This window comes from Carcharodon carcharias, chromosome 17 (genome assembly GCF_017639515.1).
Source record: "Carcharodon carcharias isolate sCarCar2 chromosome 17, sCarCar2.pri, whole genome shotgun sequence".
Classification (NCBI taxonomy): domain Eukaryota; kingdom Metazoa; phylum Chordata; class Chondrichthyes; order Lamniformes; family Lamnidae; genus Carcharodon; species Carcharodon carcharias.
In genome coordinates, this window is record NC_054483.1 from 98,867,241 (window position 1) to 98,991,362 (window position 124,122).

General features: G+C 44.0%; 1 protein-coding gene and 1 long non-coding RNA gene across 6 annotated transcripts; one reads left to right on the forward strand and one right to left on the reverse strand.

Annotated features, from left to right (window-relative positions):
• Positions 1 to 921: 921 nt before the first annotated feature.
• Positions 922 to 30,924, reverse strand: LOC121289962. 2 transcript variants are annotated; one of them, XR_005945681.1, is made up of 3 exons: positions 30,819 to 30,924; positions 4,944 to 5,048; positions 922 to 2,163 (listed from the first exon to the last, which is right to left on the reverse strand). It is a non-coding gene; the product is annotated as an uncharacterized LOC121289962 (long non-coding RNA). The 2 variants fall into 2 exon arrangements; XR_005945682.1 differs by lacking the exon at positions 30,819 to 30,924 and adding an exon at positions 18,158 to 18,169.
• On the forward strand, positions 30,889 to 104,737 carry aldh18a1 (aldehyde dehydrogenase 18 family, member A1). Of its 4 annotated transcripts, none has more exons than XM_041209976.1 (19): positions 30,889 to 30,947; positions 38,524 to 38,639; positions 39,798 to 40,021; positions 40,851 to 41,000; positions 45,778 to 45,882; positions 46,072 to 46,224; positions 61,723 to 61,816; positions 70,922 to 71,046; positions 74,469 to 74,613; positions 75,901 to 75,974; positions 76,661 to 76,760; positions 79,274 to 79,494; positions 80,878 to 81,015; positions 85,084 to 85,254; positions 92,811 to 93,006; positions 95,328 to 95,449; positions 95,928 to 96,114; positions 97,021 to 97,116; positions 101,823 to 104,737. In XM_041209976.1, the coding sequence occupies exons 2-19, from the start codon at positions 38,552 to 38,554 to the stop codon at positions 101,996 to 101,998; spliced, it is 2,565 nt and encodes an 854-aa protein (XP_041065910.1). In that variant the 5' UTR covers positions 30,889 to 30,947; positions 38,524 to 38,551; the 3' UTR covers positions 101,999 to 104,737. The 4 variants fall into 4 exon arrangements, with proteins under 4 accessions (XP_041065910.1, XP_041065911.1, XP_041065912.1 ...); XM_041209977.1 differs by having other exon boundaries at positions 61,726 to 61,816; XM_041209978.1 differs by lacking the exon at positions 85,084 to 85,254.
• The last annotated feature ends 19,385 nt before the right edge of the window (positions 104,738 to 124,122 follow it).

Consider the following 124,122-nt stretch of genomic DNA (forward strand, 5'->3'; position numbering starts at 1 on the left):
AATATGGTAGGCAGAAAGCGCACATTCGTTAGGAAGCAGGCAAGTATGTCATCCACCATATCGCTAAAGGTTAAAATTAATTGGTATCCAAGGCGCATGCCTGAAACAGGTATTAGATCCTTTACAAATGCAAATAAGAAGCTCAACATTTGAGGCCCCAAGGCAGCCAATACCAGGCCAACATGCAGCCTAATAGGCGATCCCTAAAGAGATCGTTAGACCACGACCATAAGAGGTAGGTTTTAAAAATATAATAACCTGAATAGGTGTCGAGGGGAGCAAGAGTTAGAGAAAAGATACAGCCTGGGATGCTCAATGATTGAGTCTCAGACATCTGATTGTGATGGGTCTGGTTTTCTATAGGTGTGCTGGCTATGACACAATCCCCTTCAAAGGTAAAGCTCGTCTAGCCAACAAAAAAGCTACTGAAAGAATTTCTGTCATAATTTGCTGCAATATGGTTGAATGGCCTCTTTGTGCTATGAAGCAGCATGCTAATTACATTCAGACTGGAATTGCAAAGGAAGTTACTTAGATATGAATACTTAAATATGAAGTTGTCCAAAAGCTGTGTCCATACTGCCAGAAAAACACTGTAGACAGAGTTCTCCAGAGACAAGTAGGGCTTGCTGTGTTGGAAACTGTATAGTTTAGTATAATTATGCATGCTCTGTAATGCATAAATTACTGTTTTTTGATTTTTTTATCAAGTTGTGTGAAGTTTGTGAACTTAGTACGTATGTTGATTTACTTCAATCACTGGTGATTCGGGTGCGTGGTTCTGTGCGGTAAGCTTTTTATGATTATATGATCCAAGTTATGTTTGAGAAGCACACCTCATCCAGTGGGCAAACCATATGGGGACTGCATTACCATTTGCACTGTTTTCTACTAAATTGTAAATAAAGATGCTGGTTTTAATTTTGCATTTCATGTCTAAGTATTTTTTATTTGGAAGAGAGCTGGTTGTATGTTGCAAGAAAACTCGGAATAATTATGCCACAGGATTCTAAATGATGATGTGCTGTAAGTCTATTGAGGAAAGATAGCAAAGGCTCTGTGACTAGAAAAGGTAAAGCTTCTGAATTGTAAGTGAAGTGAGAAGGCTGACTTATCACCAACATTGCCCAGCCACTGAAATGGTTCCATAAACAAAACTCTTAACATTTTCTGTTGCATAAACAGGAACTACCTACAATGAAAGTTGTGAAAATTTCTGCTTATCTTGCTAAATACAGATGAATTGCATGGAAGTAGACTAGAGCAACAAATTATTGTTTGAACCTCCAACAGGAACCAGAAGCAGTCTGCACAGGAAAGGTTTTGAGAGGCAGCTGAACTCATTTCTCATAGTAACTTTGAATCAGATGATTATTTGCAGATGCAACCTGAACTCTAAACATCTTTCGATCAGTGTTCAGGTAAGGATTAAATGCACTGGAAAATCCTTCTTTAAAACTTTATCTGGAGTATCCATATTGTAGAAAGACAGGTTCCAAATTGCAAAAAAAAAATGTAACCAGCCTGGTGGAGTCTTGGTGATCTGTGAGATTAAGAAATCAGGCACCTCGCTAATCTCCATGCCTGTGGAGTTGAGATAATTTCCTCCTTTTCTCATAACTCTGTAAACAATTCAAATGGGGAGGGTGATTTTAACTCAGTTAAAATCGCTCACATAATCTCAAAGTATTTTTGCACCAGGACTTGAACACAAAAATCTAGGTTGATGGAGTGCTGCGCTGTCAGAGGTACCAACTTTTGAGTCAGTAGTTAAACCAGGGTCTTGTCTGCTTTCTCAGGTGGACACACAGCACTCTTTCAAAGAAGAAGGGGAGTCATCTCCAGTTACCTGGCTAATCCTTATTCCTCAATAAACATGACAAAATCAGATTGTCTGGTCATTATCACATTGCTGTTTGTGTAAATTTGCTGCACGCAAACTGCTGCATTTCTTACATGATGACAGTGACAACACTTCAAAAGTAGTGCCTTGGCTGTAAAGTGCTCTGGCAAGTCCAGTGGTCATGAAAGGAGCTTTATAAATCCAAATCTTTCTTTTGCAGTCACCCAGTGGCAATATAATTCATTGATTTGACTGTTCCAGATTAACTGGAATCAAAGATTAATGTTGTGATGTTGACTTTTTGGTATCCTTTCTTCCATCTGTAAGAAATAATGGGAATGCAGCCTCAGAACTTTGAAGTTAGATGAGATCATCATAGGCTGAACAAGCCGATTCTGGAACGGCAAAGTTTACCACAAGTGCTACACATGAAGTCGTCCCTTGCCAGTGTCTGCTGACATAAAAATGAAGTACAACAGATGCTGGAAATCTGAAATTAGAACAAAAAATTGGCAAGTCAGGCAGCATCTGTGGAGAGAGAGTTTCAGTTCGGTGACCTTTCATTCAATCCCAGCTGACTCCTTGTTTGTTGAGCTGGGGTCTGCTTGGTGGCAAATTCCTGCACACAGCTGGTGTCGCCAGTGACACCAACCATCAGCTAGAATTTCCCACTTGTTGTGATTTGATGCTGAGGGCTTTCTTGTCTCTTTTGACATCATCCTTGAATCAGTGCTTCTGTGTCCTGCTGTCTCCTAAGACGGGCTACCTCCCTGTATAGCATATCCTTGGGGATGCAGCAATCTTCCTTCCAGGGTATATGCATTGATATATTAAAATATAAATTATCATCAAAAGCTGGTGCAAAGAAAATAAATCTATTCTCCACACAATATGTGGAGAATATTGAGTATTCTGCACAGTACTCATTCCTTCTATCACTCCCTCTATTGCTAAATTCTGATAATCTCAAATTGGAAAAGAAATGCTGGACTACAATTGGAACTTCTACATACTTCAGATTAAAAATGTTTGTTATAAATCTTTCCATTCAGCTGGGATCGAATGAAAGGTCACCGAGCTGAAACTCTTTCTCTCCACAGATGCTGCCTGACCTTCCAATTTTTTTTGTTCTAATTTCAGATTTCCGGCATCTGTTGTACTTCATTTTTATGTCAGCAGACACTGGCAAGGGACGACTTCATGTGTAGCACTTGTGGTATGTCTGTAGACATACATACTGAACACTTGTTAGTAACATTGTACACAAATATCGGACAAATAATTTGTTTTAAACTGATGTTCAAAACTGAAAGTGCAAAGTTGGGAGAGGCTGGAGTAATTCAGAAAGTTCCGCATTTGATGTTTAATTAGAATACTTCTGAGCATTCTCCACAATACTCATTCCTTCTATCACTCCCTCTATCGCTGAATTCTGATCATCTCAAATTGGAAAAGAAATGCTGGACTACAATTGGAACTTCTACATACTTCAGATTAAAAATGTTTGTTATAAATCTTTCCATTATCATTTATTTAGGCATTGATTCTACTGAAAGCATAAAAAACTGAAAATAACATGCATTTATAGAAAGGAAAGTTTATAGAAAAGAATAGAAAGGCCTTTCACAAACTTAGCACATTCCAAAGTAATTTACAACTTATATTATAGTAGGAAACACAGCACTAATTTATGCACAGCAAGCTCCCACAAACAGCAATGTAATAATGAATCTGTTTTAATGATATTGGTTGAGAGAAATGTTTGCCAGCACACTGGGGAGTGTAAGTGACTTTTTCAAATAGTACCCTTGGATCATGTCCATCCACTTGAAATGGAATTGAGGGCCTTAGTTTAACACCTCATCTAAAGGACAGCACCTGCCAGACTCCTGCTCAGAAGTACTAATTCTGAGCTGTGTGCAAATTACCCTACTTGAAAGATGTGACATCGATTCAGCGTTTATAAAAGTTTGTAAGCAATCACTGCTAATTTGACCTCAGGTGGTGTAATTTCAAATGAACATTGAAGCTTGAAAACCTGTCCATTAGGATTCATTAAAAACACTTAAAAATGCTCAAGCCATCATGGCTTGCCAAGGTTGTGTAAGCGATCTTCTGCGTTTGAAGGGAATTTAGGCCTTCACCAATTCTAGGGAAAAACAATGAACTCTTCGCCGGGGTGGGGGAAGATGGCCCGATAAAGAAATAGACAACAGTGTAAGTAACAAAGTAAATGTGGCACCTTTGGGAAGTAACAGTGCAGTGGAATTAAATTTAAAAGTATAAATTAAAATTAAAAAATAAAAAAGCTAGCACCTCACCAAGGTTCCATGATGGCACCTTCCAAACCTGTGACATGGTGGCAGCAGATTCATGGAAAGACCAAGTTCTTCTCCAAGACACACACCAGCCTGACTTGCCATTCCTTCACTGTTGCTGAGTCAAAACCCTGAACTCTCTTCCTAACAGCCCCTGTCTATTTGGCCACTGTTCCTGAGTATCTGATCGCTGGGATCCAGGAGCTGGTGAGCAATGTGGCCCAGGACAACAAGAAGGCCCACATCAACCTCCACCACCTGCAGCTCACCAAGAGCAATGATAAAGGGCTCAGCAAGCTGCCAGGAGGAATCACCGTAGCTCAGGGTGGGGTCCTCCCCGACATCCAGGCTGTGCCTGCCCAAGAAAACCACACATCCCAGCAAGGTTAGGCCTGAAAGTGAAAGATTAGAAAGATAATGAGAATATTTTATTCTAGAAGAAACCAATATATTGCCCAAAGCATAGCTAAAAACCACAATCATGCAGTGCACCCCTGTAATAACTGAAGGTATAGCCTTTTCCTGCTGTCTATCAAGGTCATGTGATGTTCTTGGAGGCTCCAACCAATAAGCCCTAAATCCAGGTAATCGGGGGGGCGGGACTTCCTGACAAGAGTCCTGTTCGAACATGCAGCATCTGAGAAGCTCTCTGTAATAAAGTTTATCTGCTTCTTGTTGAAAGCTGTGAAGTCTTTACATTTGGTGATGAGGGTAAAATAGCTCCAATGCTGCTTGTAAACATGAGTACATTGAATCTTAAGAAAAAAGAAAAGACCACTCACCAGTCATTCCACTCTTCGGCAGAATCAATCCTTAGCACGTGACTATGGAGGACTGGGGCCTGTATGCAGAGTGCCTTGGTTTTTATTTCGTAGCAGACAAAATCACTGTGGAGGAAAAGCAGAAAGCAATCCTTATGAGTGTGGTAGCAAGACGTACAATATAATCCACAGCTTGTCACCCCAAACACACCCAATTCTAAGTCTTTTGATGAATTAATGGATCTCATGAAAACGCATTTTCAGCCAAAGCCATCTGTAATAATGCAGCAGTTTAAGTTTAATTCCAAAGTTAGGGCCCTGGGAGAGTCCAATGCAACCTCATGTAGCAAAGCTGAAGCAGTTGACTGAACACTGACTTGAGGACACACTAAATGATATGTTGAGGGATCAATTAGTTTGTGAAGTTCACGACAACACCATTCGGTGCCAGTTACTCATGTCGACATTGATTTGAAGCACACCCTGGAAATATCACTCGCCACGAAAAGTGCTGTGAGGGACTCGCAGGCTTTGCAACATATACAGCATGGCGCTGTTCTTCATGTGGGGCGGGAATCTACCACCGGGCATGGTGCAAAAACCAGAGACACGGCAGTGAAGCAAGAGGCAATGTCTACTGTTTAGAAATACTAAAAGGCCTAGTAGAAGCACTTCAGCAGTGACTCCAAGATTAATTTGTTATAGATGTAGGGGTGACGATAGACCTGCAAATTCAAGGAGACAGAATGCCATTACTGCCATAAGAAAGGTCACGTCGTAAGGCAATGCAGGGCGAAGTCGAAATAGCCCATTAAAGCGGCAAACCAATATGATTGATTGAAAAATACAGCAGAACCTGAAGCTGCTGATACCAACATTTATTCCCTCTTATAATGCCACCGCTGTAAAAACCAAACCTATCACTGTCACAATCCAGGTTAATGGGAAGCCAGTAATAATGGCGATACTGGAGCCTCAAAGTGGTGGGAATACACACATTTAAATACCTAAATGAAGGCACCCAGCCATTGAACCTGGAGCGGACGACCAAGGCTGTAATGAGATCAGGAGCAGAGTGGCTCTAGTAGAACCCAAACTGAGCATCAGTGAGCAGGTTATTGCTGTGTGCAAGTGCCGCTTGATAATAGCGCTGTTAATGACCCCTTCCATTACTTTACTGATGATCGAGAGTCGGCTGATGGTGTAGTAAGTGGCCAGGTTGGGTTTGTCTTTTTTGTGTACAGGGCATACTTGGGTAATTTTCCACATTGCCAAGTGTTGTAGCTGTAATGGAACAGCTTGGCTAGAGGTGCGGCAAGTTCAGGAGCATAAGTCTTCAATACTATTGCCAGAATGTTGCCAGAGCCCATAGCCTTTGCAATATTCAGTGCCTTCAGCCATTTCTTGATATCACATGGAGTGAATTTTAATTGACTGAAGACTGGTATCTGTGATGCTTGGGTCCTCTGGAGGAGGCTGAGATGGATCATCCACTCAGCACTTCTGGCTGAAGATGGTTGCAAATGCTTCAGCCTTTATCATTTGCATTGATGTGTTGGGCTCCTCCATCATTGGCCACAGAGTCTAAAATCCATGCCTCAAGGACAATCAAAGAACACATATATTTGACTGAATAAGGACCGAATGCACGACGTCGCGTTTTTATTATTTTCTTTGGGTTTAGTGATTTATAAATTTTGCTCTCTCTTTGACTCAAGGAAGCCTTGTTTCATTGGCTCCTTACTGCTTACAGGCCTAAATAGTTAAATACATTTGGATTTGGAAAAGGCATATCCTGGAGAAAAAAGAAACTTAAACCTTTTGTTGTGACCAATGGAGGAGATTGAATAGAGTGAAGCCAGTTTACCCCTTCTCACCTGGTCATAGCAGGTTACAGATTGTGGTCGAATACAATTCTGCTGTTGCTGATGGCCCACAGCGCCACATGGTTGTCCAGGTTTCAGTTGCTAAATCTATCCCACTTAGCACATTGGTAGTGCCACACAACATGATGGAGGGTATCCTCAATGTGAAGATGGGACTTCGTCTCCATAAGGACTGTCCGTTAGCCATTCCTACTTACGCTGTCATGGACAGATGCATCGGCGGCAGGTACAAGAAGAAACAGGAGTAGGCCATTCGGTCCCTCAAGCCTGCCCCACCATTCAATAAGATCATGGCTGATCTGCCCCGTGCCTCAACTCCTCTTTCATGCCAGCTGCTCGTAGCCCTCAACTCGCTGATTTTTCAAAAATCTATCTACTTCCTCTTTAAATACTTTCAGTGATCTAGCCTCCACAACTCTGGATAGATTACGCTCTGCCCCCTCCTCCAAGTCATTAATATAGATAGTAAATAATTGAGGGTCTAGGACTGATCCTTGTGGCACTCCACTAGTTACGTCTTTCCAACCTGAAAAAGATCCATTAATCCCGACTCTGTCTTCTATGTATTAACAATCCTCAATCCATGCTAATAAACTCCCCCCAATACCATGAGCTTCTATCTTGTGCAATAACCTTTTATGTGGCACCATATCAAATGCCTTCTGAAAATCCAAATACACTACTTCTACCAGTTCCCCTTTATCATCTCTGCTTGTTATATACTCAAAGAACTCCAGCAAATTTGTCAAACATGATTTCCCTTTCACAAAACCATGTTGACTCTGTTTGATTGTGTTAAACTTTTCTAAATGTCCTGCTATTTCTTCCTTAATAATGGAGTCTAGCATTTTCCCAACTACAGATGTTAGGCTGACTGGCCTATAGTTTTCTGTTTTTTGTCTCCCTCCCTTCTTCAACAGTGGTGTCAAATTTGTAGTTTTCCAATCTGCTGGGACTCTCCTGGAATCGAGTAAGTTCTGGAATATTTCGACCGATGCCTCCACTACTCTTCAGTCACTTCCTTTAACACCCTTGGATGTCGGCCATCAGGTCCTGGTGACTTATCTGCCTTCAGTCCCATTAGTTTGTCAAATACTTTGTCCCTCGTGATAGACACTGTTGCAAAATCTTTCCTTCCATTAGCTCCCTGCTTATCTGATATTTTTGGGATGTTTATAGTGTCCTCCACCGTGAAGACCGATGCAAAATATTAGTTTAAATTATCGGCCATTTCCTGGTTCCCCATTATCAATTCTCCAGTCGCATCCTCCAAAAGTCCCACGCTCACTTTGGCCACTCTCTTTTTATATACCCGTAGAAGCTCTTGCTGTTTGTTTTCATATAACTTGCCAATTTACTTTCATGATCAATCTTCTCCCTCTTTATTAGCTTTTTAGCCATCCGCTGTTGATTCCTAAAAGTTTCCCAATCTTCTGGCCTACCACTAGTTTTCGCCGCTTTGTATGCCTTAGTCTTTGATTGGATACTCTCCTCGACCACCTTTGTTAACCAAGGGTGGTCCATCCTTCTCATCAAGTCCTTCTTTTTGACCGGGATAAATTTTTGCTGAGTATTAGAAAATATCTGCTTAAACGTCTGCCACTATTCATCCACTGACCTTCTCCTTCGTCTATTTTCCCAGCCTGCTTTAGACAATTCTTTCTTTATACTTTTGTAATTGCCCTTATTTAAGTTGAGGACACTGGTTTGAAACCAGAGTTGCTCACCCTCAAACTAAATTTGAAATTCTACCATGTTGTGATCGCTAACTATGATATCTCTTTTTAATCCTACCTCATTACACATTACTAGATCTAAAATAGCCTGTTCTTGAGTAGGTTCTGCAATGTATTGCTCTAAGAAACAATCTCTGATGCACTCTACAAATTCATCTTCCATACTACCCCTACCAATCTGATTAGTCCAAACAATATGCAGATTAAAATCACCCGTGACAGTTGTAGCACCCTTCTTACATGCCTCCATTATTTCCTAATTTATACTTTGTCCTGCAGTGAGGCAGCTCTTTGGGGGCCTATGGACGGCTACCGCCCGTGACTTCTTCCCCTTGCTATTCCTGATTTCCACCCAAACTGATTCTACATCACAATCTAATGAAGCTATATCACGACTCACCACTGCACTCATGCCTTCCTTTTATTAACAAAGCTACCCCACCTCCTTTTCCTTTTTGCATATTTTTCTGGAACGTCTAATACCCTTGAATATTGAGTTCCCAGTCTTGGTCACCCTACAACCACATCTCTGTAATAGCCATCAAGTCATATTTATTTATTTCTACTTGTGCCATCAACTCATCTATCTTGTTACAAATGCTGTGTGCATTTGGATAAAGAGCCTTAGGCTTTGACTTTTACCATTATTACTCATTCTGGTTCTAATTTCTGCTGGACTCTTCTGCTTATATTTTCTGCCCCTTCTTGTCATGCTTTATTATTCGCCTTTTCACTACCCTGTACCTCTGCTCTCTTGATTCTTTTTGATTTTTTTTAGCTTCTCTTCAATTGAAACCTCCGCCCACTAATTAGTTTAAAGCCCTATCTACAAACCTAGTTATACGATTCACTAGGACACTGGTCCCAGCATGGTTCAAATGAAGCACTTTCCAACGGAACAGGTTTCTCAGTACTGGTGCCAGTGTCCCATGAATCGGAACCCATTTCTCCCACACCAATCTTTGAGCCATGCATCTCTAATTTTATTTACCTGACGCCAATTTGCACATGGCTCAGGTAGTAATCCAGAGATTATTACCTTTGTGGTTCTGCTTTTTAATTTAGCCCCGAGCTGCTCATAGGCCCTAGCAGAACATCCTTCCTTGTCCTACCCATGCAATTTGTTCCTACGTGGACCAGGACAACTGGATCCTTCCCCTCCCACTTCCAAGTTCCTCTCCAACCCAGACAGTTGTCCTTAACTTGGCACCAAATAGGCAACACAGCCTTTGGGACTCTCTGTCTTTGCTGCAGAGAACAGTATCTATTCCCCTAACTATGCTATCCCCTATTACTATACATTTCTCTTTTCTTCCCCTACTTGAATGGTACTCTGTACCACGATACTGTGGTCAGTTCGCTCATCCTCCTTGCAGTCTGTGCCCTCATCCACACCGGGAGCAAGAATCTCATACCTATTGGAAAAGGGCACTGGCTGAGGCTCCTCCAAAACTAAATTCTGGATCCCCATACCTGTCTCGCTCGCAGTCACAGCCTCCTGTCCCTGACCAAGGTCCAAATTTGATGTAATTAATCTAAGGGGCGTGACTGTCTCCTGAAACACAGTGTCCAGGTAACTCTCCCCCTCCCTGATGTGTCACAGTGTCCGCAGCTCGGACTCCAGCTCATCAACTGTGAGCCAAAGTTCGTCGAGCAGCCAACACCTGCTGCAGATGTGGTCACTGTGGATCACACCGGCGTCCACCAGCTCCATGTACCACAGCCACAACACATTGGCTGCCTAGCCATCTATATTCTATTTAATTAATTTGGATGTTAAATATTTTAAAAATGAATTTCTTAACTGTACTCTTCAGCTGTAATAACATCTCCTGATTTAAACCGCGTGGCCAATCAACAGAGCCAGGGAAGAGATACCCACCAATCATCTACCTGTTTTCTTTTGATGTCACACTTTGGCTCTGACAGGTAGAAACAGGTTGAAGGGGCTCTCTGCCACTGGTTTTTATCTCCCACTGCTGCTGCCTTTCTCACGCAGGTCCGCTCTCCATTTGCTGGCCTCATTCTCTGCTGCCGACTTTTATCTCCTGACGCCGCTGCCCTTCGCGATTGGTTAGGATGCAGTGAAGTATGGTTTTTCCCTCTTGTTGGTTCCCTCACTATCTACTGCAGACCCAGGCTAGCAGTTGATTCCTTTAGGGCTTGGCCAGTAGTGGTGCTACCGAGCCACCCCTTGGTAATGGTGCCTTTGCCACCCTCAGTGTTTCCTCCAATTGGTGTTCAACATGGAGGAGTACTAATTCATCAGCTGGGGTTGGGGTGGGCAGTACTTGGTAATCAGCAGGAGGTTTCCTTGCCCTTGTTCGACCTAATGCCATGAGACTTCATGGGGTCCGCAGTCAATGCTGAGGACACCCAAGGCAACACCCTCCTGATTATACCACCATGCCACATATGGTAGGTCTGCCCTGCCAGTGAGGCAGAGCATACCCAGGGATGGTGTAGGTGGTGTCTGGGACATTGGTGGAATTTTATGGTCCTGCCAATGGCAGGAATCGTGGCAGGAGTGTAGCAGGGGAGGGAACTTGTGGACACAGACACCTGATGGGGGAGGGTCTAAGAAGAGTGGAGAAAAGTGAGTCAGTTCTGGGACTGTGCGGACCATGCTACAGGGCTATGCTTTGCACGCATGTCTTGGTCCCAGCCCAGGGAGGGGGGAGGCCTGTCTGTGTAGTGTCAGTCGTCACAGTATACTATTCAGGGGATGGTCAATCTTTCACATATTTGGATCAAGGGGGTTGGTAGCTTGGTATTGGCTAGCAGATGGCACTGTCATGGTTAGGGGAGGATCTGCAGCCCGTAAATGAGGAACTGGTAAGTGCAAGTGGGGGGGAAGGTGGTTGATGTCTCATGGGGTGGGTGGGGGAGGGGGTGGTCACTAAGTCACTGTGCATATGGCCTCAAGTTGGAAGGGGTGAGGAAGACATGGGGCATGGGGGCATCGAGGGAAAACAGTTCAGGGGAGGAATATTGACAACAATGATGGTGGACTCCAAGGTTAAAGGGGGAGGCAGATGAGTGATCGGAGGAATGGAAACTTGGACATGGTAAGGATCAAGAGGGATAGGCAGGACTTGGACAGTAATAGGACGAGGTTGGAAGCTGGTCTTGAAGTAGAAATGTAGCAGTACCATTTTGACAGCTGATGGAATGATGCAGTAGAAAAGTAATTTTGCAAAAAGAAATCGCCGGAGAGGGGTCTGAGGGCGTGTGGGAGGAATGACTGCACTTTTGGCACCCTAATAATTACTGGCTGAAGACCTGGAGATCAAGGCTCAGCTGAGAGATGTTAAGATGAGTCAAATGCCACTTGAAGGATTTGGGAACCTCATGATGCACATTCTGCGAGAACCCATTAGAGCTTGGGGCAACAATTGATTTGGTCTGATTGACTATTCGTCCATCACCGAGGAATGTGGAAAGTTAAGAAGTATCAAATGATTAAGGGGCACAGCTTCAGGACAAATACAACATGCTCCAGACAACTGTACACATTAAAATTGGGATGTTCAGGGCTTACAGGGCTGAACGTTTACCATCACTAAATTAGTGCAAAGCTGGGCTGTAGTCTAGTCAAAAAGAGGCAGCCTGACAGTTCTCTGACTGAGGCTGATAGCACATGGCTGTACTCAGCCAGATCCAAGGCTCTTTGTGAATGTGCTGTCATGTTATGAGGAGGAGGAGGAGGAGGAGGAGGAGGAGGGGGGTGGGTGGGGTGTTAGTGGGCACAGCCATCTGTGATCCTTATGAATGTGCATTAGCTGCATGGGCAGACCTGGGAATGACATGTATGGAATGAGGGCAACCCAAGTGCTTCACAATGGCTTCTTAGCTTGGTGATGGAAGATGATCATTGCAGGGTAAGGTGCAATTATGTCTCTAATCTATTTGCCCACAGAAACAAGGAAGAGTGCAGAATGCAGGCTGCAGCCAAAACTGCCACCTTCATGGCTTGGATGCAACTGAGGAGAAGGGCCCATCGCCGTCTGGCAGGGCTCAGGGAAGTGCCGCACCCTGAGGAACATGAATCAACGGGGTCCCATGAAAACCCAGAAGCTGAGGAGGCACTTGGTGTGTCCCAGGATCTCCAGAAGACGTCTCCCATACTTGGAGATGAGCGAGAGACAGTGCTGCAGACACCTTCACTTGTCAAGGGGTGTGGTGGTTCATATCTGCCACATTCTTCAGGAGTATCTGACGCAGTACAGACTGGGAGGCCATCCATTGTCAATGGCTCTAAAGATGACCACCGCACACAATTTTTTTGCAAGCAGCTCATTCCAGGGCTCCACTGGGGATCTCTGCAATCCTTTAGTCATAAATGCATAAGGGAGGTCATGGATGCCCTTTTCAATAAGGCACACAATTAGGTCCAGTTCACTACAGATGAAGCCAGGGAGGCTGCCTGGTCAATGGGATTTCCATTGCAATGCAGCGATCTCCAGGTTACCACACACGTGCAGGGTACCATTGACTGCATGCATGTGGCCTTAAGAGCTTCCTGGCAGCAGCCACTAAGATTAGGCTTGGATGTGCCAAACGCCTCCTCAGCTTCTGGGTCTTCACAAGGCCCCACTAATCCATGTTCCTCAGGTTTAGGCTCTTCCCCTGAGCCTAGCCAAACGGCGATGGGCCCTTCCCCTCTCTTAACGTGCAGCTGGACTGAGATCACTGAAAGCAGATAATGCAGGTATGTGCGAGGTACCCTGGGAGCTCGCACGACTCTTATATCTTGAGTCACTCCTAGGTGCCACAGATCTTCGCAAGCCCTCAGTGCATTCAGGGTTGGCTCATCAATGATAAAGGCTGCGCCCAAAAGATATGGCTAATGACACCTGCTTAGCAGCCACAAACTGCTTCAGAGAGGTCACTGTCATCAGCAGTCTCTCAGAATCAGGGATGACGTCCATCAGGCTTGGTGAGACTTCAGATGGCTGAGGAGCCCAATTCTGGATCCACATGTTCTTCCGCAGTTGGGGCACATTATTGCGGAGTGGAATGGAAATTGCAGCCCCGGGTTGGCTTCATTTTCCTTCCTCTGCATCTGTTGTTCCACCTCACTGTCGAGTCTCTGAGCCTCAAAGTGGCTGGCGCCTTGATGGACCTGGTGGTGCCATGTCCAGTGATCGGCAGCTTTCTCCTCCCAGTCAGTGGTGTTAACACCTACATGCTTATGGCGACCTTCAGCGTATCCTTATAACTTTTTCCTTTGGCTTTCCTTTGATTGTTGACCAACGGAGAGCTGTGAAAAGAGAACCTGTGAGGGAGGTGGTCTTCAGGCATCTGGACACAATGGCCCATCCATCGGAGTTGCTTCCGTAAGACCAGGGCTTCAATGTTAGTATTCTTGGCTTCATCGAGGACACTCACGTTAGTCCAGTAGTCCTCACATTTGATCACCAGGATTCGATGCAAGCACTGCTGATGGAAGCGCTCGAGAATCTTAAAGTGGCGACGGTAGACAGTCCGTGTGTTGACCATCTTTCTTTACTGCAGTGAAACAACGGCCTTATAAACCAGAACCTTTGAATTGCAAAGATCCCTACTGTCAAAGACACATTGGTGCAGTTTGAAGAAGGCAGCATTGGCACAGCTGATGGGGTGTTGCACTTTCTCATCGATAGTAGTCCCTTGGGAGAGGTGGCTGCTGAAATAAGGGAAGTGCTGCACATACTCCAGAGCTATCCCATCTAAATGGGTGGCATGGGGGATTCTTAACTTGCCCAGGGAAGGTTGGTGAAGGACCATCGTCTTAGCGATGTTTAAGGACAAACCAAGCCTCTTATACGAGGTGTTGAAGAGTTCAAGTGTCCTTTGCATCTCCTGTACAGAGTGAGCCATCACGCAGCAGTCACTCGCAAACTGAAGGTCGTGGATGTCCATGATGGTGAGTTTTGTTTTTGCCTGGAAGCGGCCAAGGTTGAACAGCTTCCTGTTCAGACGACACTGAATGCTGACGCCGGGTGGTAGCTCACCTCGGATGAGGTGGATGTTGATGGTCAGGTAAGTGGTGAAGAAGGTGGGGCCGATCACACAACCTAGTTTGACCCAGGTTTGGATGTGAAAGGTGTCAGTTTCAGATCCTTCACTCAGGACGGTGGCGGTCATGTTGTTATGCAGGAGTCTCAGGAGGGCGACAAACTTTAACATGCAACCAAGCGTTGGAGGACGATCCACAGAGCTTCACGATTTAAAGAATCAAACACCTTGGTCAGGTCGATGAAGGCAAGGAACAATTCTTGATTTTGATGCTGACATTTTTCCTGGGTCTGTCTAGCCACAAAGAGCATGTGCACAGTACCTGGGATGGTCGGAAGCCACACTGGGATTCTGGGGGGGATCTCCTCAGCAAAGGTGGTTCAGGAGGATGTTGGCCAGGATCTTACCCGCGATGGACAGAAGGGAAACCACTCTGTAGTTTTCACAAAGATGTTTGTCGTCCTCCTTGCGGATAGTAATGATGGTCACGTTCTTGAGATCCTGGGGGATGTCGTCTTCGTCCCAGAGGTGGAGGATGAACTGGTGGAGTTGTGACAATGCGGCACATTCTGAAACATGCTTCTTAATCGAGTATACTGTTGGCATGTTGAAGATGCCTTTCAGATGTCTGGACTGATCAGGCAGCGCTCTCCAGTACTCTCCACAGAGGGTGTCCTGCATCATTGTGGTTAGCTGTGCCCTACACAACCTGGTGCTGCAAAGGGGGATGAGTTGCCACATGGAGACATGGACGAGCTGCAAGTCTCCTTTGACGAGGAGGACATGGAAAGGGGTGATAGAGTACAAAGGTACAAAGTATATATACTGAGTGAACACTGTGCCACCGTTGTGCCCCCAGTGCTTCTTGATTTTTCTAACCCTGCTACTAAGTCTAGGTGCAGCCCTGACATCCACAGCAGAGGTGGGGGCAGCCTGCTCACTGCCAACGCTGTTGTCTGAAGTGAACTTGGCGGGCATCATCCAAGGCCTGGAGGGCCCCGGCCTGCTAAGGTTCTCCTGCTCTGGGACAGGTGCACCCTCCTTGGCCTGACCGGAGATTGATGGGATCACAGGTGGAGATTTCGAGCAGCTAGACAACCTTCGAGATTCCTGTGTGGATTGCCCCAGTGTGTCTGTCAGACTCTGCTCCTCCCTGTGGGTGCCTAAGAATCCTCCCTGACTCCTTGAGGAGAAAGGGCACCTGGAGAGAGGTTGAGGTGCCCTGTAAGCCTCTCGCCTAGCCACTGATGGATCACAATCTTGGCTATAGTTATGGTGTGCAGATCAGAGTGCATATCCGGCAGAAACTGCCGGACCGGTGGCCACCACCCTTGCAATGGTGACCTCGATGCACTCGCATGCCAGAGCCACGACATCAGGCAGAACGTCCATCCTTTGTTCTAATCTGGTGACGGCCTCTGGCAACCCTGCCTGCTACACCTCTTCCTCGGATGCTCCCTCAGGATCTTCATTCGAAGTGGTCTGCGGGCTGGAGCTGATGCACTGGCTGGTGTTCTGCCTCTGCCCTTGTTGCTGGCTGGAATAGAGAAAAGAGATAATTAGTCATTGGGTCAACAGGCATCTAGATTATAGGTCATTCTGTTGTTGTCCAAGTGTGGCGAATGTCTACTGCATGGACCTCAATGACTTGTTGGGTGACACTGATCCTGCCTCCCCGCAGTAACAGTGTGTGCCCTCTACGGTGAACTCTGTCACCTGCTCCCCATAGGGGAGAGTGGCCTCAATTCTGGCACTCCTACCTCCCTTTTGGATTGACTGTGGGCAGTATGGATGAAAGAGCAGTTCAGAAGCACGCATGCCTGCTGTGTGTGCTGAGTGCTCCCCAGTAAGGGCTGAAGACTCCATTTTGTGCAGGATGTTACGTGAGATGGTGATGTTAAAGTGTCTGTCAGACAATCAATGCTGAGGTCCCTTCTGCTGGTAGTGTGTGAGATCCCTGTGGACTGTAACCCTTAGACTGCCTGATGACCTTATGGGAGTGTGAGTTTTGAGTGAGAAGATTGACTTACCTCTTCTGAGGTCCACATACGCTAACCTCCCTGGGGACCTGCCCCAGGCTGGCATGGTGTTGTTGGTGGACCTCCCGCTCCCATCCTGAGGGAAGAGGACCTCCCACTACTCCTGGACTGCCTGGAGGAGTCTCTCCAGGGGCACGTTGCTGATCCTGGGCGCAAAGGGCTTGTTTCTTCTTGGGACCATTGCTTCATTTGCCAGAACAAGTCCTAGGCTGCACAGAGTGAATGTGTCTGTGGGTGCCGTTTAAATATGGCACCTGGACCATCAACATGATGGCACATGAGGTAACGGTGGACTGGACAAATCCCTGCTCGCCCTGCAACAAGATTCAATGAGCTCCTCCCTGATGCATAATTTAATGAGCTGCAAATTGGACAATCTGATTTGAGAACCCGCCCTGCCACCCAGCGAGAATTATGCCGAGTTTCCTGCCCGCCACTGGACTTACTTTCCAGAATGGAAAATTCTGTTCATCGTCTGTAAGTTATGATTCAGTGAATAAGACACTTTTTACTTCTCTCCAACAACTTCAAACCATGAACTCTGTCCTCCATCTTTACTCCTTTTTAATCCAATTTTTAAAGTTTTATTTTTTATTTATTTCTTTATTACTTTACTTTTCCTTTCCCCAAACACTCCCTCCCCACCAACAGGGCCATTTGTCACTTGTTTTTATGCTGTGCTTTCACAGACTACTGACCCTTGTTCTGCTATTCACACATTCTGCTTTCTTCCTTTATGCCACTATCAGCACCTTCTTTAGTCTTTACCACTACCATTAACACTCCCTTTGTCTTGTGTCTTGACATCTCCTTAGCTCCCACCTATCCCTGCCCTTCTAACTTGCTCCACACCCTCTTAAACAGTTTAAAATCCATCACATTTCTACTTCTCTTTAGCTCTGAAGAGTCATACGGACTCAATGTTAACTCTGTTTTTCTCTCTCCACAGATGCTGCCAGTCTTGCTGAGTTTTTCCAGCATTTTCTGTTTTTACTGTTTTTGCTTGACTAGTCTATGAGGCAGCTCCCCCAATTTTGGCACAAACCCCCAGATGTTAGTAAGGAGGACTTTGCAGGGTGACAGGGCTGAGTTTGCCATTGTTGTTTCCAATGCCTAAGTTGATGCCAGGTGGTCCATCAGTTTCCATTCCTTTTAGACTTTTTAGCAGTTTCAGTGACTGGCTTGCTAAGCCATTTCAGAGGGCAGTTAAGAGTCAACCACATTGCTGTGGGTCTGGAGTCACATGCAGGCCAAACCAGGTAAGGATGGCAGATTTCCTTCCTTGAAGGGCATTAGTGAATCAGATGGGTTTTTACAACAATCATTTCTGTAGTGTAAGGGTCTGGCACATATAGGGTTAACATGGGACTGTGTACAGTACCACCGCAGTGATAAAAGAGAACACATGACCTGTACCCAGGGTCAGTGTGGTGTTGGACAGAGCTGTGTGCAGACCCAAACATGGAGACAGTTCCTTGCTTGTACCCTTTACTGTATATTTGTAAATAGTTCTCATCGTTAATAAAGACTTACAGTTAACCTGCTAAAGACTATGAAGAATTCATCAAACTTACCAAGAATGTAAGCAACACCCTACAACATGGTGGCAGCTTGCGGAAAAATCCAAAACCTCAGAAAATGCAGAGAAAAACTAAAATGCTGAAAGACTGAGGAAAAAAAATTCATCAAAGCAGTCTGACCTGAAAAGAAGCTCCAGAAGCACAGGCGCAGAGGAAAAATTGCAAAAAAAGAGCTCCAAAGAAAGGCTTAGAAGCTGATGGCAGACATTTAAAATTATTTACTGCAGCAGTAGCCTTCATTACAGCTCCTTTGGAAGTCCAGCTTCAAACCCCAGAGTGCAGAGTCAGGAGGGTGAGCTAAATCTTTTAAAATGGCAAGCGACAGCAAGTTCAGAGAAATCTTTAAAAATGTAACAGTCAGGAGTACAGGTTGAAAAAAAACCCTGTAGCTGACACCCAACCCCATGCCTGTGTGGCGTCAAAGCTCACTACAAAATGGAAAAAAATAAATAATGGAATACTCCAGGAGAATTCCGACGTTTTAAACTGGCTAAAGGCAAGCAAAAGGCAGAATCTGATGAATTTGTGACTTTAACATAAAATGCTGAGCAAGGGAACTCTGCAGGCTGCTATTGTTGAAACGTTTTTTCAAGCTGAGTGTGATTGCCATTGCAGCAGAACCTGCCAAAACTGGCAGCTGCAGGAAATCCCTTTGTCTCCAAGAGAAGGGCAACGCTATCTTGAAATTCTGCAAGCTCTTAAAGCAGAACCTACACTTTTAAAAAATTTGACCAGGGATAAGAATTCTACACTTCCAAATCAATTCGGACTTATCCATGGCTCAGATCAATCACAAAATTGAGCATCCTTGAGAAGAGAATTTTTAAACTATCGGAGTACATCAGGTCTAAGCAGACAGTTAGAAAAAATCCAGATTAATATCTTTTCATACTGGTTTGGTAAGCTTGCAGAAAAAAGTCATCCTAATGCAAGGTATTGATAAATCCTCAACCAGCTTCAATGAAATATTAAAAACCTTTGAATATTTTCATTTTCAAGTTGTGGAGCACAAAGAGCTTAAAGAATAGAAAACCTTCAGTAAAACTACAAAAGGGAAAAAGACATTACCCAAGCAAACCACACGAGGGGGCCAGAAAGGCAAAAGGCTTTCCAGAAATCTCAGGAATATTTCTTTTTGGAAATCTAGACACAGTATCTGAACTGCAACAGTAGGTGGCAGTGCGGAGCAAGCAGCCAGCAGAGAACGACACACACAAAGCTCTGCTGCAGGCAGAGTAAGAAAAAGCAAAAGAAAATTAAGAAAATGTTCTTATTAAAACTGAATTGGAAAATTTGAAAACAAAATACAAGCTGAGTATATACGTTTGAAAATGCATGCCAGACTAGTCTTCAATGAACTAAACTGTTTGAGATCTGAACAAATTTGAGTGTGTCACAAAGATACTGATATGTATTCACCATGGTGTATATGAAACCTCTCCAACTTATTCTAAAGTGACCATTTCACCCTGCACAGCCAATGCATTGTTCTCAGTTCCCAACTGCAGTGGTCAATGGTATTCTATGCCACAGTGTCCTAAAGTATCCCAACCACAGTGGTCAATGGTATTCTATGCCACAGTGTCCTAAAGTATCCCAGTGTCATCAGAATGTCACCGATGTCAAAGAGATGAAAGTGGACTTTGGTTTGCTGACGGTTCAATATGCGCTTACAAAGCTGTCTGATAACGGTGTTTGATCATTTTTAGTGCGGCATCTGGCTAGTTCGTATTTTGTTTTACTTCAACAGGTGGGCTATAAAGATATTCAGGGAAAATGCTGAGACAAGTTCAGGGAAGACTAAACCAACTCCACAATTAGTATATGAAGTTAATCATGTCCAATTTCAAATTGATATTCTTACTAGAAAATTCTTTACCTAGCACAGTATATCAGCATAAACTAAATTAGATTAAGAAACAAGAAGGTAAAGAATAATAGTGCAACTTAATAAGCAGAAGTAAAAACAATAAGTGCTGTAGACTCATGGCAGATCAATCAGCAGCCAAAAGAGAAAAGGTGTCCCAATGCCCCAAAACTGATGTTCAGTCTTTATTTGGGCACTTGTCAGGCCCAAAGGAACAGGATATGAAATTATGCATTTTAGGAGAATTAAAGAGATACAGTTTTTAAAAGCCAGGTCATTCCAATGTTACAGAACTGTGACAAATGATGCACTTATGTGTATTCTGTACTGGCAATATATTCCCAAGTTGGGATGGTTTGTGGCTTGGAGGGTAACTTGCAGATGGTGGTATGCCCATGCATCAGCTGTTCTTATTCTTCTAGGTGATAGAGGTTGTGGGTTTGGAAGGTGCTTTTGAAGGAGCCTTGGCGAATTGCCACAGTTCATCTTGTATATGGTATACGCTGTGGTGGAGGGAATGAATGTTTAAGATGAAGAAGGATGGGCTGAGTGGTGAATGGAATTCTCTAACCTGGGAGCTGTGGAGGCTGAGTAATTGAACATAAGCAAGGCTGAGTTAAATTTTTGTACTAAAGTGGAGTCGAGGGTCATGGGGAACAGGCAGTAAATGGGGTTGAGGCCAAGATCAGATCAACGACCTTATTGAATTGCAAATGCACATGGCTTGCTCCTGCTCCTACTTCTTATGTTCTTTATGCTCTATTGACATTCAACAGCATTACAATTGCTGAATACCCGACTATCCTTGGGATTATTATTAACCAGAAACTGAACTGGACTAGCCCTATAAATACTATGGTGACAAAAGCAGGTCAGAGGCTAGGAATTCTGCAGTGAGTAACTCACCACCTGACTCCCAAAGCCTGTCCACCATCTACAAGGCACGAGTCAGAAGTGTGATGGAATACTCTCCATTTGCCTGGATGACTGCAGCTCCAACAACATTCAAGAAGCTCAACATCATCCAGGCTGATGCAGCCTACTTGATGGCACCCCTTCCACAAACATTCACTCCCTCCACCACTGACGCACAGTGGCAGCAGTGTGCATCATTCAAAAGATGCACTGCAGAAACTCACCAAGGCTTTTTGGACAGCACCTTTTCAAACCTGTGAATTCCACCACCTAGAAGAACAAGTGCAGCAAACACATGGGAAAAACACCACCTGCAAGTTCCCTTCCAAGTCACATACCATCCTAACTTGGAAACATAGTGCTATTCCTTCACATTCACAGCACCTCATCTTCCGACTAGGCACTTTACAGCCTTCCGGACTGAATATTGAATTCAACAACTTTAGATCTTGAACTCCCTCCTCCATCCCCACCCTCTTTCCATTTCTTCCCCCTTCCTTTTGTTTTTTCCAATTATTTATATAGATTTTTCTTTTCCCACCTATTTCCATTATTTTTAAATCTTGTATGTCGGGCTAGTCTTTCTACTCCACCCCCACTAGAGCTGTACCTTGAGTGCTCTACCATCCATTCTTAATTAGCACATTCGTTTAGATAATATCACCACCTTCCACACTTCTTTGTTCCATTGTCTTTGACATCTTTTGATTATCTGTTCCTATCACTGCTTGCTTGTCCCTACAACCACACCACCCCCACCATTTCTCCCCACCCGCCCCCCACCCCCCCAACCTTAAACCAGCATATATTTCACCCCTCTTCTAACATTCAATCAGTTCTGTTGAAGGGTCATGAGGACTCGAAACGTCAACTCTTTTCTTCTCCGCCGATGCTGCCAGACCTGCTGAATTTTTCCAGGTAATTCTGTTTTTGTTTTGGATTTCCAGCATCCGCAGTTTTTTGTTTTTATCTCTATTGTCCAAAATCTTGGACCTCCCTGTCTCGCATCATTTACCTACACCACATGGACTGCAGTAATTCAAAAAGGCAGCTCACCACCAACATCTCAAGGGCAATTATGGATGGGCAATAAATCCTGGCCAGCAACACCCGCAACCCATGAACACATCTATGCACAATTCCGCTGATTACCTTTGTTGGTGTCCATGATACTCACCTCCTGTTCCCTTGATGCTAGTCCCACTAAACCGCTGACCACCCACCTTTCCTCCTACTCCCCATGTTAGCCGATATTTTCAAAGGTTCTCTCTTCAGGTACTCCCCTCTTGTTTGAATCTGTTGTCATCACCATCTCACAGCAAAAATTCATCCCTAGGAAGAAGCATACTAAAGGGAGGACGAGGCAACCATGGCTGACAAGGGAAGTCAGGGACAGCATAAAAGCTAAAGAGAAAGCATACAATGTGGCGAAGAGCAGTAGGAAGCCAGGGGATTGGGAAGCCTACAAAGACCAACAGAGGACAACTAAAAAAGAAATAAGGAGGGAGGAGATTAAATATGAGGGTAAACTAGCCAGTAATATAAAAGGAGATTGTAAGAGTATTTTTTAGATATAGAAAGGGTGAGAGAGAGGCAAAAGTGGACATTGGGCCGCTGGAAAATGACGCTGGAGAAGTAATGATGTGGAACAAAGAAATGGCGGAGGAAGTAAATAGGTACTTTGCGTCAGTCTTCACAGAGGAAGACATGAGTAACATCCCCAAAATTCATGAGAGTCGGCGGGCAGAGGTGAGTACGGTGGCCATTACCAAGGAGAAGGTGCTAGGAAAACTGAAAGGTCTGAAGGTGGATAAATCACCTGGACCTGATGGATTACACCCCAGAAGGAGATAGCTGAAGAGATAGTGGAGGCGTTATTGGTGATCTTTCAGGAATCACTTGAGTCAGGGAGGGTCCCAGAGGACTGGAAAATCGCTAATGTAACCCCCCTGTTTAAGAAGGGAGTGAGGCAAAAGAAGGGAAATTACAGGCCGATTAGCCTGACCTCGGTTGTTGGTAAGACAAAGGAGAGCCAATGGATGTTATCTATTTGGACTTCCAGAAGGCTTTTGACAAGGTGCCGCACAGGAGGCTGCTCAGTAAGGTAAGAGCCCACGGTGTTAGAGGCAAGGTACTAGCATGGATAGAAGATTGGCTGTCTGGCAGGAGGCAGAGAGTGGGGATAAGGGGGTCCTTCTCAGGATGGCGGCCGGTAACTATGGAATTCCGCAAGGGTCAGTGTTGGGACCACAACGTTTCACTTTATACATTAATGATCTAGATGAAGGAACTGAGGGCATCCTGGCTAAGTTTGCAGATGATACAAAGATAGGTGGAGGGACAGGTAGTATTGAGGAGGCAGGGAGGCTGCAGAAGGATTTAGACAGGTTAGGAGAATGGGCAAAGAAGTGGCAGATGGAATACAACGTGGGGAAGTGTGAGGTCATGCACTTTGGTGGGAAGAATAGAGGCATAGACTATTTGTAAATGGGGAGAGAATTCAGAAATCTGGAGTGCAAAGGGACTTGGGAGCCCTAGTCCAGGATTCTCTTAAGGTTAACTTGCAGATTGAGTCGGTAGTTAGGAAGGCAAATGCAACGTTGGCATTTATTTCGAGAGGACTAGAATATAAAAGCAGGGATGTGCTGCTGAGGCTTCATAAGGCTCTGGTCAGACCACATTTAGAATATTGTGAGCAATTTTGGGCCCCGTATCTCAGGAAGGATGTGCTGGCCCTGGAGAGGGTCCAGAGAAGGTTCACGAGAACAATCCCAGGAATGAAAGGCTTAACATATGAGGAACATTTGAGGGCTCTGGGTCTATACTCGATGGAATTTAGAAGGATGAGGGGGGATCTGATTGAAACTTACAGAATACTGAAAGGCCTGGATAGAGTGGACGTGGGGAAGATGTTTTCATTAGTAGGAGAGACTAGGACCCGAGGGCACAGCCTCAGAGTAAAGGGAAGACCTTTTAGAACAGAGATGAGGAAAAACTTCTTTAGCCAGAGAGTGGTGAATCTATGGAATTGATTGCCACAGAAGGCTGTGGGAGGCCAGGTCATTGAGTGTATTTAAGACCGAGATAGATAGGTTCTTGATTGGTAAGGGGAACAAAGGTTACGGGGAGAAGGCGGGAGAATAGGGTTGAGAAACTTATCAGCCATGATTGAATGGTGGAGCAGACTCGATGGGCCGAATGGCCTAATTTCTGCTCCTATGCCTTATGGTCTCCTCAAAACACCAACTCTTGACCCCATCATCCTTGCAAACTACAGTCCCAACTCCAACCGTCCTTTCCTCACCAAATTCCTTGAACATGTTGTCATGTTCCAAATCCATGCACATCTAACCTGGAGCTCCATGCTTGAAGCCACTCTATCAGGTTTCCACATCTCCACAATACGGAAATGGCTCTTTTCAAAATTACACATGTGACTGTGATAAAGGTAAACTTTCTCTCCTTGTCCTTCTCAATCTGTCAGCAGCCTTTGATATGGTTAACTACACCATCCTTCTCTAACGTATCACCAGTTGTCCAGTTGGGTGGGGCTGCTCATCTGGTTCCATTCTTATCTATCTAATTGTAGGCAGTGTATCACTTGCAATGCCTTCTTCCCTTGCTCCCTCAATGTCACCTCTACTGTCCCCCAAGAATCTATCTGTGATCTTTTCCTTTTTCTCATTTACATGCTTTCCCTTGATAACATCATCCAAAAGCACAGCATCAGTTTTCACATGAACACTGACGACACCCAAGTCTATCTCACCATCACCCCCCTCAACTCCTCCACTGTTGCTAAATTTTCAGGATGCTTACCCGACATCTAGTAATGAATGAACAGAAATTTCTTCCGATTAAATATTAACAGGGCTGAAGCCATTGTTTGCAAATCCTTTTCCCTAGCCATTGACTAAACCCTCTCCCTGGAAACTGTCTGAGACTAAGCCCGTTTGCACCTTGGTGTCATGTAACCCCAAGCTGAGCTTCCAAACATATATTCACGCCATCACTAGGATCACCTATTTCCATCTCTGTAACATTGGCCAACGTCACCCCATCTCAGTTCAACTGCTGCTGAAACCTTCATTCCTGGCTTCTTTACCTCCAGACTTTACTACTCCAATGCACTCCTGGCTGATCTCCCATACTCTTCATCTATAAATTTGAGGTAATCCAAAACTCTGTTGTCCATATCTTAACTCATACTAGGTCCCATTCCCCATCCCCCTGTGCTCATTGACCTACATTAGATCCTCGTCAAGCAACATCTTCATTTTAAAATTCTTATTTTCGTTTTCAAATCTCCCCATGGCCTCACCCCTACCTATCTCAATTATTTCCTTCAGCCCCACAATCCTCCAAGATGTCAATGCTCCACTAATTCTGACCTTTTGATCATTCCAGATTGTAATATATTGGTGGCCACATTGTCAGTTGCCCAGGCCTTTAGCTCTGGAATTCCCTCCCTACACCTCCCTACCCCACTTCCCTCCTTTAAGATACTCCTTTAAACCTTCCTCTTTCATCAAGTTTTTGGTCACCTGACTTAATATCTCTTTATGTGATTCTTATAAAGTATCTTTACCTATTCTTTCATGGGATGTGGGCATTGCTGGCAAGGCCACCATTTGCTGTCCATCCCTAATTGCCCTTGAACTGAGTGGCTTGCCACACCATTTCAGAGGGCAGTTAAGAGTCAACCACATTGCTGTAGGTCTGGAGTCACAAGTAGGCCAGACCAGGTAAAGATGGCAGATTTCCTTCTCTAAAGGACATTAATGAACCAGATGGGTTTTTACGACAATCGACAATAGTTTCATGGTCACCATTACTGAGACTATCTTGGGACGTTTTATTACGTTAAAGACATTATAAGTTCTTGTTGTTGCTGCTGCTGTTGTGACATGCTAAGTCATGGAGGAAATGTTGAAACAAACAAAATCTAAGTCATAGGCACCACAAACCAAAGAATAGAAAAAACATTCTCCTTGCTATCCTATCCTGTTCAAATATCTGCATTAACAAAGCTGCACAGGAGTGATTCAGTAAATGTTACCCATAAAAGAGAGAACTCTCACTTGTTGCCCTGATTCCATTGAGTTCAGAGTTTCAGTGCTGAGTAAATTTTCTTCCTCTTTGTAACCACCTGTTTCCTCTGTTGCCACAGAGGTCGGTTGAATTTAGAACTATGCTCATACCTATTCAACATATTTACCAAAAAGCTGCGTGAGTTTTATTGTCTCATTTAATATTTCCTTTATTCCTAAGAATAGGATTCAATTTCTGATTAGATGCAGCCAAGATCCTTACACTGAGTTCTTTCACAAGAGAAATAAAGATGTTTAAAAATAACTTCTATAAAGTAACACCAATAATCTGACATCAGTAGGTCACACATTTAGAAATAGATTGTATGTAAATATTTTCACTCCCTCCATCTTTCATGAGGTTTCATTTCTGTTATTCCCATTTGGTGTAAGAGTCAAACATTTTCTTTATAAAATCACCTCTCCTCACAGTCATAGAGGTGAAAATTTACTGAGAGTGAACTGAGGGATGAATTTTATCCTTCACCAGAACTCATCAGAACTGATGAAAGTTCATCAACCTGAAACATTAACCCTGTTTCTCTCCACAGATGCTGCCTGACCTGCTGATTTCTTCAGATTTCCAGCAGATGCAGTAGTTCGCTTTTGTTTGGATGATTTTATCCTCTTGTCCATAGCACAGTAAATCTGAATGACAGCTCACTGCATCACCCTCACCATGAAAATCCAACTGCAAGTACAGCTTTCTAATTTAAAACTGAAGCACTAAATATTCTGAAAAGAAACCACCAAGTTCTGATGATCAAATAGTAACTTAGACAGGAGGTGGTGAAAGGAGCGCTGGTGGAAATAGGTTTTAAGGGGAGACATGGCAGGCCAGTGAGAAAAGAATTTTAGAGTGAAGGGCTTTTGTGCCTGCAGGGTCTCCGCCATTAGCAGTTGAGCAGAGATGAGGCAATTGCACACAGGTTCAGACTCAGAAGAGATGAATGTGAGATAAAAGCAGAACACTGGATATCTGAAATAAAAGCAGAAAATGCTGGTAAAACACCAGCAGGTCTGGCAGCATCTGTGGAGAAATAGAGTTAACGTTTCGAGTCCGTATGACTTCTTCAGAGCTTAAAAAAAGCTGGGAGGGGGCTGAACCAAAATTTGGAGGGCTAATCCATAGTCCAGTCAAGCAACAGCCTGACATAGCCATCCTCACCAGAATTTCACAAAATCACAGAATTTTAACAGCACAGGAGGAGGCCATCTGGCCCATCATGTCTGCACAAGCTCTCCAAATTAGCATTATGACCTAAAGCCATTGCCCTGCCTTTTCCCCGTACCCTTGCACATTGTTTCTATTCAAATAATCCTCTATTGTCCTCTTGAATGCCTCAATTGAACCTGCCTCCACCACACTTCCAGGCAGTGGCTGCCATCCTGTAGGAATAACATTGTTCTCAACAAATGGTGTCCAGATTTAAAGTGATTTGCAAAAGAAGCAAATGTGACGTGAGAAAAAACTTTTTCACACAAGTGGTTCGGGTCTGGAATGCACTGCCACCGGCCTCCTCACAGTTCACAACCCTCCCAAGTTTCGTATCATTTGCAAACTTTGAAATTGTCCCCTGCACACCAAGATCTTGCTATCATACTAATGGCTATAAGATCATACCCATCAACCTCTATTTGTGTCGTTAATTCATTTATCTTGTTCTGAATACTATGTGCATTTAAGTAAAAAGCCATTAATTTTGCCTTTTTACCATATTTTTCCCCCTTTGACCCTAATTCCTCCTGTTTTTTTAATGTTTGTACACTTTGTCCTTTCCAGTCATACTCTGGGTATCATTACCTAAATAGCTGCCCTGCAATGCTGCCATATCCTTTTGCTTTGTAAGCCGATGTATGCCCTCTCCAGAACCCTCCCCCCAACCCCTGTAATTAGTTTAAAGCCATCTCTACAGGGCTTGTGCTATTTGATTCGACAGGACACTGGTCCCAGGATGGTTTAGGTGAAGCCCATCCCATTGGAACAGCTCCCTTCTACCCCAGGACTGTTGCCAGGGCCCCATGAACTGAAACCCATTCCTCCCACACCAATCTTTGAGCCACGCATTTAACTCCTTGACTTTATTTACTCTATGCCAGTTTGCCCATGGCTCAGGTAGTAATCACAAGATTATTACCTTGGATGTTCTGTCTTTTAATTTAGCTCCTAGCTGTTCAAATTCTTTCAGCAGAAACTCCTTTCTAGAGAATGTGCAAGGTTACGGGATAAGACAGGGGATTGGGACTAGGTGGAATGCTATTTCAGTGAGCCAGTGCAGACCTGATGGGCTGAATGGCCTCCTTCTGCACTTCCCTATAATTCTTTTTGTGATTATCTTTAATTTGTGCTGTCATAGACCATAAAATATAGGCGCAGAAGTAGGCCATTTGGCCCATCCATTTTGCTCGAACATTCAATGAGATCATGGCTGATCTGATAATCCTCAACCCCACTTTCCTGCCTTTTCCCCATAACCCTTGATTCCCTTACTGATTAAAAACCTGTCTATCTCAGCTTTGAATATACTTAATGACCCAGCCTTACAGTAAAGAAAACCAAAGATTCACTAACCTCAAAGAAGAAATACCTTGTATCTCTCTTTTAAATGGGCTACCCCATATTTTGAGTTATGCCTTCTGGTCCTAGACTCTCTCACAAGGAGAAACAACCTCTCAGCCTCTATCCTGTCAAGCACCCTAAGAATTTTATAAGTTTCAATAAGGTTGCTTCTCATTCTTCTAAACTCCAATGAGTACAAGCTCAACCTACACAACCTCTCCTCATAAGAAAATCCCTCCATACCCAGGATCAACCTAGTGAACCTTCTCTGGACTGTCTCCAATGCCAGTATTTCTTTCCTTAGATAAGAGGACCAAAACTATTCACAGTATTCTAGGTGTGGTCTAACTAGTGCCTTGTATAGTTTTAGCAAGACTTCCCTATTTTTTATACTCCATTCCCTTTGAAATAAAGGCCAACATTCCATTTGCCTTTCCTATTACCTGCTGAATTTGTCATCTCTGTCGGGCTGTTGCGTAACTAGTCTATGAGACAGCTCTCCCAATTTTGGCACTAGCCCCCAGATGTTAGTAAGGAGGACTTTGCAGACATGACAGGGCTGAGTTTGCCCCTGCCTTTTCGTGCCTAAGGCCATCCAGTCCTTCTAGACTTTCTAGAGGTTTGATACAACTGAGTGGCTTGCTAGGCATTTAAGAGTCAAACATATTGCTGTCACATGTAAGCCAGGCCACATAAAGATGGCAGGTTTCCTTCCTTAAAGGGCATTAGTGAACCCAATGGGTTTTATAACAATCAACAATGGTTTCATAAAAGCAAAAAACTGCGGATGCTGGACATCCAAAATCAGGCAGCATCTGCGAAGAGGAACACAGTTAATGTTTCGAGTCCGTATGACTCTTCAATGGAACTAAGTAAAAATAGAAGAGAGGTGAAATATAAGCTGGTTTAAGGGAGTGGGGGGGTGGGTGGGACAGGTGGAGCTGGATAGAGGGCCAGTGATAGGTGGAGATAACCAAAAGATGTCACAGACAAAAGGACAAAGAGGTGTTGAAGTTGATGATATTATCTAAGGAATGTGCTAATTAAGGGTAGAAAGCAGGACAAGCAGGGTACAGATAGCCCTAGTGGGGTGAACGTATCAAAATAGATTAAAAGGCAGAGATAAAACAATGGATGAAAGTACATTTAAAAATAATGGAAATAGGTGGGAAAAGAAAAATCTATATAAATTATTGGGAAAAAAAGTTTCCTCTACATTGGAGAGACCAAACGCAGACTGGGTGACCACTTTGCAGAACACCTTCGGTCTTCCGCAAGCATGACCCAGACCTCCCTGTCATTTGCCATTTCAACACTCCACCCTGCTCTCATGCCCACATGTCCGTCCTTGGCCTGCTGCATGTTCCAGTGAAGCTCAACGCAAACTAGAGGAACAGCACCTCATCCTCCGACTAGGCACTTTGCAGCCTTCCGGACTGAATATTGAGTTCAACAATTTTAGATCATGAACTCTCTCCTCCATCCCCAACCTCTTTCCGAAGTTCCCCCCCTTTTTTTCCAATAATTTATATAGATTTTTCTTTTCCTACCTATTTCCATTATTTTTAAATGTATTTCCATCCATTGTTTTATCTCTGCCTTTTAACCTATTTCGATTCCTTCACCCACCCCCACTAGGGCTATCTGTACCTTGCTTGTCCTGCTTTCTACCCTTAATTAGCACATTCCTTAGATAATATCATCACCTTCAACACCTCTTTCTCTTTGTCCTTTTATCTGTGACATCTTTTGGTTATCTCCACCTATCACTGGCCCTCTATCCAGCTCTAACTGTGCACACCGCCCCACCCCCTTAAACCAGCTTATATTTCGTCTCTCTTCTATTTTTACTTAGTTCTGTTGAAGAGTCATACCGACTCGAAATGTTAACTGTGTTCCTTCTCCACAGGTGCCAGACCTGTTGAGTTTTTCCCCAGGTATTTTTTATTAACAATGGTTTCATGGTCATCATTGGACTTTCAATTCCAGATTTTTACTAATTTCAAATTTGCTGTGGTGGGATTCAAACCCTGGGTCCCCAGAGCATTACCCTGGGTCTCTGAATGACTTGTCCAGTGACAATACCCCTACACCACCAGCTCCCAACTACTGTATGTGGAAGGGAGGTGAAGCAGCAGCTGTGTCAATCTTGTACTTTGACCCAATACTCAATCCACACTATCGCCATATCCCATCTTCCAGCACCCCCCCCCCCCCCTTTACCTCTCCAGGTGTTTTTTCCACACCTGCCGCCGTGACCTTTGCCCCGGGCTTCCAGCTTTTCCGTGCGGCACGCGGCCCCGCCCCCTGACCAATGGCGGCCGAGAGCGGCTTCCCGGAGACCCGGCGGCGGTGAGTGAGTCAAAGAAGAGAGAGAGAGAGAGAGATCCGACGTGGGGGTGGGGGTGAGGGTGAGGCGGGGGGAGAGTGAGAGAGAGATCCGGGGGAAGGGGAGGGAGGGAGGGGGGGGGGGCAGAGATCCGGTGGAGGAGGGCGGGAGGGGGGAGAGATCCAGGGGGGGAGGGAGAGATCCGGTGGAGGGGGGGGGGGAGGGGGGGAGGGAGATCCGGTGGAGGGGGGGGAGGGGGGAGGGAGATCCGGGGGATGGAGGGGGGGGGGGGAGAGATCGGGGGAGGGAGAGATCCGTAGGGGGAGGGGGGGAAGTTGAGATCCAGGGAGGGGGAGAGGGGTAGGGAGAGATCCGGGGATTTGGCGGAGGGGGGGGGGGGGTGTGGAGATCCGGGGAGGGTGAGAGATCTGGCAGGGGGAGGGAGGGAGAGATCCGGGGAAGGTGGGGGAGGGAGGGAGAGATCCGGGGAAGGGGGAGGAGAGATCCGGGGAAGGGGGTAGAAAAGAGGGAGACGGGGTGGGGGGAGGGGCAAGAGAAATCGGGTGAAGGGGGAGGAAAGAGAGAGACCTGGGGTATTTGGGGGGCAGGGAGGAAAGAGAGAGACCCAGGCGGGAAGAGAGAGACCTGGGGTGGGGGAGGAAAGAGAGAGAGAGCCGGGGCGGGGAGGAGGAGAGAGACCCAGGCAGGGGACACCCAGGGGTGGGGGAGGGGTCGGAGGGGGTGGTGGGGGGAGAGAGATAGACACCCTGGGCTGGGGGGGAGAGCCGGGCGGCGGAAGGGAGTGGAGAGAGAGAGAGCCGGGGGTGGTAGGTAGAGGAGAGAGACATGGTGGGGGGTTGAGAAATAGAGATAGACACCCTGGGGGGGGGGGTTGGGGGAGGGGAGGGAGAGAGAGAGAGTGAAAGCTGGGGGTGGGGGGGGAGTTGGAGATCGGAGGGTGGGTGGGGATGGATGAGAGACACCCTGGGGTGGGGGTAGGTGGAGGAGAGAGACCTGGGGGCGGGGGGTGGGCGGGTGAGAAATAGAGATAGACACCCTGGCGGGGGGAAGAGAGAGAGAGCTAGGGGGTGAGGTGGAGAGACCGGGGGGGGGGGGGGGGGGGCAGAGTGACCCGGGGAGGGGGGTGAAGGGAGAGAGAAAAGTCCAGGGGTGGTGTGGAGAGACCCGGGGGCAGGGGTTGGTTTGGGGGGGGTTGGGGGAAGAGAGAGAGACCCAGGGGGGCGGGAAGGGAGAGACCCGGTTTGGGGTGGGGGCGGGGGGAGAGAGAGACCCGGGGGATGGGGGGGCGGCGGGGGCAGATGGAAGAGAGGAATAGACCCCCTGGTAGTAGGGGGGGGTGGGGGGAGAGGGAGAGTGAGAAAACCAGGGGGGCAAGAGAGAGAGCGGGAATTGGCTTAAGGGAAGAGAGAGAGAGCCGGAGGGGGATGAGAGAGAGAGCCAGGGACGGGGGGTGGGGAGGGAGAGAGAGAGAGAGACATCCAGCCAGGGCGGGGGTGGGGGGGTTGAGGAAAGAGAGAGAGAAAGACAGGCAGGAGAAGGGAAGAGAGAGAGAGTGCCGGGGGGAGGAAAGAGAGAGAGAGCTGGGGGAGCCGGGGTGGGGAAGAAAGATAGATTGGTGGGGGGCGGTGAAGTGGGAGAGAGAGACGAGGGGGGTAGAGAGAGAGACCGTTTGGGGGGGGGGTGAGAGAGAGAGATCCGGGTGGGGTAACTGAAGGGAGGGAGAGAGAGCTGAACATTGGGTGGGTAGAGACCCGTGGAGGGGGGGGTGGGGAGAGAGAGACCCGGAGATGGCAGGGGGAGGGGGGGTGGGTGCAGGGACAGAGAGGCCGGCAGGCGGCGTGGGCGGAGAGAGCGCGCAGCCTGGGTGGGCAGAGAGAGAGAGAGAGCGAGAGGCCGGTCGGAGGGAGGGAGAGAGAGAGCCCGGGGGTGGGGTGGGGGAGGAGGGAGTGGGAGAGAGGCCGGGCAGGGTGGGGAGCCCAGGTAGTTCATGCGTGGTGCTTCTGACTGGGATCTGAAAATGAGTTTGAAATTATAATTTGCAAAGTTCATAATCAAGCAACAATAACATTCTGACTGAACTACGCTTGTGTTTTACAATTGAATTTTCAAACATAAAATATAAGAGCAGGCATGTGCCACTCAGTAAGATCATGGCTTACTGCCTCAACTCCACCTTCCTGCCTGATCCCCCTATTTTCAAAATATTATCACGTAGAATTACATAGGATATATGGCACAGAAACATATATATGGCCCATCTAGCCCATTATGGTGTTTGTGCTCCAGTCTCGTGTGCTCCCATTTTTCCTCATTTAAATTTATCATCATAACCATCTATCTACCTGTCTCCCTTGCTTGTCTGGTTTTCCCTTAATATCATATTCACTTCAACCACTCTGTAACGAGCTCCATACTCCCACTACTCCCTTGCTACAGAAGTTTCTTTGTTTTCTGACTTGTATTTCCTCATCAGTTAGCATCCATAGCTGTCTGCAATAGAGTTCCAAAGATTTGCAGTCTTTAAGTGAAGAAATTTCTCCTAATCTTGGTCCTATATGCCTAACCCCTTACACTGAGACTGTGACCTCCATGTACATCCTCCCAGCATCTACCCTGTCAACCTGCTTAGGAAATTGGTGCTTCAATGAAATCACCCCTCATTCTTCTAAACTCTAGAGCAGGGGTTCCCAAACTGTGGGCCGTGACCCCTAATGGGGTCATGGAAATCACATTTTGGATCATGACCTCCCCTCTTCTGAGGCAGCAAAGACAACTGTGAAGAGTAGACTGCCCATTCTGGATCTTTGCCGGGACATTCCTGGAGCCATTGGATTGGTACTGCCAAACGGCAAGGGACAGGCGGTGACCCTGAAACGCCCTTTGACCTTAAGAGCGAGTGCTGAGGAGGCCCGGGATGTTTGTGCACTGATTTGGTGCAGGCAGAGTCTGACTGTGTCCAGAGTGCAGGGATACCAGGAGGTCATGCAGCTGAGCCAGGAAGATGAATGGCAGCTTCAAATTTTACTGAGCTTCTGTCTGCCTGCTGTACAGGCTCCTTACCCAGGATAGCAACTCTGCTTCATAGGAATGGGCAACTAGACCTAAAGGGGGAAGGGGAGAGGGACTGTTGTGTGTATATGTGTAGGGGAAGGAAGAGGTTTGGAGGAGGGGCTGCTAAGTTATTGAGTAAGTGGGGGCTACTGGGAAGAGGGGCTGTTGAGTTCGTGAGTGCGTGGGGGCTGCTGTGTGTGTGAGTGAGTTAGTGTGGGGAGGGGGGTTGGGAAGAGGGGCTACTGAGTGAGTGAGCAGGGTAAGAGCAGGTTTGGGAGTATGTGCGTGGAGAGGGGTTAGTTACAATGTGGGGTTGGGGGCGAAGAGGGCCTTCACTGAGTTTTCTGTCACCAGGGAATATGGAGAGCTTGGTAAACCTACAAAAGTACATAATAACGTTTGTACACTAATTTAAAAACTCAGATTTTCATATTTATAATGATGTATTATTACATGTTGACCTATAATACATGAACTTTAATAATTATATACAGAATGCTATTATGCTGCTTTATTGCTATTTTGTTCTTGCTGGGGTCACTTCAATTTTCAAGTGTCAAAATGAGGTCACATTGGAAAATAGTTTGGGAAGCATTCCTTTAGGGAATATAGGCCTCATCTGTTCAATTTCTCCTCATAGCAAATCTTCTCATCCCAAGAATCAATCTAATGAAACCTGTAAGCCAAGTATATCCTTCATTTGGTAAGAAGACGAAAACTATACACCGTACTTAAGGCATGGTCTCACCAAAACATACAATTGCAGTTATTTTAAAGGGATGAAGCAGTACTTTACCAAAATAATATACCACACTTTTTATTCTACTGCCCTTAAAATATTTGTGTATCATCTGACTTCAGATGTAAAATAAAATAAATCTACTGGCTTTTCCATCTCGATGAATAAGATTTATTCCACAGGTATTTCTTAGTGTGATGATGTTGCCAATGTTTGCAAGTTCAAAACTGGGTAGATTGCAAAGTAAGGCTGGATTCATGGGATTGTATCAGCACAGCTACAACATTGGCATATACTCGACAACGAGGAAAATTGGTCAGATATGTTCTGTACACAAATCTAAGCTGGCCATCACCACCCCATCCCACTGCTCTTGATCATCAGCAAAGTGATGGAAGGTATCATTGACAGTGTAGTTACACCACAATAACCTGCTCACTTACCCTCTGTTTGGGTTCCACCAGGACCACTCAGCTCCTGACCTTATTACAACCTTGGTCCAAACATGGACAAAAGAGCTAACTCAAGAGATGAGGTGCGAGCGATTATCTTTGACATTAAGGTGTCATTTGACTGTGGCGTCAAGGATTGTTTTCAAAGGAGGGTTGAAATGTGTCACCTAGCCAGGTGAAGTTTAGAAACTGTGTCCAAAGACATAGTGAAACAATGGGTATTTGCATTCAAAGAGAAAAATACATATAAAGAAAGAGCAAGGAATAAAAACAAAAAATTGCGGATGCTGGAAATCCAAAACAAAAACAGAATTACCTGGAAAAACTCAGCAGGTCTGGCAGCATCGGCGGAGAAGAAAAGAGTTGACGTTTCGAGTCCTCATGACCTTCAACAGAACGCATTTTTAAGATCTCACAAATGTGTGAAAAAGCCTTCAGCATCTTTCCTCAAGCCACTGTCTTCAAAGGATTGAAGTTAAGAAAACTCACTTGGAAGTCGACTTGTTCAGGATATCACGCTTCTTTGTCTGGGTCTTTTAAAATCTGTGCCTTAACGAAAATGTAACTGGCGGTTAGATTGATTTGGGGAATTAGAAATTATCACAGTAATTTGTAGATCTATGTATGTATTTAAAGTCTATTTTTCAATAATTATTTAATCTAGTTTTGTAAAAACCTATAAGACTGGAGGTCTTATTAGTACTGAATTCGGGACACCCATCTCGAAATTTATACAAATTGCCAAACAAGTTGTGGCAGTTATTTCAAGTTTCCCTTTGGGACTTTTAACAACTTGGCATTTACCATCGGCAGTGCCATAACAGTGAAACTCCAGCAACACTAAAAAGCTTGACACCATCCAGGACAGAACAGTCTGTTTGTTTGGCACCCCATCCACTATCTTAAATATTCACTCCTTTCCGCCATCAACACATAATAGCAGCAGTGTGTACCATTTACAAGATGCACTGCAGCAACTCACCAAAGCTTCTATGACAGCACCTTCCAAACTAGTGACCTTTACCACTTAGAAGGACAAGGGTAACAGATACATGGGAACACAACAACCTGCAAGTTCCCCTCCAAACCACACACCGTCCTGACTAGGAACTATATTGACATTCCTTCACTGCCTAAATCCTGGAACTGCCTCCCTAACAGCACTGTGGGTGTACCTACACCACATGGACTGCAGTGGTACAAGAAGGCAGCTCACCACCACCATCTCAAGGGTAACTAAAGATGGCCTAGACAGCAATGCTCACACCCTGTGAAAGAATTTAAAAAGCCCAACATTTGATTTTAAAATTCTCATCCTCATGTTCAAATCATGGCTTCCTTGCTGTGCCCCATCTTTGTAACGTCCTCTATCCTATAACCCTCTGAGAATTATTCCTCCTAGTTTGTCTCAATGTCGTCTCCTTTTGTTCATTACTAATGTCTTTTTGGTTGCTAACACTGCTTTGAAGCAACATGAGACATTTTACAAGGTGCTATATAAAAAAATGCAACGTTTGAATACCCAATGCTTGCACATCATAAGACAGAAATAAGAATAGAAACGGACTTCACTGGTCCAAAACTGGATAGCTAGCAACTCTGGTGAGCTGGGATAAGGGTACATGGAGCTTTTTGTCAAGTTAGATGAGGGATAGAGCTTGGGTGCCATCTACAGATTTAAAGCAGAAACAGATTAAAACTAGGAAGGAAATTGCATAAAAACAATGTGCTAGAAATGCAAACGCCAGTCAGCATTTGTAAAGAAAAAATGGTTCATTTTTTCAGAACTTCATCAGAACTAAATTGAAAGATAAGCATACAGGTTGCAAAAAGTAAAAAAAAAGGAACAGAGTTGAAAATAAATTTGGGTAAAATTCTGCTTCAATATGTGACCGAAGCACAAAATCATGGTATAAATATATAGATCCGCAACATTAATCTGTTTTCTCCCTACATTTTCTATTTTTGAAGAATAGATTGGATTTTGAGCCAGAATTGTTACAAGAGCTTTATGACACAGCTAGAACTCATTAAGTGAGGTTGGGAAATTCACAATATATTATTAAGAATTGTATTTTTAATCATAAGGTTTCATTATTTGCTGAATCTATGGAACTCTGTCATTTTCTGTGACCATCTTGTTCCTGCCTGATTTTTTTTTTGTTGTCTTGCACATGAAAAAAGATCAACTTGCACACTGCTAGATTGAAGAAATAATTGTTAAATGCAGACATTTTTATCTAAGTTGGTGAGCTCTGCTAGCTGTACGTTTTCCAGCAGTGGCCCACGTGGCTATGTTTGCAATTCCTTTGCTGGATTTCATCAGCTGTTGACTGGGCAGTGGGAGGTCTTCAAAATCACTTCCACTTGACACACAGGAAGCAGCTCAGAGGCATAGCCTGATTGGCTGCTTAGATTTGGAGGTGTTGCTTTGCACTTTTTTGATTGAATTTCTTTGTTTGAATTTAGTCCAAGTGCCACTCCATCAACAGCTGCAGTCAGAAACATTCAGTAGAAGAAGATTGTTAGCTGGATTCTGTTCATTTTAATAACATTATTATTGGAGAAACCTTTGCAGAAGAAAAATATAGGCCAAAATCTCTGGTAGGTGATGTGGAATTGTTTTTAAAACATGCTGATACACTTCATAAAAAGTCATTAGAATTTACAGTAATTCTTAAATACTGCAGGTGAAGGAAGAGTGCACAGGTTCACCCTTTAAAATTCAATGCATGTTTGCACGTAACAATATTCTGTGTGAATCACTGTTGTATAATATTTCGAACAATATACAGATCACAAGAGGAAGACTGTGGCCTGTTCAATCTCCTGCTCACTGGATACTGATCCTACCATTCCATCATCACAGCAACTAATTGATTGTTAAATAAGCTTAGGTTCTGATCACCTCACCCATCTGATGGTTATCTCTCTCTCTGAAACCTGCCTCCAAACCTGTGACTTCTCACCTTGATGTATTGATTGGGTTTACTATCTTAATCCCACTGCACATCTTGTATACTTCTAAAGTGTTACCTCAGAGACATCTGCTTAATACTGGAAGGCCTCCTTTGCTGCACCATCACTGCCACCCCCCACCCTCTCCACTGTTAAAAAGAAAATGAGAACTGCACAGCCTCTGAAAAATTCGCTTTAAATACTCTGCTCTCTGAATACTGAAACTATTTGTAGAAAACTCATTGACATTAGAAGTCTAATTCATAATATTGTCTGAGCATTTCGTTTGTGTGTTAATACATTTACTGTAGTGGCACAATAGTTGGACGGCTCTTGCTGGATAGTTTGTGCTCACGCTCTGCTTTTACTCTATTGCAGGTATTGATGTTGCTGCCCATTCCTCATCATGCTGTGTAAAATGGGCCTGATCAATCACTTCAGAGCTGCCACATTCAACTCAACCTTGTCTAAAGCAGGCTTGTGGCCAACTAAATGTGAGCACTAAGTAGTTGAAAGTTTTGTTGTGTTTTTGGGTCTGATGCTAGGGATGAGTCACAATCACTTCAGAAGATAAATTTTGATTCAGTGTGACCCAGATTGAGTGGTATCAGAACATTTAAAAATTCTAAAGCATTTCCCTGGTTAACTATAGTTTAAAAGGGCCACAGTTAAACACTGCATTACAGGACCTCCAGACTCTAATATTTGTGGGGAAGGGGGGAGTTTACTTACCTTTAGCGTTATTCAGCTATGTGAGTGTGATCCCAGATCCTATTTATGATGCTCAGCTGCATTAAATGAATTTAATAAAACACACAGGGAAATATCAATAAAAACAGGTGAATATTGCAGTGCCATTCAAGACAATAACCTCTCTTTTCTCTTTTCAGAAACTGAAGCGCCTGCTGTATGTTTTTAGAACTTTCTATTTTTATTGGTTTTATTTTCTTTTATGTGAATCCCTTCTCTGTCTGGAGGCTGAAACTGTCCTACAAGGAATCTGTTCGCGAACCAATTCCTGAGCCACCAGATGCAAAAGAGCTAGGATAATAATCCCATTTCTTACATTTTTATCTAAGACAGGCAGAAGGCTATTTTGAAACCAGCTCCTAAAGGAGGCATTTTCAGACCATTAAGTGCAGAGTATGCTGTTCAGTGGACTGCAGGGCTCCCCATTCACAGTGGTGTTGCAGATCTTGGGTTTCTTTTATGAAACCACAGTGTGGGAAAGGAGGTGGTGTATACTTTAACTCTTGGTCTGCACCGTTCACTCTCCTATCTTTGTTGGTCAGTCCTTTAAACAATTTCTCCAACTTCACTGTGCCAGTTGTGATAGAGTGCCACTTAGCACATTAACTTCTGTTTTCCTAACCTGCTGATTTGCAATATTTTGATTTTATCTGTCATGATGGTTCCAGTTGAGTAATTGCTCATTAAGTGCTTTAGAACATCAGAGGGGGGGTTTGGTTTCCATTATTTCTTCCTTCTAGTTGTAAAAATTCATTTTCAAATGGTAGTTCTGATGTTACATTGAAAAGAGTGAACCATAACCATTGTTTTACATAAAGTTACTCTCAGAAGATTTTTTTTTTTTGTTTCTTGATTACTGTTTCCAGATTATGATCTGATTTTTTTCTCTCTCTTTTCTCTAGGCTGGCCAACTTATGGATCAGCATCCTATAAACCACTTGCCCGCCACTGGAGCAATGTTCCATTTCTCACTATTCCGCTAAGGCGCACTCCAGGGAAACCATTTGCCCATCGCAGTGAGCTGAAGCAGGCCAAGCGCGTTGTGGTAAAGCTTGGCAGTGCGGTGGTGACCCGAGGTGACGAGTGCGGCCTCGCTCTTGGGCGGCTTGCTTCCATTGTTGAGCAGGTGAGATTAGAACACAGTGATAGGGATGGTGAGGCTATTTAATGTGTGAACGTGCTGTAAGAGAACTCCTACTTTTAAAAAACTTGGAAGAGAAGCTTTTGCTGCTGGTTCCAAGGTTAGGAGATGATTGCAGAGATAACTGAGAGCCAATATTTAAATATTGCCCTGAGGATGAGACAATTGGTAACGAATGCTGCAGAATAATTATTAGGGAGTAGACTCCACCTCTCTCTTTTCCTTTAAGGTCCTCCTTTAAACCTACCCCTTTGACCAAGCTTTTAGTCACTAGTCTTGTTATATCCTTTGGCTCAGTCTCAATTTTGTTCTGATAACAGAGCAAAGGAGCTTGAGGGAAGATTTGATAGAGATGCACATGATTCTGAAGGTTTGGATAAGGTAGAAAAGGAAAACTCTTATCATTAGGTCATGATGCAAGACACAGATTTAAGATTTTGGGCGAGAGATGGAAGGGGAATGTGAGGAAGAACCATTTTATGCAGCAAGTGGTAATAACCTGGAACACTATGCCCATGAGGGTGGTGGAAATGGAAACAATGATTTCAAAAGGAAATTGGATGGACGCTTGAAAGAAATTAACCTACAGGACTATGTGGATCAAGCGGGGAAGTGAGACTGACTGGATTGCTCTGTGGCATGGACTTGATGGTCCGAATGGCCTCCTTCCTTGCAGTAAATGACTTTTTGACTCTATAACATTCCTGTGAAGTACCATAGGTGTTTTGTGTAAGTAAAGGTGCTATGTTGTTTCATAAATGATCTGCTTATTCAAGAATAATAGTTCATAACTTTCTTTGTGTTGCTGCTTAAGGTATCTGTCCTGCAGAACCAAGGTCGGGAGATGATGATTGTGACGAGTGGAGCCGTGGCTTTTGGCAAGCAACGCCTTCGACATGAAATCTTGCTTTCACAGAGTGTGCGACAGGCGCTGCACTCAGGACAGAACCAGCTGAAAGACATGGTGAGCTGGGAGGAAGACTTACAACTCAAAGCAACTTTAGTATGTGGAGAAATCTGAAAACAGTGTTGTTAGTATGTGGAGAAATTTGAAAACAGTATTGATTTCTCTCTCAGTTTAGCTTTTATTTCGTCTCTCAGCTCACTACAAAGTTTTGAGAAATATAAGCAAAGTATTCAAGTACTGCCTGCCCTGACTTAAACTGTCTGACCTGCTGCACACAATCAGTACCTACCATCCTTTTAGAAGAACATCAAGTTCAATTTACATTAAAAGAATTGAGCAAAGGGAGCAGGATGAGTTCGTGCTCCATGCCCGACTCTTGGCAGTGGCAAGCTTTGAGGGGCTCTCATCATGCACATGGCTGAAAGAAAGAAATAATCCAAAAGGGAGAAATCAGATAAATTTTATTTGGACTCCTCTGAATTCAGGGGAGGATAGAGAGGGTGCTTCGACAAGTAACTACTGGCCCCATATTAAAAGGATTGTAGCCACATGGATTGGAATTTGGCTACAAAGACAGACAACAGTTTTAATAAGCCATTTTCTCCTCCCTATTCTCTGTTTACACCAGGCCATAACTCCTAATCTCTCCCATACTCATGTAACCCGGTTCCCTGTTTCCGTGCACAGATTTGTCTGTTGCTCCAGACCCAAGCTAATTTCTACTATATCAGTTTTCCTATATTTGGTCCCTTTCGGGCACTCCTCTCTTCTCCTTGTCACCCAATTATGCTGCATCAGATGATCAATGCTTTCACTTTTCTGCATTTCCTTCCAGAATGTCTGTTTACTTGCAATCAAAGACTTTGTCATTTATGATCTCAGTGTGGATGATTGTATTATCATGGATTTAACTGAAACTTGGTTGACACGTGGCCTCACCTTGTTGTTACATCATCAGGATAGGAACAGGATGAGGTGATTAGCCCCTTAACCCTATTCCACCATTCAATGAGATTGTGGCTGACCTGTGACCTAACTGTATATGCCTGCTTTTGATCCATACTTTAATACCTTTGGCTAACAAAAATCTTACCAATCTCAGTTTTAAAATTTACAATTAATCTACCATCAGTTGTAATATGCAGAAGAGTTCCAAACGTCTACCACTCTTAGCATGAAGAGGTTTTCTAAAATTCAGTCCTGAAAGGTCTGGCTCTAATTTTTAGACAATAACCCTAGTCCTGGACTCCCCACCCAGCAGAAGTAGTTTCTCTCGATCTATTCCCCTTATGTCTTGAAAACTTTGATCAAATCACTCCTCAACCTTTTAAATTGCAGGGAATACCACCCTAGCTGGTATAATTTCTCCTTGTAATTTAACCCTTAGGGGAGGTGGTGGCATTGTTGTATTTTATTGGACTAGTATTCCAAAGACCCAGGGTAATTATCTGGGGACCTGGGTTTGAATCCCGCCACAGCAGATGGTGGAATTTGAATTCAACAAGAAACCAATCTGGTTTATTAATGTCCTTTTGGGAAGGAAATCTGCCATCCTTACCTGGTCTGGCCTACATGTAACAAGGGCAATTACAGATGGGCAATAAATGCTGGCCTAGCCAGTGACGCCCACATCTCACAAACGAGAAAAAACAAAAATCTATTCACCAAGATCAATATATCCTTCCTAATGTGTGGGATCCAGAATTGTTTACAGTGTGTTCCAATCTTTGTATAGCTGAAGCATGACTTCTGCTAGTCTCTAGCATTCCATTAGCCCTTTTGATTAATATCTGTATCTGTTCATGACATTTTAATGATCTGTGTACTTGGATCCCCAAGACTCTGTGAACATCCATTGTTTCTTGCATTTCACCATTTAGAAAGTTCTATCCTTTTTAGGCTCAAAGTAGATGACTTCACATTTGCCTACATTGAAATCCATTTGTCAAAGTTTTGCCCATTCACTTAATCTATCAATATCTCTGTAATTTTATGTTTCCATCTCTACCAGTTACAATGCTGCCTATCTTTGTATTATTGAAAAAATTGGAAATGTGGTTTTCTACTGCATCATCTAAGTCATTAATGGATAGTGTATAGTTGAGGCACCAACACAGATCCTTGCGGGACACCACTAGCCACGTCCTGCTAATATTAGTACCTGCCCATTATCCCAACTCCGTCTTCTGCCACTCAGCCAGTTTCTTAACCAAGTCATAATTTGCCTTCAGTTCCATAAAACCATAGGAAAGTTACAGCACAGAAAGAGGTCATTCGGCCCATCTTGACCATGCCAGCACGAGGACACCCAGGTGCCCTTTCTAATCCCACCTTCCTGCATCTGGCCCACAGCCCTGCAGCTTACAGCACTTAAGGTGCAGATCCAGGTACTTTTTAAAAGAGTTTAGGGTTTCTGCCCCTACCACCAACTTGGGCAGCGAATTCCAGACGCCCACTACCCTCTGCGTAAAAAAGTTCTTCCTCATGTCCCCCATACACCTTCTGCTACTTATCTGAAATCTATGTCCCCTGGTTCTAGAATTCTCCACTAAGGTAAACAATTTTATCCTGTCCACTCTATCTATTCCCCTCATAATTTTGGACACCTCAATCAATTCACCTCTCAGCCTTCTTTGTTCTAAGGAAAATAACCTCAACCTATCCAATCTCTCCTCGTAGCTACACTTTTCTAACCCTGGCAACATTTTTGTAAACCTAAGCTTCAGCTTTAGCTGACAGCCTCTTAAGAGGGACTTTATCAAATGCCTTCTGGAAGTCCATATAAATAACATCCATAGACATTTCCTGCCCACTAATTTAGTCACCCCTTTAAAAAAAGATTCAGTCAGGTTTATCAGACATGACCTACCCTTTACAAATCCATGTTGTCTCTCTGATCAGCCACCCTGTCCTTAACTACAGATTCTAACAATTTTCTAACAGCCGTTAAGCTAACAGGTCTATAATTTCCAGGTTTCCCCCTCTCTCCTTTCTTAAATAGCTGGTGACGTATACAATTTTCCAATCTAAAGGAAGAGTTCCCAAATTGAGAGAATTTTGGAAGATTATTGTTAGGGCACCTGTAATGTTCTCACTACTAACTTTAACACCCTGGGATGGAAACCATGTGGTCCTGGAGATTTGTAACTCAACTCAAGTGTTCCCAATCCTTGGTCTCCTTTTCCTCATCTACATGCCGCACCTTGGCAAATCCTCCTGCAGGCATGGGGCAGCTTTACATGTATGCTGACTGCACCCAGCTTTACGTCTTCACTATCTCTGTATTATCAGACTGCTACACAGACTTGGATGAGCCACAGTTTCCTCCGGCTAAACTTTGGGATGGCACAGACATTGTGTTTGGTCCCAGTAAAGCTTCCATACCCTAGCCATTTAGCCATTTCCCCGCCAATCCCCCCGGCCACCATTTCAGGCTGCACCAGATTGTTTGCAACCTCAGCATTTTATTCATCCACGAGCATAGTTACCAACCTCACATTCTCTCCATCGTACATCCAACTCTGTAACATTGCCCTTCTCTGCCCCTATCCTCTGTCCCCCTGCTGCTGAAACTGTAATCAATGTTTTTGTCACATGAAGACTTTACTATTCAAATATTCTCTTGGCTGAACTTCTATCTTCCACCCTGTTTAAATTCCTGCTCATCCAAACCTCTGTTGCCTATATCCTACTTCACAAAAACTCCAGCTCACCATCGTCCCTACAAAAGCAAAATACTGCAGAATCAGGAAATCTGAAATAAAAACAGCAAATACTAGGGATACTCAGCAGGTCAGGCAGCATCAGTGGAGAAAGGAGACAGAATTAACATTTCCTACTAGCTATCTTTCATTTGCATTGTTGAACTTTCTGATGAAAAATTATCAATTTCAAACGTTAACTCTGTTTCTCTCTTCACTGATGCTGTCGACCTGCTGGGTATTCTGAGCATTTCTTTCTTTTATTTCATCATCACCCCTGTCTTCTCTGACCTATATTGATTTCTAGACCCTACCAGCTCAAATTTAAATCCTCACCCTTGTTTTTCCCTCCAATGTCCATTTTCCTCCCTATCTCTGTAACCCAGCCCTACAATCCCATCCTGGCACACTTCACTCCTCTGGCTATTGTCTTTTTTGCATTCTTCCTCCCTCCTCTCCAGCATTGGCAGCAGTGCCTCCAACAGTTTAGGCTCAACACTCTAGAATTTGTTCCCTAAACCTGTCCATCTTTTAGAACCTTGTTAAAAGCCACTTCTTTGTTCAAAAAATTGGTTGCCCCTCCAAATAACTCCTTTGTCTTGACTCCCGTTTTTGATGATAATGCCATTTTCTACATTAAAGGTGCTACACGAATGCAAGTTCTTGTGGTAATTTGAACTACACTTAGAAACATTTGGCATAGGAGGAGACCATTCAGCTCCTCAGGCCTGCTCTGCTTGGTATAATTGTGTTTGTTAGATTATTGGGTGATTTGACAGAGGATATTTAAAATTATGAAGGGGATGGGAAAATGTATTAGAAAGAGGCCACTGATTGGAGAACGTAAGGGCTATAAGATTAAATGCAAGAGATTCAGAGAGGAAATAGGATTTTTCATTTACGCACAAGATCATGAAACTGTGGACTACATAACTGAAAAAACTGAAGCAGTCACCAGGGTCAGCGTTCATAAAGAGCTTAGATAGGTAGGTGACTGAAGGAAAGTGAACTCAAGGAACATGGATACATCAGATTAAGATGCTCCATTTGCAGGGAATATATACCATTGTGGGCTGATTGGGTCAAACAACCTATTCCGTGTGTGTATGAAAGACTTTATTTCAACTTTACAGACAGTTCCTGTGCTGGAAGCTCGTGCCTGTGCTGCGGCTGGACAGAGTGGCTTGATGGCTCTGTACGAGGCAATGTTCACACAGTACAGTATTTGTGCTGCTCAGGTCTGTTGCTGTTTTGTCTCTGTTTATCCTGAAATTATCCTTGTGCTAAAACTGTTGTACCACACTTTTTAACAACTGTTTGTGAATAATCTGTGTTTCAATAATTTCAATTTGGATTTGTTCCTTCCAAATTAATAGGTTTGCATAGAGAAAAAGAAATGAACATTATGTTTCGCTGTTTATCCCCAGATTCTTGTAACAAACTTAGATTTCCATGATGAGCAAAAACGACGGAACTTGAGCAGCACACTTCATGAGCTTCTCCGAATGAACATCGTTCCAATAATCAATACCAATGATGCTGTGGTTCCACCTCCTGAACCAAACAGTGACCTGCAAGGGGTAAGTGGAGTTAGAGAATTATGAGCATTTGTCAGGGATGGTTTAAGAGGGCAGCCTTTTTTAAAACAACTACTACTACTTGCATTTATATCGCTCCTTTAACATAGCAAAACATCCCAAGGCACTTCACTGGAGTATTATCTAACAAAATTTGCCATCAAGAAAAATTAGGACAGATGATCAAAAGCTTGGACAGAGAAGTCTTAAAGGAGGAATGAGAAGCAGAGAGATTAAGGAGGGAATTCCAATGTTTAGGATGACAGCAGTTGAAATTGTCACTAATGGAGAAGTGATTAAAATCAGAAATGTGCAAGAGGCTAGAATTGAAGGATGCAGATATCTTGGAGAGTTTTAGGGCTGGAGGAAGTTGCAGTGATAGGGAGGGATGAGAATGGAGGGATTTGAACACTGGGATAAACATTTTAAAATTGAGGCGTTGCATAACCGAGATCCAGTGTAGGTCAGTGAAGACAGGGGTGATGAGTGAATGGAACTTGGTACAAGTTAGAGTGCTGGAATTTTGGATGAATTCAAGTTTATGTAGGATGGAAGATAAGAGGCTGGCCAGGAGATTGTCGGATGTCTAGAGGTAACAAAAGGATGGATGAGGGTTTCACTAGCAGATGAGGTGAAGCAGAGTCAGAGTTGGAAATGGACAGTAATGATGATTGTTTGGATATGATGTTGGAAACTCATTTTGGGATCAAATAGGACACATGATTGTGAAAAGCCTGGCTCAGCTCAGACAGTTTCCAGGGAGCAGGATGGAGTTGATGGCAAGAAATTGATCTTGTGGTGGGACCAAAGACAGTGGCTTTGGTCTTCCCATTTAGAGCCATTGAGTTATTATGGCATAGAAGGAGGCCATACTTTTTGTTCCATTTGTTCTTGTAATTGGACATCAAGGCATTTATTGCCCATCCCTAATTGCCCTTGAACAAGTGGTGATGATCCATCTACAACTGAGTAGCTTGCCAGGCAATTTCACAGGGAATTTAAGAGTTAACCGCATTGCTGTGGACCTGGAGTTGCATGTAGCACAGACTGGGTAAGGACGGCAGATTTCCTTCCTTGAAGGACAGAGTGAACCAGATGCATTTTTACAATAATCTGGTAGGCTCATGATCATTTTAATCCAGATTTATTAATTAATTGAATTTAAGTTCCTCTAGCTGTCATGCTGGGATTTGAACTCGTATCTCCGGAGGATTAATCCCACCATCTGGATTACCTGTCCAGTAACATCATTACCACAATGCTACCATACCTGTTCTATTTAGCCCATCGAGTCCATGCCAGTTCACTGTAGAGCAATTCAGTCAGTCCCATTCCTCCGCTCTACCTCCGTCACCCTGAGAGCTTATTTTGCTCAAGTGCCTATCCAATTTCCTTTTGAAAGCATTGATCACCTCTGATCCACCACCCTTGTTGGCAGCGAGTTCCAAGTCATTACCACTCACTACGTAAAAAAAAACTTTATCCTCACAGACTCGCAGTGTCTTTTGCCCAAAACATTAAATCTATATCCCCTATTCCTTGTACCATCCAGCTAATGGGAACAGCTTTTCTTTGTCTACCTTATCTAAATCTCTCATAATCTTGTACACTTATATCGATCTCCTCTCAGTCTCCTTTACTCTATGGAGAACAGCCCAGCTTCTCCAACCTAACTTTGCAGCTAACTTCTCTCATCCTTGGAACCATTCTGGTAAATCTCCTCTGCACCCTCTCAACAACCCTAAAATCCTTCCTCGTACTGTGACCAGAACTAAATACAATAATCTAGTTGTGGCCCAATCAGAGCTTTACAAAGGTTCAGCATAACTTCTCAGCTTTGTACTTAATGCTTCTATTTATGAAGCCCAATATTCCATATGCTTTTCTAATCACACTCTCAATATGTCCTTTCACCATCAAAGATTGATTCACATGAATCCCCAGAATCCTTGCACACTCTTTAGAATTGTGCTGTTAAGTCTATATTGCCTCTCCCCATCTCTTCTGTCAAAATGCATCACCTCACACCTCAGAAATTAAATTCTGTCTGCCACTTAGAGTCATACAGTTATACAGCACAGAAACAGGCCCTTCGGCCCAGCGTGTCCATGCGGCCATCAAGCATCTGTCTATTCTAATCCCATTTTCCAGCACTTGGCCCGTAGCTCTGTAGCTATGGCATTTCAAGTGCTCATCGAAATACTTCTTAAATGTTGTGAAGGTTCCTACCTCTACCACCCCTCAGGCAGTGTGTTCCAGATTCCAACCACTGTCTGGGTGAAAAGATTTTTCCCTCTAAACCTCCTGCCCTGTACCTTAAATCTACGCCCCCTGGTTATTGACATGTCCGCTAAGGTGACAAGTTTCTTCCTATCTACCCTATCTATGCCTCTCATAATTTTGTATACCTCTATCAGGTCTCCCCTCAGCCTTCGCTGCTCTAGGGAAAACAACCCTAGCCTATCCAGGCTCTCTTCATAGCTGAAACGTCCAGCCTTGGCATTATCCTGGTGAATCTCCTTTGCACCCTCTTCAGTGCAATCACATCCCTCCTATAGTGTGGTGACCAGAACTGCACACAGTTCTCCAGCTGTGGCCTAAATAGAGTTTTATATAGCTCCAACATAACCTCCCTGCTCTTTTATCCTATACCTCGGCTAATAAAGGCAAGTATCCCATATGCTTTCTTAACCACCTTATCAACCTTTGTTGCTGCCTTCAGTGATCTATGGACATATATACCAAGGTTCCTCTGATCCTCTGTATTTCCTAGGGTCCTACCATTCATTGTGTATTCCCTTGCCATGTTAGTCCTCCCAAAACCTTACACTTCTCAGGATTAAATTCCATTCGTCACTGCTCTGCCCATTTTACCAGCCCATCTATATCTTCCTGTAATCTAAGGCTTTCCTCCTCACTATTTACCACATCACTAATTTTCACGTCATCTGCAAACTTACTGATCATACCTCCTATATTCGCGTCTAAATTGTTAATGTACACTACAAACAGCACTGATCCCTGCAGTACACTAATTGTCATGGGTTTCCAATTGCAAAAACAACCTTCAACCATCACCCTCTGCCTCCTGCCACTAAGCCAATTTTGGATCCAAACTGCCCTGAATCCCATGGGTTCTTACCTTGATCATTCTCCCAAGTGGTACCTTGTCAAAAGCCTTACTGAAGTCCATGTAGACTACATTAACTGCATAACTAGCCACCTCCTCGAAAAATTCAATCAAATGATCTCTCCCTGACAAAACCATGCTGACTATCCTTGATTAATCCCTGCCTCTCCAAGTGGAGATTAATCCTGTTCCTCAGAATATTTTCCAATAGTTTCCCTACCACTGATGTTAGATTCACTGGCCTGTAATTAGGTTTATCCCTACTATCCTTCTTGAATAATGGTACTACATTCGCTCTCCTCCAGTCCTCTGGCACCTCTCCTGTGGCCAGAGAAGATTTGAAAATTAGTGTCAGAGCTCCTGCAATCTCCTCCCTTGCCTCACATAGCAGCCTGGGATACATCTTATCTGGGCCTGGGGATTTATCCACTTCGAAGCCTGCTAAAACCACAAATACTCCCTCCCTTTCAATGCTAACGCCACACCTCTAAGTTTGGTTTCATCAGCAAATTTTGAAATTTTACTCTGTATTCCAATATCCAAGTGATATATATATATAGCAAAAAAAGGCAGTAGTCCTAGCACTGAACTTTAGGGAACATCACTGTCTACCTTCTTGCAATCTAAAAGATAACCATTTAACACAACTTGCTGTTTTCTGTACTTAAGCTGATATTTATCCAAGCTGCTATTCCATGAGCCTCAATTTTGTTAACCAGCCTTTATTGCACTTTGCCAAGCCTTTTTTGAAAATCCATATAGGCAAAACCCACCACATTCTCTTCATCAACCTTCTCTGTTGCTTTGTCAAAAAACTCAATTGTACTAGTAAAGCTTTTAAAGATCTGTGCAATTTAGTTAGAGGAAATTTCTGATCATCCCATACTGGATGTCAGATAAGCTACATACATACAGCTGTCTGATAATTTATCAACAGTGGTGGAGTCAAGAGTGATGATCATGAGGCAGAGCTGGGTGTCATCAGTGTACATGTGAAAACTGGCACAATGGGCAGATTTTCACTATCATAGAATGGTTACAGCACAGAAGAAGGCCATTCAGCCTGTTGTGTCTGGCTGGCTCTCTGAATGAACAATTCACTTCGTGCCACTGCTGGCCTTCTCCCTGTAGCCCTGTACATTCTTCCTTTTCAGATAATGATCCAGTTTCCTCTTGGGTGCCTTGATTGACCCTGCCACCATCACATTCTCGGGCAGTGCTGTGTAAACAAAGTTTTTCCTCATGTTGCTGTTGCTTCTTTTGCCAATTTTAAAAAATTTGTTCATGGGGTGTGGGTGTGTTTGGCTAGGCCAGTATTTATGGCCCATCCTAATTGACCTTGAACTGAGCGGCTTGCTGGGCCATTTCAAAGGGCATTTAAGAGTCAGCCACATTGCTGTGGGTCTAGAGTCACATGTAGGCCAGACCAGGTAAGGACAGCAAATTTCCTTTCCTAAAGGACATTAGTGATCCAGATAGGTTTTTGCAACAATCAACAATGATTTCATCATCATTATTAGGCTTTTAATTCCAGATTTTTTATTGAATTCAAATTCCACCATCTCCATGGCGGGATTCAAACATTACCTTGGGTCTCTGGATTACCAGTCCAATGACAATACCACTTCTCCACCACTTCCCCTATTACCTTAAATAGAACCGTAGAAAAGTTACAGCACAGAAAGAGGCCATTCAGCCCATCATGTTTGTGCCAGCCAGAAAAAGAAACCAGCCACTCATTTTAATCCCACTTTCCAATACCTGGTCCGAAGCCTTGCAGGTTCCAGCCCTTCAGGTGCGGATCCAAGTACTTTTTAAATGAGTTGAGCATTTCAGCCTCAACCACTGTTTTAGGCAGTGAATTCCAGATGCCCACCACCCTCTGGGTGAAAAAGTTTTTCCTCATTTCCCCTCTAAACCTTCTACCTTAAATCTATGCCCCCGATAATTGACCCCTCAGGTAGGGGAAACAAGTCTTTACTGTCTACCCTATATAGGCCCCTCATAACCTTATACACCTCAATTAGGTCACTCTTCAGTTCTAAGGAAAACAACCCTAGCCTATCCAATCTCTCCTCAAAGCTGCAATTTTCAAGACCTGGCAGCATTCCAGTAAATCTCTTCTCCACTCTCTCCAGAGCAATTATGTCTTTCCTGTAATGTGGTGGCCAGAATTGTACACAAAATTCCAGCTGTGGCCTAATCAGCGTTTTATACAGTTCCATCATTACACCTCTGCTTTTGTATTCAGTACCGCATCCAATAAAGGAAAACATTTCATATGCTTTTTTTAACCACCTTATCCACCTGTCCTGCCACCTTCAAGGACTTGTAGACATGCACTCTAAGGTCGCTCATTTCCTCAACCCCTCTCAATATCCTTCCGTTTATTGAGTATTCCCTTGCTTTGTTAGCTCTCTCCAAATGTATTACCTCACACTTTTCTGGATTGAATTCCATTTGCCACTTTTCTGTCCACTCAACAAAACCATTGATATCCTTCTGGAGGCAACAGCTATCCTCTTCACTATCAACTACACAGCCAATTATTGTGTCATCTGCAAATTTCCCAATCATACCTCCCACATTTATGTCCAAACCATTAATATATACAACATATAGCAAGGGTCCCCACAAGGAGCCCTTTGGAACACCACTGAAACGGTTTTCATTTGCTAAAACATGCCCTTTATTTCCTGTTGCTGAGCCAATTTTGGATCCAACTTTTCCCTTTCTTCTGTATCCCATGGGGTCTCACTTTTCTGACCAGTCTGCCATGTGGGACCTTGTCAAATGCCATACTAAAACCCATGTAAACAACATCTACTGCACTACCCTCATCAATCCTCCTTGTTACTTCCTTAAAAAATTCTATTAAGTTAATAAGATACAATCCTCCCTGAACAAAACCATGCTGACTGTTCTTGATTAACCTATGCCTCTCTAAGTGACAGTTTATCCTGTCTCTCAGAATTGTTTCCAGTAATTTGCCCACCACTGAAGTCAGACTGACTGGCCTGTAATTTTCTGGCCTATCCCTTGCGTCCTTTTTAAATAATGGCACAACATTTGCAGACCTCCAATTCTCTGGTACCTCGCCTGTATCTAGTGAGGATTGAGAAATGTTCCTCAGAGCATCCACTATTTCCTCCCTGGCTTCCTTTAACAGCCTGGGATAAAATCCATCCGGCTCTGGTGATTTATTCACCTTCAAGGATGACAGTCACTCCAGTATTTCCCCTCTCGCTTTGCTTATTGTATCTAATGTTTCACACTCCTCCTCTTTAACTAGAATGTCTGCATCATCCCTCTTCTTAGTGAAGACGGAGACAAAGTACTCATTGAGAACCCTGTCCACATCTTCAGTATCAATGCACAAGTTGCGATGTACATCTCTGATAGGCCCTAACCTCTCCTTAGTTATTCTCTTGCTCTTAATGTACTTGTAAAACATCTTCGGGTTTTCTTTGATTTTATCTGCCAATATTTTTTTGTATCCTCTCTTTGCTTCTCTAATTTCCATTTTTACTTCAGCCCTGTACTTTCTATACTCCTCTAGGCTTTCTACAGTATTTAAGTCTTTTGTGACTGTCATAAGCTTTCTTTTTCTGCTTTATCTTGGCCTGTATGCTCCTAGATAACCAGGGGGCTCCAGATTTGACAGTACCACCTTTTCTTTTGTGGGGACATGTCTACACTGTGCCTGTAGAATCTTGCTTTTGAATGTCTCCCACTGTTTTGACACTGTTTTCCCTTTTAATAGCTGTATCCAGTCCATTCTCTCCAGCTCACCTCTGAGCTTCATAAATTTGTCTCACCCCCCCCGCCCTCCAATTTAGAACTTTCACTCCTGTTTTGTCTTTGCCCTTTCCCATAATGATGCTAAATCTAACTGTATTATGGTCACTATCTCCAAAATAGTCCCCCACTGCTACTTCATCCACTTGCCCATCTTCATTCCCTAAGACTAAATCTAGAATTGCACCCCCTCATGTTGGGCTTGTTACGTGCTGCCTAAAGAAGTTCTCATGAATGCAGTTCAAGAAGTTTGCATCCACTGTGCCCTTCACACTGTTCGTATCTCAATTGATGTTAGGGGAGTTGAAGTCCCCAACTATTACTACCCTATTGTTTTTGCATTCAGAAATCTGCCTACATATTTGCTCTTCTCTCTTCCACTATTTGGGGTCTATAGTACACTCCTAGCAGTGTGGCTGCTCCTTTTTTATTTCTGAGCTCAACTCATAAGGCCCCATTTGCTGCCTCATTTAGTATATCATTCCTCTTCACAGCTGTAATTGACTCTTCAACCAATAATGCTAAACCCCCATCTTTTTCACTCCGCCCCCCCCAAATCCTGTCTGAAAACTATATCCAGGGATGTTGAGCTGCAATTTTTGCCACTCCTTAAGCCAAGTTCCTGTTATAACAACGACATCATGTTGCCATGTGTCTATGTGTGCCCTCAGCTCATTGGCTTTATTTACTCCTTGCATTTACATATATACCTTTTAACACTGCTAAATCCCTATGCTCTACACTTTTTAACCGGTGCTTCTGCTGTCTTTCAGAGTCACTCAGTAATTCTCCATTGCTCGTTCCCTGCTCTGACTTTGCCTTCAGATTCCCAGGGTGTTTGAACCCCTCCAAAACACTAGCAAACCTCACTGCGAGGATATTCATCCCAGTCCTTTTCAGGTGTGGACCATCCAGTTTGTAAAGGTCCCACCTTCCCCAGAACCGGTCGCAATGCCCCTCTGATGAAATCTGATGCCCTCCCTCCTACACCAGCTTTCCAGCCATGTGTTTAATCATTCAATTCTTCTATTTCTATACTCACTTAACGTGGGATTGGGAGTAATCCTGAGATTACTGCTTTAGAGGTCCTGCTTTTCAATCTCCTTCCTAGCTCCCTAAAGCCTGCTTTCAGGACCTCATCCCCTTTCCTACCTAAGTCATTGGTACCAATGTGGACCATGACCTCTGGCTGATCACCCACTCCCCAGAAGAATGTCCTGTAGCTGCTCCGTGATATCCTTGACCCTGGCACCATGGAGGCAACGTACCATCCTGGAGTCATGTCAACGGCCACAGAAACACCTGTCTGTTCCCCTAACTAACGAATCCCCTATCACTATAGCTCTTCCTTTCCTCTTCCTCCCCTCCAGTACAGCTGAACCACTTGTGGTGCCATAAACATGGCTCTGACCACATTCCTCTGAGGAGCCAGCGTCCTCACCAGCTTCCAAAACAGAAAACCGATTTGTGAGCAGGAACCCAGGGGACTCTTGCACTACCTGCCTAGAATTCTTGGACTGCCTGGTGACCACCCATTCCCTTTCTGTGTCCAGGCTCCTAACCTGGGGTGTGACCATTTCTCTGAATGTGCTATCCACGTAGCTCTCACCCTCACGGATGTGCCACAGTGATTCCAACCGCTGCTTGAGCTCTGAAACCCAGAGCTCAAGATTCTGCAGCGGTAACACTTCTTGCACGTGTTCGTTTAGGACATTGGGAACATCCACGATTTCCCACATATTACAGGACGCACATTCCACATGACTGCACTGTCCTGCCATGGCTTCAATTTATTACTTTTATGTTTACTTTGTTTTACTTAGAATAAACCTTAAGCACTTACTAGATACTCACCAGATACTCACCAAACAGCTAGCAGATTCTCCAAACAATCAAATTGCTTATTTTCTGTGGTACCACAATTTGGTTTTTTTCACTCCCCTTTCGAACTCATTGTGGGCTGGTTCCAAGCAGCTGACAGGTCCGCCTCTCTGACTGTTCTTCCTGAAGGTGATTGATGTAGGCCGCGCTCCCCGGGCTGTATTTATTCTCTCCCTGCTCCATGTATCTCCAGCAGGTCTGCCTCTCTGAGAATCTTCCCAAAGATGAGTGAAATATTAAATTTGTTAAGGTGCCACATGAAAGGTAAGAGTTCATGATGTGAGGGGTAACATACTAGCATAGATAAAGTATTGGTTGTTAATAGGAAGCAGAAAATAGAGCTAAATGGATCTTTTTTGAGTTCGCAAGCCGTAACTAGTGGAATGTCACGTGGGTCAGTGCTGGGGCCTCAACGATTTACAATCTATATCAATTACATAGATGAAGGGACAGAATATATGGTAGCTAAGTTTACTGATGACACCAAGATAGATAGAAAGGTAAGTTGTCAAGAGAAGGGAAAGAGAAAATCAGGCAAAGGGACATGGACAGGTTAAGTGAGTGGGAAAACATTTGGCAGATGGAGTATAATGTGGGAAAATGTGAACTTGTTCACTTTGGCAGGAAGAATAGAAAAACAGTACAGGTAGAGTCTCAAAGTCGGGAGCAAGCCCAAGCTGGCTTTTGGAACTTGCTAGATTTTGGGAAAGAATTTGCAACCCCTTAATTCAGTGAATACGGAACACATGAAAACCAAATGACATGATTAAAAAACATTTGGGGGGGGGTCAAGGGTCACTCCGACCACTCAGAGCACAGGTAATGTGCGAAGCTGTCCGGATGCAATAACCCACCAAACTTTTCCGAGCTGGGTTGGGTGGGGTCAAGGGTCACCAAGCCAATCAAAACATCAGGCCTGCGAAGTGGATAACTAACTTGACATGCCAGCGCGCTGATTAGCGACTCCCCAAACAAGTCAATGAATTTATTCACTCATTTAAAATTCTTGTGTGGCCTGCTTAAGAATGTCCAGTTTTTCGAAAGTTGGGTTTGAGGTACTGTATCAGTATACTATTTAAATAGAGAGAGATTGCAGAACTCTGAGGTACAGGGGGAACTGGGTGTCCTGGTACGTGAATCACAAAAAGTTAGTGTGCAGATACAGCAAGTGATTCGGAAGACAAATGGAATGTTGACATTCATTGCAAGGGGAATGGAATATACAAGTAGGGATGTTTTATTGCAGCTGCAGCTGGTGAGACCACATCTGGACTGATATATGCAGTTTTGGTCTCTTTAATTGTAAAAGGATATAATTGCGTTAGAAGCAGTTCAGAGAAGGTTCACTGGACTCATTTCTGGGATTAAGGGCTTATCTTATGAAATAAAGTTGAGCAGGTTGGGCCTATATCCATTGGGGTTTAGAAGAATGAGAGATGATATTGAAACAGCTAAGGTCCTGAGGGAAAGCAAAATACTGCAGATGCTGGAAATCTGTAACAAAAACAGAACATTCTGGAAAACCTCAGCAGGTCTGGCAGCTCTGAAGAAGGGTTATATCGACTTGAAACATTAACTCTGTTTCTCTCTGCCCAGATGCTGCCAGACCTGCTGAGTTTTTCCAGCATGTTCTGTTTTTGTTTAAGATCCTGAAGGAACTGTCAGGGTGGATACCAGGAGGATGTTTCCTCTTGTGGAGGAAGACTAGAATGAGGTAGCCCAGTTTAAGAATGAGAGGACTCCCTTTTAAGACAGAGATGAGGTGAATTTTTTTCTCCCAGAGAGTCGTTAGTCTGTAGAATTCTCCCCAGAGAGCAGTGAAGGCTGAGTTACTGAATTTATTCAAGGCTGAATTAGCCAGATTTTTAATAGACAAGGGAACCAAGGATATGGGGAGCAGACAGGAAAGTGGAGTTGAGACCACAACCAGATCAGCCATAATCTTATGGAATTGTGGAGCAGATTGGAAGGGCTGATTGGCCTACTCCTGCTGCTAAGTTCTATGTTCCTGTGAGGTTAGTGGATGGACCATAGGCCCAGGTAATTTTAAACTAGCAATTAACTTGTTGTAGGGGCTACAATGCACCCATTATGAGAGGCCGGGGACAGTAGAAAAGAAGAGATTGGAGAGAAAGGGCAAGATGTGATAATGGATAGCTTAGGATCAAGTTGCCCAATAAAAATGAAGCTATCTGGAGCCATGGTGAAAGGGTAGGAAGACATCTGCCTGTGCACCAACGATTACCCCTACCAGAGGAGGCCCCATACTGTGAGAAATTGATTTTTTTTTACATTTTTGGGGACTATTGTGTTATTCTGTGAGAAGGCTGTGTGTGTGTGTGTGTGTGTGTGTGTGTGTGTGTGTGTGTGTGTGTGTTGTCTGGGGATGTAAAACATGAAAGGATTAGGTTTGAGGTGCAAGTGAATAGGTTGGATCTAAGATTTGCACATTTAGATAAGTAGAGAGTTTGTTTCAATATCAAAGGGGAGTCAGAGGTGTACGGAAACATGTTTGTACCTTGCACGAGTTCCATAGGTAAATAGAAGTGGGAATATTATATTTTATTGACCCGAAAGCAAAGATGGAAACATGAAAGATCTTGTATTTGGCAGGATTTAGGCTTCTAACAGATGTGAGAACAATGGAACCTGAGATGAAAGGGGAGGAAAGGGTATTTTAGAGATAATGTAGATGGGATCTGTATCCTCTCAAGCCAGAAAAGTCTCGGGCTGCAAAATACAGTTTTATTCTGGTTTTCCACAGCAGAATGGAAGAGAGTTACAGGTCATGTGGTATGCCATTATTAAAGCGACAGCAGTTTACCTTGGGTAATATTATTAAATTTTTATAATTAAACATCTATAAGCGAGTAAAAGCAAAAAACTGCGGGTGCTGGAAATCCAAAACAAAAACCAAAATACCTGGAAAAACTCAGCAGGTCTGACAGCATCTGCGGAGAGAAACATAGTTAACGTTTCGAGTCTGAATGACTCTTCATCAGAACTAAGGAAAAATAGAAAAGAGGTGAAATATAAGCTGGTTTATGGTTGGTGGGGAGGGACAGGTAGAGCTGGATAGAGGGCCAGTGATAGGTGGAGATTGCCAAAAGATGTCATAGACAAAAGGACAAAGAGGTGTTGTCGATGGTGATATTCGCTAAGAAATGTGCTAATGGTGACATTAAGGGTAGAAAGCAGGACAAGCAAGGTACAGATAGCCCTGGTGTGGGTGGGGTGGGGAAGGGATTAAAATAGGCTAAAAGTTAGAGTTAAAACAATGGATGGAAATACATTTAAAGATAATGGAAATAGGTGGGAAAAGAAAAATCTATATAAATTATTGGAAAAAGGGGGATCGGCAAGGGGGTGGGGATGGAGGAGATGGTTCATGATCTAAAGTTGTTGAACTCAATATTCAGTCCGGAAGGCTGTAAAGTACCTAATTGGAAGATGAGGTGCTGTTCCTCCAGTTTACATTGAGCTTCACTGGAACATTGCAGCAGGTGGCCTTGAATTGTGCAACTATAATCTTACGTGCTTAAGTTTTCTTTTATTCTTGATAATAAAACTTTTAATTTTTAAAATCCCAAAACTGTTATTGGACTTCTTACTCACTGCTGAGAATAGTACGCTGCCTTCTTGTTTTCAGAATACAAAAAAAAAGAGCATGGTCCGTAAGCCAAGATTCCCTCTGGGATTAGGTTTGCGAAGCAATTAACATCATCTGTGGCCATAACAAATTTGGGGGCTCTTTGTGGGATTATTAAAATTCCTTGTTTGGGTTAGAGTTTGTGAATTCAAGGGATATGAGTACGAGAAGAACGCTGAGCTCAGGAGGTTGATATTGAGGGCTTTTAAAGTGGTTGGACTGCAAAATGGCTTTGGCAATTGCTATGATTTTTCTGGGAGTGGAAAATGTATCTGTGGAGTATTTGAAATCTCTGATTAAAACTCATTTGAAAGAATTAGCAGATGAAGTACAGGTGGAGATAAAAGTGGAATTTCGTAAGGCTGATATGGTTAAAGTACTTATCCAGCATTTAAAATTGGAGGAAAGGATACCTATAACTAGTCTGTCACAGCTGGAGGTAGTAAGAATTCAGTTGCAAATTAAGCAGCTTGATATTGAAAGAGATAGAGAAAGGCAAAAGCTTGAATTGGAAGAAAAGGAGAAAGAAAGAGAAATGAAAAAAACTCGAGTTAGAAAGAAAAGAGAAGGTAAAAGAAAAGGACAGATCAAAAGAAATAGAAATAAAAAAGCTTCAATGGGAAAGAGAGAAGCATGAAATAAAAAGATTACAAGAGTTAGGAATGCGAAAGCTTGAACTTGAACTTCAGAGAGAGGTTAGCAATTGAGGAAAGAGATGGGGTAAGAGATAGAGAGTTTCAGAGAGAGAAAGAAGCCAGGCAATATGAATTGTCTAGAGTGAAACCTAGGATAAAGGAAGAAAGGAGAATTGGTGATTCGGATGGTGACTTTGATTCCTTTGAGGAATTTCATTTAACTAGAAATCTTCAATTAGTGCCTAAATTTACAGAGGATGGAGTTGAAAGATGCTTCACCCCATTTGAAAAGCTATCTATGAAATTGAATTGGCCCAGAGATGCTTGGACACAGTGTTTTGTCAAGTACCGCAATAAATGTGTATGCTAGCTTTTCAGAGGAACAGTCTGCAGATTACATGGTAGTAAAGAAGGTAATGTTAGATGCTTATGAGCTTGTCCCTTAGGCTTATCAGTTTAGAACCTTGTGGAAAAGACCTCACCAGACATTTGTGGAGTTTGCAAGAGAAAAAAAAATCTGGGGTCAGTGGCTCAGGGCATTAAAGTTAGATAAGACTTTTGAAAATGTAAGAGAGGTTATGATTATGGGAGAATTTAGAAATAGCATTCCAGTAAACATCAAGACATATTTAAATAAAAGACAAAGCAAAAAGTTCAGAGAAGCTGCTGTTTTAGCTGATAAGTATGATATTTCACACGAACAGTTAAGTGTAGGAAAAGGGTCATTTGGAAATCAGGAAAGAAGTTGGAGATATAGAAAACTTAGTGATGGTGCAAGTGTTAGTGATAAGGATCAAGCTGAAGGATGCCAGGCTATTAAAGATGGAAAGGTGGGAAGTAGAGTTGAAGGGAGGGAACTGATACATTACTATTGTAATAAGGCTGACATATGAGATCAAGTTGTTGGATGTTAAATGAGAAACTGATTGCAGTGATTGTTTAAAGATTTTATATGTGAAAAAATATATCCATGTGCAGAGAAGAGCGGGAAAGGATGTCAAAATTTTAAGGGATACTGGGGATTCTGCCATCTGTTGTCGAGAAGGGTTGTTACAGGAAAAAATATTAATCCAGGGAACCCATGGCAAAGTTAAACCTATTTCATTGTGTAATGTAAATTTAAAAAGTGATTTGAAATCAGGAGAGGTGATTGTTGGAGTAGTGGAGAAATTGCCCATTGCAGGGGTTCAGTTTATTCTAGGGAATGATCGAGCTGGATCACAGATATTGACTATGCCTTCTGTCATGGCGCAGTCTATTGTGACACAATCAACAGAGGTTTTACAGAAAGAGCATCCTGGATTGTTTCCAGATTGTGTGGTGACGAGATCACAAACACAAGTTTAAACAGGAAGAGGGAGAATTTAAAAGATTAAAAGGCGGGGGAGGATGCTGAAATTCAGTAGGCTGGATCAATCTTTGAAAAGATTACTCAGGAGGAGAAGATTAAAGAAGATGAGGTTGAGGTGTTTAGTTTATTGAATTTAATGGAGTTGCAGCAGAAGGATTCAGACTTGAAGCAATTATACCATTGCTTATTCTGAAACAGAAGCAGAATACATTCCAGAATGTTATTACATTAAGAACAATGTGTTAATGAGGAAATGGAGACCGCCTTGTGTTCAGGCAGATGAGAAGTGGGTAATAGTGCACCAAGTAGTGATACCATCTGGGTACTGGAATGAAATTTTGAGAGTGGCTCATGAAATCCCAATTGCTAGACATTTGGGAATTATGAAAGCTCAAACTAAGATACAAAAATCTTTCTACTGGTCTTGACTACATAAGATGTAGTCAAATTCTGTCAAACATGTCACATATTTCAGGTCATAGGAAAACTTCAAGCAGTGATTAAGCCTGCACCTTTAATTCCAATTCCAGCATTTGAGGAACCTTTTAACAGGGTCCTAATTGATTGTGTAGCACCCCTCCCTAAGTCAAAAAGTGGAAATCAGTACTTACTGACAATCATGGGTGTGTCCATGAGATTTCCAGAAGCAATATCTTTAAGGAAAATTACAGCAAAGGTAACTGTAGAGGAGTTAACCAAAATTATGTGGTCCTTCCTTTTCTTAACTTGGGCCCATTACTCAGGATGCTTCAGGCCAAAGAGTGAAAATGCCATTAAGTAGTAAATCCAATGTTCATAATTCTGCAGATAAAATTCAGTTGGTAGATTTTTGTCCACTGAATCCATTTTATAGGATTATAGTCTGACCAGATCCCATTCCCTTGATGTTCCTATAAGGTGGTGAGGTAAGAGTCCAGTAAGGTTGTTGTGCATTAAACAGTGGAAGATGATTAAGACCCTCGGAACAGTTTCTCTTTCAGCTTGAAGTTGTGTGGCTGCACTTCAGCTTGGTTTATTTTGCAGAGTGTGTCCTTTATTTCTAATTTTTCTGTTCTAGCAGGTGATTAGTGTCAAGGACAATGATAGTCTGGCAGCAAGACTTGCAGTGGAGATGAGGGCAGACATGCTGATTATCCTATCTGATGTGGAAGGTGGGTAAGAGTCCAGTGACAAGATTGCCAGTCTGAGCATTTTTCTGTAGCCTGTTGAGTCAGTCGGTAACACCAGTCACGGGCACTGCCATTGACTCAGTATTTACAGCTGGTAAGTAGTTGGACTACATGGGCCAGGAGGGTCACAGTCCGTGCTGAATTAACCAATTATAGGGTGATTTGATAGAGGAGGTTAAAATTATGACATTGGACACAGCATTAGAAACAGACTGTTTCTGGTGGGTAAAGGGTTCAGACAAGGTATCATGGACACAGGGTTAAATGTAAGACATTTGAAACAAAGAGCAGATGAAACTTCACACAGAGAGTTGTGAAGTTATGGAAGGCGTTTCTCCTGTCTTCTATTTGAAATCTTTTACATTTAATCTTGTGTCAATGGCCCCTCATTCCAGCCTCTCAGCCACTGGAAATGGTCTGCTTCTATTTACCCTGTTTCCTCATACCAGGCAGTATTGGAGTGAATCTGCTCTGTACCATATCTAAAACCTTAACATCCTTCCTATTGTGTGAGCCCAGTACTGTACACAGTACTCTGAGCTCTCTAAGATTTGACATCAGTTCATTAATACCTCTTCGAATTTATATTATGTACCTCTGATAAAACCTAAACTTTCTTTAGCTTATCATCTTGAAGGGCTGCCTTTAATGTCCTGTAAACCTTTTCCCCAAATCCCTCTGCTTTTCTACAGTATTGAGTCCACTTCTATTCATAGTATCATTACTGCTGTTATTCATTTTAGCCAAAATGCAACAACTCTTACATACTGGCATTAAAATTCATCTGCCACGTTTTAGCCCATTTCTCCCATCTTAACAATAATCAAACTAATCAGTTAGCTATACCTCATATCTTAGTGTCACATGAAAATTCCACCATACCTCCTTGAACTCTATGTCTAATCATTGATCTACACAGTGAACTATCCTCACCTAACTTCCATACCACCTAATTTTCTCAGTAAGAGCCATAGCTCAATTGGTAGCACTCTTCCATCTGAATCAGAAGGTTGTAGCTTCAAGTACCACAGGAAGAGTTGAGCACAAAGATCAAAGCTGATGCTTCAGTGCAGTACTGAGGGTGTTTTCACTGTTGGAAGTGGCAGCTTTTCGATTAGAAGTTACACTACGGCTCTCCCGCGGCACAATTTTGAAGAAGAGGAGGGAAGTTATTCCCAGTGTCTTGGTGAATGTTTATTCCTCATTTAACATCCCAAAAATGGACTATCTGGTCATTATCACATTGCTGTTTGTGGAAGCTTGCTTTGTACAAATTGGCTGCAGTGTTTCCTGGGGCAGAATCTTCTCAAATTTGCAATAAGTGTGGTAGCGGGCGGGAGAAAGTATGTTTTACCCGCTGGCCGCAATGGCAGCTTCTCACATTATCCCATCCCAATCCCGCCTCATTAATCATGCATTCCTGGGAAACACGTTGTTTCGATGGCAGGCAAGGGGCTCTTATTTGTCTGTCACGCTGCCACTTCCTCGTGCTGGGCGCTATATTTAAAGTGTAGCCATACACACATCTCTCAGTGCTTCTAGCCCAGCATTATGGCACAAAGACATGGCCCCAAAAGGCAAGAAGACTGCAGTCCCCTAGTTTAATGACAGGTCCCTCAAGTGCCTTCTGAACGCTGTGGAGGCCCACATCCACCCCCTCTCTGGCCATAGGAGGGGCAGCAACATCACTAATCCAGCATGGGAGGCAGTGGCAGCAGTGGTCAGTGCCAAAGAGGACAGCCACCCAGTGCTGCAAGAGGGTAAATGATCTCCGTTCTGCCAGGGTAAGTCACTCTTCTCATCACTCTCAACTCACACACTCACAAATCCATCATACATCCACAGGGATCTCGATCAATGCCAGTTCAAGGGACATCACCATTCTCTCTCTCGCACCACACACTCATCCCATACAGTCTTATCATCTGGCCTGGCAACTGTCCAGCTTACACTCTCTCTATTTGAATTCATGCAGGACTAGCTGGCACAGAACAGCAGAGAGAGGCCAAAGATTGGTGTAGGAATGCCTGAAATCAAGGTCCTCACGGACTTTGAAAATAGAGCCATCCAGCTGGCCAGTGAGGACCTGGACCGTTCCTGTGCTTACGCTGAGGTCGGCGGTTCTCTACCAAGTGAGGATCCAGAAGTGCAACATCCACTAGACGATCATGCTGTGAGTGATGTGTCCTGTTCTGCAGTCCCCTGCCACGCACTAATTATTTCTCCTTGATTTCGCAGGCACTTCTGGGAATCAGCCAACAGAATCCATGACCCAGGGCCTCTGATGAAGCCCCGAAGAAACCTCTGAAGAGGAATCTGAAGGCACCGTTATTGAAAACACATCACAACACTCACCCACACCCTCCACCAGCACAGAGACACACACCTTGGTGAGATCACAATCTGATGAGCACATCACACTGATCCACAGCAGGTGGCGGCAAGAACATCCAGGTTTCCGGCATTTCGAGGACTGCTGGAGGCCAGAAATCTGCAGAGTCCAAGTCAGATGGTGAGCCTCTGGACTCGGTCATGTCTAAGTTGCTGGAGTTGCAAAGGCAAGCTCAGGGATATCAGGAAGTGATGTCCGCTGCTCTCCTCAGATTGCAAGGGACTATGGAGAACTCCATCCGCCTTCAGGCTGAGGTGATAGCGCCAGCATGCCAACACACTGAGGTTAACACTGGTAGGATGGCGGCTGCCATGGAGACCTTACTCCAGGACTTCGGTCCTGCACTGCTGCGCGGGCTGAACTCCATCGCTGACGCCATAGTTGGCCTCCAACAGTGTGTACGCGAAAGGGGTGCTGAACAGCTCGATCTCACTCCAGCTACCCCTTTTCTTCAAGGAGTCAGCCTGGGGCCCTCGGGCACCCATAAGGAAGGAGGATCAGTACACTCCAGGGTCATCCATCCAGGTGTCTCCGGAAATGTCTGGCCCATCCGAATCCCTTCTTCCTGTGATGCCAGCAGCTGCAGCTCAACAGGCTGAGGAGGCTGCCACTGCCACACAGCAGGACCCCAAAAGCAGGTCAGGAAACTCCTGGTCTCAGCCCTCCAGAGGATGCCTGCCAATGTCATCAAAGACAGAACGTAGCAGTCAGTAGGCTGCCTCTGCCTCTGCGGTGGATGTTGGGGGAGCACCAAAACATAGTGGAGTAATTTGACAAGGAGTAATTTGACAAGGAAGTATTCAATGAATGGCATGGCACTAGGAGGTTCTGAGGAACAAAGGGACCTTGGCGTGTGGGTCCATAGATCTCTGAAGGCGGAGGGGCACCTATGGGGTGGTGAAAAAGGCATATGGGACACTTGCCTTTATCAATTGAGGCATAGATTACAAAAGTAGAGAGGTCATATTGGAGTTGTATAGAACCTTGGTGAGGCCACAGCTGGAGTATTGTGTGTAGTTCTGGTTGCCACATTATAGGAAAGATGTGATTGTACTGGAGGGGGTGCAGAGGACATTCATCAGGATGTTGCCTGGGATGAAACATTTAAGTTCTGAAGAAAGGTTGGATAGACTTGGGTTGTATTCGTTGGAGAGGAGAAGACTGAAGGACGACCTGATCGAGGTGTACAAGATTATGAGCGGCATGGACAGGGTGGATAGGAAGCAGCTGTTCCCCTTAGTTGAAGGGTCAGTCACGAGGGGACATAAGTTCAAGGTGAGGGGCAGGAGGTTTAGGGGGGATGTGAGGAAAATCTTTTTTACCCAGAGGGTGGTGATGGTCTGGAATGCACTGCCTGGAAGGGTGGTAGAGGCAGATTGCCTCACATCCTTTAAAAAGTACCTGGATGAGCACTTGGCATGTCATATCATTCAAGGCTATGGGCCAAGTGCTGGTAAATGGGATTAGGTAGGTAGGTCAGGTGTTTCTCACATGTTGGTGCAGACTCGATGGGCCTCTTCTGCACTGTGATTCTATGATAGTGGCAGGGTTAGGAAGTTTAAGAAGAAGTAGTTGCACAGCCTGGGTGTGGGTGTTGTACTTGTACATAATGATCACTATTGTAAATAAGCTCCTAAGAATGTCTCCCTGCCTGTGGCTCCTCATTTTGATGAGCAGTGTTCGTGTCATTTAGATGTGAAACCTTGGTTCCTGCACAAGATAAAGGCAGGCGTCTCAGTCCAGGGCCTCTTCCCTGTACTTTGTGCAGCCTTCAGGCCAAAGTGATGGCCCAGCTTCACACTCCCTGTACACATTACTGATGCCTGCACCTCGATGGTGTTTGTCATTGCTGCTAAAATGGCATGGGCAGGCGTCACAGGGTTCTGTCATTCTCTCTGTGTGCTCTCAACACCTTTGAGGTGGGGCTGGCCCCCCATCTCTTCAGCATCTGTGACCGATGACGCTGTGTTCCTGTAGCGGTCAGGTGCTGAAGGCTGACAAAGGATCAGGTGTATTTAAACTTTCATGGCTGTGTCTCCATGATATGACCCTGATCACAGAGCGCAAGCAAGCTGTCCTCGGCCAGACAGGAGTCAGACATTTTCAGACGTTGTGTGAAGATCAATGGAGTCTTCTCACTGCATGTCATTATCATCCTCCTGGAGTCGAGTGATGATTAGTGCCTCCACTGTGTCTCCAATGACAGGAGCCTTATCACAGAGGGTATATGTGCTGCCATAGGTCAGAGTGGAGTCAAACATAGGTGCAATGTGAGAATCAGTGGTATCTCCTCACTGCATGTTATGATCATCTTCCACAAATCTAGCAGCTATGAGGGCCTCCTGAGTGCACCTGCTTCGTATGGTGAGCACAATGATGTCAACACTGTCTTCAAGGACCTCCTCACCCTCATCCCCGTCGACATCCTCCTCATTGGGAGAAACCAGCTCCTCCTGCCTGTTGCAGCGCCAGATTGTAAAGGGTGCAGCAGATGATGATGATGTGTGACACCCTCTATTGACTATATTGCAGGGCTCCACCAGACCAGTCCAGGCGCCAGAACTGCATTTTCAGCATCTCAATGGTTTGCTCCACCAAGGTGCGAATTGCAACATGAACCTCATTATAGTGTCGCTCTGCTGCAGCCTGAGGCTGCTGCAGCCTGAGGCCGCTGCATGGGTGTCATCAGCTATGTCCTCTGCGGGTAGCCTTGTCCCCAGGAACCATCCCTGCAGCTTCTGTGGACCCTGGAAGATGTCAGGGATCTGTGACCGACTGAGAATGTAGGAGTCATGGACACTCCCTGGGAACCGAGCGCTGAACTACATGATGCATTTGTGGTGGTCACACACGAGCTGCACATTTAATGAATGGAAGTCCTTGCAGTTGACATAGTTGACCTATTGTTGCCGTGAAGACTTGAGCACCACTTGAGTGCAGTCGATCGCATGCGTCCATCTGTGGGAAACCTGAGGTATGGTCAAATCTAATCACTCTTGCATCCTGGTTTTCCTGGTCTCGGGTGAAATGCACAAAGTTGACCAGAAACTGAACTGGACTAGCCATATAAATACTGTGGCTACAAGAGCAGGTCAGAGGCTAGAAATCTTGTGACGAGTAACTCGCCTCCTGACTCCCCAAAGCATGTCCATCATCTACAAGGCACAAGTTAGGAGTGTGAAGGAATACTGAGTGCAACCCCCATAACACTCAGGAAGCTTGACACCATCCAGGACAAAGCAACTCGCTTGATTCGCACCGCATCCACAAAAACTCAATCCATCCACCACTGATGCACAGTAGCAGTAGTCTGCACCAGCTACAAGAAATACTGCAGGAATTCACCAAGGCTCCTTAGACAGCACCTCCCAAACCCACGACCACTACCATCTAAAAGCACAAGGGCAGCAGATGCATGGGACACCACCACCTGGAAGTTCCCCTCCAAATCATTCACCATCTTGACTTGGAAATATATCACCGTTCCTTCACTACCACTGGGTCAAAATCCTGGAGTTCTCTCTCTAACAGCACTGTGGGTGTACCTACACTACATGGACTGCAGCAGTTCAAGAAGGCAGCTCACCACCACCTTCTCAAGGGTAACTAGGGGTGGGCAATAAATGCTGGCCTAGCCAGCGAAGCCCACACCCCGTTAATGAATAAAAATAAAGCATTGTAAGGCTGCACTATTAGCCTGAACCATGGGGGAGACTAGCCCTAACCGGAATGATGACATTGCAAGGGGCTGTGAGCACCTCCACCAGTGACTGGTCCATAGCCAGTTTTATCAAGGGGATTGTAAAATGTGCACTGTCATCCAACTGTTCTGTATTCCACTAAAATGCTCATTAGTTTGCAGTCTGTGCCCGAGGAGTGAAAAGCTTTAGAGCACTTGGTGGCAATTTCATGCCTCTGCGTTGCTTGAGTGGGCAGATAAGCTAGAGGCCTGACACCAAACATGGGCATCCATGAGATGCTGTGGGCCATCAGTAGCAGCAGAATTGTACTCGAACACAAGCTGTAACCGATGTGGCATATCCCCCACTCTACGATTACCATCAAGCCAGGGGATCAACCCTGGTTCGATGAAGAGTGCAGGAGGGCATGCCAGGAGCAGCAGCAGGCATACAAAAAGAAGGTGTCAACCTGATTAAACTATAACACAGGACTATTTGCGTGCTAAACAGCATAAGCAGCAAGTGGTAGACAGGGCCAAGTGATCCCACAACCAATGAAGGTCTGCAGTCCTGCCACATTCAGTCGTGAATGGTGGTGGACAATTGAACAACTCACTGGAGGAGGGGGGTCCACAAATATCCCCATCCTCCATGATGGAAGAGCCCAGCACATCATTGCAAAAGATGAGGCTGAAGTATTTGCAACAATCTTCAGCCAGAAATGCCGATTCGATGATCCATCTCGGCCTCCTCCGGAGGTTCCCAGCATCATTGATGCCAGTCTTCAGCTAATTGGATTCACTCCGCTTGATATCAAGAAACGGCTGAAGACACTGGATACTGCAAAGGCAATGGGCCCTGACAATATTCCAGCAATAGTTTTTGTGCTCCATAACTTGCTGTGCCCCTAGCCAAGCTGTTCCTGTATAGCTGCAACACTGGCATCTACCCAGCTATGTGGAGATTAGCCCACAAAAGTGCTATCAATCAATTGGTACTTGCTTAGCAGTAACCTGCCCAGTTTGGGTTCTGCCAGGGTCACTCAGCTCCTGACCTCATTGCAGCCTTGGTTCAAACATGGACAAAAGAGCTGAACTCCCAAGGTGAGGTGAGAGTGACTGCCCTTGACATCCAGGCTGTGTTTGACTGAGTGTGGTATCAAGGAGCCCTCTCAAAACTGGAGTCAATGGGAATCAGGGAAAACTCTCCACTGGTTGGAGTTATACCTAGCACAAAGGAATATGGTTGTGGTTGTTGGAGGTTAGCCATCTTGGCTCCAGGACATCACTGCAGGAGTTCCTCAGGGTGGTGTCCTCGGCCCAACCATTTTCAGCTGCTTCATCAATAACCTTCCTTCCATCATAAGGTCAGAAGTGGGGATGTTTGCTGATGATTGCACAATGTTCAGCACCATTTGTGACTCCTCAGACACTGAAGCAGTCCGTGTCCACATGCAGCAAGACCTGGGCAACATCTAGGCTCGGGCTGAAAGTGGCAAGTGACATTCGCACCACACAAGTGTCAGGCAATGATCATCTCCAACAAGAGAGAATCTAACCATTGCCCTTGATGCTCAATGGCATTCCCATCACTGAATCCATCACTATCAACATCCTGGGGGTTACCATTGACTAGAAACTAAACTGAACTACTCATATAAATACTGTGGCTACAAGACCAGGTCAGAGGCTAGGACTCGTGCGACGAGTAGCTCACCTCCTGACTCCCCAAAACCTGTCCATCATCTACAAGGCACAAGTCACTCCCCACTCCCCACTTGCCCGGATGAGTGCAGCTCCCACAACACTCAAGAAGCTTGACATTGTCCAGGAAAAAGCAGCCCGCTTGATTGGCATCCCATCCACAAACATTCACTCCCTCCACCACTGACGCACAGTGGCAGCAGTGTGTACCATCTACAAGATGCACTGCAGGAATTCACCAAGGCTCCTTTGACAGCACCTTCCAAACCCACAACCACTTGCATCTAGAAGGATAAGGGCAGCAGATAGATAGGAACACCACCACCTGGAAGTTCCCCTCCAAGTCACTCACCATCCTGACTTGGAAACATATCTCCATTCCTTCACTGTGACTGGGTCAAAATCCCGGAACTCCTTTCCTAACAGCACTATGGGTATACCTGCACAACATGGACTGCAGCGGTTCAAGAAGGCAGCTCACTACCTCACAACAGCAATTCGGGAGGGCAATAAATGCTGGTCCAGCCAGTGAAGCCCACAACCTGTGATTGAATTTAAAAAGTGCTGAGTGTCTTATATAAATTCACCATAATCTCCTTGCTCTTGTACTCTCTGTCCCTATTAATAAAGCCCAGGATACTATATGCTTTACTAATTTGTCTCTCCACAGCCCTGCCACCTTCAATAATCTGTGCAGATGTACACCCAGGTCCTTGTGCTCCTGCACCCCTTAAGAATTGTACCCCTTATCTTACATTGTCTGTCTTTGTTCTTCCTAAATGCATCACCTCACATTTCTGCATGATGGGGAGTCTGGGGGTTAAATTTTAATTTTAGCCTTAATGTAGTAAAACGTCCAAGGCACTTCATAGGAGCATAATCAATTAAAAGTTAACACCTTGCCACATAAAGAGGCATTAGGAAAGGTGAGCAAAAACTTGGTCAAAGATGTAGGTTTTAAGAAGCATCTTAAAGGGGGAGAGAGAGCTAGAGCGGCTTAGGGAGGAAATTCTAAAGCTTAGGGCATAGGCAGCTAATGGCACAGCAACCAACGATGCAGTGAAGGAGGTTGGGGATGCATAATAAACACAATTGGAAGAATGCAGAGATCTCTGGCTTGTAGAACTGCAGGAGGTTACAGAGATAGGGAGGGCTGAGGCCATGGAGCAATTATGAACACAAGGATCAGAATTTTGAAATTAAACTCCAATATTTGTTCTTGCTTCTGCAAATTATGTAGGTTTTGGATCATTTGTATTTACGAATTGAGTGTTTGAGAATTTGTTAGTAAAAGAGATTTTGTTTGTTTCAGGGCTTTTTGATAGTCCGCCTGGATTGGACGATGCTAAACTTATCGATACCTTTTACCCTGGAGACCAGCAGTCTATCACCTTTGGCACAAAATCCAGAGTGGGCCTTGGAGGCATGGAAGCTAAGGTAGGAGAAAGGCTGTAAACAGGAATATGATTAGAATGGCAGTCAGGAGAAATAATGAACATTCAATGATTCAGTTTCTTTCAACGTTGGTAACATTCTCAATGTTGAAGGAATGTTGCGCCGAGTAACCCACCTCCTGACTCCCCAAAGCCTGTCCACCATCTACAAGGCATAAGTCAGGAGTGTGATGGAATACTCCCCACTTGCCTGGATGAGTGCAGCTCCCACAACACTCAAAAAGCTCAACACTATTCAGGACAAAGCAGCCCGCTTGATTGGTAAGACATCCACAAACATTCACTCCGTCCACCACCTATGCACAGTAGCAGCAGTATGTACCATGTACAAGATGCACTGCAGGAATTCACCAAGGCTCCTTTGACAGCACCTTCCAAACCCACAACCTCTAGCATCTAGAAGGACAAGGGCAGCAGCTAGATGGGAACACCACTACCTAGAAGTTCCTCTCCAAGTCACTCACCATCCTGACTTGGGAATATATCACTTTTCCTTCACTGTCGCTGAGTTCAAAGCCTGGAACTCCCTTCCTAACAGCACTGTGGGTGTATCCACACCACATGGACTGCAGTGGTTCAAGAAGGCAGCTCACCACCACTTTCTCAAGGGCAACTAGGGATGGGCAATAAATGCTGGCCCAGCCAGCGAAGCCTACATCCCATGAATGAATAAAAAAAAAACCCCAGACAGCAGAGATTCAGAAGTTTCTTATCTCCTCTTTTTTGTTGTCTGCCGTGTTCCCCATCCTCAAGGTTTCAGTGTATTTATTTAATCAGTCATTCCTACAGCCTTTCAGTATACCTCATGTGGCTACGCAAATTTCAATTTCTTGCTGAATAATCTATTCGTCGTTTACACTTTGTGTTGTACCTTTGTTTACTACATGTGTAATCCAACTACCTTCTCTACCGTGTGTCGTCAGTTTTGTGGCTTCGTAGCTCTTAAGTGTAAGGAAGTTGTTAGGAGCAAGAATTAGTCATTCAATCCCTTGAATCTGCTCTAACTTCAATTAGACCATGGTTGACCTGCACCTTAACTCCATTTCTCTTGCCTTTTCTACATACCCTTGATTTCTTTGCCCAACAAAAATCTATCGCTTTCAGCCATGAAAGCTCTCCCTGCATCAACAGCCTTTTGGAAGAGAAAGTTCCAGATTTCTGCTACCTTTGTGTGAAAAAAGTGCTTCCTGATTTTGTTCCTGAATGACCTAACTCTAATTTTAAGATTGTTGCTCGTTCCGCATTACCACACCAGAGAAAATAGTTTCTCCATGTCTACATTATTGAATCCTTTTCACATTTTAATGCTTCAATTAGATCACCTCTCTATCTTCTGCTCTCAAGGAAATACAAGACAATTTTATGCAACCTTGCCCCCATAGTCCTCATTCTCCTTCCATCATAAGGTCAGAAGTGGGGATATTTGTTGATGATTGAACAACGTTCCGCACAATTCGTGATTCCTCAGATGCTAAAGCAGCCCATGTCCAAATGCAGCAAGACCTGGGCAATATCCAGGCTTGGGCTGACAAGTGGCAAGTAACATTCGTGCCACACAAGTGCCAGGCAATGACCATCTCCAACAAGAGAGAATCTATTCATCGCCCTTTGACATTCATTGGCATTACCATCACTGAATCCATCACTATCAACATCCTGGGGGTTACCATTGACCAGAAACTGAACTGGACTATCCATATAAATACTGTGGCTACAAGAGCAGGTCAGCTGCTAGGAATCCTATGACGAGTAACTCACCTCCTGACTCCCCAAACCCTGTCCACCATCTACAAGGCACAAGTCAGGAGTGTGATGGAATGCTCCCCACTTGCCCGGATGAGTGCAGCTCCCACAACACTCAAGAAGCTTGACACCATCCAGGACAAAGCAGCCCCCTTGACTAGCACCACATCCACAAACATTCACTCCCTCCACCACTGACGCACAGTGGCAGCAGTATGTACCATCTACAAGATGCACTGCAGGAATTCACCAAGGCTCCTTAGACAGCACCTTCCAAACCATGACCACTACCATCTAGAAGGACAGGGGCAACAAATACATGGGAACATCACCACCTGGAAGTTCCTCTCCAAGTCACTCACCATTCTGACTTGGAAATATATCACCATTCCTTCACTGTCGCTGGGTCAAAATCCTGTAACTCCCTTCCTAACAGCACCATGGGTGTACCTACAGCACATGGACTTCAACGGTTCTCAAGGCAACTAGGGATGGGCAATTAATGCTGGTCCAGCAAGCGAAGCCCATATCCCATGAATGAATTAAAAAATTCTCTCTCTCCAATAGTCTTTTTCAATGACAGTCCAGTCAGTACTGTGTAACCTGGTAGGGAATGAGGATTTGAACAGAGCAGAATTGAGCTGTGTATGGCTGGTATACTGAAGATCCACACTAAGTTCTGAGAGAGACAGTGAAAATCTTACACCATATTTAGTACTGCATCATAGCTGCCTGGTGAAATTGCAGAGATTGCAGGGATAGTGGGCATGCTCTTCCTCTTTGGAGCTATAGAGTTGTTGAGCTGGATTGAGGAAAACTAAATTCATGGTGAGCATCTTTGTTTCAAGTTCTGTAAAGAATTGTTTTAGAGCAGCTCTTGGAGGTCCCCTTGGATGCAGTCTGACTGAATTTAGATATTCTGGGAAATAGTAGAACAGTGCACTCAGTTCATAATGAGCTGCTGTTCTGGAGCACTGAGCACAGTGAGTGTTAGGACGCTCAGAGCTGGAGGTTGTAACCACGCACCCAAACAGAATGTGCAGTGAGGTATTTGGACCTTTCTGTTGATTTCAGGTGATCGCTCAGTCTCCTTGTGCACGTACTGATTACTGGTTCTGCTCCACAACAAAACGTGAGATTGTGGAATTGTTGTTTTCTAATTATCATTGCTGTGGATTGAATTTTAGTTTAAGAGGGATCTACTTGTTGGTCAGTAAGTAACTGGGGTTCTGACCCCATTTGTTTCCTGAACCACAGGCCATAACTGGTTGACAGCTGGCGGTCATGTAGTAAAGACCTCTGGGCTGAGGTGACGCTATTGTGATTTTATTTTTGTTCTCTGCTGTACATCTTGGTTTGCAAATTGGACTATAGGCTGAATTTGATGAATATTGGATACTGCTCAGCCACCTGTGCTGTAAAGTAAAGAGGATTTACTTTTATGTGGTTACCGGGGAAGGTAAAGTATGGTAGAGGTGGATGTGCAAGTGGATGATCAGCAATTTGGAAGAAATTTGAACAATAAACCTGTTCTGTGAAATAAGTGATACCAACTAGAAACTGTATTCTGTCTGTAACCTGCTTGCGCTTCACTCGGGTAGTTTAATTAACACCCTGAAGTATGGCACCCTTTATGCTTTTTGCGACATGTCTGTATTACAGGTGAAAGCAGCACTTTGGGCTCTCCAAGGAGGGACTTCTGTGGTCATAGCAAGTGGGACCCACCCAAAGGTGACTGGTCACGTAATCACTGACATTGTAGAGGGCAAAAAAGTTGGAACTTTTTTCTCGGAAGTCAAACCCGCAGGTGAGTGTGTGGAATGTGTGTGGTGAGAAGTGAAAGGTTAAATTTACGCCTTGCTCAACTACTTGTAGAGGATCCATCAATGAATTACAGATTCAGGAAAATAATGCCCTCTCCCCAAACAGTAAACTCGTTTTGGGTTTCTGCAAAATGGTTGTTGAGTTAACAATTATAGAAAGTATAAATCAGAAAGTAGAAAAAGACAAATTATACTTTATGAGCAATGAGAAAATTGTCACATGGTCACAATAGACAGTACCTTAATAACGCTCACTCCTTGGGGAGGCAGTGGCGCAGTGGTATTGTCACTGGACTTGTAATCCAGAGGATTTTGAATTCAGTAAAATATCTGGAATTTTAGAAAGGTCTAATGATGACCATGAAATCACTGTCAATTGTTATAAAAACCCATCTGGTTCACTAATTTCCTTTAGGGAAGGAAATCTGCCATCCTTACTTGATCTGGCCTACATGTGACTCCAGACCCACAGCAATGTGGTGGACTCTTAAATGCCCTGTGAAACGGCCTAGCACACCACTCAGTTATATCAAACCGCCAAAAACAAGTCAATTGATAGAACTGTGGGTGTATCTACACCACATGCACAGCAGCAGGTCAAGAAGGCAGCTCACCACTACCTTTTTGAGGGCAATTAGGGATGGGTAATTAATGCTGGCCTGGCCAGTGATGTCCATATCCCATGAAAGAATAAAAAGAAAGGCAAAAAGAAAGACTTGCACTTCTATAGCACCTTTCACAACCTCAGGGCATCCCAAAGCTAATGATGTAATTTTGAAATAAAGTCAGTGTTGTAATGTTGAAATATAATGTTGAGATAAATATTGCCCAACACCCCTGCTGTTTTTCAAAAGTGGTATGGGATCTTTTCTGTCCACCTGAAAGGGTAAGCAGATTTTTGGTTTAATATCTCATCAAAAAGTTGACCCCTCTGACACAGCAACACTCTCTCAGTCCTGCACTGAAGTGTCAGCCTGGATGATGGGTCTGGTCTCTGAAGTGGGATGTATTAAAGTTGGATGTGTTTCCACCTTTGTTTCTTAATCCTCTATTGAGGGGCTATTCTTCACACAGAGGCCTGATCAGTGAGTGCCATGGGCTGTAGTGAAAGCCTGTGTCCAATTCCCATCTTAATTTGCAGGCATTGTTTATTAGGTTTGACATTTTTTTTGCTGCTGTATAATAGTGATGCACAGATAGTGGACATGACATTTTTAATTTATCAACCTTCTGATAGGATAAGTAATTGTGGTCTCTGTTCTCTCTGATAGGCCCCACCATTGAACAACAGGCAGAGATGGCACGGACTGATGGACGGATCATGGCTTCTCTACAGCCAGACCAGGTTAGTGACTTTTGAATACTTTGTTTCCCAGTCTGTGGCAGGCATGGTCAACAGCTACTTTCTATAAGTCTATAGTTATTTCAAAGTTGGTCCTTTTGTGAATTTTGCGTTACCATCTGTTCATTCCCCCTTTCATTTTACCTCAACATTTCACCGTGTGAAGTCTGTATGGCCTCAGTACAAGAACTAATTGCAATGTTTTGGCTGGAAGGCGATACTGGCTATGGGGGCTGAAGTTAGATTCCTTCAGGGTGTGGAGAGACCACAGTTTCTATTAAGGCATAGTAACACCCCTGCCATCATCCACTCCCTTCCCCACCCATTCCCAGGTCTGTTGGGGATTGAGGATTGGCAGGCAGAATGTTCAGGAATGAGACAATATTGGCTGAGATGCATTCTATTATCAGGCACCACCTCCTCACAGTCAGTCTTTGGTCTGATACAGGTTTGACCCCATCCACATCACACTCAGTAATGCTAGGACATGAAGCACCTGGAGATGTACAGGGATAGTACAGTGTTATTTCCAGGAAGTGCTTAGCCTCTGCTGTGTTTCCCACCTTGACTGTATAACCACAGTATGGACCTCAGTGTGGGGTAGTTGAGGTGTCACAGATACAATCCTGGGCTTAATGACCTGCCTTTCATGTTATCTGTATTTTAATTCCTCTCTCTTTTTTGTGCAGAGGGCTAATATCATCCACCGGCTGGCTGACCTCCTGACAGACAATCGAGAGGAAATCCTGAAAGCTAACAAAAGAGACATGGAGAAAGCAGTGGCCTTGGGTCAGAGCAAGGATCTTATTTTTAACTTTATTGTCTGTGATATAATCTGGGAGGTTTGGGAAAACAAGGGGCCCTTTGTATCTGTCACTCTGAGTATTCCCAAACTTAAATAGAATCCAGGCGATTCTAGTTCATTATCCAGTTGAAGTCAGTATCCCAATGCTGTGCAGCATATAAAATAAGTGTGACCTAAGTTGCCCTTGGCCCTTTACTTACACCTTTTCAACTTTCAAACTGTGTAAGCAGTGATGTGAGACCAACACATAGTAAGATTGCTCACACCAATTTCATAGAATGAAATCCTTTGTGGCCAGACTTGTTTCCATATTCTGCAGTCAGTACAGTACAAACCTGTGTTTAATTAATTTAATTATGATGCAAAACCAGGGTGCTCTGTCTCTTTATGTATGTGCTTCCACTTTGTGCCAATCTGCAGCAGTATTTTCACATTATATTAAGTTCAAATTCACTGTCAAAGAATGGTCACCCAGGATAATCAGAGAGCTGCTGGCATAATCTACATCGAGTTTTTTTAAATTTATTCATGGGATGTGGGCTTTGCTGGCTGGACCAGCATTTATTGCCCATCTCTAGTTGCCCTTGAGAAGGTGGCAATGAACAGCCGCCTTGAACCGCTGTAGTCCATGTGGTGTAGGTACACACCGTGCTGTTAGGAAGGGAGCTACAGGATTTTGACCCAGCGACCGTGAAGGAACTGCGATATATTTCCAAGTCAGGATGGTGAGTGGCTTAGAGAGGAACTTCTAGGTGTAAGTGTTCCCATCTATCTGCTGCCCTTGTCCTTCTAGATGGTAGTGGTCATGGGTTTGGAAGGTGCTGTCGAAGGAGCCTTGGTGAATTCCTGCAGTGCATCTTGTAGACATCTTGCTGCTACTGTGTGTCAGTGGTGGAGGGAGTGAATGTTTGTGGATGTGGTACGAGTCATGCGGGCTGCGTTGTTCTGGATGTTGTCAAGTTTCTTGAGTGTTGTGTGAGCTGCACTCATCCAGGCAAGTGGGGAGTATTCCATCACACTCCTAACTTGTGCCTCGTAGATGGTGGACAGGCTTTGGGAAGTCAGGAGGTGAGTTACTCATCACAGGATTCCTAGCATCTGACCTGCTCTTGTAGCCACAGTATTTATATGGATAGTCCAGTTCAATTTCTGATGGGAATCAACGGTAACCCCCAGGATGTTGATAGTGGGGGATTCAGTGATGGTTATGCCATCGAACATCAAAGGGCAATGGTTAAATTCTCTCTTGTTGGAGATGGCCATTGCCTGATACTTGTGTGGTGCAAATCTTACTTGCCACTTGTCAGCCCGAGCCTAGATATTGTGCAAGTTTTGCTGCATTTGGACATGGACTACTTCAGTATCTGAGGAGTTGCGAATGGTGCTGAACATTGTGCAATCATCAGCGAAAATCCCCACTTCTGACCTTATGATGGAAGGAAGGTCATTGATGAAACAATGAAGATGTTTGGGCTGAGGACACTACCCTGAGGAACTCCTATAGTGATGAGCTGAGATGACTGACATCCATCTTCCTTTGTGCTAGGTATGACTGAAACCAGTGGAGAGTTTCCCCCTTGATTCCCATTATCACCAGTTTTACTTGAGCTCCTTGATGCCACAATCGGTCAAATGCGGCCTTGATGCTAAGAGCAGTCACTCTCACTCTGGAGTTTAGCTCTTTTGTCCATGTTTGAATCAAGGCTGTAATGAGGTCAGGAGCTATGTGGACGGTGGAACCCAAACTGGACGTCAGTGAGCAGGTAATTGCTAAGCAAGTGCCGCTTGATAGCACTGTTAACAACCCCTTCCATTATTTTACTGATGATCGAGAGTAGACTGATGGGGCAGTAATTGGCCGGGTTGGATTTATCTTGCTTTTTGTGTACAGGACATACCTAGGCAATTTTCCACATAGCTGGATAGATGCCAGTGTTGTAGCTGTACTGGAACAGCTTGGCTAGGGGCGTGGGCAAGTTCTGGAGCACAAGCCTTCATTACTATTGCCAGAATATCGTCAGGGCCCATTGCCTTTGCAGTATCCAGTGCCTTCAGCTGTTTCTTGATTTCACGTGGAGTGAATTGAATTGGCTGAAGATTGGCAACTGTGATGCAGGGGACCTCCGGAGGAGGCCAAGATGGATCATCCACTTGGCACTTCTGGCTGAAGATTGTAACAAATGCTTCAGCCTTATCTTTTGCACTGACGTGCTGGGCTCCTCCATCATTGAGGATGGGGATATTTGTGGATCCTCCTCCTCCAGTGAGTTGTTTAATTGTCTGCCACCATTCATGACTGGATGTGGCAGGACTGCAGAGCTTAGATCTAATTCATTGTTTGTTGGATCGCTTATCTCTGTCTATCAGACAGATCACTGCTTGCTGTAAATCAATTCCTTACCAACCCATGCTTGTAATAACTAACCTTCAGAGAGTCGTGGTGAGAATTAAAATGAAAAATGACTTTTAAACACCTTTTTCTCTTTCTGTGGAACAGGTCGACTTTCACAGCCACTGTTAAAACGATTGTCCCTCACTACAGCGAAGTTAAACAGCTTGGCCATTGGTCTGCGTCAGATTGCAGCATCCGCTCAGGACAGTGTGGGCCGGCTGATCCGGAGAACCAGAGTTGCAAAAGGATTGGATCTGGAGCAAATAACTGTTCCCATTGGTGTCCTGTTGGTGATTTTTGAATCTCGCCCAGACTGTCTCCCTCAGGTGAAAAGCTATATGGTATGGGATGTGTTGGGGAGGCGGAGAATGGGTCAGATTCCGAATCATATGTGGTAGTAAAACTAAGATATAGGAATATCACACAGGAGAGTTCAGATACTGAGTCATAAGGAGCTATGGTGAAAGATTGCTCTGGTGGGTTGTGTACAGAGCTTGTAAACCAAGGGAGGGCTGTAAATACCAGCCTTACCAGCATCACCCTCATCCCAAAATCAAATCTGAAAATAAACTTAAAAATCATTCACATGATGTGGCTATTGCTAGTAATGTGAACACTTTTTGGGCATCTCATTGTAGAATGAAAATTAACACCACAGGGAACATACACAGTATATTCATCATGTTGATTCCAAGGATAGATGACTATAGTGATGAAAGACTTGAAATGCTGAGTCTAGGCTCAAAGGAGATTTGATCAAGGATTTAAAATTATGAAGAGTTTGATAGAGATTGGGGAAAATCTCTGGGGGTGGGGGCTTGGTGATGAGGGGTCATAAATTTAAAATTAACACTGAAAATAATGAGTGGGGTTGGGAGAGGTTTCCTTGTACAATGGATATTGGAGCATGGAATCTTTTGCACAGGGATTCATTGAGGCAGACACCATTGCATTTTTTAAGGAAAATTTAAGCTGAAAAAGAGAAATTATCGGGAGAGCACTCGGTAATGTATTAACATAGAGCCAGCACAGACACAGACTAGCGGAATGGCCTCCATTGTGCTGCGGAGCTCTAGTTCACGTCCAATCCTGACAGATTTTGAGGCCCCAAAATTGATAGCTGGAGAACATTTAGTGTTAGAATTTTTGTTTTTGAGAGATTTGTTTTCCCAACAAGTTTTAACAGAGGAATAGAAAACAGATAATTGGTTGTATTGTTTCTGGGTTAGGCATCTATCTGGTAAACTATATGCATTCTGGACACCCGAAGTACATAGAACAGCAAGGATTGTTCTGCATATTTGGAATTTAATATTGAGGAATGATAAGAAATAAGAGGAAACTTAAATTTATATAGCATCTCAGCATGCCACAAAGCCCTTCATGTCAAGCAAGTGTACTCATGCTTGTTACTTAGCCAAATGATATTTTAAGAATTTTTAGAAATAGGTAAAGTTTCACTGCTGCCGCTGAACAACACAATAACTTCCATTATATAGCATTTTTAAAGTAGGAAAATCTCCCAAGCTGTTTGTTCTGTACCCTAAGGGAGCTGTTTTTTTTTTCCTTTTGGAATGTGGGCAGTGTACAAGAAACAATTTTAACAAACTGAGCAAATTTGTTGATACATGTCTAGACAGATAACAATGTATTAAATCAAATGCAATTCAAAATGATTTGGAATCCAATTATTTATTTCCATTTTATAGGTTTCTGCACTGGCAATAGCGAGTGGAAATGGCCTGTTATTGAAAGGAGGGAAAGAAGCAACCCACAGCAATCACATCCTGCACCATTTGACCCAGGAAGCGCTTTCTATACATGGTGTCAAGGACGCAGTTCATTTGGTAGGTGCTGATTAAAACTTTTGGTTAAGTGATTAGGAACTGACCATGCTGTTGATTGAGGTACTCATCCTATTGCATTTAGGAACTCAATCTTTAATTTGAGGTGTTGCTTGACCATCTGCCAATGTAGGTCAGTAAGCACAGAGGTGATTGGTGAATAGAACCTGGTGCAATTTAGGATATGGGCAGCAGAGTTTTGGATAAGCTGAGATTGTAAGTGAAGATAAAGTATGTAAGGCCAGCTAGGAGGACAAAGAAATAGCTGAGTCTGGACGTGGCAATGGCAGGATGAAGGTTTCAGCTGAGGTGGGTGATGTAGATGAAAGTATGTGGTCTTATGATATGGGCTTGAAACTCCACTTGAGGTCAACAGGATGCTGAGATTGTGAAAAGTGTACAAACATAAAAAAACAGCATCAAATAGGGTCAAAGGGGGAAAAGAATTGTAAGAAGGCAAAATTAATGGTTCTTTACTTAAATGCACGTAGTATTTGGAACAAAATAAATGAATTAACGGCACAAATACAGGTTAATAAGTATGTTCTTATAGCTATTACGAAGACATGGTTGCAAGGAGATCAAAGCTGGGAACTAAATATTCAGGAGTATGTAACTTTTTGAGAGGACAGGCAGGAAGGAAGAGGTGGCAGGGTAGCTTTGTTATTATGAGATGGAATAAGTACGATAGCAAGAAATGATCTTGCATCAGAAGATGTAGAATCCATAAGAATGGAGGTAAGAAATAACAAGGAGAAGAAACACTAATGGGAGTAGTCTATAGGCCCCCAAACAGTAGCTATACTGTAGGACAGAGAATAAATTGGACATAATGAGGGTATGTAAAAAAGGCAGCACATTAATCATGGGTGACTTTAATTTTTATGTAGATTGGGAAAATCAAATTGGTAGAGGCAGCCATGAGCAAGAATTCATAGAGTGTATTCAGGGCAGATTCCTGAACAATATGTTGTGGATCCAACCAGGGATCAAGCTATTTTGGATCTGGTAATGTGTAATGAGGCAGGTTTAATAAATGATCTCAGAGTAAAAGATCCCCAAGGAAACAGTGACCATAACATAATAGAATTTAGCATTCAGTTTGAGAGTGAGAAACTTGGGTCGTAAGCAACTGTGCTAAACTCAAATAAGGGTAATTACAAAGGAATGAGGGCAGAGTTGGCTGTAGTGGACTGGGAAAGGAGTTTAGCAGAAAAGACAATTGATGAACAATGGCAGATGTTTAAGAAAATAGTTCATGACTCACAACAAAGATATATCCCAGTGAGGGAGAAGGATTCTAGGAAGGGGATAAACCAACCATGAATAACCAAGGGAGTTAAGGATAGTATCAAATTGAAAGAAGCACACACAATGTGGCAAAGACAAAGAGAAAAAAACAAACAATGTGGTAAGCCAAGTGGGTAGGGAAAGTTTTAAAAACCAACAAAACATGACCAAAAAAGTAATAAAGAGGGAGAAAATAAACTTTGAGGGTAAACTAGCAAGTAATATAAAAATGGACAGTAAGAGCTTCTTTAAATATATAAATAAGAAGAGAGAGGCCAAAATGAACATAGGCCCCTTAGACAATGAGGCTAGGGAAATAATAATGGAGAACCAGGAAATGGCAGATGAGTTGAATAAATACTTTGCATCAGTCTTCATTGTAGACGACATTAATAGCATTCCAAAAATACTAAATAATCAAAGGGCAAAAGGGGTGGAGGAAATAAATACAATAACCATCACTGGAGAAAAAGTACTAGGGAAACTAATGGGGCTAAAGGCCGATAAATCCCCTGAACCTGATGAGCTCCACCCTAGGATATTAAAAGAAGCAGCTACAGAGATAGTGGATGCACTGGTAATAATCTTCCAAGAATCCTTATATTCTGGAGAAGTCCCAGAGGATTGGAAAACTGCCAATGTAACATCCTTATTGAAAAAGGGAGGGAGATGAAAAAAAACAGGTAATTATAGGCCAGTTAGCTTAACATACATCATTGGGAAAATGTTAGAGTCTATTATAAAGGATGTAATGGCAGACCATTTAGAAATAATATAAATAATAATAGCATAACATAATCAAGCAGAGTCAGCATGGCTTCATGAAGGGGAAATCATGCCTGACAAATATATTAGAATTCTTTGAGGAGGTAACAAGCAGGATAGATAAAGGGGAACTAGTAGGATTTCCAAAAGGCATGCGATAAGGTAGCGCACATAAGGCCACTTAATAAGATAAGAGCCCATGGTTTTGAGAATAGTATATTAGCATGGATAGAAGACAGAAAGTTGGGATAAGGAGGTCATTTCCAGGATGACAACCTGTAACTAGTGGAGTGCCACAGGGATCAGTGCTGGGGCCACAATTATTTACAATATATATTAATGACTTGGATGAGGGAAGTGAATGTACTATCGGCAAGTTCATGGATGACACAAAAATAGGTGGGAAGGCAAGTGGGGAGGGTGACATAAAGTGTCTACAGAGGGATATAGACAGGTTAAGTGAGTGGACAAAAACTTGGCAGATGGAGTATAATGTGCGAAAATGTGAGGGTTATGCATTTATGCAGGAAGAATAGAGGAGCTGAATATTATTTAAATGGAGAAAGACTGCAAAAAGCTACAGCACAGAGGGATTTGGGTGTCCTCATGCATGAATCACAAAAAGCTAACATACAAGTTCTTCAAGGGGAGAATTTTTCCCATGTTGGGCAAGCCGAGCAGGAGCGGGCAGGCGTGGACCCGATTGCCACCCGTGATCGGGTCTGCGCCACCATTTTAGGTGGGCAGGCCAATTAAGGCCCGCCCAGCGTGTTTCTCAACTCCTGAGGATAGTAGGATTGGGCGGTCAGCGGGAGTACACCAAAGGGCTTCTGGTGAGCAGGCAAGTCCGGAGGGTAGCCAGCGGAGAAGGCCACGCTGAAGGGTAAGGCAGCGGGGCAGTGTGCCCCTCGTTTTTCAGATGAGTGCCTAGTTGCCCTCCTGGAGGTGGTGGTAGCACGGCGGGAGGTCCTCCTTCTGAGGAACAGGAGGCAGAGGCCTCCCCACCTGACCAAATGTGCCTGGGAGGAGGTGGCCGAGAGTGTGAGCTCCCATGATGTGGTGCGACGCATGTGGTTCAAGTGCTGCAAGAGATTCAAAGACTTCCTGCACTTGGGAAGGGTGAGTACCATGCTGGCCGAGGTCACTTAATGAAGCCGTCAACCTTTTCCCTCCAAGGCGCAACCCCCTCCCCCAACAACATTGAGTGCAGTTACAGCATTGAATCCTTCAAGGCATGTTTCCCTCACTAGGTGAGCCAGCAGATATTGCCCATGTCTAGTTCACCCTGAGAGGGTTGTGCTGAGTTGGGTTCTGCATGCGCAGCATGTGTGACACTGACATCCAGAGTATAGATTAGGGGGCAAACTCAAGGATCTGCACCTAGGCACAGTGCTGGAACTGCGAAGCACGTCAAAGTCAGGGTGCTAACATGCTGGAAAGGGAGCTTCCTGGTGGCGGGACACCAATCCATCTGCTGGCCTTTGCATTCCACATGCTTGTGCCTTATTGCTTTGCAAGGTTAGACCGCGTGCTGCCAAATGTGATGGACGCAGCATTTGGGCAAGGGGGGGTCAGCCCTGGCTTCTTTGTTTGAGTATGCGGCAGCTGACAAAAACTAGAGGCCTGCAATGTCCCACTCTAGTTGGGTTGGCAGGGATGCAATGGGAATCCAGATACAGGCTGAGAAGACTGCACACAATTCCGCCAAGCAGATGTGGACTGGCGGAGGTCAGGCCCAGTTGGCCATCTTGACTCCATTCGAACAGCAGGCCATGTGTCCAGGTCCACCAGTGGCGGTGAGGTTGGGGTGCCACAGGGAGGTATGTTTGCCGAGCACTGAGGTCACCACGTGTGTCTCAGCAGCCATGGCGCCGTTGAATGCTAAGTGACTGAAGATTGCAACATGGGTTGACCATTGATTATGGAAGGATGAACGCATGATGATCTGGGGGACAGGCATGCACATTGACATTGTTTCCACTTTAACTAATCAAATGTCCTTGTTCTTCCTTTCAGCATCACTGGAGCAGGGCCAGGAGGAGGAGGCAGAGGGACCACCTCTCACACCTGAGGGCCCTGAACATATTGACTCACCAGCGTCATACCATCTCTCCCAGGCAGGCACCAGCGCAGATACTAGCATCTCGGTGGGAATTAGATCTTTGGCTAGTGTCCCGGGGCACAGCGGTGAGGGCACTTCACACTCGCTTGAGGTGTGGGTGGAGACAGAGAGTGCCCATGGCGCCGGCAGTCGGAGGATTGTTGGGGACCAGGCACATGGTCGGTGGCTGATAATGGGCCTCTGGAGTCGTCTGTGAGGCAGCAGACGCTGGAAATGCAGCAGGGTGTGCGGGAGGATCTGGCGGAGATATATGAGGCAAAGTGTGGCATGGTACCCATGCTGGAGGAGTCCACGCGGAGCATCACTGATGCAGTGAGCCTCATGGTCATGCACCATGCTTCTTCCGTGGAAAGAATGATCATTCTAGTGGAGAGGCTCCTCTAGGAGACCAATCAGGGTCTCCTGGGGTTGCGCTTCAACCTACAAGCCCTCACAGCAGCATTGACCTCGGCTGGTCAGTGCCAGTGTGGGAGATGGTTTGGGCACCAAATATCCGAGCTCGGTGCCGATCCATCTACGGTGAGCAGGGAGGTCCGAAGTGACCTAACGTTGGCACAGCAGCTGCCTGTCTTCTCTGGGAGCTCCTCTCAGGGTGTTCCTGATGAGGGCGGCAGCTCCTCCGCCCCTCTGCCAGTGACCGTGGCATCTGATGAGGTGTGACGACTGGGGAGATGCCAACTGTGGAACTGGCCACTCCCTCCCGGGTGGGGCCATCTAAAGCTCCATGGCCCAGAGGACAGCCGCCAGGGTCATCAAGAGCAACAGGATAGCACAGTGAGCAGGCTGTCTCAAATGCCAGTACCAGCAAGGGGGGAGCACCTAGACGTAGCACCCATAAGCATAAATTTAGGGCACCTTAGGCACAGGTTTCTCACTGGTGCTTTTATGCCACAGTATTAATTCATTAACACTTGGTGTGATGTACAACACCTTTTGTTTTGGGGTTCTGAACTTAATTTTGTTATATCATGTATGTAAGCATGGCTCAGGCTGATTCCTTACTTCTGCAGGTGGATGGGAACCCATGATGTTATGAGTGAGTTGTTTGACATTGAGCTTCATTGACAAGGGCCTTGGCTAATGTTCCTATCCAGGCAGGCTTTGCACTCAGGTATGGAGTATGGAGCCTGCAGCCCGGCGTGGGTTGAAGGTCCATCTGTGCCTGGCTAGCTGAAGGTTCTTTGGATTAAAGCCTCCCGGGCGTTCCTGCTCCCTGGAGTATGCCAGGGTCAGCATCTACCCCCTCAGCGTTCTCCTGTGTGTGCTCATCCTCAGACTCACTGCTGAACTCATCATGTGCAGCCGGAGCAACTGCGTCTACATCTTCTTCGTTCACAATTAAATATCTAATAGATAGCGCTCGAGACTACACTCGCCCCTCTTATCCCGCCCATGGATGAGGTTGTACCGATGGTCTCCTACCCGCCTGCCCGTTGCGCCAGTGCGACATCCTGAAGATTTCACGGGCCCCCAAAAATTGCAGACAATTGCTGCCTCAAAGGCCTAAACTAGCTGATTAATTAACTAATGGTGGGCACCCATCCGAGAACATTGTGCGCCCACCCAACTAAATATCACGATGGTGCGTGGTGACGTCGGGACACTTGCCTGACGTCACTGCACGTCATTTTACGTGTTGGTGTGCGGGGCCTACCCCTGCCTGCCAACGGGAAAATTCTGGCCCTGGTAATAGGGAAGGCAAATGGAATGTTGGCCTTTATTTCAAAGGGAATAGGGTATAAAAATAGGGAAGTCTTGCTAAAATTATGCAAGGCACTAGTTAGACCACACCTAGAATACTGTGAACAGTTTTGATTCCTTTATCTGGCATTGGAGATAGTCAGAGAATGTTCACTAGGTTGATCCTGGGTATGGAGGGATTTTCTTGTGAGGAGAGGTTGAGTGGGTTGGGCCTGTATTCATTAGAGTTTAGAAGAATGAGAGGTGACCTTATTGAAACATGTAAGATTCTTAGGGGGCTTGACAGGGTAGATGCTGAGAGGTTGTTTCCCCTTGTGGAAGAGCCTTAAACCAGATGGCATAATCTCAGAGTAAGGAGTCACCAATTTAAGACAGAGATGAGGAGGAATTTCTTCTCTGAGGGTAGTGAGTCTGTGGAATTCTTTACCGCAGAGGGCTGTAAAGGCTGGGTCATTAAGTATATTCAAGGCTGAGGTAGACAGATTTTTAATCAGTAAGGGAATCAAGGGTTATGGGGAAAACGGAAGAATGTGGAGTTGAGGATTATCAGATTAGCCGTGATCTCATTGAATGGTGGAGAAGATTCGAGGGGCCAAATGGCATACTTCTGCTCCTTCGTCTTATTGTCTTTTCAGATAGTAATCAATTCCCCTTTGAATACCTCGATTGAACCTGCCTCCACCACCCTTTCAAGAAGTTTGTTCTGGGTGAAAAAGGTTTCCTTACATCACATTTACTCCTTTTGCCCATTATTTTGAATCTGTGCCCTCTAGATCTTGATGCTGTCTTGAGTGTGAACAGTTTCTTACTATTTACCCTATCCATATCCCTCAGGATCTTGACTACTTCTATCAAGTCTGCCCCTTAACTTAAATCTATGCTCCTTGGTTATTGACCCCTGTGCGAAGGGGAAAAGTTTCTTCCTATCTACCCTATCTATGCCCCTTATAATTTTGTACACCTCAATCAGGTCCCCCCTCAGCCTTCTCTGCTCTAAGGAAAACAACTCTTAACATATCTAGGAAAAACTCAGCAGGCCTAACAGCATCTGAGGAGAAAAAAAAAACAAGAGTTAACATTTTAAGTTCGTATGACTTTTTTTCCAGCATTTTGTGTTTTTGTTTCAGATTTCCAGCATCTGCACTATTTTCCTTTTATCCCAGCATATCTAGTCCCTCTTCATTGCTGAAATGCTCCAGCCCAGGCAACGTCCTCTGAAGAAGGGTCAAACGGACTCAGAACGTTAACTCTGTTTCTGTCTCCACAGATGCTGCGAGACCTGCTGAGTTTTTCCAACATTTTGTGTTTTTGTTTCAGATTTCCAGCATCTGCAGTAATTTGCTTTTACCATCCTGATGAATCTCCTCTGCACCCTCTTCAGTGCAATCACATCCTTCCTATAGTGTGTGACCAGAACTGCACACAGTACTTCAGATGTGACATAACTAGTGCATTATACAGCTCCATCATAATCTCCCTGCTCTTGTATTCAATGCCTCGACTAATGAAGGCATGTATCCCATATACCACCTTAACCACCTTGTCTACCTGTCTGCTGCCTTCAGGGATCTATGGACATGCACACCAAGGTTCCTCTGATCCTCTGTACTTCCTAGGGTTCTACCATTCATCATGTGCTCCCTTGCCTTGTTAGTCCTCCCAAAATGCATCACCTCACACTTTTCAGGATTAACGTCCATTTGCCACTGTTCTGCCCATCTAACCAGCCCGTCTATAACATCCTGTAATCTAAGGCTTTCCTCCTTATTTACCACACCAACAATTTTCGTGTCTTCTGCGAACTTACTGATCATACCTCCTACATTCATGTCTAGATCATTAATGTACACTACAAACAGCAAGGGACCCAACACCGAACCCGGCAGTACACCACTGGACACAGGCTTCCAGTCACAGAAACAACCTTCGACCAGCAGCCTCTGCCTCCTGCCACTAAGCCAGTTTTGGATCCAATTTGCCAAATTGCCCTGGATCCCATGGGCTCTTACCTTCTTGACCAGTCTTCCATCCGAGACCTTGTCAAAAGCCTCACTGAAGTCCATGTAGACTACATCAACTACTCTACCCTCATCTACACCTCCTCAAAAAAGTCAATCAAACTTGTTAGACATGATCTTCCCCCTGACAAAGCCATGCTAACTATCCTTGATTAATCCCTGCCTCTCCAAGTGGAGATTACTTCTGTCCCTCAGAATTTTTTGCAAAAGTCTTCTACCACTGATGTTAGACTCACTGGCCTATAATTACCTGGTTTATCCCTACTATCCTTCTTGAATAATGGTACCACATTAGCTGTCCTCCAGTCCTCTGGCACCTCTCCTGTGGCCAGAGAGGATTGGAAAATTAATGTCAATGCCCCTGCAATCTCCTTCCTTCCTCCCACAGCAGCCTGGATACTTTTCATCTGGGCTTGGGGATTTATCCACTTTTAAGCCCACTGAAACCGTTAATACCTCCTTTCTCTCAATGCTAATTTGTTTAACTATATCACAGTCCCCCTCCCTGATTTCTATACCTACATCAGCCTTCCCTATAGTGAATACAGATGCAAAGTACTCATTTAAAACCTTACCTATGTCTTCCGGCTCCTCACACAGATTGCCACTTTGGTCCTTAATGGGCCCTACTGTTTCTCTGGTTATCCTCTTGCCCCTAATATACCTATAAAATGCCTTTGGATTTTCCTTTATCTTACCCACCAGTGTTTTTTCATGCCCCCTCTTCATTCTCCTAATTTATTTTTTAAGTAACCCCCTACACTTTCTATACTCCTTTCAGGCTTCCGCTGTTTTGAGCCCTCGATATCTATCATAACGCTTCCCTTTTTTGCCTTATCCAATCCTATACATTCCTCAACATCCAGGGTCCTCTGGACTTGTTGGTCCCACCCATCACCTTTACGGGAACATGTTGGCCCTGCACTCTCACTATTTCCTTTTTGAAGGACTCCCATAGATTTTCCTACAAGTAGCTGCTCCCAGTCCACTTTGACAAGATCCTCTTGTAGGACTTTGTACGTGCTGGCTTAAAAAGCTCTCCTGGATATATTTTAAGAATTCTGCCCTCTCTAATTCTTCCACACCTTGTCTATCCCAGTTAATAGTGGGGAAGTTTAAATCTCTGCATTGAACTTGTCTGCCCAGTCCACCAACATATTTATGTCCTTTTGAAGTTCAAGACTATCCCCATGAAAGTTGGCAACATTTCCAATCTTCGTATCATCTACAAATTTTGAAATCATGACATGCTTCATCAATGACTTAAAAACAAAAAAACTGCGGATGCTGGAAATCCAAAACAAAAACAGAATTACCTGGAAAAACTCAGCAGGTCTGGCAGCATCGGCGGAGAAGAAAAGAGTTGACGTTTCGAGTCCTCATGACCCTTCGACAAGTTCTGTCTTCCCTCAAGTTCTGTCGAAGGGTCATGAGGACTCGAAACGTCAACTCTTTTCTTCTCCGCCGATGCTGCCAGACCTGCTGAGTTTTTCCAGGTAATTCTGTTTTTGTTCATCAATGACTTTCCCTCCATCATAAGGTCAGAAGTGGGGATGTTTGCTGATGATTGAACAATGTTCAGCACCATTCGCGACTCCTCAGGTACTGAAGCAGTCCATGTCCAAATGCAGCAATAACTGGCTTTGCTTTCTACCCTTAATGTCATCATTAGCACATTCCTTAGATAATGTCACCACTGTCAACACCCCTTTGTCTTTTTGTCTATGACATCTTTGGCAATCTCTTCTTTGCCTCCACCTTTCACTGGCCACCTATCCAGTTCTACCTGTCCCACCCCACTCAACCAGCTTATATTTCACCTCATTTCTATATTTCCTTAGTTTTGGTGAAGAGTCATACGGACTCAAAACGTTAACTGTATTCCTCTCCGCAGATGCTGTCAGACCTGCTGAGTTTTTCCAGCTATTTTTGTTTTTGTTTCAGATTTCCAGCATCTGCAGTATTTTGCTTATATAATAACTGGCAATATCCAGGCTTGAGCTGACAAGTGGCAAGTAATTTTCGTGCCACACAAGTTCCAGGCAATGGCCATGTCCAACAAGAGAGAATCTAACCATCATCCCTTTATGTTCAATGGCATTACCATCACTAAATCCCCCACTGTCAACATCCTGGGGGGGGTTACCATTGACCATGTAAATTACCATAGCCATATAAATACTGTGGCTACAAGAGCAGATCAGAGGCTAGGAATTCTGCGAGTAACTCACCTCCTGACTCCCCAAAGCCTGTTCACCATCTACAAGGCATAAGTCAGGAGTGTGAAGGAATACTCTCCATTCGCCTGAATGAGTGCAGCTTCTACAATGCTCAAGAAGCTTTACACTGTCCAGGAAAAAGTAGCCCACTTGATTGGCACCACATCCACAAACATTCACTCCCTCCTCACCTCGCACAGTAGTAGCAGTGTGTACCATCTACAAGATACACTGCAGGAATTCACCAGGCTCCGTAGACAGCACCTTCCAAACCCACGACCACTACCATTTAGAAGGACAAGGGCAGCAGATAGATGGGAACACCACCACCTGGAAGTTCCCCTCCAAGTCATTCACCATTCTGACTTGGAAACATATTGCCATTCCTTCACTGTCACTGGGCCAAAGTCCTGGAATTCCCTTCCTAACAGCATTGCGGGTGTACCTATAGGACATGGACTGCAGCGGTTCAAGAAGGCAGCTCACGATCACCTTCTCAAGGGCAATCAAGAATGGGCAATAAATGCTGGCTTAGCCAGCGAAGTGCACATCCCGTGAATGAATAAAAAAAACACCACAGACTAGGCCATTAATATACACCAGGGAGAGCAAGGGTCCCAACTGTGGAACTCCATTACAAACTTTCCTCCAATCTGAAAAACAACCATTTATCACTACTCTCTGTTTCCTGTCAATCAACCAATTTACCCGTGTGTCTACTTTCCCTTTTATTCCATGACCTTGAATTTTGCTCACAAGTCTGTTGTATGGCACTATATCAAATGCCTTTTGAAAATCCATATACACCACATCAACAGCATTTCCTTTGTCAACCTTCTCTGTTACCTCCTCAAAAGCCTCCAGCAAGTTAGTTAAACATGATTTTCCCTTGATGCATCCATGCTGGCTTTCCTTAATTATCTTGCACTTGTCTAAGTGACTATTGATTTTATCCCGTACTATAATTTCCAGAAGTTTCCCTACCACTGAGATCAAATTGACTGGCCTGTAATTGCCAGCTTTATCCTTGCACACTTTTTTGAACAAAGGTGTAACATTTGCAATTCTCCAGTCCTCTGGCACCTCCCCTGTGTCTAAGGAAGACTGGAAGATTATCACTAGTACCTCTGCAATTTCCACTCTCATTTCCTTCAGTATCCTTGGATGCATCTCATCCGGTCCTGGTACCTTATCTATTTTAAATAAAGATAGCCTTTACAATGCCTCCCCCTTGATTGTAAGTTCTTCTAGTGTACCAGTTACCTCATCTCTATCCTTGGCTGGGTAGCAAGTTCTTTCTGAGTAGCAAGTTTAGGAGAAATGTTTACACAGAGGATGGATAGAATATGGAATTCGTTGCCACAAAGTATTGATGAAGCAGAGTCAACAGAATATTTTAAAAGAAAATTAAATACTTGCTTGAAATTGGAATTATTTGACTTGGGATATCAAAGGCTGTGGGGAGTGAGGCAAGTGGCATTGGGTGGAACCTTATAGGGTATTTGGTGTGAACAGGGGAGAGAGATTGGGCTGGGTAACTCATGGAGAGAAACACCAGTGTGTATTTGATGGGTCAGTGTTTCTGTGCAGAACTTTCTATCGTTCTGTGTAATCAATGGGCTAATGGGTTAGCTATTGATTTCTGGTGAGTATATCCTCAAAGGGTTGTGTTTCGTGTTTCAGGTTAGCACACGTGAGGAAGTAGAAGATCTCTGTAGACTGGACAAACTCATCGATCTGATCATCCCTCGAGGCTCCTCCCAATTGGTTCGAGACATCCAAAAAGCATCAAAAGGCATACCGGTCCTCGGGCATAGTGAGGGGATTTGCCATGTGTATCTGGATTCCAATGCTAATTTAGAAAAGGCCATCAAGATCGGTGAGTCAGAACTGGTGGCAGTAGGGCCAGACTGAAAAACAGGCCTCTCCTAAGTATGACAGTCCAGGTCGGAGAGCACATTATCACAGAAAGATTGGAGTTTGTCCCATGACACCACCTCCAATCTCCAATCCCCCTGTCTCCACAGAAAAGGTTTAACTTTCCCCTTGACTCACTGGGTGTCAAAGTCTCTTGAGTACCATGGTGAAAGGTTGCTGGTTGCATGCAGTGTGGTGAGTCAATAGCAAAAAAAAGATAGACTTCCATTTATATAGCTGTCTCAGGGTCCAGTGATTTTGTAACAAGAAATTGCATGTGCCTAGGAAAAAGTCCTATGGTACTTCATAAGAACATTATCAAATGAAATGGACACCGAGCCACATAAAGAGATATTAGGGCAGGTGACCAAAATCTTCTTCAAAGTGGTCAGTTTTAAGGAGGCGAGAGGAGCGTCATCGAGGTTGCAACAGTCTGTTTCAGCCTCAAGACAGTTGCCAGGGAGAGAAATGGGGCTTGTGGCTAAGGAGCAGCGTTTGTGGCTTCCGTCTTCCCAGTATTTAGTTGGAGGAAATTTCTACTTGTCCAGTACAGGATGTTGGATAAACACTGATAATTTAGAGACATTGGGGATGAGGTGTCAAGAGATGTGATGTGATGCAATGTAGAGTAGGGTGGCACCAGCATTTTATGTGAAAATCGGCACTGTGTTTTTGGATGATGTTGCAACAGGTAGCATGGCAATGAGAAATAGGAGGAGGCCAAGAATGACCCTTGGGGGTTACCAGAGGTGATGGTGTGGGATTGGGAGGAGAAGCCAATGCAGGTAGATCAGGTAGACTGGTTAGATAAGAATGGAAGCAGTTGAGAGATGTTCCAACCAGCTGAACAATGGTGGAGAGGTGCTGGAGGAGGACAGTGTGATAAACTGTGTCAAAGGACGAGCAGAGTAAATTTACCTTTCGCAGTCATATAGGATATCATTTGTGATTTTGACAAGAGCTGTTTTGGTACTGTGACAGGAACAGAAACCTAATTGAAGGAATTCAAACATAGAGTTTTGGGAAAGATAGGAATGGATTTGGGGGGCAACAACACATAAAGACTTTGGAGAGGAAAGGGAGGTTGGGGAGGTTTGCAAGGACGGAACGGTAGGATGTTTGAGAAGTTGTGATGACGAAGATTTAAAGAAGGACAGACAGTACCTGAGGCAAGAGAACCAATAACAATATAAGCTAACATGGGAGGCTGGGCAGTTTAGTGGGAATAGTGTTGAAGAAGCAGTAGATGGGTTTCACAAACAGATTGGCATTTACAGTGAATGAAGTACTTCTAAAGTGTAAGTACTATTGTTAGAAATGTGGCACCAATTCGCACACAGGAAGCTCCCACAAACCGCCATGTGATAATAATCAAATAATCTCCCTTTTAGCAATGTTGAGAGATAAATGTTTGCCAGGATACCAGGGAGAAACTCCCTTGATCTTCTTCGAAATAGTGCCTTGAGGTTCTTGCATTCACTTGAGAGAGCAAACAAGGACTTGGTTTGGTTTAACATCTCATCTGAAAGATATCACTCCCTCAGCACTGGAGTGTCAACCTAGATTTTTATGTTCAAATCTCTGGAGCAGGAGTTGATCCCACAACTTTCTCAAGGATAGTGCTACCCACTGAGCTGTGACTGATGCCAAATTATGTGGAACTGTGCAAAGTAGCATTGTACATCTGGGTGGTTCCAGTATGTTCACTTGTATGGGCATTGTCAACAGGTCAGTGGGACACTCAGAATTGTTTGCCTAGCAGGTTCTGTAGAATCCAAGTCGATATCTGTCTCCTATTTGAGGTTTCCCCAGACATGTTTTCAATACCTCATAATTCAGAGGAAGTTCCAGAGCTGAGGTTTTTTTTTAACTGAATATACAATATTTCATATTGATCAGTGTTGAATTCCTTTAGCATTTTGTCTGCTGAATTCCGTAATCAATCCAAATCTTTTTCCAAATGTATAATTGCTACTTCTGTTCCTAAGGCTCTAGATTTAAATTCATTCAATGAGTATCTTAACTTACCTTGTTCATTTCTGAAGCTGTTATTGGCATATGCAACATTCTGTAATGTGTCTGGTGTCACAACACTGCCCAGTAGCCGGAAAGCAAGTCCCTTTATATACAGCACAGTTCCCAGAGAGTTCCAGGAGTTCTACATACCATTTAGTGAGTTGCTCGTGATTGTATGGGGCAGCTTGCTCCTGTCATAGCCTGTGGACCGAGCAGGTAAATGCCCACAATATATTGAATGTTTAATAAAATAGTTTCTGTTTCCAGTCCGAGATTCCAAATGTGACTACCCTGCAGCATGTAACGCTCTGGAGACGCTGTTAGTCCACAGAGATCTGCTGAGGACGCCCTTTTTTGACCAGATTATTGACATGCTGAGAGTAGAACAGGTAAGGATATTATTCTAAATGATTATACATTTAAATTAAACAGGATTTACTAAAATCCTCGGGACTGGGGAAATGCTGATATAGCAGAGACAGGCATCCTCTACATATGGACATTGAATGAGGACAGGACTGAGCTCAGATGTGATGCTCCCTATAGCCAGACAGCTGCGTACCAGTTACAATTGAAAAATGGCCACTTAACTAAATTATGGAATGGATACTGCCAATCCTGGATCTATATTACAGTGACGATCTGTGTAATCAGCTGGAGGGAATGGGGCAAATATTGAGAAGGAAAGGACTGTTAGTGGCTGACTTAATCACCTTAGGCCTGCAATAACAACCCTAAACTTGCTGTGTTTTATCCAGTTATATGGAAATTTATTTTCTTCCTCCAACCATGATTTGTGCAAAAGAGATCCATCAATTTAGAATAATGTCACAGTGTCTAGTGAATGGTAATGTTTTGTATTTACAGGTTAAAGTTCATGCTGGGCCCAAGTTTGCATCATACCTGACATTCAGTCCCTCAGAAGTGAAGTCCCTTCGTTTAGAATACGGGGATCTGGAGTGTTGTATTGAAGTTGTAGACAATGTGCAGGATGCAATCAGACACATACATAAATATGGCAGTTCTCACACCGATGCAATTGTTACAGAGAATGGTAAGTAACACCACTTTATACTAATATTTCTGTGTTCCTCATGCCCAACACTAAACCAGCAAATGCTGGATAAAAACGAAATACTGCAGGTGCTGGAAATCTGAAATAAAAACAGAAAATGCTGGAAAAACTCAGCAGGTCTGACAGCATCTGTGGAGAGAGAAACAGAATTAATGTTTTGAGTCTGTATGACTCTTCTTCAGGTCTCCTGCAAATACTGGAGACCTGAAAAAGAAATGAAGAATGCTAAGGATACAACTGATGAAAATTGATGGTCAGTGTTTCAGCTGTACAGCCCTCTGACAAAACTGAAACATTGAAGAACAAACCAGCACTTTAACAAGCCCTTTAACAGAATTAGAACATAGAGGAGCCAACAATTGAAAACAGAAGAGGATGTATGTGTGGAAAGGTCTATTACCTTGTCCAAAAGATGGCTGAGATGTAGGATTGAGAAGAGGGGTAGGAACCCTGTAAACTAGAACTGACATATCAGCCCCATTTTATCTGCTTCCCCTGCTGTATCGATAGTTTGAGGAACAAAACCGTCCTGATGCAAAGGGTGCAGACTGCTCCGTGCCTCAGCCTCACTTTACCCAGGCATTAATTTGACAATACCAATGAGCCCCATTCAAATTTCCAACACTCTCCCCCAGCTCCTCCCCCAACCCCTGAACATGCTGCAGGCTGACTTATTCAAATCAATGTTACAACCAGGTTCAAAGTTTTTTTGTGTTAAATTATTCACTGACATAGCACTGAATTGTGCTCAGTGAGGAAGAAATGCATTTAGCAATTCAACATTTCACGGCCCTCTCAACTGTAAGCAGATTTGGACAGGCTTGCAATGTTATGCTGACTTAGAGCTGAGCTAAGTTTATGATTGAAAGTTAATTTGTTTTCCAGAGGAGACAGCTGAATACTTCATGCAGCATGTTGACAGCGCCTGTGTCTTCTGGAATGCAAGCACTCGGTTCTCTGATGGATATCGTTTTGGACTTGGTAAGTCACACTCAGAGATAAAGTTTAAACTTAAAGCTGCATGGGGAAGTAATGACTCATACAAACTTGGTTTCACCCTCTCTGTGTGTTAACAAGTTGTGGGTTGAAGTCCTACTTCAGGAGCTGAGCATGTAATCTAAACTGATGTTCCAGAGCAGTACTGAGAGTGCTCCATAGCCCAGCATTAAAACAAGGTCAAGCCTGTGCATTCCAGTGTTTAGGTGAATACTGAAGATTTGCAAGAGGGAGTTAACCTAGTGTTCTAGCGAGCATGCCTTCTCTCAATGCCATCAACAATAGGCTAACCGGTAATTTATCTCACCACTGTATGTGATCTTACTGCATAATTGTAAGTGCACAATGTTGTTTATTTTTTTTTAATTCATTCATGGGATGTGGGCATCACCGGCTGGGCCAGCGTTTATTGCCCATCGCTAAATGCCCTTGTTCAGAGGGAATTTAAGAGTCAACCACATTGCTGGAGTCACATGTAGGCCAGATCATGTAAGCAACAGATTTCCTTCCCTAAAGGACATCAGTGAACCAGGTGGATTTTTACAACAATCGACAATAGTTTTGTGTTTATCATCAGATTTATATTGAATTCAAACACCACAGCACTATGCCCTCCAAAAAGGAGATGCTGAACTAGTGCAAAAAGTGGGGCAAGTAGAGCGCAGATGGTTCCAGATTACTGACCACTGAGCTGTGAAGACACATTGAAGAAGCACAATCTAATGTAACTGAAGAAAAGTTTGAGAAAGAGTACTATGGAAGTACTAAAAGGAGGTCACAAAATTCGTCCTGAGCCCTGACAAACATTCCTCCTTCAAACACCACCACCAAACACCAGTTCAGTTGGTCATTTCCTGTCATTGCTGTTTGTGGGATCTTCTTCTGAGCAAAACGGCTGTCACTTTGGGATAGAACCCAAGTATCAAAGTGTGAATTTCAAAAAGAAAGATTTGTATTCACACAGCTGTGTCTGAGCATCCCAAAGCGCTTCCCATACCATAAGGGGAGGCCATTACATAGCCTCACTGGACTAGTATTCTGGTAATGCTGTGGAGACCCAGGTTCGAATCCCACCACAACAGGTGGTGAAATTTGAATTCAATAAAAATCTGGAATTAAAAGCCTAATGGTGACCATGAAACCATTGCTGACTGTCGTAAAAACTCATCTGGTTCATAATGTCCTTTATGGAAGGAAATCTGCCATCCTTACCTGTTCTGGCCTACATGTGACTCCAGACCCACAGCAATGTGGTTGACTCTTAAATGCTCTCGGAACAGGGGAAATTAGGGATGGGAAATAAATGCTGGCCTGGCCAGCAATGCCCACATCCCATGAATAAATTTTAAAAAAATTCCAGAAAGCGGTCACACCCCTTAGGATGAAGTCTTCTGATTTGGTCAGGGATAGGAGGGTCTGACTGCAAGTGAGGCAGGTAAGGCGATCCAGAAGGTGGAAGGAGGACTCTCAGCCTGTGCAATTGCCCAGCAGATTCAAGGTTCTTTCAGCCTTTATGGATGAAAGCAAGGTGGATGAGCAAATTGACCACGGTACTGTGGTACAGGAAGCCATTCAGCGAGGTGGCAGAGTTGGTAGGGATGTCATGGTGGTTGGGGACAGTATAGTGGTGGAGGCGGCGGAAAAAAACTGTTCTCTGTCACTGAGACAGCAGTGTCATCCAGACTTCAGTGTTGCCTACCCGCTGCCAGGGTTCAGGACAGGCTCCACAATAGTACCAATGACATAGATAGGACTAGGAAAGATGTTCTGCTTAGAGACTCTGAGCAGCTGGGGCCAAATTAAAAAGTAGAACCTCAAACGTAATAATCTCTGGAGTACTGCCTGAGCCACGAGCCAATTGGCAGAGGGTAAATAAAATTAGAGACATGATGCATGGCTTAAAGATTGGTGTGGGAGAAATAGGTTTCGATTTATGGGGCACTAGCACCAGTACTGGGGAAAGTGGGAGCTGTACCATTGGGACAGTCTACACCTGAACCTGTGCTGGGACCAGTGTTCTAGTGAATTATGTAACTAGGGTGGTAGAGAGCACTTTAACCTAAATAGTGGAGGTGAGGGATCATGCGAGAGGAGGTGTAGTAAATCAAAGTGAAACAATGAGGTAACAGAGCAGAGTAGTGAACTGGGTAATGATAACAAGAGCCTGGCAGAAAGGGACAGATAGTACAAACTTAAGAGTGCACCAGTGGATAAGGTCAGAACCATCAAAGAATGATTTAAAAAATAATAAAGAGCGAGAAAGAAGCATAGAGATAAAGCTAGCTAATAATATAAAAGCAGATTGTAAGAGGTTCTACAAGTATTTAAATAGGAAAAGAGTAACTAAAGCTAGTGTTGGTCCTTTAGAGAGTGAGTCTGGGGAATTGATGATGGAAAACAAGGAAATGGAGGAGGCGTTGAACAGGTATTTTGTATCTCATTTTACAGTCGAAAACTTTCCAAATATACTTGAAAATCAAGAGGTGAACGGGAGGGAGGAACTTCAAACAATCACCATCAGGAGGGAAAAAGTGCAGGGAAAACCATTAGACCTAAAGGCTGACAAATCCCCAGGACCAGATGGCGTACATCCTATAGTCTTAAAAAAAGTGGCTGCAAAGATAGTAGATTATAGTTTTCCAAAATTCCTTAGATTTTGGTAGAGTCTCATCAGATTGGAACATAGCTAATGTAATATCTTTATTCAAGAAAGAAGGGAGACAGAAAGCAGATAACTACAGGCCAGTTAGCCTAACATCTGTCATAGGGAAATTGCTGGAATCCACTATCAAGGAGGCTACAATGGAATACTTAGAAAATCATAATTTAATGATGCAGAGTCAACATAGCGTTGTGAAAGGGAAATTGTGTTTAATGAATCTGTCAGAGTTTTTGAGGAAGTAACAAGCAAGGTGAATAAAGGGGAACATGTAGATGTGGTGTACTTGTTTTTCTAGAAAGCATTTTTATCAAATGCCACATCAAAGGTCACCACACGAGACAAGATTACATGGTGCAGGGGTGACATATTAACATGGATAAACGATTGGTTAGCTAACTGAAGCAGAAAGTAGGGATGAATGGGTATTTTTCGGGTTGGCAAACTGTAACTAGTGGAGGGATCAGTGCTGGGTCCTCAACTATTTATAATCTATATCAATGATTTGGATGAAGGACCCAAATGTACGGTAGCTAAATTTGCTGATGACACTGAGATAGGCAGGAAAATAAGTTGTCAAAAGGATGTAGTGAGTTTCCAAAAGGAAACAAACAGGTTACGCAAGTGGGCAAAAAATTGGCAGATGGAGTATAATGTGGGAAAATATGTCCACTTTGGCAGGAAGAATAGGAAAGCAGCATACTTTTTAAATGGGGAGAGATTGCAGAACTTGGTGGTACAGTGGGATCTGGGTGTTCTGGTACATGAATCACAAAAAGTTAGTATGCAGGTACAGCAAGTGGAAGTGAAGGGACACAGAATGTTGGCATTTATTGCAAGGGGAATGGAATGTAAAACTAGGGAAGTTTTACTGCAGCTGTATAGGGCCTTGGTGAGAACACATCTAGAATACTGTGTACAGTTTTGGTCTCATTTGAAAAAAATATATAATTGCATTAGAACCAGTTCAGAGAATGTTCACTTGGCTCATTCCTTGAATGAGGGGCTTATCTTAGCACAGGATCACAGAATTGTTACAGTGTCTGCTCCGGCTCTCAGCATTTTAACTTAGTGCCAATCTCCTGCCTTTTCTCTGTAACCCTGCACATTGTTTCTATTTAAATAATCATCCAATGCCCTCTTGAATGCCTCAATTGAACCTGCCTCCACCACCTTCCAGGCAGTGGATTCTTTCCTATGAAGAAAGGTTCAGCATGTTGGGCCTATACTCAAACTGAACTTGAAATTCTGTCATGTTACGATCACTGTTGCCTAGAGGCTCCTTAGCCATGAGGTTATTGATTAATCCTGTCTGCCTCATTACTCATGACCAGGTCTAGAATATCCTGTTCCCTGGTTGGCTCTGGAATGTACTGCTCTAAGAAATTGTCCCAAATACACTCTGTGAACTCGTGTTCCAGGTACTATTGCCAATCTGATTTGTCCAACCTATGTATAGATTAAAGTCACCTATGATTATTGCAGTACCTTTCTTACATGCCCCAGTTATTACTTCCTGTATACACTGTCCTACCGTGTAACTAACGTTAGGGGGCCCATAAACCATTCCCAGAAGTGACCTCTTATCTTTCCTTTTTCTTATCTCTACCCAAACTGATTCTACATCTTGGTCTTTTGAGCCAAGGTTATCTCTGACTGCTGTATTAATGTCATTCTTAATTAACGGAGCTACCCCACAACCTTTCCCTCCCTCTCTCCTCCCCTCTCTCTCCCCCCTCTCTCCCTGTACACCCTTGCACTCTCCACCCCCCCTTCTATCTCTCTACTTCCTCTTTATCTCTCAGCCCCTCTCCCCCTCTCTCCACGCCCTCCCTCTCTCTCTCTCCACGCCCCACCTCTCTCCACACGTCTCTCCCTCATGCGCACAACCCCCCCCCCCCCCCCCCCCAAGTACAGGCCTGCAGTGTATAATGGAACTGCTAACTTCCTGAGGGGAGCTGCATTTACACAACTGTTAAGTGGAAGACATCAAACTCTTCTTGTCCAAAGCTGCATTTTCTTCGTATTTCAGGTGCAGAAGTTGGAATTAGTACTGCACGTATCCATGCCCGTGGACCAGTGGGATTGGAAGGATTGCTGACCACCAAGTGGCTGCTTCGTGGGGAGGGGCAGGCAGTGTGTGACTTTGCAGAGCAAGGCAGCATGAGCTACATACACGAAAACTTACCTGTACCGAACAGAACATAAAATACTTTATTGGAGAAGGTATCACTTCCTGCAAGCAGCTGATCACCTCTCCAGCATTTCCCTTTAAATGCTACCAGCAGACATTTACCTATGAGAATGTCCTGTCACTGTCAGTCATTGTTTTCCAGCTTTCTTACTAAGGTACATTTATAAGCAGAACCTCTGAGTATCTGTGTTCCTTGTGCATCAGCTATGGCTAAGTCTACATGACCTCCAATTTTTTGGTTTCATTGAGATCCATTTCTGAGGTTGTTCCTCTGCCTGCTCCCAGCATCTGTCTCTGAATACTCCATTCTGCTACTTGTAATGGTGTTTACAGCTTAGTTACTTTCTCCTTGAAGTGACAAGTGAACTGATTATTGTGCAGTGAGACGGTATCCAAGACAAGCTTCATCAAACAGAGAGTCTGTGTGTTAAAAACTAGAGAATTACACTTCAAACAAAAGCTTGAAGGTGGGAATTGAAGAAGAAATACCAAATGACATCAATCAGATTGCTGTCAACACAAGCACTCCTTCTGAAATCATAGTGAATGGGTCCACGTATCACACTGATGTGATTAAGCAATTACCTGAATTTCTGAAGTTGCTTCCATTATTCAGTCTGTGGCAACAGTGCTTCCTATATATGAGTCTGTTGTTTCATTTGAACTGCACTTTACTCCACTGCTGTGAACAGCCTGACCTCATGATACTTGGAGAGGTAAGGAAAGGAAACCGTCCGTTCCCAATCTGGCAAAACACTGGGAATGTGGGGTTGGTTAGGCACAGATCTAACACAGGAATCACAGGAAATTAAAATGCAGGTACAGCAAGCAATTAGGAAAGCAAATGGTATGTTTGTCTTTATTGCAAGCAGTAAGAATAAGACAGTTGCTGCACTAATATAGGGCATTGTTGAGACCACACCTGGAGCCTTTGCACGGTTTTGGGCTCCATAGCTAAGAAAGGATACATGTGCCTTAGCAACGGAATGCAACAAAAGTTCACTAGATTGATTCCTGGAATAAGTGGATTATTTTACGAACAGAATAGGCCTATATTCTCTGGTGTTTGAGAGGTGATTTCATTGAAACTATAAAAATAGAGGAATTGACAGCATAGATGCTGAGAAGTTGTTTTCCCTGGTTGGAGAGCCTAGAACTAGCGGGCATGTTCCCAGGATAAGGAGGTTAGTCATTTACAACTGAGATGAGGAGATGATTCTTCACTCAGAAAATTGGGGCAGGGTTTTACGTCCCATGGGTGGGTGTGCACACGACCCGATCAGGTGTAAAATAGTGAACGATGACGTCGGGTGTGTCCCAATATCATTGTGCACTTGCACGATATTTCGGTCGGCGAACACAGGAGAGTCGGCAGTGCACCTGCCAACAATTAAGAGGCCTATTAAGCCCCTTAATCAAATAATTGAAAACAATTTTTATCTGCCCATCCAACCTTATGGTTGGCAGGCAGACAAATCGACCAGGCAGCCTTTGGATTTTTTATGAAACCTCATCCATGGGCGGGATGAGGTTTCCAACAGTAATTCTAAAAAAAATTTTTTAATTTTAGACATTTTTATTATGTTTCTGCTACTGTTACTGAGTTCTATGTCAGGACATGTTTTTAACAATTTTAATATCTTTCTTTTTGATTGTACAATTCTTCAGTTTCCTGAGGCTGTTCCCTGCCTTCAGGGAGGTTTCATTGCGTGCTCACCTGCGCATGCACAGAGTTTTGCGCTCACCCTCCTCCCCAACACCCCACTCCAGCAGTGCTGAGCTTCTCAGCGTGTCTTTCATGCTGGCTGGCTGCTAATTGGCCAGCTGGCATGAAATTGCGGCCGCTCCTGGGCCTGCCCTCCGCGCCTGCTCAATGACTGGAAAATCCTGCCTTTGGAATTCTCTAACTCGGAGATCTGTGGATGCTCAATTGTTGAGCACATTCAAGGCTGAGATTGATAGATTTATGATCACTCAGGGAGCTGAGGGCGATAAGGAAAGGGTTGGAAAGTGGCATTGAGGCTGAAGACATTCCATGATTGTATTGAATGTGGTAGCAGACTTGGAGGGCTGTATAGGCTATATCTTATGTTAATAATGCCATCCTTGGGGGAAAAGTAACAAAGCTCCCCTGGCCCCCTATCGAGCTCTATCTATCCCACCCCCCTCTACCAGCTTATATTTCACCTCATTTCTCTATTTCCTTAGTTCTGATGAAGGGTCATACAGACTCGAAACGTCAACTGTATTCCTCTCCGCAGATGCTGTCAGACCTGCTGAGTTTTTCCAGGTATTTTTGTTTTTGTTCCCCTGACAAGAGTTTGGTGCAAAGCTCTGATGATGCCATGTCAGAGAGAAACTTACGAAATGGCCTTAAAAATGAATGGCCTGAAAGCTGGACTCGAGAGCAGATAGAAGTCCTATATCAGAAGGATGGAAAGTAAATAGTTCTCCAGGGTCAGTAACATGTGCATAATTCAAGTATCACAGAAGCTCATGTATCCGGAAATATCAATTTGGAAAGTCTCGAGCTGGTATCCTCCAACTTACAGCCTGACTCCCTTAAATCTGTAAAAAGTTTATAACTCTTAAGCTTAGGAAGCTTGACCTTTTATTGTGGGAAGTTGGTGGAAATTAGAGCCAGGATTTCCCGGTCGGGGCCCGCGGGCAAGCCAGGAGCCCTGGCAGGCATTGGAAAAAGCATGAAACCTCATCCACGGGCAGGATGAGGTTTCATGTATGTTTATAAATTTTTAATAAAAGTGAAACTGAAAATGATGGACATGTCCCAACTCATGTGACAGTGTCACATGAGAGAACATGTCAGGGAATTTTTTTTTTTCTGTTTTCAATATTTTTTAATGTATAGCCGATCTCCCTGAGGCAGCACTTAGCCTCAGGGAGATGAGTGCTCTCTTTGACGTGCATGCACAAAAGAGCGCACTCTCGGCTTAGGAAAACCCCCCCGCCCGCACAGGGAGCGCATAGCGCTTCCTTGCGGACGTCACGCTGGGCAGCCTTAATTGGCCCGCCCAGGTAAAATGGCGGTGCGCCCCTGATCGGGGGTGCCGATCGGAGGCGCGCCCCCCACGTGCCTGCTCTTGAATTTCCCACCCCCCCGACAGGAGGAAAATTCTGCCCCAGGTTATTAGCAGGGCAAGTGAAAAGACAAAAAACATGCCACTCGATTCCCTGTATTAGTCACACAATTGAATGAAACCATAGCATATCCAGGGGTGCTGAATAAACACATGAAAGAAAGACTTGCATTTCTACAGCACCTTTCATGACCTTTACACTAAGGGTAACTTGTCTGACATTCTTCAAAATGGTGCCATGGGACACACCTGAAAGAGCAGACAGGGCCTCGGTTTAACATCTCCTTTGAAAGCTGGCTCTTCTCGTAGTGCAACACTCCCTCGGTATGGCACAGGAGTTTGGCATAGATTTTTGTGCTCAGATCTCATGAGTGTAGCTTGAATCAATTACCTTTTGACTTGGGCGAAGGTGCTACTTGCTGAGCCAAGGCTGACAACTTAGAAGGGATTCTCGAAAGGTACACAGCCTCTTTTGCATGACCCACAACTGTTCCAAACATGGAAGTAGTTACTCTTAACAGCCAGAGTCCTTTGTGAGAGTGCAGTTAATAGAAGTAGTATTTAAATCTTATCCACTGGGTGATTCCATTGAAAAGTAACAGACCTGATTCTTTGAAGGACACAATACCACAGCGTCCAAAGCGAAAATTCCTCTGTAGTCGCACATTTCGAGTACAGGAGCAGCAGTCAGGTCTCTTGGATATTTTGGTAAGGAGCTGTTTACTGAATCTTGTAGGATTGGGGCATGAGAACTCAGTTTCTGATACTAATGGTGAAGTAGTTTTGTGAAAGTGCAATGATGGGTTTGAATTTCTCCAACTGATCTGGGTAATTAGGATGCATGAATGCATGGCACCAAGAGTACTGCACCAGAGCTTCAAGGAGCTATCCATCAAACTGCAACTAGATTTCCCAGATAATTTATCTAGCCAACAGCTCCTTAAAAGTGATTTGTTTATCTATTGCCTCTTCCCTCTTGGTCATGTACTGACCTTCAGTGCTTATTGCAGTGGGTATGAGAGTTTCAGATACAGTTTGATTTCTACTCTGCCTAGATTCCAGTAACAATAGATGGTTTAAAATATTTTGTATTTGTTACAGAATAAACTTTTTAATAAATGTGGATCAGTTGTACCTGTTTAATCACACAGTGTCAGATTACAAAAAGAACTTGCATTTATATAGCACTTTTAAGTAATAAAATGTCCTAAGGCATCTCACAGGAGCTTCATCAAACAAAATTTGACATGAAGCCAAAGGGGAGATATTAGGAGAGGTGACCAAAATCTTAAACGTTAGGTTCAAAGGAACGTCTTAAAGAGGTGAGAGATACGAAGTGATTAGGGAAAAGATTTTAGAGCTTAAGGCTCGTGCAGCTGAAGTACAGCTGTCAATGGTGGAGCAAAGAAAGTAAGAAATAAACAAGACCAAAATTGAAAGTGTGTAGGGATTTTGGAGGGTTGTTTGAGATTGGGAGAGATAAGACCAAGAAAGGATTAGAGTATAAGCTAAAGAATTTTAAAATCGAGGCATTGTCAGACTGAAAGCAGATGTAGGACTGGAGCGCAGGAGTAATGGATGAATAGAACTTGGTTCGAGTTAGGATACGAGCAACTGAGTTTTGGATTACTCATGGACATGCATGGAGATTCATGAAAAATCAATTTAAACCGATCTCAAGAACTTATCTGAATAGAAAGTGAGAAATATTTGGAATAATTGACCAGGTAAGGAAATAGAGGAAAACTTTTTAGTTATATTTTGAATAGACCATGATAAGAGTCAGTGTCCCAGAGTGATGGGTTGGGCCTGCAATATCCATGACTTATGTTCCCTTTTAGAATTGGCCTTCCAAAGTGTCCTGTTCTTAGGCTAGCCCTTACTGGTGGCACCAAAATAAAATGACAAAAAAATGTTTTGAAGTATCTATACATAGCATACCCAGGGGTTTCTATCACACAGAAAGCAAACCTGGAAGAAGTAGCAAGCTGCATCCATGACACAGATGGCAAGAGCAGTCTGTGCTTAAAATGACTGCAATCAGTCAATGATATTCCCCAGTTATCCTTTGAGCAAATATGTTTCTGAGAAATTAAACTGCTTTCAGCTAATTACCTTCAGAATGGTTAATGGTGAATATGTTATTGTTTCCATAAATTGATGCGTGCTTGGTCACAATTTTATTCTTTCACAGGCTGTAGGGATCACTGGCCAGGCCAACATTTATGGCCATCCCTTGAGAAGGTGGTGGTGAGTTACCTTCTTGAACCGCTGCAGTCCATGTGGTGTAGGTACATCCACAGTGCTTTAGGGTGGGAGTTCCAGGATTTTGACCCAGTAAAAGTGAAGGAATGGCGATATATTTCCAAGTCAGGTTGGTGTGTAACTTGGAAGGGTACTTGCAGGTGATGGTGTTCCCATGCATCTGCTGCCCTTGTCCTTCCAGATGGTGGAGGTCACAGGTTTGGAAGGTGCTGCTGAAGGAGGCTTGGTGTGTTCCTGCACTGCATCTTGTAGATGGTACTGTGTTGCCACTGTGCGTCGATGATGGAGGGAGTCCTGATCAAGTGGACTGCTTTGTCATGGATGGTGTTGAGCTTGTTGTTGGAGCTGCACTCATCCAGGCAAGTGGAGAGTATTCCACCACACTGCTGACTTGTGCCTTGTGAATGTGGAGTCAGGAGGTGAGTCCTAGTCTCTTACCTCTGACATTGCCATATAATGGAATTGTGCATAAATTGTGTAATATTTTCCAAAAAAAAAATTGGGTTCATAGAAGGCAATTTGGCCCATCAAATCTGTGCTAGCTCTTTGAAGAGCAATCAGTTAGCCCCACTCTCTTGCTCTTCACAAAATCCATGATTTTCTTTCGCTGTCAGGTATTTATCCAATTCCCCTACTTGAATCAAAATTAATCAGAACATTCTTGGTTACTATCTTGCAATAAGTTATGATGTTTTTTAAAATGTGGAAAACTGGAGTAAGTTACTGGGAAGTCTTTCCAATTGGACTTGTGAATGGATATATTATAGAAAGGTTAGATTCTCCTAAAATAGACTAAAAACTGGCTAGACAAATAGCAACTATTTGTATACCGCCTTTAACATAATGAAACGTCCCGAGGTGCTTCACAGGAAAATTATAAAACTAAATCTGACATCAAGCCACATAAGAAGATATTAGGTCAGATGACTAAAGGCTTGGTCAAAGAGCTAGGTTTTAAGAAGTGTCTGAAGTAGAGAGGTGTAGGGAGGGAATTCCAGAGCTTGGTGTCTAGGCAACTGAAGGCATGGTCACCAATGGTGGAGCAATTATAACTGGGAATATACAAGAGGACAGAATTAGAGAAGTGCAGATTACTTTGGGGTTGGAGGAGATTACAGAGATAGGGCAAAGACGGATTTGAAAACCAGGATGAGAATTTTAAAATCAAGACGTTGCCAATGTAGGTCAGCAAGCACAGCGATGGTAGGGGAACAGGAATTGCTGCAAGATTTTGAATGACATCAAGTTTATAGAGGGTAGAATGTGGGAGACCAGCCAGGAATACATTGGAATAGTCAATTCTAGAGGTAACAAAGGGTTTCAGCAGCAGATGAGCTGAGCAAGGGGTGAAGTCGGGGGATGTTACAGAGGTGGAAATAGGCAGTCTTTTTAAGAGATGGTGCGATTGTGAGGTCAGAAGCTCATCTCAGGATCAAATATGACAGCAAGGTTGTGAACAGTCTGACTTAATCTCAGACAGTTGCCAGGGAGAGCGATGGAATCAGTGGTTAGGGAACAGAGTTCGGAGTGAGGACCAAAAACAAGGACTTCAGTCCTCCCAATATTTAATCGGAGGAAATTTCTACCCATTCAATACTGGATGTTGGGATCTGCAGTCTGAATTTAGCAACACAAAAGAGATGGGGACCAACATTAGCAATGTAACAGATTTTTAACATTTGCTAAACTTATAATTAATTTCCTGAAGGGTCCAAAGAGGTGTCCTTGACCTGGAGTCTTTGTTAACTTTCAGACTCGACTATTCCCATGCTCTCATGGCTGGTCTCCCATTTTCTGTGCCGTCTAAGCTTTAACTCCTCCTAAACTTTGTTGCCTGAATCTTATGTTAGAGATTAAGATTGAGAAGTAGTATGGGAAATCATTCTACATGAAATCATTAATTACATTATTACCCTTATGTATTGATTTTGTAATTAAAATTTTAAAGATTGCAAACCAATTGATAGCTCCTTTAACACAATAATAAAAATAAAATATCCAAAGGCACTTTGCAGCAATAGTATGGAACAAAATTGAAAACAAGCCACATAAGGAGATATTAGGCCAATAAATAAAAGCTTAGTTAAAGAGGTAGGATTTAAGGAGTTTCTTAAAGGAGAAGAGAGAGGCGGAGAGGTTTAGGGAGCAACTTCAGAGTTCAGACCGCTAAAAGCACGGCCATTAATGGTGGAGTGATTAAAATCAAGAAAGTGGAATTGGCAGAGTGCAGAGATGTACGTAGTTGGTAGGACTGCAGGAGATTATAAAGATAGGGGCAAGGCCACAGAGGCATTTAAACAAGGATGAGAATTTTAGAAACGGGGGTGCTGGGCAGGAGTGGACAGGCGTGCAGCCGATCGACGTCATTTTACATGGGCAGGCCTTAATGGCCTGCCCAGCGTGACGTGCACCCCGAAGCGCTGAGTGCTTCCTGTGTGGGCTAGGGGAGTGGGCTGATTCGAGGCCTGCACTCTTTCGTGCATGCGATTAGTTTGATTTTTAAAAATTTAAATAAGGAAAGAAAAAATGTTTAAGACATGTCCCCTCATGTGACAGTGTCACATGAGCTGGGACATGTCTATGAATTATATGAAAAATGTTTATTTAAGTTTAAAAACCTTCATGAAAACTCATCCTGGCCGTGGATGAAGTTTCATGATAAAAGCGAAGGCCACCTGGGCTGTTTGCTTGCCCGCAACCTTAAGGTTGGACGGGCAGCTATGCTAATTACTGAAATTGATTATTAAATGGCTTTTGATAGTTCAGCGGGTGCGCAGCCAACTTTGGTGCATGCCCCCCCTCCCGCCCCCCCAACTGAAGATCTGAATGACTTGTGGTGATGTCGGGATGCACGCCCGACGTCACGTGTCATTTTATGTCGGCGAGCGGGCCACGCCCCCACTCGCCAGCCTGACGATTCTAGCCAAGATGTATTAATAATAATATGTTTGTACAGAGATTTACAGCCTTTTCGAGGACATCATTAAATTGAGAAAACCCTCCATCATGTTGCGTGGCGCGACCACCATGCTAAATGGTACAGATTTCAAACAGATCTAGCAACTCAAGACCAGGCAAACATGAAGCATTGTGGACCATTAGCAGGAGCAGAATTATACTCGAACACAATCTGTAACCTCATGGCCCGGCCTGTCCCCCACTCTACAATTACCACCAAGCCACGGGATCAACCCTGGTTTAATGAAGAATGCAGGTGGCCATGCCAGGAGCAGCACCAGGCATACCTAAAAATTAGCTACAAGCCTGGAAAAACTGCAACACAGGACTACTTGCGTGCCAAACAGCATAAGCAGCAAGCGATAGAGCTAAGCAATTCCACAACCAATGGATCAGATCTAAGCTCTGCAATCCTGCCACATCCAGTTGTGAATGGTGGTGGATGATTAACAACTCATTGGAGGAAGAGAATCAAATATCCCCATCCTTAATGATGTGGGAACCCAGCACATCAGTGCAAAAAATGAAGCTGAAGCATTTGCAACAATCTTCAGCCAGAAGTACCGAGTGGATGATTCATCTTGGCGTCCTCCGGATGTGCCCTGGATCACAGATGCAAGTCTTCAGCCAATTCCATTCACTCCACGTGATATCAAGAAAGCACTGGATACTGCAAAGGCTATGGGGTCTGACTTGTGCTCCAGAACTTGCCACGCTCCTAGCTAAGCTGTTCCTGTATGCTACAATACTAGCATCTACCCAGCTATGTGGAAAATTGACCAGGTATGTCCTGTCCACCAAAAGCAGGACAAATCCAACCCAGCCAATTAACCCCCATCAGTCTACTCTCGATCATCAGTAAAATGATGGAAGAGGTCATCAACAGTGCTATCAAGTGATACTTGCTTAGCAGTAACCTGCTCACTGACGCTCAGTTTGGATTCCGCCAGGGTCGCTCAGCTTCTGACCTCATTACAGCCTTGGTTCAAACATGGATAAAAGAGCTGAACTCCAGGGGTGAGGTGAGAGTGACTGCCTGTGACATCAAGGCCGCATTTGACCGAGCATGGCATCAAGAAGCCCAGCAAAACTGGGGTCAATGGGAATCAGGGGTAAAAATCTCCGCTGGTTGGAGTCATACCTAGCACAAAGAAAGATGGTTGTGGTTGTTGGAGGTCAGTCATCTCAGCTCCAGGACATCACTGCAGGAGGTCCTCAGGGTAGTGTCTGAGGCCCAACCATCTTCAGCTGCTTCACCAATGACTTTCCTTCCATCATAAGGTCAGAAGTGGGGATGTTCGCTGATGATTGCACAATGTTCAGCACCATTTGTGACTCCTCAGATACTGAAGTAATCCATGTCCAAATGCAGCAAGACCTGGACAATATTCAGGCTTGGGCTGACAAGTAACATTCAGGCCACACAAGTACCAGGTAATGACCATCTCCAACAAGAGAGAATCCAACAATCTCCCCTTGACATTCAATAGCATTACCATCACTGAATCCCCCAAAATCAACATTCTAGGGGTTATCATTGACCTGAAGCTGAACTGGACTAGCCATATGAGTACTGTGGCTACAACAGCAGTTCAAAGTCTAGGAATCCTGCGGCAAGTAACTCACCACTTAACTCCCCAAAGCCTGTCCACCATCTACAAGGCACTAATCAGGAGTGTGATGGAATACTCCCCACTTACCTGGATGAGTGCAGCTCCAACAACACTCAAGAAGCTTGACACCACCCAGGACAAAGCAGCCCATTTGACTGGCACCCCATCCACCACCAATGCACAGTAGCAGAAGTGTGTACTATCTAAAAGATGCCTGCAGAAACTCACCAAGGCTCCTTAGACAGCATCTTCCAAATCCACTACCACTACCATCAAGAAGGACAAGGGCAGCGGACACATGGGAACACCACCACCTGGAAGTTCCCCTCCAAGCCACTCACCATTGCAACTTGGAAATAAATCACCGTTCCTTCACTGTCGCTGGGTCAAAATCCTGGAACTCACTCCTGAACAGCACTGTGGGTGTACCTACACCACGTGGACTGCAGCAGTTTAAGAAGGCAGCTCACCACCACCTTCTCAAGGGCAATTAGTGATGGGAAATAAATACTGGCCAAGCCAGCTATGACCACATCCCATGAATGAATAAAAAAGTTTTAATTGGCTTACATTTAGATTCAATTTATCACTCTAAACTGTTGTTTTGACAACATAGTTCCCTTTATGTATTTCTAACGTATGCAGTGATGTTTTCTATGCAACTCAAGATTGTAAGCCATCACAATAGAGACACATGCTTAACAGACCTGGATTATCTTGATAGATTTCTTACTTGAAATATGGGTAAAAAGTTATGGATGCAGTAATCTGTGATAATTGTTGACTAGAAGCAGTATAAATGAGGTGAGATCATAGCCGCAGATGGGGATGCAGGGACAGTTGAGCTCAACTGGCTGTAAAATGTTGTTCTTTTCCAGCAACATCTTGCGTAACCTTTGTTTTGACTGTTCACTTAACCCTTAAACCTCCAAGTGTTTTTGATTGTGTTACCAGTAACAGCATCAATTGTCATATTACAAAAATACATTCCGAGCTACCATACAGAAGAAAAAATACTGCAGATGCTGGAAATCTGAAATAAAATCTGAAAATGCTGGATAGACTCAACACCACCACCTTCTCAAGGGCAATTATGGATGGGTAATAGATGCTGACCTAACTAGCAATACCCACATCCCATAAATGAATATAATAACAGGGCCAGCAGCATTGGTGGAAAGAGAAAAAGAGTTAAAGCTTCAAGCCGATGACCTTTCATCAGAACTCTTAACTGATATTCTGCACTATCCCGCTCATCCATTGACCTTGTGCTTACTGATCTACTTTGGTTCCCAGTCCAGCAACACATTCAATTTAAAATTATGCTGTTTCCAAATCTCTTCATGGCCTCTCCCCTCCCTTTCTCTGTAATCTCCTCCAGCCCCACAGTGCCCCAAAATTTCTGTGCTCTCCACCGTTAGCAGCTGAGTCTTTAGCTGACTAATCCCTTAGCTCTCAAATTCATCTATAAACCTCTCAGCCTCATTCTCTTAAGGCTGTCTTTGAAGCCCACCCCTTTGGCCAAGCTTTTAGACAGCTGTTCTTGTATCTCCTCTACATTGATTTTTGTCTGGTTATACTTTTGTGAAGTATCATGGGATGCTTTCCGACAATAAAAAGTGCCATTTAAATACAAATTATGAAGAATTCTTCAATGGCCCTAACACCACTAAAGAGACCTCTGTCTCCTGAAACAGTGATCATCTGTCCTACACTTTGGCTTTTATGATAACAGCTTTTGTTTGCTTTAGATGAGTTCGACACCTAGCTCTGTTCTCTTGATATCTATTTTCTTCAATTAGGTGGGTAAAGGTGGAGTTAAGCAAGGGCACTCCAACTGGCGAGTGGAGCGAATGCATTGGAGCAGGATGGTTAACCCATTCAAAAGTTGCAGATTTTAGGAGGGTAAAGAGGGATAATGAATAAGCCACATAAGATGTGGATCATGATTAATAAAAGCAAAATCCTGAAAATCTGAATTAAAAACAGAAAATGCTGAAAAAGCTCAGCAGGCAGCGAGAGAAACTGAGTTAATGTTTCAAGTCCATATAACTTTTCTTCAGAACTAAAGAGGTAGAAATATGACAGGTTTTATGCTGTTGAGAAAGGGAGGAGGGTCAGCTAGAACAAAAGGAAAGATCAGATAAGAGGGTGGTAATGACAAAGAATTCATGGAACAAAAGGCAAAGGAAGTGATAATGGTTGTAGTAAAGAAACAGCATTGGTCCAGAGTAATTGTTAATGGCAGAATAAAGGTCAGCTCTGTCTGAAAGCAAAAAACATGAAGGCAAGATAGAGACTGGCACTTGAGAATAAAAAATCAAAATGGAGGACAGCTTTCAGTCTGAAGTGGTTGAACTCAAAATTGATTCCAGAAACCTGCAAAGTGCCTAAATCAGAAGGAGGTGCTGTTCCTCAAGCTTGCGTTGGGCTTCACTGGAACATTGCAGCAAGCTGAGAACAGAAATGTGAGTGTGAGAGCAAGATGATGAATTAAAATGGCAAACAACCGGAAGGTCAGGATCATACTTGTGACTGAGTGAAGGTGTTCTCAGTCTGTGTTTCATCTGCCCAATGTAAAGATCACATTGTGAGCGGTGAATATAGTATGCTAAACTGAAAGAAGTGCAAGTAAAAATCTCGTTCAACTGGAAGGAGTGTTTGGGCCTTGGTCAGTGAGGAGAAACAAGGTTACACCACCTGTGATTGCATGGAAAGGTGCCATGGGAAGGGGATGAGTTTTTAAAAAATTAATTCATGGAATGTGGGCTTCACTGGCTGGGCCAGCATTTATTGCCCATCCCTAATTGCCCTTGAGAAGGTGAAAGTGAGCTGCCTTCTTGAACCGCTGCAGTCCATGTGGTGTATGTAGACCCTACAGTGCTGTTAGGGAGGGAGTTCCAGGATTCTGACCTAGTGACAGTGAAGGAATGGCGATATATTTCTGAGTCAGGATGGTGAGTGACTTGCAGGGGAAATTCCTGCAAGTGGTGGTATTCCCACGTGTCTGCTGCCCCTGTCCTTCTAGATGGTAGTGGTTGTGGGTTTGGAAGGTGCTGTAGAAGGAGCCTTGGTGAATTCCTGCAGTGCATCTTGTAGATGGTACACACTGCTGCCACTGTGCATCGGTAATGGAGGGAGTGAATATTTGTGGATGGGGTGCCAGTCAAGCAAGATGCTTTGTCCTGGATGGTGTCAAACTTCCTGAGTTTTGTTGGAGCTGCAGTTGTCCAGGCAAGTGCGGAGTATTCGATCACGCTCCTGACCTGTGCCTTGTAGATAGTCAACAGGCTCCGGGGAGTCAGGTGGTGAGTTAATCTCCACAGAATTTCTAACTTCTGACCTGCTCTTGTAGCCACAGAATTTATATGGCTTGTCTGGTTCAGGTTATGGTCAATAGTAAACCCCAAGGTTGTTGATAGTGGGGGATTTGATGATGGTAATGCCATTGAATGTCAAGGGGCAATGGTAAGATTCTCTCTTGTTGGAGATGGACATTGCCTGACACTTGTGTGGACGAATGTTACTTGCCACTTGTCAGGCCAGGCCTGGTCTTGTCCAGGTCTTGCTACATTCGCACATGGATTGCCTAAGTCACTGCGGAGTCATGAATGGTGCTGAACATTGTGCAATCATCAGAGAACATCCCCACTTCTGACCTTATGATGGAAGGAAGTTCATTGATGAAGCAGCTGAAGATGTTTGGGCTGAGGACGCTGCCCTGAGGAACTCCTGCAGTGATGTCCTGGGAGAGAGAAACAGAGAATCGGAGCAGAAGTAAGTCATTCGGCCCTTCAAGTCTGCTCCGCCATTCAATATGATCATGACAGATCCTCTATCTCAATGCCGTATTCCCACTCTCTCCCCATACCCCTTGATGCCTTTAGACTCCAGAAATCTATTTCCTTCTTAAATATATGCAGTGACTTGGCCTCCACAGCCTTCTGTGGTAGAGAATTCCATAGGTTCACCACCCCGAGTAAAGAAGTTTCTCCTCATCTCAGTCCTAAATGGGCTACCCCGTATCCTGACACTGTGACCCCATGTTCTAGACCCCACAACCAGAGGAAATATCATCCCTGCATCCAATCTGTCCATCCCTGTCAAGATTTTATATGTTTCAATGAGATCACCTCTCATTCTCCTAAACTCCAGTCAATACAGGCCTAGTCAGCCCAATCTCCCCTCATTTGACAATCCTGCCATCCCAGTAATCAGTCTGGTGAACCTTCACTCCCTCTATGGCAAGTATATCCCTTCTTAGGTGAGGAGACCAAAACGGCGCACACTGATCCAGGTGTAGTCTTACCAAGGCCCTGTACATCTGCAGTAAGACATCCTTGCTCCTGTACTCAGGTCCTCTCGCAATGAAGGCCAACATACCATTTGCCTTCTTAATTGTTTGTTGCACCTGCATGCTTGCTTTCAGTGATTAGTGTACAAAGACACCCAGGTCCCTTTGTACATCAACATTTCCCATTCTATTACCATTTAGATAATACTCTGCCATTCTGTTTTTCCTATCAAGGTGGATAACTTCACACTTATCCACATACACTGCATCTGTCCACTCGCTCAACCTGTCTAAATCGCCTTGAAGCCTAACACACTCCTCATCGCTCACATTCCCACCATGTTTTGTGCCGTCAACAAACTTGGAAATATTACATTTGGTTCCCTCACCCAAATCATTGATATATATTGCGAATAGCCGGGGCCCAGGCACTGACCCCTGTGGTACTCCACTAGTCACCACCTACAGCTCTGAAAAAGACCCGTTTATTCCTACTGTTTCCTGTCTGCTAACCAATTCTCAATCCATGCCAATATATTACCCCCAATCCCATATGCTTTAATTTTGCACATTAACCTCTTACGTGGGACTTTGTCAAAAGTTTTCTGAAAATCCAAATACACCACATCCACTGGTTCCCCCTTATTTATTCTGCTAGTTACGTCCTCAAAAAACTCCAGTAGATTTTTCAAACATGATTTCCCTTTCATAAATCCATGATGACTTTGTCTAATCCCGTTGATATTTTCTAAGTGTCCTATTATCACATCCCTTATCATAGACTCTAGCATTTTCCCTACTACTGATGTTAGGCTAACCGATCTTTGCTGTTTGCTCCCTCCATCCTTTTTTAAATAATGGGGTTACATTTGTCACCCTCCAATCTGCTAGGACAGTTCCAAAATCTACAGAATTTTGGAAGATGACAACCAATACATCCACTTTTTTCATGGCCACCTCCTTTAGTACCCTGAGTTGTAGATTATCAGATCCTGGGGATTTATCAACTTTCAGTCTCATTAATTTCTCTAGCACTATTGCTTTAGTAATACCAATTTCCTTCAATCCCTCCTTCTCACTGGACCCTTGGTTTCCTAGTATTTCTGGAAAGTTATTTGTGTCTTCCTCCATGAAGGCAGAATGAAAGTAGTTGTTTAATCGCTCTGCCATTTCCTAGTTTCCATTATAAATTCTCCCGTTTCAGACTGTAAGGGACCTATATTTGTCTTTGTTAATCTTTTTCTTTTTACATACTTAAGGAGCTTTTATGTTCCTTGCAAGTTTATTCCCATACTCTACTTTTCCCCTCTTAATCAATCTTTTGGTCCTCCTTTGCTGAATTCTCAATGCTCCCAATCCTCAGGCTTACTACGTTTTCTAGCAACTTTATATCACTCCTCTTTGGACCTAATACTATCCTTAATTTCTTTTGTTAGCCATGGTTGGGCCCATTTTCCTGTTGTATTTTTGCACCAGAAAGGAATGTATAACTGTTGTGATGCATACATTTATTCCTTAAATATTAGCTATTGCCTATCCACTGTCATGCCATTTAATGAAGTTCCCCAATCTATCATAGCCAACTCACACCTTCGTAGTTTCCTTTGTTAAGATTTAACATCCAACAGAGGGCGGTAGTGAGAAGTGACGGAGAAGCATTCCGGGAGAAGTCAGAGCAGTCACCGCAACTCAGAAGGGGGTCGAGGAGAAGGACTCTTGCACTCAACAGGAGGAAGAGCATCCAACAGAGGACGGTAGTGAGAAGTGACTGAGAAGCATTCTGGGAGAAGTCAGCGCAATTGCCGCAACTCAGAAAAGGATCAAGGAGGTCCCACTGTCAAAGAATGGAATAGCCCCAAACATTACATTGCTGTACTGTTTCCATCCCTCCCTCCTCCTCAAACCAAAACAAAAGAGAGGAAGATGGAGAAGCAGGACCTTCAGGAGTGCACCAGACCTATGAGGGACACTCTTCTGAAAGTGGATTTTAAAAAAAAAGCAGCTGATTGCTGAGTAAATCCTGGTGAGTTTTTTTTTCAATCTATTAAAGTAATTCATTGCTTAATACTGAGGTAGGAGCTAAAAAAAAGTATACAGTAGTACTGTACAAGTATAATTAGTCAAGAAACAACTTTCCTATCTAACATAAATAAGGCCCTGAGATAGCATATTTTTTTTACAGGAGTAACCAGCTTAATCGAGAGGGACGTCAAGGCAGGAGAACTCAGACCCGTGATATGCTTCTCCTGCAGGATTTCAGAGCTGGAGCTGCGGGTAGACTCATTGATAAGCATCTGTGATGCTGAGCAAGTCGTGGATAGCGCGTTTAGCGAGGTGGTCACACCGCAGGTGAAGATTACACAGGCAGAAAGAGAATGAGTGACCATCAGGAACAGTAAAAGACTCAGGAAGGTAGTCCTGGAGTACCCTGTGGTCATCCCCCTCTCGAACAGATATACCACTTTGGATACTGTTGGAGTGGATGGCCTTTCAGGAGAAAGCAGCAACAGCCAAGTTCACAGCACCGTGGGTGGCTCTGCTGCTCAGACGGCGGGAGGAAAACAAGTGCCAGGGCTATAGTGATAGGGGATTCAATAGTTAGGAGCACAAATAGAAGCTTCTGTGTCCACAAACGTGAATCAAGGATGGTATGTTGCCTCCCTGGTGCCAGGGTTCAGGATGTCATGGAGCAGCTGCAGGACATTCTGGGGAGGGAAGGTAACAGCCAATGGTCGTGGTACACATTGATACCAACAACATAGGTAAACTAAGGGATGAGGACCGGCAAGCTTAGTACAGAAAGTTAGGAGATAAATTAAAATGCAGGACCTCAAATGTAGTAATCTCAGGATTACTCCCAGTTCCATGTGCTAGTGAGAGCAGGAATAAGAGGATAGACCAAATGAACACGTGGCTGGAGGGATGGTGTAACCGGGAGGGATTCAGAATCTTGAGGCACTGGGACTGGTTCTGGGGAAGGTGGGACCTGTATAAACCGGACGGGCTGTACCCAGGCAGAGCTGGAACTAGTGTCCTTGCAGGGGCTTTTGCTAGTTCTGTTGGGGAGTATTTAAACTAGTGTGGCAGGGGGATGGGATCCCAGGAGTAGGATCAGATAGGTCAGATTTAGATCAGAAAAATGAACGTAGAACATTAGTTAGGAATGTTGTGATAGACATGGAGTTACAGGAGAAGCAAGGTTTACAAAGTGTCCAGCAAGGGAAATTGACGGGGTTAAATTGTTTATACTTCAATGCGAGGAGTATTACAAACAAAGTAGATGAGTTAAGGGCACAGGTAGACACATGGCAGTACGATGTAATTGCTATAACGGAGACCTGGCTAAAGGAGGGACAAAACTGGCAGCTTAATATCCCTGGTAATAGAGTCTAGATAAAAAAAAGGGGGTGGGGGGGGGAGGTTTGGTGGTGGGTAGCACTAATGGTTAAAGAATCAATTCCAGTTGTGAGAAGGGATGATGTACTAAATGGGTCAACAAACGAGGCTTTATGGATTGAGCTTAGAAATAAAAAAGGAGCAATCACTCTACTGGGAGTATACTACAGACCCCTAAATAATGAAAGGGAGATAGAAGAACAAATATGTAGGCAAATTTCTGCTTGTAAGAACAAGAGGGCAATAATAGTAGGAGACTTCAACTATCCTAATATCAACTGGGATTCAAACAAGATAAGGGGCAATGAGGGAGAAAAATTCATGCAGTGTGTCCAGGAAAATTTTTTCAACCAATTAGTGACAAACCCAACGAGAGGAGATGCAATTCTAGATGAAGAAGGGCAAGTGGTTGAAGTGACAGTTGGTGACCATATCAGGGACAGTGATCACAATTCAGCTAGATTTAGCATTACCATGCAAAAGGTCAGAGATAAGGCAGGAGTAAAAGTCTTGAACTGGGGGAAGGCAAATTTTGCAGAAATGAGAAGGTACTTGGCTGAGGTGGACTGGACAGCACTGCTGGAGGATAAAACAGTGGAAAACCAGTGGGAAGCACTAAAACGCGAGATCCTAATTGTACAAAGTAGACATGTCCCCTACAAAAATAAGAGTGGTACTGCCAAATCTAGACCCCCCCCCCTTGTTGTCTAGAGGAATACAGGGAAAGATCAAATAGAAAAATAAAGTGCACGATAGGCACAAAGAACTAAGCACTGCAGATATCCTAGACGAATATAGGAAGTGCAGGGACGAAGTAAAAAAGGAAATAAGGAAATCAAAGAGAGGGCATGAAAAAAGATTAGCAAGTAAAATTAAAGATAACCCAAAGATGTTTTACCAATACATTAATGCAAAAAGGTTAGTTAAGGAAAAAGTGGGACCTATCAGATGTGAAGATGGAAACTTGTGTGTAGAATCAGAGGCTGTGGGAGGGGTTTTGAATGAATATTTTGTCTCCGTATTTGCAAAGGAAAGGGAGGATATAGTAGTCCAGGAGGAACACTGCGAGATATTGGACAGGATAGTCATAGAGAGGAAGTACTCAAAGGGTTGAAATCCTTGAAAGTTATTAAGTCATCAGGGCCAGATGGATTGTTTCCGAGGCTGCTGAAGGAAGTCAGGGAGGAGATAGCAGATGCACTGAGGATGATTTTCCAATCTTCACAAGGTATAGGGAGGGTACCAGAGGACTGAAAAATGCAAACGTAGTTCCATTGTTTAAAAAGGGATCAAAGGAAATGCCAAACAATCATAGGCCAGTTAGTCTTACATCAGTGGTGAGCAAATTAGTAGAATCAATCCTGAGAGAATTGATTAACTGTCATGTGGAAAGGCATGGACTAGTCAGGGATGGTCAGCATGGATTTGTTAAAGGAAGGTCTTGCCTCACAAATTTGATTGAATTCTTTGAGGAAGTGACAAGAGGGTTGATGAAGGTAGTGTAGTGGATGTTGTGTACATGGATTTTAGCAAGGCATTTGCAAGGTCCCACATGGCAGATTGGTCAGCAAGGTAAAAGCCCATGGGATTCAGGGTAATGTGGCAAACTGGATAAAAGGTTGGCTTTGTAACAGGAAATAAAGGGTAATGGTTGATGGATGCCGTTGTGAATGGAAAGTTGTCTCAAGTGGTGTTCCACAGGGCTTGGTGTTGGGATCCTTGCTGTTTGCGTTATATTTTAACGATTTGGATGTGAACTTGGGGGGCATAATTGGGAAGTTTGCAGATGACAAAAGATTGGACGAGTAGTGGATAGTGTAGAGGATAGCCATAATGTCCAAAATGATATAGATGGGTTGGTGGAGTGGGCGGTAAAGTGGCATATGGATTTTAACATAGAGAAGTGTGAGGTCATACTTTTAGGGAGGTCAAACAGTTATAGTGATTACACAATAAATGGGGATATACTAAGAGGGGTAGATGAAGTGAGAGATCTTGGCATACAAGTACACAAGTCCCTGAAGGCAGCAGTTCAAGTAGACAAGGTTGTAAAGAAGGCATATGGAACACTGTCCTTCATTGGCAGAGGTATAGAATATAAAAGTAAGGATATAATGTTGGAATTGTATAAAATACTTGTGAGGCCACAACTGGAGTATTGTGTGCAGTTCTGGTCACCACATTATAGGAAGGACATAATAGCTCTGGAGAAAGTGCAGAGGAGGTTTACAAGAATGTTGCCAGGGTTAGAAAAGTGTAGCTGAAAGGAGAGATTGGATATGTTGGGGTTATTTTCCTTAGAACAAAGAAGGCTGAGAGGTGACTTGATTGAGGTGTACAAAATTATGAGGGGAATAGAGTGGACAGGATAAAATTGTTTCCCTTGGTGGAGAATTCTAGGACCGTGGGACATAGATTCAAGATAAGTGGCAGAAGGTGTAGGGGGGACATGAGGAAGAACTTTTTTTATGCAGAGGGTAGTGAGTGTCTGGAATTTACTGCCCAAGTTGGTGGTAGAGGCAGAAACTCTAAACTCTTTTATAAAGTACCTGGATCTGCACCTTAAGTGCTGTAAGCTGCAGGGCTATGGGCCCAGTGCAGGAAGGTGGGATTAGAAAGGGCACCTGGGTGTCCTCGGGCTGGCAGTGACAAGATAGGCCGAATGGCCTCCTTCTGTGCTGTAACTTTTCTATGGTTCTAGTTTCAGATTGGACTACTTCACTTTCCATCCTAATGAAGATTATTAATTAACCCCTTCTCATTGCACAACACCAAATCTAGCATTGCCTGTTGCCTAGTTGGTTCCTAGACATACTGATCTAAAAAACCATCTCATACACACTCCAGTACTTCAGCCGCCACAGTATTATTGCTAATTTGGTTTGCCCAGTCTCAGTATGTGGATTAAAGTCACCCATGATTACTGTAGCACCCTTGTTACATGCATCTCTACTTTCCTGTTTAATGCTGTTCCCTACCTTATCACTACTGTTTGGAGGCCCATAGACAACTCCCACTAATGTTTTCTGCCCCTGGTTGCTTCTTAGCTCCACCCAGATTGATTCGACATGAGATTCTCTGAGCCAGTATCCTCTCTCACTATTGCACTGATTTCATCCTCAACTAACAATGCCTCCCCAACTCCTTTTCCTTTTTGCCTGTCCGTCCTAAATATTGAGTACCCTTGGCTATTCAGTTCTCAGCCTTGGTCACCCTGCAGCCATGTCTCTGTAATCACAATCATATCGTACTCATCTACATCTTTTTGCGCTGTTAATTTGTCAATCTTATTGCGAATGTTCCATGCATTCAGATAAAGTGCCTTTAGACTTGTCTTTTTAACATTTTTTTACACTTTATTTGTACTGTGGCCCTATTTGCTGCTAACCCTTGTATCCTCTGCCTTCCACTTTTGCTTTCTACTTTTCTGTTTTCATTCCTATTTTTGTTTCCCTGCCTTGTGTCTCCCCGCTCAGGTTTCCGTCCCCCTGCCACTCTAGTTTAAACCCTCCCCCACAGTATTAGCGAATACCCCAGCGAGAATATTGGTTCCAGTCCTGCTGGGATACAACCTGTCCAGCTTGTACAGGTCCCATCTTCCGTAGAATTGGTCCCAATGCCCCAGGAATCTAAATCTCTCTCTCCCACACCATCTCTCCAGTCACACATTCATCTGGTCTATTCTCCTATTCCTGATCTCATTAGCACGGGAGTAATCTTGAGATTACCACCTCTGATGTTCTGCTTTTTATTTCCTAGCTCCCTATATTCTGTTTGCAGGACCTCATCCTTTTTGCCTGTCATTGGTACCGATATGAACCACAACCTCTGGCTGTTCACCCTCCCACTTCAGAATGTCTTGCAGCCGCTCAGTGACATCCTTGACTCTACCATCCTGGTGTCATGTCTCCGTACTCTCCAACTCTTTTTTCTCCCCTTTCAATGCCCCCCAACCCACCCCTCCCCGCCAACCCACCCCCCAACCTCACCATGCAGCTAAGCCCCGGACTTGGCTTTCGCTCCATTCCCCTGAGAAACCATCTCCTCCAGCAGTATCCAAAATGGAAAATCTGTTGGAGAGGGAGATGGACCCTGCAGTACCTGCCTAGTGCTTTTACTCTGTCTGGTGGTCATCCATTCTCTTTCTGTCTGTGTACTCTTTACCTGCGGTGTGACCACCCCATTGTACATGCTATCCACGAAGATCTCATCGTTGTGGATGCTGCACAGTGACTCCAGGCACAGCATCAGCTCCGAAACACGAATTTAGAGTAGCTGCAGCTGGAGACACTTACTGCACATATGGTCTCCCTGGACACTGGAACTGACCCTGTCTTCCCACATTGCACAGGATTAGCATTCCACTTGGCCAAACTGCCCTACCATGACTTACCCTTAAATTACTCCCTTTACTTTTACTTTCTCTAGTTTAGAGAAGATTAAGGACAGAAGAAATACTTACCAGATCCTACTTACCAAAGCCACCGCTCTTCTTACTGAGGAAAGGTAGCAAA

Excerpts from the sequence above, each read along its gene's own strand:
- aldh18a1 (XM_041209976.1), top strand. The coding sequence starts at position 38,552 with ATGCTGTGTAAAATGGGCCTGATCAATCACTTCAGAGCTGCCACATTC. Across the intron at positions 41,001-45,777 it reads AGAACCAGCTGAAAGACATG|ACAGTTCCTGTGCTGGAAGC; the intron begins GTGAGCTGGGAG and ends TCAACTTTACAG. Across the intron at positions 97,117-101,822 it reads TGGATATCGTTTTGGACTTG|GTGCAGAAGTTGGAATTAGT; the intron begins GTAAGTCACACT and ends TTCGTATTTCAG.